The sequence below is a fragment of the Sorex araneus genome, chromosome 1 (genome assembly GCF_027595985.1).
Source record: "Sorex araneus isolate mSorAra2 chromosome 1, mSorAra2.pri, whole genome shotgun sequence".
NCBI lineage: Eukaryota > Metazoa > Chordata > Mammalia > Eulipotyphla > Soricidae > Sorex > Sorex araneus.
In genome coordinates this window covers 440502387-440645478 of record NC_073302.1, presented here as the reverse complement: position 1 = coordinate 440645478, position 143092 = coordinate 440502387, and the positions used below count along the sequence as shown (strand labels likewise).

The window sequence follows — 143092 nt, the reverse complement described above, 5'->3', positions numbered from 1 at the left end:
GGGCTAATTAACAATAGGTCCCTCGTCCCTCGGTGACTAAGTTCCCTTGGGAAAGAGAGAGAGGGGTGTAGAGGAGAGAGACTTAGCTTCCACAGTGCTATTACTTTGAACTTTTTTCTGAGTTCCTCCTTAAGGACAGTTTTCTAAGTCACCATAAAGGGAGACAGAGAAAGTTTCTTTGGTCCCTGCTCATGATTTCACAGCATCCAGACAGAAATTAGTCCTGGTGAATCCTGGAGAACAGCAGGATTGGCTGTGAAACCCTTCATAGGGGTGAGTGAACTCTTCTCAAAGCCGCCTTCTACAATGACTAGGAGAATGTCAAGATGGGAAGTTCTGCTTTATAGAACAGGGACAATGGAGCCTGAGGAGTGGAGTGAGCTCATCTCCAGGTCCCCTGTAGAGCAGAGAACAAATTCTAGCCTTCTCTGATATGGTTTCTTGGTGAGATGCAGCTCTCTGATGTCAGTCAGGGTCCTTTCTCTCCTGTTTTCTTTCTTTTGTGTTGGTTTTGCAGAAATCATGACAAAGCAGATCGATGAGCATCTCCAACAGTTCTATACTAGATGCCCACTTGCTCACTGGCAAAAACAAACTAACAAAAAATACCCACAAAGCTATTGAGGAGGTTGCATCAGGAAATACGGGGAAGATAATGTGACATAATAGGAGGTTGGAAGGGAAACCAAGATGAGAAGGAGAGAGGGATATGATTGAACTAGTCCTAGTCAGGACCACGTTTTATTTATTCATTTAACAAGTGTTTATCCATCCATCAATCTATCCATCTACCCATTCATCCATCCATGCATCCATCTACCCATCACTTATCCATGCATCCACCCGCTCATACATTGACCCATCCATCCATCCATCCATCCATCCATCCATCCATCCATCCATCCATCCATCCAGTCATCCATCTAGTCATCCATCTAGTCATCCATCTGTCCATCCATCTGTCCATCCACCCATCTATCCATTTATCCATAGATCACTTATGTATTCATCCATCTGTCCATAAATATGTCCATACATCCATCTATTTGTCCATCTATCCATACATTTGTCCACCCACCCATTCATCCATCCATCCATCCATCCATCCATCCATTATTACATACATACATCCCTATCAAGTGTTCAACATTTTTTATTTTCCCATAATATAAAATACATCTCTGCCCTCATGGAGATTGTATTCAAATCTCAAAGACGAACAGTGTACAACTAAAATTAAATTTCTTATGCCTATTCCTGGTTTTATTTTTTTTCTATGGCTTTATTCAAATACTAACACACTTGAAATTTACTTTATGCAAGTTTACTTTATATGTAATCTAGCCTCTATTTTCCTCTTTGAATATCACCTCTGCAAGGCAAGGATTTTTGTTTGTTCTTCTTGTTGCTGTATTTGTTTAATGTTAAACAAAGGGTAAAATAAACAATGACATCTAATAAAATATTAATTACTACTTTGGTGAGAACTAAAGTCTACTCCTGTCTTCCTGTTTGGAATATAGGAGCTGGAGAGAATCCTATAAAGAGAGGACATTTGAGTAATGGTGAAACTGAGGTGAGAGACAGAGAGGTCCAAGCACCCTGTAGATAACCTTGTGAGTACCAGGCATCATCTTTCCTTTTATCTAAGATTTTGGAAAGCAAATGGAGTTTGAAAAGAATACAAAAGCTCTGGAAAATCATGCCAAGCCCTAGAGTTCCCATCTGGAAATTCTTCTGCTGTATAACATAGTTTTAAAATCGGAAGAGAGTGTTGGTCTTATACCCCCTCCCTCTTTTAATTTGATCCCAAGTACAAATAAAAGCTCGGGCTCAAGCTCTATGCTTTGGGCTACATGTGGAAGGTGGTTATGTCATCTGCTTCTTGTGAGGAAATAGATCAGAGGGGTTGATTGACTCTACTTCAAAACTGGCAATAATTAAAAAAATATTAGCCCCTGTCCACTACAGAAAAAAAGTATGTAGTAGTGGGAGGCAAAAGGTGTTACTTGTGCCAGAAGGTGTTGAGTCATGCTGTGAGATATCCGTGGCTGGATTTTAGGAGACCACATTTATGCCAGCTTTGTGCAATGTACAGCAGCAGACATGTCACACCTGATCACCATCTTGGAAATCCTTCGACACCCTAATCTGTCCTCCACCTTTTTTGAGAGCAGGACGTGTGGAACATGGTCATCTCGTCTTTGATCTCCAGGTTTCCCAAGAAAGAAAAACATGGTGAAAATAATGAGTAATCGCTCTAGAGCCACCGAATTCCACCTTCTGGGCTTCCCAGGGTCCCAGAATTTGTACTTAGCTCTTTTGCCATCTTTTTCTTCTTCTATTCAGTGACATTACTGGGAAACATGGTCATCATTGTGATCGGCTGTGTTGACAAACGACTGCAGTCCCCCATGTATTTCTCCCTTGGCCGCCTCTCCACCTCGGAGATCTTGATCATGACACTATTGTCCCCGTGATGCTCTGGGGGTTGCTGCTCCCTAAGATGCAGACAACGTCTCTGACTGCCTGTGAGGTCCAGCTCTATCTGTGCCTCTTGGTGGGGTCTACAGAGTTTGCATTCATGGGTGCCGTGGCTGTAGACCGTTACGTAGCTGTCTAGAACCCTCTGAGATACAGCATTATTATGAATAGCTGCACCCGTATCTCTGTGGTAATTGTGTCTTGGGTGTTTGGCTTCTTGTCTGAAATCTGGCCAGTCTATGCCACATTTAAGTTCACCTTCTGCAAATCAAATGTGTTAGACCATTTTTACTGTGACTGAGGGCAGCCGCTCAAACTTGCCTGTGATAATACTCTTTTTATAGAGTTTGGTTTTTTTGTAATGGCAGTTTTCATTATCTTCGGTTCCCTTGCCCCAACCATTATCTCCTACACCTACACCATCTCCATCACCCTCAAAATCCTCTCAACTTCCGGCCAGAGGAAAGCCTTCTCAACACATGCCTCTCACTTCACTTTTGTCGTGCTTGGCTATGGCAGCTGCCTGTTACTCTACGTGAAACCCAAGCAGACGCAGGCAGCAGAGTACAAGAAGATTGTATGCCTATTCATTTCCATGCTGACCCCTTTCCTGAACCCATTTATCTTCACGCTCCGGAATGACAAAGTCAAGGAAGCTCTTTGAGATGGTATAAAATGCTGCTGTCAACTGCTCACAGATTAGCTCCCTTTTTTGGTTGATTGTGGCTAGTGTGGTCCTTACTGTGAATTATTCAGTAACAGAAAGTCCTATTTTTTCTATCTGCTTTAGCTTTATGGCAGAAACAGAGTGTGAGCGGAAGTTCTAACCAAGCCATGGAAGTAGACAGGAAGGAAAATGTGAGTCTCACTCTACACCCTAAAATTTCCGAGTCTAGGGTGTGCTTTCGTTCACAGTTAAGCTTCAGGAAGCAGGTCCAAGTAGTATGGGAGGAATGAAAAGAAGAAAACACTTGTGTTTTTCTAATAATTCTTTCATTCCTATATGTTTCCTTTTAAGCCACCATGGAAAATGCATTTTCTAGGAGTGAGGAAGAAAAGGAAAAGTGAGGGAGAGAGCGATGGCATAAATAGAATACAAGGGAATAGAGTTTCACCTTGTCTCTTATCATCTGTTGCTTTTTCTTTGTATTAATTCTTTTATTGATTCACCATGCAATACACAGTTACAAAGTTGTTTATGATGGGGCTTCAGTCTTACAATGGTTCAACATTTATCTTTTCACCAGTGTACATTTCCCACCACCGATCTCCCCAGTTTCCCTTTCATTTCTTTATATGTTTGTAATTTCTTGCTAACTTAGCCGAATTCTTTAAAAATGTGATTTTTTAAAAAAGTGATTCTTTTTCCCTAGTTGTATATCATGTTGTTCTGGATCTGTTGTAACTGCAAAATAAAGATATTGTTACCTATGGATTGTGAGTCTCAGAATTGATATGGAGTGTTTATCTGGACCCAACATCTTCTTCAAGTTTGGGCAATCTTGGTGATAATAAAAGATATAAATATTCTGGAGAATGGGGGAAAGGGTTCCTTTTGATAAACTTCCAGATTATGACTTTAAATTTCTCCCCTTTGTGGCATGTTTGGAGATATGTAAAATAAGAAGTAAATTATTAATTCTAGAGAGAGCATCCTATGCTATTTTTTCCAACTGTTTAAAATAACTATTCCTATTTGGAGAGCCCGGAAAGCTACCGAGAGTATCTCACCTGCACAGCAGAGCCTGGCAAGCTACCTGTGAAGTATTCGATATGTCAATAACAGTAACAAATCTCACAATGGAGAAGTTAATGGTGCTCGCTCAAGCAAATGGATGAGCAATGGGGTGACAGTGACACAGTGATTCCTATTCAGACTACTCTCAGGCCCTGACGCCAAATATTATAAAGTCTTTTGGATTGGGGGCAATACCCAGCAGTGGTCAGGGACTATTCCTGGTTCTATTCTCAGAAGAGACCCCTGGTGATGCTCCAAGGACCATCTGTGGTGCCAGGGATTTAAACCAGAGTCTGCCACATGTAAGGCAGACTTACTTGTTTTACTATCTCATTGACCCTCCAGAATGCCTTTTGAGGAGCCCCAGTGACAGTGGAGCAGATAAGGTGTTTGCCTTTCATGCGGCCAACCCAGGTTCAATCCCATATGGTCCCCTGTGCCCCACTAGGAGTGATCCTGATTGCAGAGCCAGGAATAAATCCTGAGCACTGCAGGGTGTGGCCAGGAAAAGAAATCAGAGTGTCTTGATTCTTCATCTCTCAAATCCGCTCTCAGTACCTTTTGCACATCTGTGTGGAGTATTTTTAAATGTCTCTTAACTCTGGTACCTTGGTAATTCCAGAGCCTGGCTCACTGGTAAGACAATTATAAGGGCTCCATATCGTGCTCATCAAAGGGCTTTGATGGAAGGAGTCTTACTTAAATGCTAGCAGTTCATTCATTCTGCCAGCCCTAATGAGGAAGGGAAATTGACCTGCCTAATGAGGGTTGAAGGGATTCGCGGGGCTGTAATGAGCACTGTGCGAGGATGCTTTCCTGCCTAGGGGGAAGAGAGAAGGCACTATGGATTAGGGAGTTGTTTGCGTGGTTTGCACAGCATATAGGCTCTAGAGAGAAGGTGGGAGTGTCACCTTTTATTTTGTATTCATTTCTTATTTTATTTTCATTTATTGATATTTTTATTAATTTTTATTAAAAACACTGTGATTTACAAAGTTGTTCATTATACAGTTCTTTTAAGCATTTGGTGTTCCAAAAACACCACCGGTGTGAACTTCCCCCACCGATATCCCTAGGTTCCCTCCTAATCCCAACCTGGCTCCTTTGGCACATAACAAATTTACTTTATATTGGGAGCAACACCTTAAAGCAGCCAAGACTCTCCTGGTCAACTAAAGGCTCTGACGGGTTTGCACTGAGTGGAGAAAATGTTAAAAGCTGAAACAATGGATCTTTAATCTCCAAATTCTAGTCCAATGAGGTCTTCCATGACTAGAGGAATATCACTGTAATTCACTAACCCAAAGGGATTGCCTTTGCCCAATGTGAATAAAACCTTTTCTTTCTGTTACCTAAGCAGTCTCTGGGCTGGTGGAAACTGACTGGAATGGAGAAGGTTTTTCTGCCTTCCAGCAGTTTATGAGGTTTTAATCCTGTTAGTACACATGCCTCTCTCTCTCCCTGCCTTAACCAGTCTCTGCTCTTCCACAACTTCCCCCTTCCCTCTTCTCTCCCTTTGTTCTTGAGCTCTCAGGCTAGTTTCTTTGTCATTACTTCCCTCCTGCCCCCATTTAAACATGAGTCAGAGTTCTAACTTCCAGCTATTTACACACCTCCCACCCCCTGTCATTTTTTTTATCTTTCTTCTATACTGGAAACTCTATAGTGACTCTCAGAATGCCCTAGTTGCCTTACTTATTATCTCATCTGGAGCCATCTACAGAGAAGTGACTATACTGCAAAATAAAGTGTGTATTATAGTCTCCATTGCCCTTCTGGAAGATGTGATAGATCCATTAGGACTTTGGAGGGCAGTCATCTTGGTCTTGTAGTTGGCCAAGGACAGGCGAGCATTGCAAGTACTTTTCCCAGCTTCTGCCGCATCGGCCAACACTGCTGCTCTTCTCTCTTTGAGGTCTTCCTTTATCACTACTCTGCACAGCTTTGCAAGCTCCACATTAGCTTGTGATTGCCTGAGGTTCATGCCAAACCACATTGGTGAATGAGCTCGAGAGTTTCCGAAGACAGGCGTCTGTTTGTGGCTTTTCCACTCTAGGCATTCCTCGTGCAGTCATGGAGGTGCTGAACCAGTCAATCGTATTCCTTGTCAATGTTGTCATCTTCCCACGTTGCTGCAAGAGTGCCAAAGAGCTCCTAGTTGGTGGTCATTCTGGGAGTTCTCTTCTTAAACTTAAATTTTGCAGTCCTTTCTCCCCATTCTGTGAAGTAGAATTTTGCACAAAGGAAACGGTGGTCAAATCCCATTTAGAATTTTGGGACAACAGCGACATTGGTCAGGCAAAACCATCAATTGAATATGATGTGGTCAATTTTGCTGTGGAACTGTCCACCAGAAGACTGCCATGTTCAGCGTTTGGATTTGGCCTTCTGGAACTGTGAGTTACTATGGATGGTCTTGGTCGACATGATGAACTCAGACAGTCTCTCACCCTGTTCGTTCCATTCTAGGCCATGAGTCCCGATGTGGAGTTCTTCAGGTGACCTTCTCAGGCCTATCTTGGCATTAAAATAACCAACAACGACCTTGTAGAAGGTGTGGTCTTCTTTGTAGAACTTCTCCAGCTCCTTGTAGAACTTCTCAATTTCTTCTTCATTGTAGTTGGATGTTGGTGCATAGACGATGAAGATAGAAACTGCCAGCAGTGAGCCACATCTATTCAAGTGTAATTGTCTGATTCAGGTTGTTAGGAACTCAAATGAATCAATGCTTATGGCCAAGTTCATATTGACAAGGACCCGGACGCCAGCAACACCTCTGTTGTCACTTGTTCTGAGTGTCTTTCTCCAGTGCTGAAAATGGCGTGATGTGATCAATGCCTTCTTGCTTCAATCAGACCAATGATGTTGTACTTGATCTTCTGTGCTTGCACCATCAGGTCCTCGATGGATGCTTCTGATGCCAGCATACGTGCATTGAAAGTACAAGACAGTCATTTTAGTCCTTTGTTTTGGAAGTCTAGTTCGTCCCTGAGATTTTATCAGCCTCTCCTTGCTCATCCTTCTTAACACTGCCATACTGGGGGCTCTTTCAGTGTCAGGCAAATGGGGCCCATTGTTGTTACTGTTTTTGGCATATTGAATACGCCATGGGAAGCTTGCCAGGCTCTGCTGTGTGGGTGGGGTAATCTCCATAGCTTGCCGGGCTCTCCGAGAGGGATGGAGGCTTGTAGAGTGGCTTCTAATCACCCTTGCAGGTGTTTCTATGGTTCACGTCATATTTGAACCCCATCAAATATGGTGTGGAAATTATGGAAAATGGGTATTAAGTGTCTTATGGTGTGTTCGGAAAGCGGCCTGTTGTGTGGCAGTGGCTGGGTAGTGGAGGTACTGGAGGTCGGCCAATGACATATTTATCTGTCACAGGTAGGGTGGGTTGTCTGGGTTTGATGTTTGGGGCACCAGAGATTGGAGGAGGCCCACAGAGGATCTTGTTTCTGGGTCTTATTGAGCCTGGAGTCCAAGGTTGCAAAGTTCTGCTTTACCTGGTTCTGTGGGGCTTGACTCATGCGTGAGGTTCGGCCCGAGTGTCTGGAAAATGACCTGAAGTTTGGCAGTGGCTGGCTAGTGGACAGCCATGTCTACCTGCCCACATACCAAATTTTGCAGGATTGATATGTCATTCCCAACGTCCTCCCTTCCGAAATCCAACACGCCATTTTGTGGGTAAAGATGCATACAGCACCCAGTCTGGACAGGGTCAGACCCGAACACCTGAAGAATCTGCCACCAGTACTCATCAATACACTGGCTCGGCTCTTCACATGCTACCTGTCTGTATGCAAGGTTCCATCACAGTGGAAAACCAGTAGGACTGTTCTGTTGTACAAGAAGGGAGACATCCATGACATCAGCAACTATCACCCAATCTGCCTGTTGTCCATCGTCTACAAGTTGTTCACTCGAGTCATCCTGAATAGAATAGGAAAAACACTAGATGAAGGACAACCATGTGAGCAAGCCAGATTCCGAAAAGGATTCAGCATGATTGACCATATCCACACAGTGACGAAGCTCATCGAAGTTTCACCAGAGTTCAAGATGCTGCTCTGTCTAATGTTCATCGATTTAAAGAAGGCCTTTGATTCTGTTGAGACTGAAGTGGTCATCAAAACCCTGGCCAAACAGGGCATTCAACTCAGTACACAAGATCCTCCTCGAGCTGTATTACAGATTCTCCACCAGGATCTCACCATTCTACAGGAAAGTGATCATTGATGTAAAGAGAGGGGTTCGGTAGAGTGATACCAGTTCACTGAAACTATTCAGTGTCACCCTCAAGAACATTATGGGACGACTGGAATGGGAAGGAATGGGAGTAAAGATTGATGGTTGGCAAATACACCACCTCCGCTTCGCTGATGACATTGTTCTAATAATACTAAACATTAGTCAAGTGGCACAAATGCTGGCCAACTTTGACCACGAGTGTGGAAAGGTTGGACTGCAGCTGAATCTTACGAAGACAATGTTCATGAAAAACAAACTAGTCCCTGACATTCCCTTTGCTCTCAACAGGATTAGAACAGGATGAGAACACTACTCGGGTATCCCAAAAAGGAATCGAAAGAGCTATGCTAGGAATATCACATTTCACTCAAGTGAGAGAAGGAATCCGGAGTTCTGGCCTCATATACAGTCAAGAATCATGGATGCTGTCTTGTTTGCCAAGGCATCGAAAATCAGATGGGCCGGACATGTAATTCGATTTAGAGACAACTGCTGGACTAGAGCTGTTACCGACTGGATTCTACAGGACATCAGAAGACCGAGTGGCTGCCCACGTATGAGATGGTCAGACTTCTTTGTCAAAACCCTGAATGAAAGATTGAGGCCCTTTGTGTTCCTGGAGCGAGCAGATGCCATTGGGCCACACTAGCATGTGATAGGGACGAATGGAGACGTTACTGGTGCCCGCTTGAGCAAATCGAAGATCAACAGGATGACAAGTGACAAGTGGCAAAATATGTATACTTTGAGGTATGTCAAATTGAAAGTCTGGCTCTTTTTTTTTTTTTTGGTCTGGGGTTGGGGCACATCCTGTAGTGCTCACAGATTACTTCTGACTCTGTGCTCAGAGATCACTCCTGGCAGGGCTCAGAGGCTATCCCAGATCAGCTGTGTACAAGGTAAGTGTCCTGTCCACTGTACTATCCCTTCAGTCTAGAATGTGTGGCAATTTTTATTTCAGTATTGACCTCTATTAATTAATACTCTGTGTTCTTAGTTGTGTACACACAGTAAAAACAAAAATTAAACCAGAGAGAAATTTTGTGTTTGAAACTATGAAAGTTCTTAATAGCCTCTTCCCTGTAAAAAAAATGTTGGAAGTAAAATACTTACCCAGATAGTATCTGATAGTATCCGACAAGATAAGGGGTTTTATTCTCTGCAAGTATTATCTACATCCATTCTTAATGATATATAAATGTTCATCTGACTGCGAAATTTACTCTTGTGATGGTGGTAGAGGTGTGGAAGTTGGCAGAGGTGACATTTGTGGGGCGTCATTTCTTTTTTAGATTAAAGAAGCTCACCTTTCCATTCCTTTGCTTTTATTACTGTTGTCTCTCTCTTCAGTGATAGCGTTGCATGTTGGGCCTCTGTGCTCACTTGATTTCTGTGTGCTGGAGATTGCATGTATGTTTTTCCCAAAGTTCCCACTCCTTTCTTGATGCACTTGGAGATTGTATACTCTCATCCCCCCACTTCCCTTCGTTTTTGCTGCTGTTGTATGATGCCTGGGAGTTGCATACAGGCCTGACTATGGTGTTCCATATTTTTAGCTCTGGTACAGGCTGTGGGACTTGCCTCTTGACCATGGTACGCACTGAGATTTTTCATAGACACACTCCTGGGAATGCACATTCCTGTGGAGGCACCTTTTTTGGTGCCTTTTGAAGGTCGTCATAGTGCCACAGTGCTTACCAACACGCTTTCCAGATGTCGCCCTTCCTGGATGTTTTGCTCACACATCCTTTTAGCTGTGGAGTTTGCTGGGTGCTCTAAATTTTCAATTTTTATTTTGTTGACAAAATTCTGTGATTTACGGTACCATTAATAATGGTTCCTTTGTGAAAATAATTCCAGAACAACCACTGTACTGACTTCCCTCTCCCAAGTACCCCAACACCCCTCCTTCTCACCCCCCAACTCTGTTGTGTGGATCATTCTCCCATTATGTTGACTCCACGCCTTTGGTACTACCTTTATGTGTATTGTTAAATCCCGTGTATGAGAGAGATCATTCTGTTCCCTTTTCTGTATCTGTTCCCTTTTCCTCTGACTGACTTCACTCAGCATGACATCCTCTAGTTCCACTCAATATTACTGAAAATTGCATGATTTTGTGCTTAAAGCTGCATAGTATTCCATGATGTGATACACATATAGTGATATGTATATCACTGTATCACGGTATCACTGTCATCCCGTTGTTTGAGTTGCTTGAGCAGGTGCCAGTAACATCTCCATTTGTCCCAACCCTGAGATTTTAGCAGGCTCTCCTTACTCATTCTTCCAAATGGTGCAGTATTGGAGGCTTTTTCGGGGTCAAGGGAATTAGATCCATTATTGTTACTGTAGTTGGCATATTGAATACACCATGGGAGTTTTCCAAGTTCTGCCGTGCAGGCAGGGTACTCTCAGTAGCTTGCCGGGCTCTCCTAGAGGGATATATATATATATATATATGAGATATATATATATCTCATATATATATATTACAACTTCTTGTCCACTCACCTGTAGTTTGCCTTTGGAATTGTTTCCATATTTGGTTATTGTACAAAGTATGGCAATGAACTGAGGTGTGCATAGATTCTTTTGAATTCATGTCTTGTGTTTACTGGATAGATGCCAAGAAGTGATATTGCTGGATCATCTGGGTGTTATATTTTTATTTTGGGGTTAGATTTCCATATTAGTTGATATAAAGACCGCAGCAAACAACACTCCCACCAACAGTGGATGAAGTGAATCGCCCCCTCCCCTTTTGTGATGTTTGCACACACCTGAGTATGAGCAGCAGGGAACTGTTTGTGACAACAAGGATTGCAGACTCCAATGATGCAGGCCCAAAGATAAGAGCCATTTCCATTGAACTTGGTGCATATGGGTTGGCAGGGAGCTGGTTCCAACGGGGTCTATACAACAGAACATATAACCATACGCTTGCAAGGTCAGTAGTTCAAGCCACCACGTTATTCCTCTGGGCCCTGCACATTCTGTAGTGGTGCCGGGATCACAACTAGCATGATTGCCATTTGGCAGTACCAGGAATAGAACCGGTGGCCTCATGCCTGTAAGGTGGGTGCTCTGCCACCTTGCCACATCTCTAGGTCCCTGTTTCGTATAAGCAGTTGAAAGGGAGCTATGTCAGATTCTACCTAATACTCAAGGCATTGGTATCCCACTAGAGAGTTGTTATTATCATTTTCCTTGTTTGTTTCATGTTTTGGTTGGACTATCTTCCATTTCCTTGATTGCATGTGCCTTGTGTGTCATCCTCAGAAGTGTCACAGTCTTGAATGTGGGCACAGTCACCCTGTGGTGACAGTGATTTTGACAATGTCCTCTTTGTCTTTTTCTTTGATCATACCCAGTTGGTAGCTTCAACGGATTATTGGTTAATTGTTTTATTGCTTTTGGCAGTGCTCTGGGACATGAATTTCTCCATCATCCGATCCAATGGACTCCTTTATAGAGATAGTTCTAATGTCAATGTTTCGGGTTCATTATTTTATGTTTGCTTGTTTTATTTATTTATTTGTTTAGTTATGTATGGTTTTTGTTTGTTTTGGATTTTGGATCTCACTGGTTGTGCTCCAGGGCTACTTCTAGCTCTATGCTCAGGGGTCACTCCTGGCAATAATAAAATATGTGATGCCCGGGATCAAACTAGAGTCAGACTCAAGCAAGATAAATACCTTAACCCCTGTACCACCTCTCCAGCCCGAGGTCCATTCTGATACCAGGTAGATTTATTTCCTTATTGACTTATTAGCTCTTTTTTTCTCTAGTTCTCTGTTAGCTAGACCAGCTGGCTTATAGTTTGTCTGTATCTCTCATGAACTTACCAACTCCTTCCTTTACTTATCCCCAACACCACCTCTGTTGTTTCAGGCTTGAACTTCCCCACAGGCTTCTTCAAATCCAGTCAGAATCTTCAGAGCTAGCTCTTGTCCTGGGCCAATTCTTTGAGCCATGACCCTACAGCCATATCGGGGCCAGTGAGACACTTCTCTGGAAGACAATCCTCTCTATGTTAGGTGCTTCTGCTGGGCAGAAGCAGTATCACTGTACCACTGTATCACAGTCATCCCATTGCTCATCGATTTGCTCAAGCGGGCACCAGTAACGTCTCCATTGTGAGACTTGCTGTTACTGTTTTTGGCATATTGAATATGCCACAGGTAGCTTGCCAGGCTCTGTCGTGGGGGCGAGATACTCTCGGTAGCTTGCCGGGCTCTCTGAGAGGGGCAGAGGAATCAAGCCCGGGTCATCTGTGTGCAAGGCAAACATCATACCCGCTGTGCTATCACTCCAGCTCCCAGAAGCAGTAGCTTTTGAAATTCTCACTTAGCCTCTCTGGTGTGGCGCCTCCATCCAGCAAATGAGGTTGACTGGGATCAAGTATTCCCCACGTGCTCCTGCTCCTGACCCAGAGGTCTCGGCTCTATGAATGAAGCTGAGTAGAAGCCAGGAATACGAGGCCCCTTCCTGCAGTCTCCTGAAACCAGTTTCTACAACCTGTCAGTCAAAAGGAAGAGGGATGATAAATGTCCCTACTTGGAAGAGGTGATAGTCCTTGAGTGGGTGGAGGGAGCCCACTGCACTTAACCCCCCACTCCCGTACTAGAGCTTCCATGACTGAGCTGGAGGGAAGAGAGAGATAGTAGAGGAAGGTTCAAATACCACTAGACCTGCTCTTCCCAAGTTTTAGGATATTTTCTTGAATAAATTTTTCTTCGTTTGCAGGACCAGAGCAACAACACAGCAGGGAGGGTGTTTGACTTGTATGCACCCAACCCAGTTCAGTCCCCAGCACCCCGTCTGGTTCCCTGAGCCTGCCAGGAATGAACCCTGAGTGAAGAGCCTTTATTTATTCAGGAATAAACCCTGAACACCAATGGGTGTGGCCCCCAAATAATTTCTTTTTCATTTGCTTTTTGCTTAAGTATAATTTCCAGAGACTTAAACAGTTTTTTAACTACAAGCTTTGGGGCAGGGCAATAGTACAGGCCTCGGATACTTGCATTGGATAGGTGGACCCTGCATTCAGTCTTGCATCACAAGGCCCCTGAGCATGCCCAGGTGCTCAGTTCCAACCCATGGAGGGCGCCTGCACTGCCGGGCTGAGCAGTTCCACAGCCAGGTCCAAGCTCTAAGCTGTCAGGCTGGGTTCCCTGAGTATCTCTAAGAGCCACCTCAACCCCCACCCTCTCCCTCCTCCCCAACACTGCTTGGGAGATTAAACAAAATAATAAGTTTTCCCAGTTGTACTTGTTCCGCCAGTCTGCAGAGCTCTCCCTGTCAATCACCTGTGCGATTAGCTTCCGCACGGAGTCCTGTAATTTTGTGTGGGGCCGTTGAGTCTGAGGTAAAGAGCTGTTCTGCCTGGGAATGGGCAGATCTCTTCCGCGGTCCAGTTGGAAGTTGGAGAGTTTCCATCAGCCTGATGAGAACGTTGCGCTGGAGTTTTGCTGCCTTGAGCGAGCCACAGGCTTCATGTCCCCTGATGGTGGGCAGTGGCCTCTCTGCGCACAAGAATTACTGCATTTAATACAAAGCAGCAGTTCCCTTACGTTCCACAAGTGAGAAGGGCTCCAAATCTTCACAGTGCGGTTACGGCGGTGTCTAACACTGCTGAACTTTCCTGGCCCCAGCCGATGAATCTCATTCTAGGTAGTTCCTACTACCATGTCCTTGTTCTTCTGCTTAGCCACTGTGCTCTTGGTGACACCTTTCCTCTTTCACTACTCTGTCGTTATTATGAAGGCCATGACTACAAGTTTAGAAGAGTCTTCCCCAAGCCCAAATACCCACGTATACCAACGCTTTAACAATTTTCCTAGGTTTCCGGGAAAATTCTTCTGCATGGTTGGCCCAAGATACCATTCTTTGAGTAATGACCAGGTTTTAAATTGATCTTTTTCTTCTTACTACCACATAAAGACTCGTCTTTTCTAGAAGTTAGAGAGGGAGGCTAAACATTTTTTAAAACTCTTGCTCCTGCTTCCTATTCATTTTTCGAGAATGGGATGTTAGCAGCTGTGCTGAGCACAAAAACTGCTCTAATTTTGCCAAGATTAATCAGGACTCTAACTGCACACACACATGCACAGTTAAATTATTTATCTATAGCTCCTTTGAAATTTGCTTGATGATAAAAATCTTCTGTCTAGTTCCTTAAATCAACCCTGTTTGTTTATGGGGAGAAGTCTCACTTAAAATACTTTTTTACAAAGAGCCTGTCTTCTCTTATGGAACTTTGGGGAAATTGTGGGTGGAGGGGTTATTAGTCATCCCTACACCTCACCCGCCACACTCTCTCTCTCTCTGTCTCTGTCTGTCTCTGTCTCTCTCTCTTAGTATCTGCTGCATATCCCATTGCACCACAGTGAGAGTTGATGGCCAGGGACTTGTACTCACTTCTGCAAAGAATTGCCCTTGGCAGAATAGGGGCCACCAAATCTGGGATGTTTACACTCTACCCTCCTTAGGTAAAGACTGAGGAGCTCACATAGAGATGCAGTTTGTCTTATTTGTCTCCATGAGCCCAGTTCTACAGAGCAGTTCTTTTATCAGAGACCCTCAGGAACTAGGAAGTTCTGGTCTCCACTGAGATTTGTTTTCTTCCCTCACTCCTGTTTTGTCCAGAGTTCCACGATGAATTCCTGGCATGAGCTACAGTTGTAAGGTACCCCAGTCTATTGGCCTCAAACGTACTTAAGAAACAGGAACACAGGAGCCTTGTCACTAGTGGTATAGACAGATCCTAGGCTGACTTAAGTAATACAGCAAGTGCAAGTATAAAGATTTTTAACTCTGGTGGAAAAGTCTTTGAAAGGATCAAGGAACACAATAATCAAGAGCCACAGGACTCAACAGGCTCTGCTGAACGTCCTTGTGGAAAAGATGGAATGAACAATTGGATGAGTTCAGTTGAAATCTAGTGTGAGAGTTAGGAGGGGGTCAGTTCTTTGGCAACCTCTAAGGAGAATGCTTTCCTGCATGACTAGATGCAGAAAAGGAAGGTTTGGAATTTAGTTGGGAAAGCAGTAGTAGGTTTCAGATCCTTCAGACTGGGTCCTGACAGGGGGTCAGTGGAATGCTTAGCCTTGATGTCACAATTTCTGGGAGATGCCACTTGAGAACCCTGAATTCCCAGATACCTCTGAGCTGCCTCAATCCACAGAAGCAGTGCATTTTTTGGGGGGAAGATTTGCTATCTCCCTTACTCAGGAGCATGGTGAGAGCCAGACAAGGTGATGGCTTTCACAGATAACCCTTGTCTCTCTTAGGATCTTTGTGTTAGCTCATTCCAATGGATTGTTTATGTCAAATATCTTCAGAGATGGGGGAAGATTTTAGGGTGGTCCTGTAAGCGATTTTATACAGCAAAGTGTCTGCAAAAACTGGCTGGCATGTGCCAGCTGTAGATGCTGGGACAATGTGGCAGCCTTCAGTAAAGTAAGGAGAGATGCCAGGATTCAAGTACCTTGGAATACTCTGAAGGAAGGAATCAAAAGGCTTAGAGAAGAGGAGGTTCTCCAATCTCACTGGGGCTATTCCAGAAGACGGGAGCCCCAAGGGATGGTCCTGTCTTTACCAGGTGATGCAAAACACACGCTTGAGGAAAAGTGCAGAACTGGGCTTCCTGATAGAGAGGGGATGCAGCTGGCCTGAACAGCAGGGGTCACGAGGCCACGTGTGTCAGCATCTTACCATCAAGCACCAAGTGTCCAAACTCTCCCTGTTAGGTAGGAAGGTCAGAAGGCAAGCGGAAGGAGCTTGAATGGCTTTTGCACATGCCCAAGAAAACATGGCATTTCCTGGGACAAGACATAGGGACCACCACTAAGGATGGATTCCAAAATTGGAAGCAGTCAGGAGTGAATGAGAACACTCAGTGAACCCAATCTCTAGGCAGGAACCAGCTGCTAGACCCAGTGGCATCAAATGAAAGACACACACACACACACACACACACACACACACACACACACACACCACTTGAGGGCTCTCTGAGTTCATGACAGTGTGATCAATCAGAGGAATGTTCTCCATCTACCTGGAAACTCACAGCAGAGAAAGGGTAGCATCGGCTATTTTAAGGGATGTGGGAATACGGCACATGAATTTGAAGCATATGTCTAGGAGTTCAAGCGTCAAGGGCTCTGTTGCCCATGAAAATAGGGCCCCTAGGTTCCTGAAAACCCATAGCCTTCGAAGAATTTAATGTGGTAACGTTAAGAAATTAAGGTGATGTGGAATTTAATTTGGACCATTAAGAGGACTTTAATGTGTGGCATTAAGGAATTTCTGTGGTGTGGAACCTCCTATCCCCATCTTGTTCCAGGGGAATCCTCCACATGTAGCTCTTTCCTTCCCCCCTTTCTCCTCTGTTTTCCACTCTCCTTTTGCATACACAAAGCCATGGAGCACTCTTTCCGTGCCAGCCCCTATCTCCCAGGCCCCCAAACTGCAGAGATGAGGTTTGGGTTCTTCCATCAAGAGTTTACATCAAGCCAGGGAGATGAGGGGGTCTCAGAGCCACGAACTGTGAGAAGTCAGTGTGATGTGCAGGTGCTGGAGGGAGCGGGGGTGGGGAAGGTGGTTCTGATGGACCCAGGAAGGGGTGGAGTGAAGGAAGAGTCTCACGACCAATCAGATTTGAGTTCCTATTTAAAAAAGAACTAAATGTTATCAGGTGGAGCATGGAGGCTGTCCTGGATTCTTTTCCTTCCTTCGTTGACCCTGAGTCCTTCAAGGTGAACCTCCTGGCATGTATCTCAAGCACACACACAAAAAAAACATTTCACAGGAGATGTGCTGGTGTTAAACCAAACATGAGAATCTTCAGAAAGTGGAACTACCCCCTTAGGAATATGTATCCTAAGAGTTATTTTCTTTCTCATGGACGAGTTCCTTTCCAGAAGCTTCCCAGAACATGCCAAGATGGGGACAGAAAATTCTCTGGCAAAAAAGCTCTAAGTACAGAAGCAGAACTTTGCCAGGGTCATGGACACTTTGTCCTGGCTTTCACCCCGCCTTTGCAAGGTGAGGAAGTAGAAAACAGTAGGTCTTATTGCCAGACCCAGGCTTGAATCTCTTTGCCTATTCGGAGTTGTGTGACCTTCCCCAAATAAGAACAGGGTGGACCTCTTAGAAAGCTGGAGCAAATTAAAACTGTATTATTGGAAGGAACAAGCACATAGCAAAGCTTCAGTATATATCAGAGGCAGAATAGCCGTCTGAGATCACCTTAACTTTCCATTTATGTGAGTCATGGCTCAGACTCAGAGTCAATGCTGTGGTAGATATGGGACTGGCCTGCAGAGCCATGAGGCAGAAGATGTAATGGAGCTCAAACGTGCTAGGAAGAGAAAATATAAACCTAGCAGTAAGCTTATGGCAACACTGTCACTGTCACTGTCATCGTCATCCCGTTGCTCATCGATATGCTTGAGCGGGCACCAGTAACGTCTCCCGACAAGCTTCCAAGAGTATCTCACCCGCACAGCAGAGCCTGGCAAGCTGCTCATGGCGTATTCGACATGCCAAAAACAGTAATAACAAGCCTCACAAAAGCTTATGGCAACAAGGACTGTAAATTAGTTGGTTGCTCAGGAAACCACTGGAAGTTGGAAATTGGGAAAGATTTATGGTCAGGCTTTAGAGGGGCAGCCAAAACAAAAAAAAAAAACTAAAGAAAAACAAATAGATGATGGATGAAAAGGATCGGCAATTAATTTACAGTCAGAAATGCAGATTGAAAGAATTCTAAGAGGAGCCTTCTCTCAGAATTCAGTCCAGAATGACGAGGGGATAGGAGGGGGAGCCGTGGGGTCCAATCCTTGATGACAGTTGTTCTGTTCTCTCGGGGTGCCAACTCTATTTATTAATAAACTCAGGTTGAACAGTGGCTGGTGGAGGTTCCCTGGGTGGCTTATGTGCAGAGGGCAGGAGAGAGGCAGCAGCCTTGAGAAAGAACTCTACCCATTTGCTCGACACACCTCTGCCCCCTGAGGAAGCTCCTGGGAGATTTAGAACCAACAGAAGTCTGAGATGAGCCCCTGAGGGGCACGGATGCTCCCAGTGGGCCAGCCCCACAAAGCAGCTGTCCAGCTGCCCCTGAAGCCCACTTGTTCTGCACGACCTGGGAAATGATCCCCACCACCCGTTTTCTTAGGAAGCAGTGAAGCGAGGAAGAAGTCTGCAGGAAAGGAACATCAGCCCTGATCTTACCCGGGCCTTTGGGGTTTGTCACCTTTCCCCCGACAGGACAGAATTTCACGAGGAGATGAGCAGTGATGTTCATTAAGGAAGGAAACAGAGGTAAGGAGAGAGGTAGGTGAAGACATGTACTCAAGAGAGAACACGGGCAGCTCCAGGGTGGAGAGAGCTGGCACGTGTTTCAGTATTAAAGTGTGAAAGTCCACGTCTCAGGAGGGGGAGATGTGGGTGGCATGGCACAGGCAGCATGGGAACGGGCAGCATGGGGCCTGGGTGGCGGTCACTCGCTCTGCCTCTGCCGTTCTTAGTTTATATACAGTTTCCCCAACCTCCTCCTACCCCAGTCCCCTCCACAGTCCATTTCAAAGGTGGTTGCCAAGGGGGAGAGCACCGATCAGTTGATGGTCTTTTGTATTCTTGCATGGCCTTTGTTCTAGCAGTGGGGCAAGGGTTCACCACTTCTACCCCTCAGGGATCCATTCCTGCTTGGAATTCTGCATCTCAATGATTTTCCAGACTATGAGATGGGTCCTACAAGTCACAGGCCTCCGAGCCTTTGGGCTGGGTCAGCCCCAGCCTCCCCCCCATCCTCCTGCCTGCAATGGAACCACGGAAAGAGAAAGGAGAAGTAGATGGCCCTGAGCTTGCTGTGATGTGGGGGCCTCCTAACACAGCAGGTAGGGTGTTTGCCTTGCGTGGAGCTGACTGGGGTTTGATTCCTCCACCCCTCTCAGACAGCCCGGCAAGCTACCTAGAGTATCTCGCCCACACGGCAGAGCCTTGCAAGCTACCCGTGGCATATTCGATATGCCAAAACCAGTAACAGCAAGTCTCATAATGGAGACGTTACTGGTGCCCACTCAAGCAAGTTGATAGGCTACCGGGACAACAGTGATACAGTGAACACTGTTGACAGAAGTGCTTCCAGAATTTAGTGTAAGTGAGGGAGAGAGAATACAGCCTGTCTGTCTGGGTAGAGCTTGTTGAATTATAGATAAATTATCCGAGTAAATGCTTTGAAAGAAATATGCACACACAGGAAGAAAGTATTTGAAGTTTAGGGAGATTTTCTGAAAAGCAAAATTAGGAAGAGAACGACTGTTTACGAATATGTTGGCCCATCTCTTACTTATACATGGAATTTGGTCTTTTCCTTAAGTTGAAAGTATTGTGCGTTCAGTGTGAATTTGAAAAGGAAATCGGAGAGAGGAGGATTGTGGGGAGAGACCAGATGGCAGATGGGTCTGTGAAATGCATAGAATAAGCCCATGGAATGTATAGAGAGGGATAACGAGGACACGGTGAGTGAGGAGGGGACTGGTGCTGAGGAGGATGCTGCTGTGCAAAGCAGAGTGTCGGAGACCCCAGAAGGAGAAGGGGAGAACTGCAAAGATCAGGAGAGCAGAGCAGGACCTGGGGCAGCTGGCTGAGTCTCCATGGGCAGAACCCGGGGACCGCTGGCTCAACTGCCTGACAACAGGACAGAGGACCTGGCGTCCAGTGGGAAAGGGCCAGGATGTCTCTACACGTCACAGATGCAGCAAAACTGCTTCAGAGCAGAACACCTCATTATAACATTTTGTTTTTATTTTTGTTTTTGGGCCACACCTGTCAGTACTCAGGGCTTATTCTTAGTTCTGTGCTCAGGGATCACTCCTGGCGGGACTTGGAGGACCATAGTTGATGCCGAGAATCAAGTCTGGATTGGCCAGGTGCAAGGCAAGCATCTTCTTCCCTGTACAATGGCTCTGGCACCACAGTGAAACACCTCTTAGCAATCAATGCCACCAGTACTGAGAACAGAGCTCCTGGCTGATCTGCTTGGGAAAATTAGTCAATTGTGATGGAGGTGCCTGTAATCAAACAGAAATTGATTTCGAGAAAAAGGTTTCTCCTATCACTCCCTGTGACCATCGCTAACAACGTTCAGATTCTAGAAATTTCCTTCATACATTCTATTCATGTCTTTTTTATTATTTTTTTTTATTCTTTTATAGAATCACCATGTGGAAAGTTACAAAGCTTTCAGGTTTAAGTCTCAGTTATACAATGCTCGAACACCCATCCCTTCACCAGTGCACATATTCCACCATCAAGAATCACAGTATACCTCCCCCTTCCCCCACACCACCCCAGCCCCCCACCCCGCATGTGTAACTGGTAAATTTCACTTTACTTTGATTACATTCAATATTTCAACAAAAAAATCACTATTATTGATTTGGAGTTTCTCCCCGCTAAATTCGACCTGCTGAAAAGAAAGCATTTGATAATTTGTTTTCCATTGCTGAAATCTATTCATGTTTTCCACTGTGCATCTAGTATTTGCTACTCTGTGTAAAAGTAAAGCACACAATGCCCCTTTGTACACCTCAGAGTATATTAGTGTGTGTACTACGTGTGTGTTACTGGCCTGAAGATTACACACAGCCTGGGCTAACATGATACAGGACACAGGTGGTTTAAGAGATTGACCCTTTCCTGCTGCACAGCTCCCTTTTAAATTCCCCACTGGGGACAATAGAGAAAGAGTACATTGGGTAGGGTATTTGTTTTGCATGCAGCCAATCCAGGTTCAATTCCCGGCATCCCATATGGCAGTGCATCCTTCATGTAGTAATTCCTGAGTACAGAGCCAGGAATAACTCATGAGGAATACCATCTGTAGCCTTCAAAAGCAAAATTTTAAAAATAAAATAAAATTCCCCACTAGATAGCCCATGGTGGAGAAAAGTCATGAAATGCAAAACCACAAAATGAGACATGTTCTTCCGTGAAGAAAATCATCAGAGCATCAGCTAGAGACAGGGAAGCAGAGACAGACTATTGCCTCCATGTGCGGATCATGCATGACGAGCACGTAGCCCTGCAATAATGGTTGCTGTACTCTGGCATTTCCTGTTCAAATAAAACAACTGCCTCTTACTAGCCGTGTTTCCAAACCTCTGTGGGATTGATGGTCTTGGTGTGTGAAATGAGGCTTACCCGGCAAGATGGTGGTGAGGATGAGAAATGATGGGTGTGCTTTCACTTTAGTAAAAAGTTGTTATCGGAGTGACCAACAGCTGCCAAAGCAAGAAGCAGAACCTTCAGAACCTACCTCAATCACTAGCAGGTATTGTTACCTGCTCAGAAGTGTGTATTCGGCACCCCCTAGTGGCAGCTGTGAATAATGCGGAGGTGATACCTGAGTTTATAGACCACTGCAAAGACAAATTCATATAAAAGAAGGAGAAGAAGAAGAAGAAGAAGAAGAAGAAGAAGAAGAAGAAGAAGAAGAAGAAGAAGAAGAAGAAGAAGAAGAAGAAGAAGAAGAAGAAGAAGAAGAAGAAGAAGAAGAAGAAGAAGAAGAAGAAGAAGAAGAAGAAGAAGAAGAAGAAGAAGAAGAAGAAGAAGAAGAAGAAGAAGAAGAAGAAGAAGAAGAAGAAAGAGGAGAAGGGAGGAGGAGGAAGAGGAAGAGGAGGAGGAAGAGGAGGAGGAGGAGGAGAAGGAGAAGGAGAAGGAGAAGGAGAAGGAGAAGGAGAAGGAGAAGAAGAAGAAGAAGAAGAAGAAGAAGAAGAAGAAGAAGAAGAAGAAGAAGAAGAAGAAGAAGAAGAAGAAGAAGAAGAAGAAGAAGAAGAAGAAGAAAGAGGAGAAGGGAGGAGGAGGAAGAGGAAGAGGAGGAGGAAGAGGAGGAGGAGGAGGAGAAGGAGAAGGAGAAGGAGAAGAAGAAGGAGAAGGAGAAGGAGAAGGAGAAGAAGAAGAAGGAAGAAGAAGGGACAAGAGCAAGAGTCCAGAAATGCTTCTGAACTGTGAACTAAGCTATGGAGCTATGGCCCCGTGCCACCCCGGGAGGGGAAGGGTTTTTGTCCCTTGGCCTTTTCCCCTCTGCGGCAGCATGGCGACTGCCACCTTTCAGAGCCAACTGGACAGAGAAGTAGGAGTTTGCAGTGATGGGGCGTGCGCGGAAAATCTCGAGATGGAGGGAGTCCTGCTCCCCGCCCAAACGAGACCCCAAGCGGCTGCCCACAAATGGCTCCTCTGCTCCTGAACAGCCATGATCTAAGAGACACACAAACCAATCTCGGAACGCAGCAGCTGCTGGCAGAAATACCTCTGGACTTAATTACTAAAATACCAGAATTCCAAAACCGCGTGGCTGCTGTCATGGCCATGCAACATCATATGCTCTTCATTGTCAGCAATAGAAAACAACTTATCTAATGATGCCTTTTTGGCAGGTCTGACTGTTGGGGGGGATTCCAAATAATAATAGTGGGTTTTCTGTCGAAAATTGAATGTAATCAAAGTAAAGAGAGAGTAAAGTGAAAATTATCTGCCACACGGGCAGGATGGGAGGGTGGGGTATACTGGGGTCTTGGTGGTGGAACATATGCACTGGTAAAGGGATGGATGTTTGATAATTGTATGACTGAGACTTAAACCTGAAAGCTTTGTAACTGTTTTCACAGTGACTCAATAATAATAATAATAATTTAAAAAAATTAAAAAGAGCAAGACTCATGCTCATTTATAAGAGAAGATGGGAGGGGAAGAAGGAGAGAAGAGGAGAAAAGGGTGGAGCAAAAATATCTTTGTGAAAACTTTAATAAAATAAAACATGACCTTTCCAGAGCAAACTGGATTTTCAACTTTGCTTGAGAAAGATCTTTGAGTTGAGACTCACTTCCTGGGGAAAATGGTTATGTACATGAGTAGGAAAATACAACCTAAAAGACTTTCACAAGATAATTGAAAATAAAATAGAATGAAAGGGATTCCAGCACGTCGTGAATGCCTTCAGAGATCTGTAGAACTGATATATACGGTGAAATGTGTGGTTAGATAGAACCCGGGTTTCTGGAAAAAACAAGTTCTCAGGCACAACCAGGACAGGATTATTAGTTCTGTGGGATTTATGGGGGCGTCTATACAAACCTGTTTCAGCAAATACACTGTACACTATTTATCCAAGAACCTCAGTATCTGAAGGCCTGCTCAGTCTTTTACTGTCTTTGGGATTTTCCTGCTTCATATGTTCCCCAAGTATAACAAGGAAGAACTTTCCCATGGTAAGAAGGAAAACGGACACACAGGAGTAACGCCCACTGAGCCACAGCATTGCTTTCAGCTGCTCCGATTACGAGGAGCCAGTGAACGTCTGAAAATATTACAGAGGTTATCTACAATCCTATAATAAAGACCACATTCACATGATTTTTTATTACAATACATTGTTACAATTGTTCCATTTTATTCTCAGTAATTCTTATTAAGCTTGTACTGCATGCAACCTAAAATGAAACTCCCATAAGTGTGTGTATACAAAAAAGGGTATATATAGTATGTACTATAAATGTAATATAGTGCACAGCATATGTAGCAACTTGCTGTAGTTTGGTGCTATCTACAGTATTAGGTATCCACTAGGGGTCTTGAACAAATATTTCATGGATAAGAGAGTCCACCAAACCTTTGGATGGTGATGCCAAGTAGCTTACTCAGGCACCTGTAAGTACTTGAAGGCTGATATGGAATTCATACTCATATTTCATTCCTTCAACTGCATCACATTGTTTGGCATGGAAGAGGAGGACAACTTATATTTGCATTTAAAAACTTATTTTAAGTTGGATTTTTGTAAGACCATGACATTCACATAGTATAAAGTTTAAAAACACAAGTTACTCATAGTAAGAAAATAACAAAATGGTTAAATTCATTGGAACTGAAGGTCTTGTCTATAGAACTGACTAGGGTGGGGGTGTTTGGGAGGGGTCCTTGGACACAGGTGGGGAGAAGTGGGTTCTCTAGTGATGGGTGTAGTGTTGGAATCATGTATCCATGAAAAGTTTGAGTAACAATGTTGTAAATCCTGGTACCTTGAAAAAGAGGGTTTTTAAAAATATAAATTATAGAAGCAAGTGAAAATTAAAAATAAATACAAAAAGCAAGTAATAGGCAATCTCCTTCCTACCTCAGGCAACTACTTCTCCTCCTTAAGATTTCCCTCTCTTAAATGCATTTTTGAATATCCTTCCAGAATGCATTATCCACTTTTATGTTTAAGGAATGTTAACATCAAAATGATGGAGCCTCCAATATCATAATAAATTTAATTCTTATGACCAATGCAGAGTCATGAGAGGTTAATTAATTGAACCATCAAAATCAAGCATCAAAATCCATGCTTGTACCAACTAATTTTAAAAATTCAATCAAAACTTAAGCATAGATGATTTTCCAAACAAAATATGTGTTAATTCACCATTCATTCATTTGAGTAGTTTTGAGTCACTAGTAATGAGTGTCTTTAGAGTGATTGCTTAGATTTTCTCCAATGCTTATATGAATTCTCAAGACCCTCTTGTGAAGCTTCCAAACATCCAGAATCTGTCTGCTTTTTTTCTTTTATTAAAAATGTGGGGTATTTTTTTTTTTTTTGCTCCAAGAGTCTATACTCAGTTATTAGATTGATCTTTGGCCAATCAAGTAGCCTTGAAAGTCTTCCATGGAAGGGACAGAGCCCAAAAATGTCAGTCTGGATTTTATTTTAAGTTCTACAGTGGGCCAGCTAGTTGGTCATTTCTCTAACCAAATGCCTTCAAATTTCTAAGCTACTCTAAAACTCTCTCCCCACATGTCGTTCTGTCAGTGGCGTCCAGTTTTCACATGCAAAGTGAATCAGACCCACTCTGTTTTGCAGTACATTTTTGCAAGAGATCCCATTTTTAGCCAAGTCACAGCTGAGCTTTACTTTCAGCTAATTAGTACTTGTTCTCAAATTGGGCAGTTCTAACCCAAGCGATGAGATGAGATGCAATTTACTTCCTCTTTACTCGCCTAAAATTAACTAAACGGTAAAATGTGAGTGTTCTCTTGTTTTTTATTTTTCTGTTGTTGTTGTTGTTGCTTTCCCCCATCCCCTTCGTCGGCCACAGGTTTTATTCCTTAGTAAAGAATTCAGAATGTTTCAACAAATCTTGCTGTTCTGATTTGGACAGTAATGGAGTACTTCCTTTCAAAAGCTCAGCTCTTTGGTTGCCAAGCAACCATTAATTTATTGTAACTAGTTAATATTTAAAATCATAGGAAAGATTAAATATAACAGACTGTTTTTCATCCTCTTGCATGCAAACAGCACTGGCCAGATGAGAGTGAAGGACAGGGGGCTTGTAGGATCAAACTCAAATCATAGGAACGCTCCTTGAGATTTGGAGGAGACGGAATATGCGTCATTTCTATATGGACTTTGTAGTTGGTCACAGGGAATACAGGTCTGTAGGGGTTATGTCGCGGCAGAGCCTGGCAAGCTACTCGTGGCATACTCTATATGCCAAAAACAGTAACAACGATGGTCCTCATTTCCCTGACCCTGAAAGAGCCCCCAATACGCCATCAGGCTACACTAGCATGCAACAGGGACGAATGAAGACATTACTAGTGCACGATCGAGCAAATCGATGAACAATGGAATGACAGTGACAGTGACAAGGGTTATGTCACCTGATATGCAGGAGGAGAGCCATACTGGAAGGTCCCTTCTCTCAGGAATGTGACATGAAGTAAGAAAACAACAGGAGAGTTCCTAAAGTAATCTTGGTAGTTTTTCTATTAACCAGTTTAGATTGAACCTTTTAATTCATAAGGCTTTAACTCTTAAGGTAGAATAGCCTTACTTGATGGGAATCTATTTCAGAGCATAAGTATCACTGTAGCACTGTCATCCCATTGTTTATTGATTTACTTGAGCGAGCACCAGTAACGTCTCTATTCCTCCCAGCCCTGAGATTTTAGCAGCTTCTCCTTACTCGTCTTTCCAAGTGATTGGAGGCTCTTTCAGGGTCAGGGGAATGAGACCTATTGCTACTGTTTTGGGCATATCGAATACGCCACAGGTAGCTTGCCAGGCCAACTTAGTAGCCAACTTAGTCATATAAGTAGCCAACTTAGTCAATAAGTAGCCAACTTAGTCAAAGGCCTCAATCTAATGGGTTAGAAAGAAGTCATGACTTTATTTTTCCTTTGAATGTTGCTTCCAGAACATGCCTATCAGCTTCTCTTCCACAGTGGGGTACTTGAGGCTGATCTCATCTTTTCCCATCCTTTTGCTTATGAAAATAACTTCTGGGGGGTTGGAGCTATTGTACAGCGGGTAGGGCATTTGCCTTGCACACGGCTTACCCCTTATGATTCCCAGCATCCCATATGGTTCCCCAAGCACCACCAGAAGTAATTCCTGAGTGCAGAGCCAGGAGTAACCCCTGAGCACTGCCGGGTGTGACCCAGGCTGGAGTGGTATTTAGTGGGTAGGGCATTTGCTTTGCACACAGCCGACCCCAGGTTCAATCCACTGCCCCCGACATGGTGCTCTGAGCACTTCCGGGAATGACCCGTGGGCACAGAGCTAGGAGAAAGTCCTGAGTACTACCGGATGTGACCCAAACACAACTCCCCTCAGTAAAAGAAAAATTGGCTTCCTATTGTTCACAACAATCCAATATCAGCCATGAAAAATGTGCAGGCCAGACTGTGTTACACATTGCACGTCACGTTTAATATAAAAGTCTCTTCTCCTGGGTCTGTCTGATCACCAAGTGTGGATTCTTTGCTCCTCCTTGCTGCTGCTCTGCTCCGATCCTCCTTCTCTGCCCAAGTCCGCCCTCACACAGGAAGCGGGAGGTTGGGAAAAGGGGTGGTAGATTTTTCCCTGACTGCAGCATTTATGCTTCCCTCAGCTGCAGAGACCTTCTGGGGGATGTGGGTACCCATGGTGCCTTTCTCATTGGGCACGTTTGTGGAATCTAGACGACCTGATGAGACGTGCATATTTCATCGCTCCAGGCAACTTCTCCAGCTACTAAACCCCTGACCAACCTGCAGCCTTGCAGTGCCGAGGAGGTGGCCCTCTTGGACCAGAATCCGTCCAGATAGCTTTCATGGAGAATCAATATCACCCCCACCCTGGAGATCCAGGAACCCATCATGCTCACCCAGACTCTGGGGAGGGGGGTTTCCTTCCTGCCTTGAACACGTCACCCAGTTGACCAGAGACTCAGGGTGGGTCTGCTGCATTAACCTCTGGAAAAGTAACAAACCAAGCTGCATCTCTAATCCTAGTAGGATTCCCCCCACCCCCACCCCCACCCCTTGGAGATTACCTGCACTTTCCTGAGCATCTGGGGAGGAGCACTCCTGAACCCTACCCCTAAAATTCGCCCCCTCTAAGAATGGGTGGATGGCTGACAAGTGGGGGATAAAAATGTTCAGTGTTTGGATAAAAGTGTGCAGCATTGTCGCTCCTAAGGAACCGAGGAACAGCTTGGCTCTCGGCTCTTGTCCTGGGCTTGGGGCTCAGAAATAAAATCAAGAACTGTAGGAACAAAGAAGAAGATGCCTCTTCAGAGGGAGGGAAAGGGAAGGTGGAGATTGAGGCATTTTATCAAAGAAACAGAAGGAAAACAGGCAGACAGGTGAGAGGAAATCATAGCAATTAAAATAACCTTCAGTGGGGCTGGATCGATAGCACAGCAGGTAGGGCATTTGCCTTGCACGCGGCTGACCCAGGTTCAATTCCCAGCATCCCATATGGTCCCCTGAGCACTGCCAGGAGTAATTCCTGAGTGCAGAGCCAGGAGTCAGCCCTGAGCATCGCCCGGTGTGACCCAAAAAGCAAAATAACCAAACAAACAATAAAATAACTTTCAGAGGCTGGAGAGCCAGTAGTGGAGCAGGCAGGCTCTGGCCTTACAAGTGCCTGGGTTAGATACAGGGTTAGCACCTTGCCAGGAATGACTGCTGAGCACTGATCCAGGAGTAAGTCCTGAGCGCCATCGGATGTGGCCCTCAAAGCAACTAATAATACCAACAGTAATAACTTTCAGGATATTGAAAATCTTTTCAGATAGGAGCTCAGGAAAACCCAGGGACCCCTCGGCAGGCTATAAGGGAATAGAAAGGGAAAGTGATTCGTCAAGTTTGCTGTCTTCAGGGTGGTTTTAGATTTGCCCGAAGAGGTCAGTGAAGATGTCCTCTAGGTCTTTGCCCCTTTAAAAGCCAGTAGCTGGTGGGGAAGGCACTTTTGCCTCTGAGTTTGAAACTTTTCTAGGGCTTCCCTTTTCTCGGTTTCTGAATTTTGCAGACCTCTTCCCAGAGTTTACCAGTTGCCTGAGACTGGGGATGGGTGGACCACACGTTCTGTGCTCATGAAATAACAGTATTCAGTTAATATTTATTTATTCCCTCTTTAAGAAGGAATAAATAGGAAAAACCTTCAGCTAAGTTAACCAATACAACTAGGAGAAGAATGAAGCTGTAAAATATTAGGAAAGATAAAAAAAGAAATTTAAACCCAATTTCAAAGAATTTATCTATCTGAAAAGCTTGACAAAATACATTTTAGGGCAGAAAGAGGTAAGTCAGCAGTGTGATTGTGGCTGTGTATAAAATGCCTCTCCAGAAATTAAAAACTTCACTTATATGAAAAACATCTACACAGAAGACATAATTGGAGGAAAGGGACCTTATTTACAAAAGAAACAGCAACAAAGAAGTATAACATTAGTAGGAATAAGTAGCATCGTAGCACTGTAGCATTGTCGTCCCATTGTTCATCGATTTGCTTGAGCGGGCACCAGTAATGTCTCCATTGTGAGACTTGTTACTGTTTTTGGCATATCAAATACACCATGAGTAGCTTGCTATGCTCTGCCGTGTGGGTGAGATACTCTCGGTAGCTTGCCGGGCTCTCCGAGAGAGATGGAGGAATTGATCCTGGTCGGTCACGTGCAAGGCAAATGCCCTATCCACTGTGCTATCTTTCCAGCCCAGGAATTAGTTTAGGAAGGAAAATTCAAAATTTAAAGGAAGAAAACTTTCTGATGCTTGGAAAAACCCAAAAACAGATTAAAACAAATGGGAAGGCAAATTCATAATACAGGATATCGATTTCATGTTTATTCATAAACACAGCCCAATTAAAAATACCAGGGTGTGTTTTTTTTTTTTAGCTAGAAAAGCTGGTTAATTTTTTTATATTTGGTACGCAAACAAACACAGTCCAAAAGTACTGAAAGAAAAGAGTAATAAGGAGGAACTCTATCTATAAAACTGATTATAGAACTATAATTAATACTCTCAAGTTCTATCCTTTGGAAGCCATGGGTTATTTCATAAATGATGAGATAACTTGGCAGTCTGTGGAAAAATTAAATTAGACCCATAACTGTGCATATTATACCAAATCAAAGGTTTAAATGTAAAAATAAATGCTAGTTCTAACATTAAAAAAATAACATACACAGAAATAGATAAGACCTTTCTAAGTAAGACATAGACAGAGATTTCAGACAAAAAGAAAAGATTGGACTGGAGATGTGACTCAGTAGTAGAGCAGATGGCTTGGGGTTAGAACACTAGCTCACATGTGTGAGGTCCTGGGGTCTTTCCCTAGAATCACATAAAATAGTATGTATGGGAGAGGAATGGAGGCGGGGAGGGAAGGACAGAAAGGAAGAAGGAAGGAAGGAAAGAAAAATCTGGTACTGGGCACTGCAATGATCTCTTGAGCATGATCAAGGATGACTTCTAATCCTTAGTTGCCAACTGTCATACCCAAACTAAAACAAGACAAAGAATTTTTTTTAAATGGTATGATTGGGTCAGAGTGATTGTACAAAGTCTTGCATGCTGCTAGTTTCAGTCGCCATTACTCTCTCTAGTCCCATGAGCCCACCAGAGTGGCCCCTGAGCACAGAGCCAGGAATAAACCCAGAACATGATGGATGTGTCTAAAGCAATAAAAAAAAATGGTTATTACCAACCAAAAGAAAGTAATTAGACAAAATAGAGAAATATACCTGCAAAATATATCATAAAGGATTGATTTGAGCAAAGAAGAATTACAGACTGATATCACTGATAATTATAGATGAAAATATCCTCAACAAAATACTAGCAAATTGAATCCAACAACTCATCTAAAAGATCATATGCCTTGACCAGGTTGGGTTCATCCCTGGGATGCAAGGTTGTGTTAGCATATGTGAGTCAATCAACATAATGCACCATAAAGTACATGGAAAAAATAACATTGTCATATAAATAGATGAAGAGAAAATATTTGATGAGACCCAACACCATTAATGACAAAGACTGCCAATAAACTGGAATTGAAGGAAATTTCCTTAACATAGTCAAAGAAATTTACCACAAGCCCATAGCAAACAATGGGGAAGAACTTTACCTTTTCCCCTAAGATCAGGCACATGACAGGTTGCCCACTCCCACCACTTCTATTCTTTTTCCCACTTCTTTTTTGTTCAATATAGAACTGGAAGTACTTTCCATAGCAATTAGAAAAGAAAAATATATTAAGGGCTTCCAGACAGCAAAGGAAGAAGTAAGATTCTCTCTATTTGCAGATGGCATGATATTATATCTAGAAAACTCTAAAGACCATACGAACAAAACTCCTAGAAACAATAGATTTGAATAGTAAAGTGGCAGGCTACAAAATTAACATGCAAAAGTGCAGGGCTTTCCTATGTGCAAATAATGAAATAGAGGAAAGAGAAATTTAAAAACAATCACAATTGTACTTCAGAAAGTCAAGGGCCTAGGAATCAACTTAACTAAAGAGGTCAAAGACCTATACAAAGAAAACTATAAGCTACAAAACTGTACTTAGAGAAATAAAAGAGGATAAGAATAAATGGAAACACATCCTCTGGTCATGGATTGGGAGGAGTAAGATCATCAAAATGGCAACACTTCCCTATACTCCCCAGAGACGAATTCAACACAGTCCCTATAAAGATACCTATGATATTTTTCAAAGAAATAGACCAAACACTCCTGAAATTCACATGATACAATAAATGTCCCACAATAGACAAAGCAATCCTCTGGAAAAAGAAGATGGAAGGCATCACTTTCCCCAATTTCAAATTGTAATGGTAGTAATTAAAATAACATGATACTGAATTAAGGACAGACCCTCAGATCAATGAAATAGAATAGAAAATACAGTGCAGACCTCAGTTATATGGTCAGTTTCTATTTGATAAAGAAGCAAAAAATATGAAGTAGAGAAAGGAAAGACCTTCAACAAGTAGTGCTGGGAAAACTGATCAATCACATGTAAAAAAAAAATAAAAGCACTTAAACATATTTCTAATGCCATGCATAAAAGTGAAATAAAATGGATTGAAGACCTCAAAATAATACCTGAAGCCATAATTGCACAGAGAAGAATATAGGCAGAATTCTCCATGACATTAAAACTAGAGGCATCTTTGAGGATGAAATTCAAGTGCAAGCAAAGGTAAACAAATGGGACTACATTAAATTAAGAAGCTTCTGCATCTCAAAATAAATGATGACCAGCACACAAAGACAGCCCACTCACTGGGAGAATTTACCTACCACTCATCCAATAAATGATTGATATCCAATATATATAAAGCACTAGTAGAACTCTACAAGAAAATAAAACATCCAACTCTTAAAAAAACTTGGGAGAAGAGATGAACAGAAAATTCCTCAAGTAATCAACATAAATGGCCAAAATGTATGTGAAAAAATGCTCTATATCACTAATCATGTAGCACTGTAGCACTGTTGTCCCTTGTTCATTGATTTGCTAGAGAAGACACCAGAATGTCTCCATTGTGAGACTTGTTGTTACTGTTTTTGGAATATCAAATATGCCACGGGTGGGATACTCTCAGTAGCTTGCCGAGCTCTCATGAGTGTAATGCAAATCAAAACAAAAATGAGATATCACCTCACACCACAGGTACTGGCACTCATCAAAAAGAACAACAACCATTGTTGGCAAGGATGTGGAGAAAAAGGGACCCTCATTCCCTGCTGTGGGAATGTCAGCTGGTCCAGTTTTGGAAAGACAATGTGGATGTCCCTCAAAACAGCATGAATTAAGCTTTCATATGACCCAGCAATTCCACTCCTGGGAAAATTACCCTAGGTCCCAGAAACACAATCCTGCAAAGACATCTGCACTCCTATGTTCATTGCAGCACTATTCACAATAGCCAAAATCTGGAAACAACCCAAGTGTCCAAGAACAGATGACTGGATAAAGAAACTATGGCATATATACACAATGGAATACTATTCAGCCATAAGAAAAGATGAAGTCATACAATTTGCTGCTGCTACATGAACACATTTCGAGAATTTCATGCTGAATGATGTAGACGGAGACAGAATGATTATTCTAATATGTGAAACATAAAGAAAATTGTAGGGGAAGATCAAATGTCCAAAGGCAATAGAAACAATGAGCAGGAGAATTGGTCTTCAGTAGGAAGCTTGCCACTGGACCAGGGATGGGAGATATAAGTTAGGAAAGGGAACACTAGAATAATGGCAGAGGAAAAAAATTGACTGCCACAGAGGCAGACTGGGGTCAGGAGGGAAACTGGGGATATTGGTTGAAGATTGGGGACACTGGTGAAGGGATTGGTGTTGGAATATTATATGCTTGAAACTCAGTCATGAATATCTCTGTAACTTTTTAATTCATGGTGATTTGATAAAAAAAAAGATTGATTTGACTAGCTAATCAAAGTGTGCCTACCAATCAATAATAGAAAGTATAACTACAGTGGAGAAAATTAGCAAAAGATAAGAGGTGAATATCCTCATTTTACTCATGCAAATTAAAGCTATCTTAAGATATCATTTACATGTAATAAAGTGGCAAATATCAGAAAGTTTTAAAGCACATCAAGGGAAGTTGGTAGTGTAATAAAAATAACCCATAGAAAGGGTAATTTTGTATTATCTACCAATATTACAAGTACTCACACCCTTTGACCTAGCAATTCCTAAGACTTGTCATTCTTCTAAGAACTATCAAGTATTCTAGGAATTGTCATTCAAATATTCTGTCACTGGGACATGGCATGTGTTTCTGCTAATGCATTACTGGGGATAAAGGAAAAGGATGGAAAACAACTTTAATGTCAGCCAGTGTGCAATCAGTAAAATAACCCAAATCACAATGTATGCAGTGGAGTAATCTGGAGACATGGCATTGTCTTTAGAGGGAGAAAAGACAGATCCCTAAATGTTGGTGCTAAGCCAGGACATCAGGACGAGCCTCTGAACACTGCCTGCAAGCAGGAAGCAGAACGGAGGCCCCACTTCTCACTAAGTGGGCAAGCTAAGAATTTGTGAGTCCAGTGACCTGGAGGAGTACGGCATGCTCTCATACACCCACCTAGTCATACATTATCTTGGCAGTACAAGGCAGCAGTTTCTCCCTCTCTTACACATCTTTAATCTGGATTGACCTTCAAGTATCAGTATGAGCCTTCTCTTTGCCCTCTGTGTAACCAACCACAGAATGTGGGATTACGTCAATCTTTAGCGCCTACGTGTCCAGTCCCATATCTTCCTCTGACATCTTTAATCATAACCACATAGCTTTGGTAGCATAGCTTTGACAAGACAAGGTATACCCTGATGTTCCTTTGACGAATGCTCATCCTATAACTGTTTGTACTCTCATTACTGAGTCTCTCTGATGAAGTCATTAGGATGTAACTGATAAAAAGTAGAATAAAAGGGGGTCTCTGGCAGTCACTCTTCGCCTCAAGCTAGAACCAGCCTTGGCCTTCCATGCTCTTTACATTCCTCTTGCATGTTTTATCTCTGTGCCTCCGACTGAAAGAATATTCATGCAACAATTAGAGTGTTCGTGATGATTAATTTGCAAGACACTTTGCAGATAGAGTAATTATGTCTTATATATCTCCATTTGTTACAAAACAGAAGAAAATAAAAATGCTTGTGCATTTGACTTATCTATGCTTAAAATACCTCTATAAAGATACACTAAAATCTTAATAACAGTGATTACCTATGGGGCTGGGGAATCAGGGATTAGAAGACAGAAGGGAACAAAAATGTGTCGAAGTACTTTTGAATTCTGAACCATACGAACATAGGCTCTGACACTTTATGACTGTATCTTCCTCTGCTATTCTGGCACTTAAAAACTATGTCCACCCTGAACGCCCATGACCCCGGAGGCCCACTAACTACTTTCGGCACCCAGCAGCTTCTTGCAGAAATGCCTCTAGACTGTGAACTAAACTACAGCCCCATGCCGCCCCGGGAAGGGAAAGTTTTTTCTCTCTTGGCCTTTTTTTTCGCCGGCAGCCTGGTGACCTCCATCTTATAAGGCCCACTAAACAGAGGTACGAGCTTGCAGTAATGCGACTTCTGGCAGACATTTCTCTGGACTTAATTACTAAAATACCAGAAATTCAAAACCACTCATGCTCTTCATTCTCAGCAATGGAAAACAAATTATCAAATGATGCCTTTTCAGCAGGTCTGATTGTTGGGGGGAAACTCCAAATAACAATAGTGAGTTTTCTGTTGAAGTATTGAATTTTATCAAAGTAAAGAGTAAGTAAAGTGAAAATCATCAGCCACACAGGTGGGGGGTGGGAGGTGGGATGGGAGTTTTTGGTGGTGGAACATGTGCACAGGTGAAGGAATGGGTGTTTGATCATTGTATGACTGAGACTTAAACCTTAAAGCTTTGTAACTTTTCACATGGTGATTCAATAAAGAATAAAAAGAAATTAAAAACAAACAAACAAACAAAAAACTGTGTCCAGGATATTCTATGTTCCTAATTCTCTATGTAAGCTAATTAATTCATTTAAATTCCACTACAGACCACCACCCCACCTCATCCCCACTCTCCACACTTCTCCCCCAACTTTCATAGACTGTATCACTTGTATCACTTGTCATCCTGTTGCTCATCGATTTGCTCAAGTGGGCACCAGTAACATCTCCATTCATCCCTGTCATGTGCTAGTGTAGCCCAATGGTGTCTGCTTGCTCCAGGAACACAAAGCATCAAATCGTTCGTTCAGGGTCTTGACCATCTGACCATCTCATAGGTGGGTGGCCAGGAGTTCTTTTGACATCCCATGGAATCCAGTCAGTAATAGCTCTAGTCCAGCGGTCATCTCCAAATCACTTTATGTGTCAGGCCCATCTAATTTTTGACACCTTGGCAAACGATGCAGCATCCCTGATCCTTAATCATGGATGGAGGTTGGAACTCCAGATTCCTTCTCTCACTTGAGTGAAATGTGATACTCTTCTGATTCCTCTTTGGGATATCTGAGTAGCATTCTTATCCTGTTTTAGTAGGGCCCAGGTCTCTGAGGTGTATGTTAGTGCAGGAAGAACGGTGGAGTCGAAAAGATGTGCCTGGAGCCAGAGGTTCTTCATCCTCTTATCTTCTTCGACGCTCTCGAAGGCGTTCAATGCCATACTCTTTCTCCTGCCCAGTTTTGGTGCCAACTTGTTCGTCATGCTGAGTTCTCGACCTAGGTATACATAACTGCTGCATTCAGAGATGTTTGTTTCATTGAGAGCAAATAGAATGTCAGGAACTAGTTCATTTCTCATGAACATTGTCTCTGTGAGATTCAGCTGTAGTCCGACCTTTCCACATTGCGGTCGAAGTTGGCCAGCATTCGTGCCACTAGGCTAATGTTTGGTGTTATTAGAATGATGTTCTCAGTGAAGTGGAGGTGGTGTAGTTGCCAACCGTCTATCTTCACTCCCATTCCTTTCCATTCCAGTCGTCACATAACATTCCTGAGGGTGGCACTGAAGAGTTTTGGTGAAATGGTGTTGCCCTGCTGAACCCCTCTCTTTACATCGATGATCACTTCCTTGCAGAATGGTGAGATCTTGATGTCATGGCTTCTAGACTGTAAGATCAGAAAATAAGTGGCTGGAGTGATAGTACAGTGGGTAGGGCGTTTGCCTTGCATGCAGCCAACCTGGGTTTAATCCCCAGCATCCCATATGGTCTCCCGAGCACAGCCAGGAGTAATTCCTTAGTGCAGAGCCAGGAGTAACCCCTGTGCACCACCCGGTGTGACTCAAAAAGAAAAAAAAATCAGAAAACAAAAGTAGACTTTGAAGGACCTATTTTGGCTTCTTGGTGTCAAATCAAAATAAGCCACCATGCAGGCAAAATAGATCCTCCAAAGTCCATGTATAAAATTATATTTAGACAGCGAACTCACAAGAAATCCATGAAAATATCTTTATTATATCTGCTTAGTTTACTGGAGACAATGATGTCAAGCTAATAGCACATTGGTTAGGGCCTTTGCCTTGCATGTGGCCGACCCGGGTTCAATTCCTCTGCCCCTCTCAGAGAGCCTGGCAAGCTATCAAGGGTATTCCACCCACACAGCAGAGCCTGGCAAGCCACCCGTGGCATACTCAGTATGCCAAAAACAGTAACAAGTCTCACAGCAGAGACATTACTGGTGCCCACTTGAGCAAATCGATGAGCAACGGGATGACAGTGATAGAGCAATACTTGTAGAAAGTAGATAGAAAGAGCAGGAACTTCTGAGCACTGAGCTGGGTGTTAGGTCACGAGAGGCTAGGTGGGACCTAAGGGAGTTGACCCAAGGATTTGGGGAACCTGCATGAGCCAGCCTTGGCAGAGCCCATGTCCTATGACTTGCTTATCATTTCATAGATTGTCACATCCTAACATAAGTCCTGAGAGGCAAACATCACTTGGTCACTCAGTGAGCTCCATTGAAGCTTGTTTTCAACTCTAATGTTTAACTAAAAAAAATATAAAAGATGATAAAAATATAAAGTGTAGGTTCCTGGGTAAATGGTGTTTTGGTATACATTATAAAAATATGTTATCATCTAAAATGCAGAATATCTAGTCAGAGATTCCTTTTCATCATGAACACAATGAAATCCTATCATAAAGCTTTAGTACATGAAAACATCCAATATCTAAAATTGACAGTAACTATGTAAAAATGAGGCATAAAAATATTCTAGCACAATAAAACAATTTCATACTGAGTACAGAAAAAATTCCAGCATCCCTATAATGGAATGGCCCCCAAATTAATTATGACCAGAATGTAAAGTATGGAAATTATCTATTGGCAAAGAGCTGAGAGGAATTATGACAGGCATTAGTCTAGGACAAATTCAAATGAAAGAGAGTAGCATAATTGTTAACTACAATAGACTAAGAATATTGCTGATGTACTTGTTGACGGATCTTCATATTTCCAGGAATTGTTCCATATATTTATCCTGCAGATGAAGAGATATAGATCTAAAGATATGTATACCTTTCCTTTGAAATAATGAAAATAAATGCTCACTAAATATAACTGATTAAACAACTTATGTTGTATCTTCACAATAGTATTCTATGTAGTCATTAAATATGTGGATGGCATGCTCAGTACGCTGATGAATGGAACTGAATACGTTAAATCAGAATAATAAATAAGCAAAAGCAAGACATTTCAGGAGAGTATATCCCATCGTAACTGCCTTTTCTCAAAAAGATAAAATTCAGAAGTCTCCTATCTGTCTCCAAAGTCTGATTCTTTACTTAAAAACAAAACCAATTTATAAAACTTAAAAGTAGAGATAAACTAAGACACTACTGTTAAATTATAGGGAAAGTCTAAGTGTTAGTATGTTAGAATTCAGTGTATAAATTATTCATCATAACAGTCATTACGTAACATAATGAATGGGCACCACAAAAAGAACGTTTCAGCAATCCCACATGCAATCTAACAATGTAGCATTAGAACCTCTTCACGGAAACCTGTTGGGAACAGAGGAGCTTTGGGGCACATCAGAGCATTCCCTACAGACCTCCCAGTCTTCAGACTCTTTGACAGGATACTCATCCCTCTGGGAGATGAGGCCATCACAGGCTGCTCCCTTGGGGCCCGAGGCACGCCCATTCCCAGAGACAAGGATCCCTCTGACGAAGACCTTAGACTGTCGGATTCCCCGATGATTTCCCAAGCCTCCCAGACTGGGCGGCAGTCAAAAATGAAAAGGCTTCCACCCACCCTCTCCCCCTCTTTCCTTCACGCTGGGTCAGACTGGCATTGTACTCACTGAAACTCGCAGACTTTGCCGGCTGCCCAGTCTCTTTCCTCCCAGACATTTCCATAGCTAACAGTTGCCGGGTTGTTTCCCTGATCGTCCGGAGAGGGACAAATAAGGCATGTATGGGGAGAACGGTGGTGTCAGAACGCCAAGGTCAGGAGGCAGCTCACGAGTATTTCTGTTGTGGCAGCAGGAAGCTAGGGTTAGATCTAGTTCTAGAGTGACTTCCTGGTGTGGGTAAATGTGGGTAAAAAAGAAAACCCAGGGGCAAACCTAGGTTTTCTTTTTTTTTTTTCTTTTTGGGTCACACCCAGCGATGCTCAGGGGTTACTCCTGGCTCTGCACTCAGGAATTACTTCTGGCAGTGCTTGGGGGACCATATGGGATGCCGGGGATCGAACCCGGGTCTGCCGAGTGCAAGACAAACGCCCTACCCGCTGTGCTATCGCTCCGGCCCCAAACCTGGATTTTCTTATTGTGTTCTCATGCTGGGTAGTAACTCGGGGGGAGTATAAGATTATGGTCTGCTCAACTATTCTCCTAGTGTCCTAGTGTCGGAGTTTAGGGCGCAGGATAAAGCTCTCCAGGATACAGAAGGAGAGGGGGTGGAGGTGGGAGTCAGAACTAGTTGGGATTGCAATGTGGAGTTGATACTCACGCTCTAGGACAGCTTGGAGGTCAGGATGGAAAGTGTCATGGGGCTACCCGGCCAGAACCACAGCTACTAGGAAAAACAACTCGGTTCAGTCTCTTTCAGCTCACGGAGCCAAGGTCCAACACGCAATGCTAGTTTGGCAACTGGTGATAAAAGTAATGAAGGAATTCATTCCAGGGGCCTGGACCATTGGATTATATGAGGTATCGCAACAAATTGTCTTACAATTAGATGAGAAAAATAGAACACAGGACTTTTTCATAAATAGGTCTGAAGGGCGTTTTGTTGTTGCTTGGGGTATGCCCAGTGCTGCTATGGAACGGCCTGGCATGAGGGGCTAGAGACCAAATCCAAAGGCTCCTGCATTCATCTGAGCCACATTCCCAGTACATAGAAGTTTTTAAATAATGCGCATCACCGGGGCCAGGGTGATAGTAAGCAGGTAGAAGGCTTTTGCCTTGCATGAAGCTGACCTGGCATCCAAATGGTCCCCAGAGCACTGCCACGAGTCATTCCTGAGCACAGAGCCAGGAGTAATTTCTGAGCATTGAGCATCACTGAGTGTGGCCCTAAAATGAAACAAAACAAACAAAACCAAAAAGCAAAAAACCAACAATCTTGTCACCAGTTTTCTACTAGTAGGAATTCTGCTCAAGACATTCTATAACCTGAACACATTTGAAGACAAAGCAAATACTGAACAAGGTGCTTTATTTCTTCAGATATTAAAGTTTTTAACATTTTACTTTTTGATATTTTTATGTTTTTTTTGAAATAAAAATTGGCTTGGAAAGAAATTCAGAATGCAATGAAAATCTTTTTTTTTTTAGAGTAATAATAAACACACTTCTGCATATCAAAATGTGCTGGAATCTGGCCAATACAGTGTTCAGAAGAAAATGTACTTACTTAGAGGTCTTTAATATGAAGACATTTTAAAAAGAGAGATTAATGTAAAGATTATGCTGCAAAACTCTAGGAAAATGTTTTATTAAAAAACAAAATTGCAAAGTAATTTAAGAGTCTATATTAAAAATAAAAGAAGCAATGTAAAAATCATACATAAATAAGAGCTGATTATTTGAGGAGGACGTTGAAACCTCTATTTAATATGATTAAAAAGAGAGAGTGATTCTAGTGCGCATTAGGGACCATGTGGGGGTACCAGCGATTGAACCCTGATAGCGTGTGTGAAAGGTGTGTATTCTACCTGCTATATGCACTCTCTGGTCTCTCTTCTGAATATCTTTAATATGCCCCAATTAAAATAATCAACATATATGTACGCAGATGAAAATCCCATTAGTCCCACATTCTTCTCTCTTGCTGCCTTTTTTATTATTTCTCTCCTCCAATACAGGAACGATGCGTGCTCTGGCCTCTTATATTTACCCCTTGATAACTTCCCCTGGTCTCCTGGCTTCGCAGATAATCTCCTTACATTTATAATTCTGACTTATTGTCACTAGCTTTGACTTTTCCCTTGAGCTCTAGATATTATTTAATATTTAATTTCCTGCTCAGCATCTCTACTTTAATGTTTAATAAGCATCCTTTAAATATCTCAAGCTGAGCTCTGTACCAGCACTAACTCCCAGCTAATTCTGCCTTCGGTTTTCTTTCCCTCAGGAAAGGTGCCACTAATTAACAACTATCCAGTCTTTTGAGTACTGAACCTGGGCACTATCCTTGATGCATGTCTCTCTCTCATCACATTTCACATGGAATTAATCAACTAGTCCTGGTCGCACTAATCTTTGCAGGTATCTGTATTTCAGCTGCTTCTTGCCACCAGCATTGCTGTCACTTTAATTTATATATTTATTATTCCTTTTCTGAATTTCGCAATAACCTAGCACCCTCCAGACCTGTCTTCCCCCTGATAAAGCATCCAAGGCATGGTTGCTGCTTGCTGTTCAAAAGCCAATACTCAAGAGAGAAAGATTGGTGGAAGGAAAACAGACTGTTTTTCAGGCACTAGCAACTTGAGACAATGGTTGGACCTGTCCCCAAACCTTCTTACTCTCAGGTTGAGGCTGGTGGCAGAAAAAGGCAAAAGCTAGAAAAGAATAGTGGGATAATGGGGGAGTCCAGCCAAGTGCCTCCTGCAAACATCAGTGGCTTCATAAAATCACTGGGGCAAGCTAAAGTTAACATCGCTGTAGAATATTGACCTTGGTGGTCCAGGTATATCATCAGGAATAAGCCATCTGTTGCCTTTTTACCTCCTCATTGTGGTTAGTTCCGAGCTGATCAGTAAATACCCAATTTATAGACAATTTTCTTAACATAGGAGAAAGAGACAGACCTAGAAATTCTGTGGAGTACAAAGTGAAATTTCTAATGCCTGCTCACCTACACATCTCTAGGATTATTATTTTCTTTAGAAAATATTGTTTAGAATGGAAGAGGCTGACATGGTAGGGGGTGCGGATTAATTTTGGTTCCTTTGTGCAGGGCATTTAGTCAAGAGAGAGTTGATGCCTTAGGATTTTCCAGTTTTTCAGTTCTTTTTTTCCTGCAGGTGAAATGCAGATCAGAATTTATTGAAACACAGGCAAATCAGGAGAACTTTTAAAAATGGCCAGTCTCCAGATATTTCTCTGGACTTAGTTACTAAAATACTAAAATACAGAAACCCAAAACCATGAGGCCACTAGTGCAGTCACTCAACCTCATATCTCTTCATTCTCAGCAATGGAAAACAAATTATCAAATGCTTCCTTTTCAGCAGGTCCGACTTTAGGGGGGAGAAACTCCAAACAATAATAGTGAGGTTTTTTTGAAATATTGAATGTAATCAAAGTAAAGTGAAATATCCGTTACACAGCCGGGGTAGGGGGCTGGGGAAGTGGGGGTGTGGGGGGAGGTATACTGTGGTTCTTGGTGGTGGAATGTGGGCACTGGTGAAGGGATGGGTGTTTGAGCATTGTATAACTGAGACTTAAACCTGAAAGCTTTGTAACTTTCTACATGGTGATTTAATCAAAGAATAAATTTTTTTTAAATGGCCAGTCTCAACTTCAGTACTCCTTTCCACATGGACTGGCTCAGAGCTGGTATCCGGGAAAATATGTTTGCCAAACAGCCCCATCTACCAAAACAGTGGTGTGTGAGTGTTCCAGTGCTTGAGAAAGTGAGGAGGCTTTATTCCGTCTTTCATGACCAGAAGAGTATATTCTTCAAACAACTTTTTTCTTATTCTTTTTGACTACATCATTTTCAATCACCACCGCCTATTGTTCTTATTTTTTTTTTTGGTACCATGATTTACAGTACTGTTTGTTTTTATTCTGTTTTGCTTTTTGGGTCCACCTAGCAATGCTCAGGGGTTACTCCTGGCTCTGTACTCAGGAATTACTCCTGGCGGTGCTCGGGAGACCAAGATGAAATGCCTGGGATTGAACCCAGGTTGACCCTGTGCAAGGCAGATGCCCTCCCGGCTGCACTATTGCCCCAGCCCCTTACAGTACTGTTTGTAATACAAAATAACTGTTTGTAATGTGCTGTTTCCACACATACAACACCCCAGTACTTCACTCCCAGCCAGTGTCTGCTTCCTTCCACCATTACCTCAGTGTTTTGCATTTGGAAGGCTCAGTTCTACAGACTGCTTCTCAGTTTCTGTTGATTTTGTCCCTTTGTTCCCCCTTACTGTTTCTTTATATTTCACGTATGAGAGAGATCATTCTGTCTCTGTCCCTCTCCTTTCTGACATCACTCAGCATGATTCCTCTTGTTCCATCCTCGTCGAGGCAAACTTCATGATCTCATCTTTTCTTATAGCCTAGTTATATTCCGTTGTGTACATAAGCCACGTTTTAGTTGTTCATTGTTATAATATTGTGGATATCTTATTCAGTCATGTTACTCTGATGATTTTTCTGAAGTTCATACTAAGTTCTCCATCCTTTTTTTGGTTTGGTCTTAAAAAAGTACAATCTCTATTCTTAATTAATGCAAAGAACAAAGAAAAAAACTGGAAATGTAATTTGGTCAATCATAGTCAGGTATGAGAGTAATTTAAGATTTATTCCTGTTCATGCACACAAGGTACATAGGCAAATTTTCAGAAATAATTGAAAGCACAGAAATTTTATGTACATAGAAAAACAGTTGAAAAGTCCTTTTCTTTCTACCTTTATTCCAGTTTTACCAAATAACTACAGTAAAGGTGTTGGAAAATTATGTTGAGTTTTGGTGAACTTACCTATTTTTTTTGCACAAGCACAGAAAAAAAAAACAGACAACCACACAGTATTTTGATTTATGTGCTTATTTTTTTACAGGGAATATCAGAATGAGCTCTTAAAGTCTTCTTGGGGCTCAGAAGTCAAAACATGTCATTCTTCTTCCTTGAGGGACACCAGCAGGCTCTGTCTGTAATACCTGATCTTGAGGTTAGTTTCTCTCTTCTTGAGGTTCTCAAAATATCTTGGGTTTCTATTCTTACCAAGGGGTTACACCCTTCATTGCCATTTAATAAAACTAAAACCCTGTAAGTAAAATATCAAGCTGTTTGCTTTTCTTTGGTTCTGATGTTAATCTTATTTCCTAAAGCACTGTAGCTTCTGACAATCCAGGAAAAACCTCAGTCTTGAAATAATTTGTTATACATAGAGAGAAGAATTCTTCCCAGATTTATGTGAATAAACACATTGCTGTGAAAAAAATATTTAATAAAACTTTCATACTTTACACATCAGGCAGAAAGAAAAGCAAATGTTTCAGCTCCACTTATGAAAATATGAAAATTTTCAGGTTGCTTCGAGTTACAACTGAACAAAATGAAATATTTTGTTCTAAACAAAGAGTTAGAAAGAAATCACTAGTTCTCAACAGTCTTATTCTCTTATAGAAAATGTTAACACTATGTTAGCTAATATAGAAAATGTTAACACTGTGTTAGCTAATTTTGAGTCCATTGTTTTGAATTTATTTTTCAATTTGCTGTTCTAATTTAGTTTTTTATTTATAGTCTAGAGTATTTGCCCAAGACCTTTCCTGTGAATCTCCCTGATGCAAAGAATTAAAACAAAAATCTGCAAATGGCAAATAATACAAAATTAACAAAATCAATTTTCTCATTAACTGGCTCAGATGCATAAAATTCCAAAATAGCTATACTCAAAATTGACCAAAAGACATCGGACTTTTAAGAAGTATTATATAATCTAAAAATATCAATTTTAATAAAACTAGAAATTGAGTTTTCATATGACCCAGCAACACCACGTCTGGGAATACACTCTGTGGTGCAAAAATACAAAGCAAAAATGATATCTGAACTTACTTGTATGTTCATTGAAAAACTGTTCATAATAGCAGGATCTGGAAACAACCTGAGTGCCGGAGAACAGACGACGGGTTAAAGAAACTATGATATATCTACACAATGGAATACTATGCAGCTGTTAGAAAAAAATGAAGTCATGAAGCTTGCTTACAAATGGATGGACATGAAGTGAAATGAGTGAAATGAATCAGAAATAAAGGGACAGGCAGAGAATGACAGCATTCAGTTGTGTAATATAGCAAAAACATAGTATGAGACTAACACTCAAGGACAGTAGAAACAAGGGCCAGGTGGATTGGTCCGCAGTTGGAAGCCTGCCTCTGGGGCTGGAGAAATGGGCAGTTGGGATAGAGAAGAGACCATTGTGACAATGATGATTGGAAAGGATTGCTCTGGATGGGAGATGTGTGCTGATAGTAGGTAAAGGACCAAATATGATGGCCTCTCAGTACCTTTATTGCAAATCATAATACCCAAAAGGAGAGAGGGAGAGATAGAGACACACAGAGAGAGAGAGAGAGACAGACAGACAGAGACAGAGACAGAAACACAGAGACACAGAGAGACACAGAGAAAAATACAGAGACACAGAGAGAGAGTAAAAGTGGGGAAGGGGTGGCAGTAGGGATATGGGGGACACTGGTGGTGGGAAATGGACACTAGTGGAGGGATGGGTGTTAGAACTTTGTGTGACTGATACCTGATCATGAGAGCTTTGCAACTGAATCTCATGCTGATTCAATTAAAAATTTTTAATAATCTGTTAATAATTTAGACATTTGTCTTTGTGACAATGCTTCCTATGAAGTTTTAACATACAAATTAGACCAAATTTATGAGCATTTTTCTTTCCATAATGGTGAAACAATTATTATTGGTACCTCAGTAGCTCTTCTGAGATGGAAATAAATGGAAATAAAAATTTCCATTTGGGGCTGGAGAGATAGTCCAGCAGTTCAATCCACAGCTCCCGGATGTTCCCCTGAGCTCTTCTAGGGGTGATCCCTGAGCATAGAACCTGGACTAAGCCCTGAGCACCATCAAGAGTGGCCCCCCAAAACAAAAATAATTTTTAAGGAAAAACAATTAAAAATTCCATTTATTTTTCCTTTAACCAATTCAGACAATATTTTCCTTAGAATTTTGATTTCTAATAATCTTTGTCACAAATATTGAAAGGTTCAGCATTTTGATTCAAATTACTATGAAACAATACTTATCTACCCATTTAATCACTGTAGCATTGTATCACTGTCTTCCCATTGTTCATCGATTTGCTCAAGCGGGCACCAGTAATGCCTCCATTGTGAGACTTGTTGTTACTGTTTTTGGCATATCTAATACGCCAGACTCTACCGTGCGGGTGGGATACTCTTAGTAGCTTGCCGGGTTCTCTGAGAGGGGCAAAAAATCAAACTCAGGTCAGCCGCATGGAAGGCAACCTCCCTACCCGCTGTGCTATCGCTCCAGTCCACCCATTTAATCAAAGTTACAAATATTTCAAAAGTAATATAAAATTTCTGTGGCTGCAAATAAAACTGAACTTTCAAAAAAGCAAGTCTAGGTTTATTTAAGCCATAATGTTTTTTGTTTGACAAAGACATTTGTCAATGTCATTATTTTCTAGTCAGATTACTTAAGCAATTTGCAATCTTATTAAAGTGGATCATAGTCAAGATTACTTTTGTCCTTTCAATAAATAGGAAATGACAAATTTGATTTTATGTATGTAGCACTGCACTGTAGCACTGTCGTCCCATTGTTCATCGATTTGCTCGAGCAGACACCAGTAACATCTCCATTGTAAGACTTGTGTATTACTAATATTATAGTTTAGCTTTAACAATTATTTTGAGACAGGAGAGAATAAGTACATTATTTGCAATCTCTGGCACAGCAAGAAGCACCAGGAGGGACCCGTGAGGACTGAACTTGGAGTAGTTCCCGAGGACAGGTCTAGTAGTTAAGTGCAAGGGCCAGGGATGTGGTGCACCTTGGGCTCTGTGGTGAACCAGCTCCTTGTGCTCAATGATCTCCAGGGCTGCAAGGGGAGTGTGTGCTTCCAGGGATTGAACCAAGGGGAGCTCCATGCAAGGTATGTGCACTAACCCCAGTGCTATCTTTCTGTATCACTGTATCACTGTCATCTGTTGTTCATTGATTAGCTCGAGCAGGCGCCAGTAACATCTCCATTCATCCCTGTCATGTGCCAGTGTAGCCCAATGGTGTCTGCTTGCTCCAGGACATGAAGAGCCTGAGATTTTAGCAGCCTCTCCTTACTCTTCCTTCCCAATGCTGCCGCGTTGGGGACTCTTCCAGGGTCTGGAAAATGAGGCCCTCATATGTTTTTGGCATATTGAATACATCACAGGTAGCTTGCCAGGTTCTGCCGTACAGGCAGGATACTCTTGGTAGCTTGTTGGACTCTCTGAGAGGAAAAACTGTGTCACTCTCTTCTGGGAGCTTTGTTTTATAGTCTCTGGATCTTGGTTGTTGATGGGATTACATGGCATTGGGGGCGGTTTGTGGGTGTGACTGCCAAGCTACTGGAAAAATGGGAATCTGGGGGGAGGAGGCCCAGTCCCAATCCAAACAGGCTTGGCGGTCTCAGCCATGGGTCCCGCATACCTGGGTTCCTCTGTTGGTTCTCTCATACGTGAGGCTTGTTCGAGCATGTGGAGAGTGGCCTTGAGCATGGCTGCAGGTGGGTTCTGGAGCTTTTCAGCTGCCGAGCCTCTGCTTGGGGCGGGGAGGGAAACTCAACCCCTCTGAGGGGGCCTGGTGAAGACAGCCTGGAGCAGGAGCAGGAGATTCTTCCTAGATCTAAATTTTTTTTCTTATTATTCTCTACCTATAAACCTTTTGCCACATACATTGACCTTCTATTTATTGGGTTCCTTCTGCTTTGTCCCTTAGAAAATTATTTCATTTCCCCTTTTCATGTAAAAGAAACCCATATCGATTAGCCTTTTCTGAAGAAATTCAGAAAATACATTTCTTTTTCTTTCTACTTTCTTCACTTGCTGTCTATATATATATATATATATATGTATAGATACATATATACATATATATATATTTACTTGCTTTTATTCTCTAAAATCCTTCATTTCAAATAAGTGAAAGTCAAGGGAAATTTTCCAGCAGTCTGGAATGACTTTTGAATGACTTACTTTTCTTACTTCACTTATCACTACTAAAATTTCAGTAGAATTTTGTGTATTTGTCTCTTGATGCCCTTTCTCGGTCTACTCCTATCACTGTATCACTGTATCACTATCATCCCATTGCTCATTGACTTGCTCGAGCGGGCACCAGTAATGTCTCCATTGTGAGACTTGTTTTTGGCATATCAATACGCCACGGGTAGCTTGCCAGCTTCTGCTGTTTGGGCGGGATACTCTCAGTAGCTTGCAGGGCTCTCCGAAAGGGGAGGAGGAATCGAACCCAGGTCGGCCACATGCAAGGCAAACGCCCTACCTGCTGTGCTATCGCTCCAGGCTGGGGCTGATATACTCCTATAAGACCCATTCAGGTTGAAAGATTTGTGCCAAAAGTAGACCATAGACCGAACATGAAGACCACTCAATACCTCTATTGCAAACTGCAACACCCAAAAGGCGAGAAACCAAAAGGGAATGCCCTGCTGCAGAGGCAGGGTGGGGTGGCGGGGGATGGGATGGGGTGGTGGGAGGGATACTGGGAACATTGGTGGAGGAGAATGGGCACTGGTGGAGGGATGGGTAAAAGATCACTATATGACTTAAATGCAAACATGAAAGTTCATGAGTTTGTAATTGTACCTCATGGTGATTCACTAATAAAATAAAAAATAAATGAAAGTCAAGTAAAAAATAAAGTTTAAAAAAAATCTATTCAGAAACAGAATCTCCTCCAGATACAAGGTAAAGTGAGGCTAAGAGAAAAGAACATTTTCTGAGTCTATGGGAAGTATAGTTCAGGGGCAGTATAATAAGCAGAGGATCTTTCGCACATACTGAGGCTTGGTGTTTTCACAGAAAAGTGAGATGCTATGACCCCACTAGAGTGTACTAGTGAATGCCTGCTGGAAATCTAAACAGTGCTACCTGTCATCTATGAGAATGCAAGCTGAAGGTCACTTCAATGACTACTTTCTAGTTCTGGCATAAGTTGGAATAAATTCTTAATTTCCCTAAGTGAGTCTGATGTAGAAACAAAACATGTTAGCTTCGATTTCCCGCTAGATACAGGAGAAAATATGAAATCAAACAAAAGATGGAGGAGTTATCTTATGGCATCTCACTACTTTAGACATAGAGTATGGAAGATCTGAGAGAGAAATGGGGGATGGAGGAAACTTTTGAGAGTTCAAAAACCTTCAGTTGGCTGTTCTCAAGCTCAGCCAATAGAGCACTTTCAAGAGGGTTTCAGTCAACTCCATAGGACTAACCTGAACTTGGTTGCATGTTCTGTGTCCTCAGACATCCACAGATAGACAGTCTCTGAATCATCTCCCTTCTGGGAGAACTCTAGCATGTGATTCTGACCCTTCTCAAGAGTGGTGAGGCATTCCAGACTCAAGTAACGCACCAGTCTTTATATTTAAAATCCCCACCCAATAGCACTCATATTTCAAACATAGCATTGGCACCAAAACTTAAATTGCTGAACTAAAATCAAGTTACATCCGCCAGTTCTATATTTATGGACCAGACAGGCTTTAGAAAATGTAGAGGACAATCTGGAAAGCAAAGTGAGAACATGTCACATCAAAATAGGATTTGCATGGGGAAACTCCAGGGCCCCCGAGACAATTGTCCTAGAGACCTCGGAGCCAGACAACCACCACACAGATCTGGACCAGGAACAGAGGCAATATTCACACTGTCTTGGGGGTCATCTGATGAAACTGGGAAAATGGAGGAAACCTCATCTTGTTCGGGTGAGCAGTGAAGACAACCCCGGGGGTAGAATTAAGAGATTCTAGTTAGGAACTCAAATGATGAGGGAAGAACATCATTTCTCTCCACGTTTCACTCCATCTGTTGAAGTAAGCTCTGCTTCCACATAGGCTGCCTGCTCAAAGACCAAACATTTTCTCTTTTAAACTAGTTAGAATGGGCTGGTAATGAGAGAAAAACAACTGTTTCTCCTGACAAACATGAGTCTTAGGCTTCTTCAGAACAGCACCAAGTGTCAAGTGTTCACTGTTGAACACACCACATTGTACTGATTTTACCTGAACCCATTGTTGGTGGGTGGTGGGTATGAGTGATGTCATTCTAATGGCCTTAGGTCAAATAGGACTTACCCAAATATGGTGTAAGGTCAATCTACTTAAAATGCATTTACATCAAGAGAGAAGTGGAATGAATATTGAAATTATCATGAGTTTCAGAGTGATTCTTTTCTTATTTGATAGTTTTTCAAATCTTCTATACTATGTATTTTCTAATAAAAAGGGAATCAAACTATATAATAAAATAAAATTAGAAATAGTAAGGTTATATTACAATAGACAAGTGTTAAAACTAAGAAATTTAGCTACAGTACAATAAAAAGATAAGACTTTTTAATAAAAAAAACAATGTATATCAAGATTGAATTTAAAAAAATAGAGAACAGTAAGAACTGAAGCGAAGGAGTAGTCATCAAAAGGTAAGTCCCTTCCTTAGCTATCCACATTTAAAAGAATTTGAATATTTTCTTTGGATTTTCAAAAAATGAAGAGTTCAGGGGCTGGAGTGATAGCACAGCGGGTAGGGCATTTGCCTTGCACGAGGCCAACCCGGGTTTGATTCCCAGCATCCCATATGGTCCCCTGAGCACTGCCAGGAGTAATTCCTGAGTGCAAAGCCAGGAGTAACCCCTGTGCATCGCCAGGTGTGACCCAAAAAAGAAAAAAAAGGTGAAGAGTTCCTTGTTGCTAAATTCAAGTTCTTTAGCTACCTTGGTTATTAATCCATTTTCAAATGAGTGGTGAGCAAATATTTTCTCCCAGTACGTGGGTTGTCTTTATTCTAATCATTGCTTTTTGCGGGTGCAGAAGCTTCTTAGCTTGGTGTAGATCCACTTGTTTATCTTTGCTTATGCTTGTTTGACCAATGACATTGAGTCACTGAAGACGCCACTAGATTAAATTTCATGAAAATTTAAATATATATTCTTAAATATAATTGATGAATTGAGGTCCTTAATCAATTTTGAGTTGACTAGTTTAAGGTATGAGAGAGAGTTCTTCATTCTTTCTTTCATTCTTTTTATTTTTTCACATAAAAATAAAAAACTGGCTGACCAGTTGTCCAAAACTGTTTGTGAAAATGGTTTCCTTTCTCTCCTTCACAATCCTAGCTCCTTTGCTGAAGATTATCTGACTAAACACTCAAAGATCTATCTCTGGGCTCTCAATTCTATTGCAGTCTGATTTTATTCCAGGATTACACTGACTTGAATGTGAACAAGACCCATTTTTAAAGTGGAATCGTTTATTCTATTAGAAGTACAAAGTACGGAAAATCAGTGTCTGTGAGTCATTGCTGAGTTGCGTTTCACATGAGCAGATTTCACGTTTGAGCACCTTTGATGGGATATATTCAGAGGTAAGACAGGTGGCTGTCCAACTGCAACTCAGACTGCCTCTGGTGACAATTGTTTGATGAGTGTGCAGCACTGAGCAGGAATTCATTGGTTTGTTTCCTCTACTTTGAGAGTGCTTCAGAGAACACTAGCAGAGGAGAAGGAAGGGATTGATGAGTGGAGGCTGGGAGTGGAGATGGAAGAGAAAGGAGAGACGAGAGGAGAGGGGCAGCAGGGCTGGCCTGCTTAGACAGACAGTCTGACATCACCGACGATGCAGTACATGGTCTTTCCTCCCGTCACACAGTGTAGCTCTCGATTGTTGGTCAAACTATCCGAGAAGCAGAGCTGGTGGTGTGCACTCCTGTTCCGTTCTTCTGCTCCATGACACAGGTCGCAATAGATTTGGACGGTTTCCCAGCTTGGTGAGTTGCTTGAAGTTTGTTTGGCTGTGCTTGTGGTCCACTGTCACTCTTTGCTGTGCTGCTAAGTGTTGCCACCCATGGCACTTTCTGTCACCTCGTTTACATGGTTGCTCACTCCTTCAGCCACAAAGGCAGGAAGTCTCCTTGGCAACCGGGGAGTCTTCTTCCACATTTCTCTGGTGAGTCCCTTTGCCTCTGAACGAAACTTTTTTTTTTAAATAAAAATTCTGAGACCTTGTCACATCCACCTAACTGAAGCTGCAGTTGCCCTTAGATTGGAATTAATTCCAAACTCCCCCAAATGTGATCTCCAGGCATCAAGGGCCTGGAACACTCTGGCTTCAACACAGGTGGGGCCTGTGGTGCATAGTCAATGCGGCTATAGTTGCTTGAAACTGCAGTCTTAGGAGACAGGCTTTGACCAAAAGGAGGACACATTAAAGCTTCCTACAACTTCTTCCTTTCTCTCCTCCTCACCGCACCCTGCTTAAACTTAGAAGGACACTTTGGGGTTAGGAAAAGCTGAAGCAGACTTACCTGAGGCTTGTAGTTTGTAAGGTGTGACAACTCCTCTCTGGGAAATGCTGTCCTATTGCATTCTGCTAAGCCTTATTGTCTTTGATCTTTCCAAATCAGATCCTGAAGGACACGTCTACACCGCTAAGTCCCCCCCAGGTCCCTGGACATACAATATCAGACAGTGAAGACTGCAGGGTAGAGCCCATTCCAACCTCTAGTCTACTTGGTAATCATGATCATACTCAAGTCCACGGACTGGAGCTATAGCACAGCGGGTAGGGTGTTTGCCTTGCACACGGCAGAGCTGGATTCAATTCCTCCGTCCCTCTAGGAGAGCCCGGCAGAGCCTGGCAAGCCAACCGTGACGTATTCCATATGCCAAAAATGGTAACAACAAGTCTCACGATGGAGACGTTACTGGTTACTGGAGCAAACCGATGAACAATGGGACCACAGTGCTACAGTGCTACTAAAGTCCATAGTCCCAATTTCTCTGCCATTTTCCATACATACAATGCATATTTTATATAATAAATTTTTATTTTCCTCAATTGTGCATGCTTGCTGTTCTCCTCATGAATATGTGAGTTTCCTAAAAAAGTACTACAATGTATTTAAGCTGTTGTATCTGTCTCTGCTTGGCATAAAACCAGATCTTTACCTCCCTCTCTTTGAAGCTATTCTCCAGCCCACGATCAACATCTTTCCCAACTTAAGCTGATTTTTGTTGTAGTTTTGTTTTTGTTTGGTTATGTTTTGGTCTGGTTCGGGACTCTCACCTAGTGATTTCCAGGGCTTACTCCTAACTCTGTACAGAGAATGCTCCTGGAGGGGGCTGGGGGGGTCTTCATAGGGGCTTGGGATCAAATCTGCAATGCAAGGTGATCACCCTGCCCCCTGGACTATCTCTCCAGTCCCCCCAACTTAAACTGTAAAGCCTTTGTTCTATTCGGTTGTTTTTTCTATGATTTTTTTTCTTGGAAAACAAACAGAAAGGGGCTAGAGCACATGTGGAAGGCCCAGATCCCACACAGAACCACTAAGGCCTCTGAGCACCATTTGGAATATGGTCCAAAATATTTTTTAAAGCCCCCTAATTTTTTTTTCAAAGCCCAGCATGTTACCTGTAGTAGGCAGTTGTTATCTTTGTGGTTGAACATCCGGAGCACCAAATACAGGAGTAGGAAAAGAGCTGGTGTTTCTAGTTCTAGCAAAGACCGACATTTACCTTCCCTTTTGTTATATTTGAACATGCAAGAGATCAAGTGATGTCATCCCCATTAGTAATTTCCTTCTCTGGCTTCCCTGAGATAGAAAGACATAATAGTGTATTTGAAGCACCTCAATTATAGCTTATACACAGATTAAAAAGTAAAACGATAAGCCAACTAAGATCAGTTAATACGCTCATCATCTCAGATAACTAGTATATTTTCCTGTGAAAAGATTGAAGAGCTATTAGCCAGGCTAAGAATACCAAAAGAGGATCATCAGCAATTCCAAGCTCTCTGCCTTGGCAACCACCCTAGTGACAGACTTTGAGGGGCAGTTTGGGAAAACTGCACATAAACTAACTTGGCAGAGGGAAAGTCATGCAATAGCTCATTCTGGGGAAGTGGCCACATCTCTGCCTGTGATGTGTACCTCCTTTATGACATTCATTCTCCATCTTGGAAACTCTCTCCGTTCTAGAGAAGACTGCACTGTCTCTTGATCATGAAACTCTCTTTCACTCCCCTCACTTCCCAAATAAACTTATACCATGACTTCGTGCAAGCATGTACACACACACACACACACACACACACACACACAGAAACACACAGTCTATTAACATCACTCATGTATATAATACAGTACTGTTGTACTCACAATGCTGTAATTAGATCAAGCTTACATCACAACCGGAAGTTTCTAGCTTTGACTATTAATTCCCTTTTCTCTCACCCTGGCCTCCACTACCACATTTCACTCAGTGGAATGATTTTTAAGATCCTGACTATTTTTTAAAAGAATCCATATATGAGTGTTATCCAACAGCATTTGCATTTCCCTGAATTCTTTTTCTCTTATTACAATATTTTCAGTGTCCAAGTTAGTCACTGAAGTCTGGATTTCCTTCTTTTTGTGCCTTACCTGCTGTACTATCTCTCTGGCCCCCGAATTTTCCTTCTTTTTAATGGTTGAATAACACAAAGAAAGCTTGTCCCCTGTATGTTCTAGGAGTGTCATGGTCCCAAGCATTATATTTTTCAGTCTAATTTTATTTTTGTACAGGGTGTAAGAAAAAGGATCTGTTTCATTCTTTTGCATGTGGCTATCCAGTTTTCCTACCACTACTTAAAGAGACTTCTTTCCCCATTGTGTGATTTTTGGCTCCATCACATGTGATAAGTTGATTATACATGTGTAAGTTTATTTCTGGATCTTTTGTTCTGTTGCAGTTGTTTATGTATCTGTTTTTATGTCATTATCATGCTGTTCTTTGTAAGATTTTATTTTTTAGAGCAGTTTTAAGCTCATAGAAAAAAGGAAGAGAAATGTACACAGATTTCCCATATACCCCTTACCTCCACATGTGCACAGACTTCCCCATGATCAGTATATCCGTCCAGTGATGCATTTATTAAAATTGATAAACACAGTCACAATGGTATTACCCATTACATTAGGGTTCAAATTTCAAGAGTTTGTAAAAATGTATATAATAGTTCATTGTCATAAAGTTCCTTTGTGCCCTGCCTAGTAATCCCTGCTTCCCTTCCTGCAACTGGTCTTTTTTTTTTAACCATCTCCGTAGTTTTGAATTTTCTGTAATGTTATATAGTTGAAATCACACAACATGTCATCTTTCATATTGGAGTCTTTTACTTAGTCATATACTTTTAAGATTCCTCTATGTCTTGCTAGTTCATTTATTTATTTTTTTAACTTGGTAAAATTCCATTGTCTGGCTGTCCTAGTTTATTCATTCTACTTCTGAAAAGCATCTTGGCTACATCCAAGTTTTAGAAATTATGAATAAGGTTGTCATAAACATCTGAATGTTGGTTTTTTTTATAGTTATGTTTTAAATTTCCTTGGGTCAATAGCAATGAGTGTGATTGTTGGGTGATACAGATAAAAGATTATTTAGTAAATGACTAACTTTGCTTTCAAGGTGAAACCATCATTTTGCATTCCCATCAATCATGAATGACAGTTCCCATTACTCCACATCATCACCAGCATTTGATGTTGTCAGTGTTCTAATTTTGACCATTCTAGTAGGTGTATAGTTATATCTCACTGTAATTTTTTACTTTTTAAATTTATGTAATTTGCATATTTGCCATCTCTATGCATCTTTGGTGAAGTGCACATTTCTCTTCCTTTTTCTATGAGCCTAAAACTGCCCTAATGGTTGATACCATTGTGATTGTGTGCTTATCAATTCCAACAAATGTATCATTCAATGTATATACTGATTGTGGGGAAGTTTTTGCACATGTGGAGGTAAGGAGTATATGGGAAATCTGTGTACATTTCTCTTCCTTTTTCTATGAGCCTAAAACTGCTCTGAAAAATAAAATGTGAGGGGGTGTAAAAAACTAAGGCTCACCAAGGGGCGTGTGCACTCGCGGGCTCTTCGGGTGGCTCTGTCTCACCACCCGTGTTCGGTGCTCTGGAACCACAGTGTGTGGACTGGATCGGGACAGCTGTTGGCCAAGGACTGGCAAGGGAAGAATGAGGACCAAGCTGGTTGCTGATTAGTTACCGTTTATTCAATCTTCCATCTTTCTCATCCCCTGCACTCCCAGCTCCAGCCTCTCTCTTGATCTACTCCAGCCTCTCGCTTCTCTAGTCTCTCCTCCTACTTGTCTCTCCCATCTTGCCCTCTAGGCTACACCCAGCCAGGTAGCAAAATCAACATAAGAAAGCCCTTCCTGAGGGCAGGGCATTCCAAAGCCCTTCCTCACTCTTAAGGTTTTTTTCCTTTCCTTAGTCCAAACACTTATTAACATCTTAATACTAGTTATTTTTGTATGGACATAGCAAGAGATACATTGAGGCTTGCAAGGCAGCTCTCCTGGCAACACCTTGCCAGACTCAACTACAGCACTCAGGCCAGATTAATCATTCCTCATCCTAGCAGGGTCCAAATCTAGTTATCACTGTTTGGATCATGACAACATTTGTTCATGATCAAGCTCTAAACTTATAGTTAAGGGCACTTTGGCCAGGCCCATCTCGATGCCAGGGTAGCACACAACTCACCACTTGCCCTGGGTCCGTCTCGTCTCTCGTCGGGACCCTGCTTTTGGGGGTGCTAGGAAGTAAGGGCAGCTGAGGCTTAGGTCGAGAGAACAGATGCCCAGGAGGAAAATATCATGTAGAATCAAATGACTCCCAGGTTACAAAAGCATAACATTTGCTAAGTCTTCCTGTGTCCATACAAAAAGGACATTGCTCTGAATAAACTATGCAAAGGACTCAAGGAGAAGAGAAAAACATTATTTACAAGTCAACAGAACACTAAGAGAGAAGCTACAAATAAAGAGGAATGGGAGCACTGTAATGGGAGTAACCCAATAAACATAAACTACCTGAGGCTATGTTATCCTACAGGGGGGCTGGAGCAATAGCACAGTGGGTAGGGCATTTGCCTTGCATGCGGTTGACCAGGGTTTAATTCCCAGCATCCCATATGGTCCCCTGAGCACCGCCAGGGGTATTTCTTGAGTACAGAGCCAGGAGTAACCCCTGTGCATCACTGGATGTGATCCAAAAAGCAATAATAATAATAATATTAATAATAGAAAATTTTAAATATAAAATGTGTCATTATGTTTTTAATTCCAAATTAAAGCCTGTTCATTATGGAGTACCATACTTCTATCATCCGTGATTTAAAATATATTTTGAACTCAGGAAGTGTGATACCAAAAACTTCAGGTACATGAATCTTTGCAGTTGAAATCTCAGGCCTTCTTGGAGTGGGGATGGGAGAACTCCCCCTATGCCTCCTACGTCTGGAAGCCTCAACACCCACATCCCAACACTGCCACCAAGTAAACTCATCTACTGGCCTTGATCCAGAGACTCATAAATAAATCTCAAAAGATATCAACTAGTTGCAAAAAATTCTCAGGTACCTGTTCTTGGCTGAGACCTATGGGGTGATCTTGGAAGGGGGTGGGACAGCTCCTACCCAAACAAAGCCTCCAGCCGCTGCTCCCACCCCCCACAGCCATTGCCTTGCATCTGGCCAGACTGCTCAATTAAATATTCTGGACTTTCTGGAGCAATATCTGTAAACTCTACAACACTGACATCCCAGTAGTAACACGCCAGATTGGATGGGATGTAACATAGAAACCAACCAATCTCAGCTAACAAAAACATTAACACAGAAGGCTTAACTTGCAAAAACAGCTTAGTAAACCCTAAGACAAGGACTTAATGTCCCCATGGTGAGATACAACAATTTTCACAAATTTTCTTCTACGGAAATATTTTTTTGATCATTCTGTTAGCCATTTAGTGGTAACAAGCTCTATGAAATAAATTATTGTGGGCCTGCTATGAGGGCAGTCTTGAGAGGTTGGTAACATAGAGACAAGGTGGAGAGAAGGTGAGAGTGGGTGGGATTGGTGTTGGAATATTAAATGCCTGTAATAAATCATCACGGACAACTTTGTAAACCACCGTATTTAACAAAGTGAGAAAATAGTTGCCGTTGACCCTCTGGTTAGGGTGTGGTGCTGCAACAATGTATGTGTAAAAGTATAATTAACAATATTGTAAATCATGTTAATAGAAATGGGAAAGGAAAACAAGTCAAAATAAGTCATGCCTTTGAGATTTTGACAGATCATATCATGTCTCTAGATTATAGGGTGTTGTGAAAATAGCAATATCTATTTTGAGAATAATTTTTCTAGGTAATGGAAATTATCTGATTCTCATGATGCTGATGTTGAGTTGGAGATTGAGCACTTGCCTTGCAAGTCCTGAGTTTGTTTCTCTGGAAAAGTAGAAGAAAAGAAAGAAGGTAATGAGTTTTGCGCAAAAGGGTAAATATTTTCTACTTGGTTTTGAGCTACCTTTGTGATCACCTATGTCTTGGACCAGTAGAACATGTGCTTAGAACCTTGCACGTGAGACAAGCTTAGACTACGACTGTCACTGATGTGTGCGGCCAGTCCCTCCTGGGCTCTTCTGCAAGGCGTCACAAGGGGTCAAGTTTCCCAAGTCACCTCCTCTGAATACTAGGAAGACAGCCAATGTGAATAGAGTATGGGGAGAGATGAAACCAGAGTGTTTCTTTTTTTTTTTTTTTTTTTTTGGTGGGGGGGAGGTCACACCCAGCGAGGCACAGAGGTTATTCCTGGCTCTGCACTCAGAAACTACTCCTGGTGGTGCTCGGGGGACCGAATGCGATGCTGGGAATCGAACCCAGGTCTGCCTCGTGCAAGGCAAAATGCCCTACTCGCTGTGCTATCGCTCCAGCCCCTGCAGTGTTTCTTATGATCTGTCTCTACCTGTCTGTCTCTCTCCCTCTATGCTGCAAGTGACGTCCCATGAAAACTTTGTGATTCCAGCTCTTACTGGATTACTCAACAGGATCCAACCTTTGCTGAGTGGAAGTCTATATGACTCTATGTCTGTGAATTGGTAAAGCTCCTTTCCCCTTTCTACCTTACATTAAAAATATAGTATTCCCAATGTTGATATTTTTGAGGTTATCTCATTTGACATCAATTTTACCATCAATTCTTCTGTATTAAAACTACATATGTTAAATTTCCTCTGAGTGAAAAACCTTGAATAGTGCTTTGGCTTGCAAAAAGGGGGACTATAAAAGTAATATGGGAGAGCCTGGCAAATACTCCATGGCATATTCATATGCCAAAACCAGTAACAATGATGGGTCTCATTCCCCTGACCCTGAAAGAGCCTCCAATGAGGCACCATTGGGAAGGATGAGTAAAGAGAAGCTTCTAAAATCTCAGGGCTAGGACAAATGCAGAGGTTACTGAGACCGCTCGAGAAAATTAATGATCTATGGGATGATGATGATGATGATGATGATGATGATGATGATGAAATGATAAAAGTAGAAGTCTGTAAGAGCCATTTTATATTGTAAAAGACTCCGACAGTAATAATGCCAAGTTGGAGCAGAGACAATAGACCACTTGGTGAATCAGCAAGCATTGAGGTAACACCACAGCAGTATAAAGTCTATCTCTTTTATATCTCATGCTAGCTGTTAGGTGGAGAGTGCCATCAACCCTGCAAAAAATCATTAGCATTCACATTCTTGTACTAACAATCTTTAGAGCTAAGTAGTTCATAACATGGTCATCTGTATTAATAGCCCTGTGTGGGAGACATTACCCAAATCTTTTATTTTTAGATAACGACATCTGTTTATTAGTTGAAGTAGAGTCAACACTAAGAGTGAAAAATAATGGTAAGAACCACAGTGGTCTAAAAAGAAACAGTGACTTTCTCACTTTTAAATGTATTTCAGGGTGGGTATGGATGGTTATCTCTACCAAGTTCACCCCAAAACTGGGTTCCTTCCGTATTTCAAGTAAAAACCTTATTCTTACCACCCATGAAACATGTGCCTCCCATTCTAGAGAATGGAAGAAAAGACAAACAGATTAAAAGATGGATAGTCAGTGGGAAAATAATGAATATCTCCTGAAAAAAGATTCTAGATAGCTCTGTCTTGACCCTTTTGCTGACATTCATTTGCTCATAACTTTCTGGAGTGTGGAAAGAGGTGGTTGCTCCTTTTCTGGCATCTGGCTATTCTTAAATAGGAGAGAAGCATTTTCTTTGAGTTTATGTTGGCACGTTCTCCTTAAACTTATAGATGCTTCTAAAGACATACCCTACTTTTCTGTTTTGTTTTGTTTGGGGACCACAGTTGGCTGTGCTCAGTGCTTACTCTTGGCCCTGTGCTGTGCTCAGGGATAGTTCATGAGGGAGGGATGGCTGAAAGGACCACATAAGGTGTCAGGGGTTGAACCCAGGTTGGCTGTGTGCAATGCCTTACCTGCTATACTATCTCTCTGGCCCTCCTCCACTTCAAAGAAAGAAGTAGAGACTATGTGGAAAGCCCAGAAACAGTACTGGTATAGTCCTGGTCTTTGATTTGTTTTGTTTGCTTAGTTCTGGTGGGTGGGCACACCTGGCAGTGCTCTGGGCTTACTCCAGGCTGTGCACTATTGGCACTACTGTGGAACCGTATGTGGTACCAGGAGTACCCAGGTCAGCTGCATGCGAGGCAAGCTAAGCACCCTATCTAATGCACTAGCATTGGTCTTTGAATATTCGGTTTTAAAAGAAGAAATGCTCAAGTCGAAATAAAAAATGAATGAATCAATATGGTTTATGAGAAATGAATGATTAAAAAATAAGTTTCCTGATTCCTAGTCCTATAATCTCTTTATGACATTTCCTTCCAGGGAAGGTTTTCTGTCAAATAGTCACAGATTCTTTATAGTTCCTTGTTTCTTTCCTCCAGTGGTAGTTAATTTTTCTTTTTTTCCTTTCCTTCTTTCTAAATTTCTAAAACACCCTCCCTCTTTCTTTTTCTTTCCTTATTTCTCTTTCTATCTTTCTTTTTCTCTTTCTTTCTCTCTTTCTCTCTCTCTTTCTTTCTTTCATTCTCTCTCTCTTTTCTTTCTTTCTTTCTTTCTTTCTTTCTTTCTTTCTTTCTTTCTTTCTTTCTTTCTTTCTTTCTTTCGTTCTCTCTTTTTTCCTTCTATCTTTCTTTCTTTCTTACTCTCTTTCTCTTTTCCCTCCTTCCCTCCCTCCTTCCTTCCTTCTTTTTTTCTTTCTCTTTTTGTTTGTTTTGGGGTCACACTCAGCAGTGCTCAGGACTGCCATGGCAGTGTTCTGGGATCCCTGATTCAGTGATCTGACTGGGCGAAGGGGATCCTATATGGTGCCTAGAATCAAACTCAGGTTGGCTGCATGAAAAGCATGTGCCCTACCCACTATACAATCACTCCACCCCAATTTCTCTGTTTCTTGACTTGAGGCTCAATTTGAAGCACATATCAACCAACAGAATATGGCAGAAGTAATGTATGAATTTCATCCCAAGTTCTCTGAAGGTATTCAGCTTCTGTTCTTGCTCTCTTAGAATAATACAGATGCCATGGGAATGAGCCAGAGCTAGGATAGCCTCTGGAGGACCCCTTGAAGAAATGAGATGCTTTGGCCAGCAGCTCCAACCAGCCACCCAACATAAGGAAACTTTACTTATGTTTTCTTGGACCAGGCAGTCCTGAGCTGGCCTATTAATTGAAATTAAGCATATAAGTGATCACAGGTGACATTCCAGTTGGACTTAATTTATCAAACCATAGAACAGCAAGTCAATGTGTTCTTGTTTTAAGGCACCACAATTGGGACTTTAAAAAAAAATTAAGGAATAATGAGTAACTGGTATATCCCCTCACAAGCCAATCGTATTTCTGTATTTTTTGAAAGAGCCTCACAGAGGAAATCACACTACTTCTCTCGATTATATATTTCTTCTTGTTCTGAGTGGGAAATGCGGAAGGAAGTTGTTTACCAGTTCTTTCTGCAAGCACAGAATACTTCCAGAACATTGAATCTGATCAGTTCATGGAAGCGGTTTTATGACAGTCATAGGAATAAGCTTGTTTTAATTGAAATAATGCATGCATATAATTGTCACATTTTTACATGATGAAGGAAGTTTCTTGTCATTGACAGTGAGAAGTCACTGAAGTGGCTTCAGGATGGAGCTAGACTGAGCAAGAGACCAGCAGGTTTGTCTTTATTCTTTCCTGTTACAAGGCTTCCTGAGAAATCTGCTCTAATTAGCTTTTTGTCACCTCCGGATGAGATCTTGGCCAAGTCCCAGACACTTTTCCAGGGACTTTGGGAAGGAAGAACTTCAGGCAATGAAAAAGTACGTGTGGTCTCTTTGGAAATTTCTACCCTTTCTCCGTTTGCATTGGTCTCAAGCTTGAAGACAGCAGGGAGCAAGATCAGTCTCTTCTCTCTCCACAACCTCCTTCCAAACAGCTGGTTAGGTTTCCTCAGGGCTGATGCTCGGGAAGGGAAGAGAAGTAAGCGATGAGACAGATCTGACTCTTATTCCGCCCGGACCCCTGCCATGACACGGTGCCCAGTGCTGCCCTCCTTACTGGGAATCTTCCACACGCTCTTCAGCGTTCTAATAGGCACATCTGATAGAAACCCTCTGGATTGGATGTGCTTCCTTTAGCTTATTATTTGTAAATTGGCCAGGATTATTTTCTTCCTAGCTGTGTGTCCACCCTGTTCTTTCTGGGTGGCCTGTTTTGGGGTACTAAGTCCTACAGCATGTACTCAGATGCCCTTGGGCCACTCCTGGCAACTCTCAGCCAACTGGGCTTGCTCTTCTCTGCGAGGGCCTGAGCATGCAGTGCTGCTCTGCTTCTGCATGGCTGAGGACCACCAGCGCCACACAGACTCAGGGACCCTCAGGCCTGCACCTGCCTATGTTCAGGGTCTCATGTGGATGGAGAGATCATACTCGTGTTGGGCATACACCTTCACTCCTGCACTTTTTCTCTCCTGGCAGTGCTGGCAGACAGTACTGGTGCCAGGACTGAGGGGAGGTCAACTGCATGCAAGCAGGCATCTTACCCCCTGTACTATCTCTCCAGAAAAAAATAAAGGAAGGAAGAAAGGAAGGAAGGAAGGCAGGAAGGAAGGAAGGAAGGAAGGAAGGAAGGAAGGAAGGAAGGAAGGAAGGAAGGAAGGAAGGAAGGAAGGAAGGAGAAAAAGGAAAGAGAGAGAAAGAAAGAAGGAAGGAAAGAAAGAAGGAAAGAAAGAAGGAAAGAAAGAAAGAAGGAAAGAAAGAAAGAAAGAAAGAAAGAAAGAAAGAAAGAAAGAAAGAAAGAAAGAAAGAAAGAAAGAAAGAAAGAAAGAAAGAAAGAAAGAAAGAGAGAAAAAGAAAGAAAGAAAGAAAGAAAGAAAGAAGGAAAGGAAGAAAGAAAAAGGAAGGAAGGAAGGAAGAAAGAAAGAAAGAAAGAAAGAAAGAAAGAAAGAAAGAAAGAAAGAAAGAAAGAAAGAAAGAAAGAAAGAAAGAAAGAAAGAAAGAAAGAAAGAAAGAAAGAAAGAAAGAAAAACATTAAGTGGCTGAGAGTCTCAGTGATTTTGATGTTGGTGGACCCCATGAGTGGCTCATATGAGGGGAGATGAAAAAGACAGTCACTTTTTTCCAATCCTCCTCTGCCACCCGGGTCCCAGGACTTTTCATGCTAGACACGAAAGCATGAAAGTCCACATCTCAAGAGGGGAGATGCGGATGACACATGTGCTCAGACACCACATGTGCTTGGCCACATGGGCACAAGCAGCACATGGGCTGGGGCAGCATACGTGCGCCCTTCCTTTGTTCAAGGTGGTCTTATAGGGTTTCCCCAACATGCCCCCACGTGGGCTTCTACCTGGGTCAAAGTCCGTTGCTCAGGAAGTTCCAGGGGTGTTGGGAATGGTGATGGTCTTCTTTGAATTTCCTTTCCTGGCCCTTTGTTCCTGCAGGAGCTTCTCTGGGTCTGTTGCTGTAGATAGGTGAGGGTCTTACCAGGCCTTAGCTCCTGTTTTTCCTGTTTCTGCAGGGCTGGCTTTGCCATTGCCTTGGGAGGGGGCCCTCCCTGCCTACCTGCCTACACCAATTTAGGCTTTGATTCCATTCGCAGTTCTGAAAATAACTGATCGTTGGGTCAGTTGGCTGTACTTTCTGTGTCTCCATTTTTCTCACCTGTACAATGTGTAGAGGAAACAATGATTCCTATCTCCTTTCTAGAAGGACTACAAGACTGAATGGGAAAATCTGTACCAGGAAGCATTTAGTGTCATCAATGTGTATTTACCAGCCCCAGGGGATTGCTCGGTGAGAAGGTGGTTGCTCGTCAAATGATTCCAGCGCTATGGGTCATTGGACTGGAGCGATAGCACAGCAAGCAGGGCGTTTACCTTGCACTTGGCCGACCCGGGTTCGATTCTTCTGCCCCTCTCAGAGAGCCTGGCAAGCTGCTGAGAGTTTCCCACCCACACAGCAGAGCCTGGCAAGCTCCCCATGACGTATTCAATATGCCAAACACAGTAACAAGTCTCACAATGGAGACGTTACTGGTGCCCGCTCGAGCAAATCGATGAGCAACGGGATGACAGTGCTACAGATGCAGACAGTGCTACTGTTATGGGTCATCAAACCAAATCCCCTGGGATTAGAATCCAGGGCCCAAACCACGGTTGTCTATTGTCTTGAGTGTGGCTGCATGGTAGGGACCTGCTGGTCACCGGTCACGTGAGTGTGAGCATTGCACTGAAGCTCTGAGCCTCTGGGAGGCACCCGTGTGACTGGCACAGCAGCAGTGGGTGGCCTTGGTGACTCCCTGTGGGGGAGGCCCCCAGAGAGGAGATGAGGCCTCTCCTGGGCGAGCTCCGCACCCAGGTTGCGTTGCTTCCAAGAGGTAGTGGGGAGAGAAGGGGGACATGGCCGCCTCAGGCCCTGTCTCCACGGCTTCTCCTATAGGAGGAAACCCAGGCCGTGGCCCTGACCGGTTCCCAGAATCCCTGCCCACCTCTATCTCTTATCTCCGGGAACGTGTCTATTATCTTCTCCCCGGAGGCCAGCTGGGTTGCTCGAACTGCTTGAAAGCAGGTGGGCAGGACACAGGGCCTGTCTGACATCTTCCTGGAAGCTCCTTTCTACTTCCTAGATGAGCTTCCATGAACCCCCTCACCTGGACTCCATCCAGAACACTGTGATTCCCCCCACACCGCCACCCACCCCAGAGACCTTTTCCTCCAGGGGCCTAGGACATTAGTTTCATCCATGAAATGTTGTTTCGGCGTCTCGAGGGGCCAGGCCTACTTCCCCACTTCGACATTTCCCAACTTGTCGTGCAAGAAACTAGCCATGGGGGCTCTGGGGCTCTTGTCTTCTATCTAATCTATCCAGATCCCCAGCTCCAGGCCAGCCTCTGCCAGATAAGCCTTCCGCAGGACTCCAGTGCTCATTTGGCCAAGCACAAATCCTGCCTATTCTTCTCTCTCTCGAGACTCACTCCCTGGCTCCGAGTCACCCAGACGCGGCCTTCATTCCGCCTCCCTCCAGCCTCGGGACCCAGAGCTTGGAGGCACTGGGCGGTCTCCAGAGCACAGCGCGTGCTGGAGGGTGCCGGGAGCACTGGGTGGTGCTCATGAGTGCACTTTTCCTAACCCATCCTGCGTCTCCTGGGGAGACAGAAGAGGCGAAATGCCCGCTCTCGGGAAGGTGCTCACTGACTGTCTAGGGGAGAATACAGTGTGGTGTCGGGAGGGTAGGAGCTGACTCGTTCCTCCAGAGCCTTGCACAGCCTCTCAGGTGCTCAGGAAAGGAAGAGAGATCTGGGGAGGGAGAGAGAGAGACAGAGGCAGAGACAGAGTCAGAGACAGAGATGGAGACAGAGAGACACAGAGACAGTAACACAGAGACAGAGAGAGACAGAGAACCAGGACTTGGCCCTCTTTCCTTTCCTGCGTCCCCAGGTGGCAGGGGGATGCCGACAAGGCCCTCATTTTCCAGATAATAATTACCTGCCCGATACGGGGGGGTGCAGAGAGGTGTCACAATGCTTGGATGAGCATGTTGGGGTCCCCTGGCTTCTTGGCCTTTTCTGTGCTCTTCTGGGACTGGCACACACCCGCGCCCTCTGGGATAGCTGGCGGGAAGGTGGCCACGGATGCAAGAACCACAGATGCCGGGGATGGAGCAATAGCACAGCGGGTAGGGCGTTTGCCTTGCACGCGGCCGACCCGGGTTTGATTCCCAGCATCCCATATGGTCCCCTGAGCACCGCCAGGAGTAACTCCTGAGTGCAAAGCCAGGAGGTAACCCCTCTGCAATGCCAGGTGTGACCCAAAAAGCAAAAAAAAAAAAAAGAACTACAGATGCCAACCGAGTCCAGTCACGGGAGGAAGGAGAGAAGAATGTTCCAGAAATGAAAGAATATTCAGGAGCAGAAGCAGAGGCCGGGCAAAGAGCAGCCACCTCCGGGCCGCGGAGAAACCCCCTTTCCTGCTGCCCCCGTCCTGAGGAGCCGCGATAAAGGAGCGGGGAGGCCTGCTGTCTCCAGGCTGATAACCAGGCCCCACCCCAGCCCCGGCCAGTCCGTGGGGTGCGTAAGGGGGCTGGGAGGGGGGAGGGGGGCTGGCAGTGTCAAGGGCGCCTCCTCCTCCAGGACTCAGGCACTGGGGTGGGGGCAGGAGGGCGGCTACTTCCTGGACCCCAAGCCCTGAGCAGAAGCTGGAAGGAACCACACTCTGGGCACCCACCGGGAAGAGGCAGAGGGGAAATGCAAGTTCCCCCCGCTGGGTCAGCGCTGGGGGCGGGGAGCGGGGTGGCGGCCAGATGCAAATACTTTGCCCCCCCTGGCCGGAGCAGAACAGAGGGAGATGGAGGTGACGGGCCGGGCAGGGGAGGGAAAGAGGGTTCGGAGGGGGTCCCTCCCCCCCACAAGCTGATGCTGCTCTCTCCATGGCACCCACCCCTCCTCCCCTCTGCTTCTTGCACCAGCGTCTCTCTCCTCCCTTCTCTCCCAGGCAGGAGGCTGGAGACCGAGCCGTGAGGCCCCAGGGGGCCACCGCGCGGAGCCCGGCGGCGGGTGGAATGGGGGCTGCCTGGAGCCAGCAGGTAAGGAAGCCGCTGGGACATCGCTTCTGCTCACTCAGCCCTGGGGTACCCTGGGCGGCCGGCGGGGTCTCCGGCGCAAGGTTAACTGTCCTCCTCCCTCTCTCTCACATTCCCTTCCCAGAGGCCTGCAGAGGGGGAGCCCCCCGCCGAGCCCAGGGCCTGGTGGGCTGTCCTCAGGAGAGTGCTCCTGGCCATCCTGATCCTCAGCCTGATGCTGGCCTCCTCCGTGCTGCTGGTCTACATCCTCCGCGGCTGTGCTCCCAGTAAGCACAATCCCAGCTGCCCCTGCCCCAGCCCGCCCTCTGCCCCCATCCACCCGCCCGCCCCTCATCTCCAGGCTCACTGCTCCCCGCCCTCCCCCTCTCGAATCCCACCACCGGGACCCAGGTTCCCGGGGCAGGATCCGACCCTGTCACCCGCCTGGGTCCTTCCGGCGTTCCTTAGCCTCGCCCCTGGGGGGCGCCCTGGTCTCTCTCTTCTTTCCAGCCCTGGCTTTTCCCCACAGGCCCCTGCAAGAGGCAGGTGTGCTGGGATCTCCTGGCTCGGTACCTGGCCTCGGGGAACACCAGCGCTGCCCCCTGCTCCGACTTCTTCACCTATGTCTGTGGGAACAGTCAGTCCGTCCAGTCTCTTGTAGAGGAGAACAGAGGCCGACTCCGGGAAATCCTGGGTAAGGGAATGCGAAGCCGAGTGCCTACTCGGACCCCCCAAGCCTCTGCGGGGGACCCTTGGCCAAAGGCCTGGGCTGGCTTCTTGCTCCTCATGCATGACCTGTACGTGGGCACCTTCCCCTTCCATCTTCGCTGGCTCCTCTTCCCGTCTCCTCTTTCCCTCGTTCCTGTGTGTCATCTTCCAGGTTCGTTCACGCTCATTCGTCCCCGTCTTTTGCTAAATGTCATCTTCACTTCTCTCTCCCTGGAGTTCTCGGTTTCTCTCCCGAGGGCTGCTAATTTCCCCACCCGCCCTCCTCGCCCGCTCCTGCGTTGGGATTCTTCTCCGGGTCACGCTCACCCTCCAGCCTTCACACACACACACACACACACACACACACACACACACACACACACACACACACACACACACACACCCCTCCGGTCCGGGTCACGCTCACCCTCCAGCCTTCACACACACACACACACACACACACACACACACACACCCCTCCGGTCTTCTGGTCAGTGCCGTCCTGGGTCCTCCTCTGGGCCCGCTCTGAAATCTGGGATCGTGACTTCCAAGTTGAACGGAAGTGAGTTGGATGCTGGGGTCGGGTGATTGGAGACGATGAGAAAATGGCAGGGGGGGCGTGAGGAGGTGAGAGGTGACCAGGGGGCTTTATCTGGCTGGGTGTTGGGGGGAGGTACGTGGACAAACAGGAAGGACATTTGGTCGGCAAACCCTGGAGGTAGAGAAGGTCGGTGCCCATGGCCGTGGCAGAGAACAATGCTTGAACATGTGGGGAAGCTATGGAGGAGGCGCAGAGGCCGTCTGGAGGGTTGGAAGTGGGTTCCAAGAAGGAAGGGGGCAGGGGCGAGGACTCGGGGACGAGAGCACACAGGGATCCACGTGTTTCCGGTGCAGTTGGCTTTCCACTTCCAGCAGCTGAAATCCGGACTAGATCGTAGGGACAGAGTGGAGGCAGCCCCGCTGGGCAGGGCCCCCTTTCCAGTTAAGCACAGGTCGTCCTGTGTTTCGAACAACCCCACCACCCACAGTAAACACGGGTCTGAAGAACAAGAGGGAGGCGACAGGTGACTCAGACAGATGTTTCTCTGGTTTACGGTCTTGTGTGTGTTTGTTTTTCTGTGACCAGACAGGGAGAGAGTCTGGGCTGGGTTCCTTCTCCACGTGTCCTGACTAACGCCCTCCCCAGAAGCAGGCCTCTCTGCAGTCCCCTCATCCCCACCCCTGCACACACACACACACACACACACACACACACACACACACACACACACACACACACACACACACGCACACACACTTCTCTGGGTCCCAACTTCTGCTGTCTGGGTTCACCTTCCTCCTGCCCTCTGTCTCCGCCCATCCTCGGCTCCCATAGCCCATCCCTCCCACCTCTGCCTTCTCCTTTTTCCTCTTTTAGTGTTTCCTCGAGTTTTCTCTACTCTCCCTCACTGTCTAGTTCCGCTGGAGCTCACCTCCTCACTCTGCCACTTTCCTCCTCCCCTTTGCTCTCGCCCCCCTCCATTTCCCCCAAGAGTTTCCCCTTTCCTTTCCCGGAAGTTCCCTGTCTCCTGACATTTATGCATGTCCTTGAATCTCCCTCTCTAGAGAACCCCAATTCCTGGCCTCCAGGCTCTGGGGAGGAGAAAGCTGTCCACTTCTATAACTCCTGCATGGACACGGACGCCATCGAGATGGCAGGGGCCGGGCCCCTCAGACAAGTTATCGAGGAGGTGAGGTGGTGCCCCCTCTCCACCCCTCACCAGGGTCCTGCCGGAACTGCTGGAATGGATGGTGTCTCTCCCAGGAGCCCCAAGTTCTAGCAGGCAACTGCAAAGAGCTGTACCCTGTGAAAGCAGCCAGACCCTGGGCGGGGGGCCAGAAGGAAGGAAGTGAACCCCGCAGGGCTCGGAAACCTCAGAGCAGAAGCCAGGAAGTAGCAAACGTTCCTCATAGGCATCCATTCCCTGCACCCAGCCTGTCTCTCTCCTTCCCAGCTTGGAGGTTGGCGGATCTCCGGGAACTGGACTTCCTTAGACTTTAACCGAACCCTGATACTTCTGATGAGTCAGTACAATCACTTCCCATTCTTCAGAGCTGACCTGCGCCCGCATCCTGCCCCTCCACACCGGCCTGTCATCCAGGTGAGGGTTGCCCCGGCAAGCGCACGGTGACACCTGGCCTCTACTTCCTGTCTCAGAGGAGGGCTGATGCTTCAAAGAGCGCATGTCACCACCTCAGGAAGAGGCCGGTCTTTAGGGAACGTGGTTGCTGTCAGAGCCAGGGGCACGGGACGAGAGTAGACAAAGAGGCCAAGTGACCAGTCGGGGAAAAGCCTTTCAAAGTGTTTTCCATCTCCCGACGTCCTAACTGGCTTGACCCAGGAGCTTCTGAGCTGGAGCCCTGATCTCTGATATTGACTCCCTCTTGTTTGCTTTCCATTTTTCTCAGCGGGCCCTTTCTAAACGGAGAGCTAATGATGCTATTGTTTCTCTTTAATTGCCTGTGGTGACTCACCAGGTCATTGGGATCTAGTTCCTAAGTCTGTAACAAAACTGTTCCCAAGTCCTTCTGTGGTCTGAGCCCCGCACACAGTTCTTTGACCTCTCTCTCTCTCTCTCTCTCTCTCTGTCTCTCTGTCTCTGTCTCTGTCTCTGTCTCTGTCTCTCTCTACCCCCCCCTCTGGCCCGCCCCCTCCTCCTAGAGACCCCTGTCACACTCACCCATGCATAGCGTGAAGGACATTCCGCAGCTCTCTGCCTACGTGGCTGCTTTTGCACCTCCACTTCCCAGATCCCACACTCAGTCTGAAATGTTGGCAGATTTTGTTTCGGTTTTGGTTTGGGGGCCACCCGAGTAGCACTCCGGGGTCACTCGGAGGCTGTGTTCAGGGATTGCTTTCAGCGGTGTCCAGGGGACCGTGCAGTGCAGAGGATTGAACCAGAAGCTTCTGTGAGCAAAACATGCACTCATTGAGCGCTCTCTCTCTCCCCAATCTACACCTTCCACACTTTTCAAATTTGGGGTTTGATCTTTGTTCCTTTCAAGAGCTCTTCACTGACACCCTCTGCTCTCCCCATTAGCATTGCTGGGGGGGGTGAGGGCAGAGAGACGCTGAAAAATAGGAGCACCCCTTCCCTTGGGCCTTCCACTAGTTGGGGCCAAGCGGGCAGCGGCTCAGGAGTGCGTAAAATAGTGAGCAGGTGGGAGGCATCCGGACTGGGGTGGGCAGTATGATGCTGCTCATTGAGCCAATTTCCGGAAATCCCAGATTCCTAGGAGGGTGGACTCACAAGCAGTGGGAAACATTGTAGCTTCAGGAATTTTAAATAAAGCGGCCTGGGGGATCAGTCAAAGATGGATAAGGTGAGGAGAGGACGGTGCTGAGCTGACCCATGAGGCAGGTGGAGGCCATGCTAATAATAGTCTTTCAAAGGGCGTAGGGCAACCCCGAGCTAAGGCGAGAGTCTAGAGTGGTCTACTTCCACCATGGGGTCAGCGAAGCGTGGGGTGCAGTAGGAGATGAAGAGAAGACTGAAGCCAGGGGTTTGGACCTAGACATTTAAGCCAAAAACAAAAACAAAAAAAACAACAGAGGTTATCACATGCGACTTAAAAAAGATAACTGAGTTCTTTTATACTTGATGGCCGGGCATTGGGCTTAAATGGAACCAGTGGTCTTGGAGGTCAACCTGGAGGTGAGACAGAATCTAGCAGCACAGGTGTGAGATTCTGAATTAAGAAGATTATGGCAGAACTAGGAAACCCAGGTCAGGCACGTGTTACCAACAACCTCATCCTTGCAGTAATGATTCACGGTGGCCCTGGAGGGCCGGGCAGCAGGCTGAACGTTAAGGAAGGGAAAGGCGCCCCTGGCCTGGAGTCAGGGTGAGGGAGGAGGGCGGTGAGTGTCCTCTGCGAATGGAGAGACTGTGATGAGGTTGGGGGCCTGGCAGGTTAAAGGACTTACGGAAGGGGGGCTGTCCTGTCACAGTGGTGAGTCACAAAGGCCTTGGGAAGGTTCCGTTTTAGGAGGTAATAGCATCATTTTTTCCAGAATTTTCCAAGTTCAGAGAAGAAAGAATAAGAGACTTCATTGAGAACCTTCTGGAAATTCAGAGAAGGGTTATAGAAATATACTCAGAAATGCGGTGGAGACGAGGAGGCAGTAGAGTTGTCGATCCAGGACCCAAGAGCACGCTTTGTTCTTTAAAACATGAAACTTAGGCATGAAACGTAACGAAAGATATCAAACAAAAGTTTTGTCAGAATAGAGGTTCACGGTGGTGTGAGCGGGATAGGGAAATTGAAGGGGGAAGGGCCAGTGTGGGAATAAATAGTTTCAGGATCGAATCAGGGTAGGTCCGAGGCAGAACCAGACAAGAGAGTGAGGCGAAAGACACCCACTTGAGAAAATCTACAAAAATAAAATAAATAAATAACTCAGTAATACGTCTCCACAGAACCAACTAGAAAAGAATGCTGAAGGCTGGGGATCTAGAGATGCGGGTAAGCTGTTTGCCTCACACACGGCTAAAACTGGTTCAATTCTCTGCACCCCATACAGTCCCCTGAGTCTACCAGGAGTGACACATGAGTGCAGAACTAGGAGGAAGCCCTGAACACCGCCAGCTGTGGCCCCCAAACAAAACATCAAAGTCAATGCAAAACTCTGCAGTGAACAAAATACCACATTGTTGTGGATTGTGGATCTGGAGTTGGGGGAAAGGCAGAAAAACAGATAATCTTTTTCTAATAATGGATCAAAATTATACTGGGAAGTTTTTGGAAAGCATCTCAACTTTTTCCCCCCCAAAATGGACCAAAATTAACAGTGTGGTTTGAGGGGAGGGTAACAAAATCCATACTGGACCTTGGATTTTGCTATTTTATTTCTTGCATGAATTTTGATTTCTAAAAAATATTAAGAGGCTGGAGTGATAGCACAGCAGGTAGGGCATTTGCCTTGCATACAGCTGACCCGGTTCGATTCCTCTGCCCCTCTTGGAGAGCCCAGCAAGCTACCGAGAGTATCCCGCCTGCACGGCAGAGCCTGGCAAGCTACCTATGGTGTATTTGATATGCCAAAAACAGTAACAAGAAGTCTCACAATGGAGACATTACTGGTGCCTGCTTGAGCAAATCGATGAGCAATGGGATGATAGTGATACAGTGATACAGAGAAAATATAAGATAACTGAGGTTTGGATACTTTGACTGAGATGGGAATTCTAGCCCCTGTGTCTTGAACTTGGCCCCTGCTCAGGAAGTGGTTCCTCTTGAGTATGAACAAAAGTGTGTCTCTCTCTAAGCTCCCCCAAACTGCCTGACAAAACCCACCCTTTTTGAGATTTTCATGCCCGGCCCTGCCTGGCACCCACATTCCTCCCATTCTCTGTCCCCTCAACCTTTCCTGAGGCCCCTTTGTCTCTCCTTCACCCACCTCCACCCGGCAAAGTCCCCTTCTCCCGACTCCTGTCCTCTCCTTCCCCCACGGTCCCCACTTCTCTCCAGTCTCTCTTGTGTCCAGATAGACCAGCCCGAGTTTGACATTCCCCGTAAAGAAAAGCAGGAGCAGAAGATTTATGCACAGGTAAGACGGTCCCGCAGCCAGAGCCCTGAGGTGAAGGGAAAGGCAGGGCCCGCCGGGGGCTGGGTCTGATGCCACTTCTGCCCCAGATCCTGCGGGAATATCTGACCTACCTCAACCGTCTGGGTATCTTGCTGGGAGGAGACCCAGGCAAGGTGCAAGAACACGCCTTCTCGTCCATCTCCATCGCCTCACGGCTCTTCCGGTTTCTGAAGCCCCTGGAGCAGCCCTCGACCCGGGGGACGCACTACCAGGAGGTCACTATTGACCAGCTACAGGTGCCTGGGACTGGGGCCTGGGGCAGACAGGCAAGGCGGGAGGGTCCTCCTCGTCAGCTTTCTCATCATTCCCCTCAGTCCTTCCCACTCCAAACTGTCTGGCCCCATCGTGCCCACAGTTCTCCCCCCTCTTCATCCCCTTGGAACCCTGGCCTATCCCCTCGCCCCCGCCATCAGTGTCTGTGTCCCCTGTCTCCCCAAGGAAATGGCTCCTGCCATTGACTGGCTGTCCTGCTTGAGGGCGACATTCACACCCATGTCGCTGAGCTCTTCAGAGCCCCTCGTGGTCCATGACCTGGAGTACCTGAAGAACATGTCCCGGCTGGTAGAGGAGCAGCTGTCGAACAACAGGTTCGCCCCTCTGGGAAGGGTGGGAGGACCCCGAGGTCCCAGCACCTGGGAAGGGCCTCATGGGAAGACCGACAGGGGACAAGGGTGGGGTGAGGTGTAGAGACAGGAAGTGAGAGAGGTTTATTTGGGAGGGGGCAGGGGGGAGGAGACCCTGCATGAAATAAAGAACTTAGGGTGTAATGAGACCAGGGTTTCCTGGCCAAGAACCCAGCCCGTGGAGAGCCTTTGGGAGGCAGCAGACGCTGGGCGGCTGGTCTTGATGGCAACTGAAAGGTGTGGAAGGAAGGAGGCAGCCAGGAGAGGAGGAGGAGGAGTGGGAGGAGGTGATGCTGGATGTGTTGGTGTGGGGGAAAGCTGAGGATGTCTGTTGGCGGTGAGCAGGCTCTGCAGATCGCCCCAATCCGGGAAGTCCAGGGGAAGTATGTGTTGGAGTAGGGGCAGGGGAGGAGAAGGGTCTTGGCGCTTCTCTGCTCTCCTGGGTTCCCGAAGACAGTGGCCTCCACCCAGGGGGCCTTTGCACAGTAGCTCGGCGGTGGTGAGATCTAGAAACTCCTTTCGGAGGGAAGAAAGGCCCATTCGTGTGGGCAAGAGCAGGAAGGTAAAGAAACAAATCTAGGGGCTGGAGCCATAGCACAGCGGGGAGGCCGTTTGCCTTGCACGCGGCCCACCCAGGTTCGGTTCCCAGCATCCCATAAGGTCCCCCGAGCACCGCCAGGTGTAATTCCTGAGTGCACGAGCCGGGAGTCACCCCTGAGCATCAACGGGTGTGACCCAAAAGAGCAAAAGAAAGGAACAAACCTAACTGGCCGAGTTGCCAGGGCTGAGCCGGTCCAAGCTCAGCTCTGAGGGGCTGAGAAAGAGGCATCCGGTAGAGCAGATTGTGGCCTCCACTCGTCCACATTTTCCCAGGGCAGTCCTGTCTTCACCTGGCCCAGACCCTTCTCGCCCTGCGGCCCCAGAGGCCGGTCCTTCCATTCCAGGTCATCCCATGGCATCCTTCAGCTCACGCCACGAAGAGTGCTTTGGCTTTGGCACGTTCCGCGTGTCTGGCTATTCTCTCTGAATCCAGAGGGGAGCAAGACTTCCCCGGGAGCCTTGGGGTGGGGGGAGGCTTCTCCCAAGGGGCCCCCAGAGCTTCAGGGTCATACCCACAGGTGTCCTCTCTCCACAGGGACTTTCTGCAAAGCTACATGATCTTGGGGCTGGCGGGGACCCTTGCTCCAGCCCTGGACAGTCAGTTCCGGGAGGCGCGCAGATCACTGAACCAGAAGCTGCGGGAGCTCACGGAGTGGCCGCCTGTGGTGAGGAGGGGCAGCGAGGGGCCCACGTCGGGGGCTGGAGGAGCAGCCCCGTTTGGAGGGATCCATGTTGGCATCTCGCTCCCAGAGGTGGGCACCCTGAGTGTCTGGGATTTCCCTGGAAATAGAGAGGTCGGGCCCACAAAAGTTCCCTGGAGAACAGAGTGAGCAGGTTGGGGGCCTTTGCACGGACCTCCATGGACTGCTCAAAGGGACCTTTGCCAAGTGTGAAAGGTCAAACATGACCCGGAAATGATCAAGACTTGCTTTCTCTCTCTCAGGACCCTTAAGCTATTTGCTAAGGAATTCTGAGCTTTGTGCATGGAGCAGCTAAGCCCAGAGCTCAGGGTTCCCTGGGAGGGAGGCAGTGTGGGAGCAGAGACCCTCCCTCCGTTCGGGGGGTCCTGAAGGGGCTGCTCAATGCTCTTTGCCTAGAGTTCTCTGATTCTCTGGTTCTCGGGCATCCTGTGCCGGGTCCCAGGTGAGCAGCTGAGGTAGCGTCGGAAGGGGCTGTTCATCCTCTGCTAACCCAAGGGCACTCTGTGACCCGAGACACGGAGCACTGTCTCGAACCTTGAAATCCTGGCTCAGACATGCCGCCATCGAGGCGGAGGCAACTAGAACAGGGAATAACACGCCAGCCTCAGCACAGTTCTCAGCGTGGGTCTCGACTAAATCATCGTTGCCATGGCTGTTTTGCGTAATTCGTGGACCATTCTCTGCCTTGGAGAAACTCCCTGTTCTGAGAACCTGAAATAGTTGTGGAATCCAGAGAAGACAATGCAAGCGCAGGGGTGGAATGCACTTGTGGCTTGGGGGGAGCTGACAGTGTGCGCGTCATTTTTCTCAGCCCTTCAGCCACAAGAGCTGGTTTAATCCACGCAATTCCACGTCCCACTGCCCCTGCTTTACAGACGGGGAGACGGGGGCACGAAAGTGGGGGGGAGCTGGCTAATGGCCATCGAGCTAGGAAGTTGGCTGAGAGCTTGAATTTGCTGTCTGCTTTGCTTGGCCCCTTGGCCTATGTGCTTCGTCGTTGTGGCCCCCCCAAAGCACTCCTGCAGATGGGCAAGTCCTTGATTTTTCCAAAGATCCTGCCCAGTCTCTCCATGAACTCAGTTGCTGTAGGAAGAGAACACCAATAGCTTTCCATTGATTCGGATCAGTAAAACACAGCTTCCTGTACGTCTCAGAACTACGACCTGGTGCATTATATGAGAGGCATAAGGTACAAATACTGAAACTCAGACCTCAAGAAGGTAGAAATCTAATTCATGGCTAAAGTTGCCTTCCCTAGTCTCTACCGTATGCCTCTGCTTTATATATCTGTGGATTATACATGTACTGGGAGAACCTTCCCAAGCACTGCTCAGGGCTGCACTTTGGTGCTGGGAGTCAAACCCAGGTCAACCACATGCATGAGCCCTAACCACTGTACTCTCCAGTCCTCATATATTTATTTGTACTCGAATTAGGATAGGTACTTCCTGAGGTTTAAAATCCAAATCAGGGTTTATTAATAAGTAATTGGGTAACTTTTGGGAACCACCTAACTGAGATTTCTGGAGCGATGGTGCCAAGTTTGACCATAATAATAGCTAATGCACTTAGAGTAACCAAAAATATGTCAGGTGTTGAACACTGTTGATTTGTTGGTGGAGACCAGATGATTTATTTATTTATTTATTTATTTTTGTTTTTTGGGTCACACCCTGCGATGCACAGGGGTTATTCCTGGTTCATGCACTCAGGAATTACTCCTGGCAGTGCTCAGGGGGCAATAAAGACAATAAAGTAGCTGCAAGGCAAACCCCTACCCGCTGTGCTATCACTCCAGCCCTGAGACCAGATGATTTTATTTCATCTACCTAGAACCAACACACCTGAGGTCCTGAGAAAGGGCAAGGAGCTTTCCCAAGACCACTTTTTTTTCAGAAGCAAAGAAAGAGACTCCACAATAAATTTATATGGCTCCTGCATCTGAGTCTGTAACCACATGCATGAGCCATAACCACTGTAGGATTGAGAAATTAGAGGGTGCTACAGAAAATGACTGGCAAATTCTTTCTGTAAAGGTCAGGAGAGTACATATTTTTGGCTTTGGAGTCCATATGTTCTGTGTTGCAATGACTCACTGCTGCCCTGGTATGAACAAAAGCTACTGTATGGTAAGGACATGAGTGAGTGCAGCTGTGTTCCAAGAAAACTCTGGTTTAGACAATAGATCCTCTTGGAGTTTCCGAGAGGGGGAGATCTAGGCGGGCTTGCCTGACTAGCAGGATTTCTCTGCACACGGTATGACAGAAGCAGTGTCTGGAGAGAAGGGCTTTTAGCAGAGAAACGGTTATCAGTTCAGGAGGGACAACATTTGGTCCAGGTGCATGCTGCTCGGTGGAGTATCCCCGGGTGTCCGTGTATAAGAAAGGGGCCCGGTGAGTGGGATTGAGAGCAAGTTGACTCATCACAGGAGGGAAATCAGAGAGGAAGAGGAGAGCAGGCAGGGCCACGCAGTCCCTGAAAGAATATTTAACCTTTTCGGGGCTGGAGCAATAGCACAGCGGGTGGGGCGTTTGCCTTGCACGCGGCCGACCCAGGTTCTATTCCCAGCATCCCATATGGTCCCCCGACCACCGCCAGGGGTAATTCCTGAGTGCAGAGCCAGGAGTGACCTCTGAGCATAGCCGGGTGTAAACCAAAAAGCCAAAAAAAAAAAAAAAAAAGGAATATTTAACCTTTTCTTTGGCATCATATGAGACCCTATTGAACTATTTCTCTGTTTTGTGTTTTCAAAAAATATATTTTGAAACTGAGCAACAGGATTTCCTGAGGGATATATGGGAAGATATGGAGAGTGGAGTTGAAGACCTCACCAAATTTTTTACCCTAATGTGAATTACGGGTTTCTAATCAAAGTCCCTGAATGAAGGCTGATTTATAGTGTCTTGGTCCAGGAAGATTTGACAAGGCTAAATCTACCTCCATAATTTTAAGACATTTCTGTTTTTCACCTAAATATGTATTTAAATTACTTTTTATTAAGAGACCATGAGTTACAAAGTTATTTATCATTGAGTCTCAGGTAGACAATGTTCCGAAGCCAACCCACCATTACGGTCAACTCCCCTCCTCTAGTGTCCCCTAGATTCCCTCCCAATCCCGTCTGTCTCCTTGACAGGCACATTTTTAAAGTTTTGTGGTTGTTGTTGGATTTCTTGCCTTTCATTGTTGTTGCTCCCAGGGTTTAGGTGTAGATATACCACATCTCAATAGCAACAATATGACTTAGGTCTATTGTCATATCTTATAGACGAATATTGAGTATGCAGTCAAAGAAAATGGCTGTTAACCAAATTTTTCTCTGATAAGAAGCTATATTTGGGGAAGCAAAGGAATTCGCTTTTGCCTGTTAAAGGTGAATTATTTATATTTACCCCCAGCATCCCAGTTTTTCCAGTTATTTTTAGCCTTTGTTTCAATAATCCACAGTCATCATCATCGTCATCATCATCATCATCATCATCATCATCATCATCATCATCATCATCCCATTGATTGTCGATTTTCTTGAGTGGTCTCAGTACTGTCTCCATTAGTCCTAGCCCTGAGATTTTAGCAGCCTCTCTTTACTTGTCCTTCCCAAACCGTGCCGCATTGGAGGCTCTTTCAGGGTCAGGGGAATGAGGCTCATCATTGTAACTGGTTTTGGCATATGAATATGCACTATTATCCTTTAATGTTTGATCATGGGTTTTTAGCAGTTTTATTTAGTGTCTTCCTCTAGACTTCAGGACTACTGCTAGACTTTCCTGAGTAGCTAAGGCCATCAGGTCAGGTTCCCGAGGCCCTTGCTGTTGCTCTAGCCATTTGTTAATACTACTTATCTAAATTACTTACTGAGCACCGGCTTTTTGTCAAACAATTCTCTAAGCACTTAGGAAACCACAATGAACAATGAAGGGGGAAAAAACCTAGTGCTGGGCATTGTCTTCGAAAACTTTAATGGCAGAAGAAAGACAATAAAGTAGCTAAAAAAACCCAACAAGTTAGGTGGTAACCAACGTCACGGAGAAATGCAGAAAAAGATGGAGGCATGGCCACGTTGGGATGGTGATTACAATGTCAATAACACAGTCAGGGATGTCATGAATCATGAATCATTATTCTGCCGGCTGAGAATCTACCCCAATTCCATTCCTATCCAACACAGATTCCCCACCCACACCCCCTCTAATTCACAAGGGCTTGAAATCAAGATGGTGCCTATGGAGTGGCCTGCATCTAGAATCTACTTCTGGTGCGTTTTCTGATCTTCCAGAGCAATCTAGTGAGGACTTGCGGAAGGGAGAATGGGTGCTTAGGTATGAGTTTCTTGTTCATAGCTGGTATGACCAAAGTTGATAATTTAGTAAATGCCAATTGCTCTGTTTGGAGGGAAGACGGTGGTAGTTTTGGATGAATCTTGCCATAGTGGTATTTTGTTGACTTTCAGAACTTTGAACAACCTTAATTGCCAACCTTCAAAAATTAGGTGATGGTAGATCGTCAGATGTCTATAGTCAGATGGTCAGCCTCATTTCATTTAGTGCACATGATGCTCCAGCAACTTTGGGCACTTCTTTAGTAGACCAGAGCTAGTGACGCAGCGTGTTTGGCCTGAGCGAGCTCTCTTATGTGTTCTCCCTCCATGCCCGGGAGATCTGAACTTGGCTGCATCTCTCAATAAAGTAGCTGTGTTTCCCCCATTCGACACAACAACATTTGCTCTGTGATCAGTCCCTGGGTGGCAAACCTTTAAACCATAAAGATTTTTATTATTTTGACATTATTTGTCCAGGGAGCCTATACTGGCCCTCAGTAGTTACACATTATTTTCTAAGTATTCACAAAACACTTTGTTTAATGATTCATTCTAGAATCTTCTTTAGAAATTAACATTAAAGATTCCTGGCTGGTCTGTAATCTCTAAAATCTGCTTTCCCCTCTACTGAAATGGGGTACATGTTTGCTTCCCTTGGATTCCTGGAATTTTTCCTGAGTTCTATCATTTCTCAAATATTTTATTCATGATCCTAGAGTTATATCAGTAACCCCTCCCCTGTGGCCTAAAATTAATCTACCAAGCTTCATTATCTTGCATTTGAAGTATTTCTTCCATCCTTTACATTTTCATAGTATACCCTATATATTTTTCTCTGTGTCTTCAGTATATATAGTATATTATATCACTCCATGTCTTGATGGATAGCACAGACTCTCATAAACCCCAGCCGGTGAATATATAACCTGCCAATCTCCATCCCTAAGGCCTGCATTTATTTATAGATTCTGAAAGTTATTTTCCTGCTCAAGGAAAATGTGACCCCGCACGAGTGTGACCAAAAGAACTCCAGTATTGCACAGGGGTGAGCACTGAATGTGCAGTTTGCTGTGGCAGCCCTACTTCCCCATAACCCAATTGGACCCACCATGACCTCAGCTGTGGAGCCATGGAGCTGCAGGCTTAGGCGGTGGGAGAAGTTAGAACCAGGGAAAGGCATCAGGAAACCACTTCAAGAACCAGGAGGTGTGGGAAGATCTGAAAGAATCTCAACAGCAAATTAAGGCTGGAGCTGTGAACTTAAGATGTACCCCTGCGGTAGCCCACACTAACAGAGACTAAGAGGCAGTCCAAAGCCAAGCTGGCTCACGGGACAGAGGAACGGGCTCCAAAGGCAGGCACGCTTGACTCAGTCCTTGCTCTTCCACACACTTTTGCTTGAAATTCATGTTTACTTTTGTGTGCCTTTTAGAACTGCAACTCACACATTATAGGAAATCGTCCAATTCCATGCTAGACCCAGTGGTCTGGAAAAAAGAACTCATAGAAGATACTCATCCTAACAGACCAGACCCAGTGCTTCTCCGTGACCCTGGGCTTGCCTTTCTTGAGCTCCCATTCATGGAAAACCCCATAAACTCTCTCACTCTCTCATGCTCTCTCTCTCTCTCTCTCTCTCTCTCTCTCTCTCTCTCTCTCTCTCTCTCTCTCTGCAACCTTAAGGTGAAAGAGTGCAGGGCAGCCTGACCCCCTGCCCTGTGAGGAGATCTGTGGGAGTAAATAAGTTACAGGAATGAAGTCTTGTGACTTCATCCCACTCAACCCGAATTAGCATATTAGCTGGTTCTTCCAGAGCCCCAGCTCACTCCCCTTAGGCCAGCTCTGCTGTGCCTGGCCCCTTGGACCAGGGTTTTCTCAGTGAACAACACCACTCCTCAGTCAGCTCTTTAAAGCTGTCCCAGATCTCCCAGCATCTCTCTCTTATTCTTTGTTGTTGTCATTTTCGGTTGGGTTGTTGTTGTTTGGGGTTTTTGGTTTTTTTTTCTTTTTTTCGGTTTTTGGGCCATTCCCAGAAGTGCTCAGGGATTAACTCCTGGCTCTGTGCTCAGGGATTATGGACAGTGATCCTGAGGACCATATAGGGTACTGGGTATGGGACCTGGGTGCATGCAAAGCAAGAGCCCTACCCATGGTACTATTTCTCCAAATCCCATCTGCCTCGTATTTATCTTTGACTTCTTGCTCAAGGAAATATCCCATTCACCAAGGCAATGAGTTTTTGTCTAACCTTTAAGGCTGAAGACCACGATCACTCTGTCTTACTTCTCTTCCCGGTTTTGGTTGTCTCTTAAGTCCCTGAACTTGTATCTTTAGAAGTTAGCTCTTTCTTTTGTCTTCTTCTCTAGCAAATAATGTCATCTAAACTCAAACTCAATGGGATCACTTTCTTTTTCACTGTACAGGATCCTCTGAAGTGATTCACAATCCCCATTGGAGGATGGGGTCAGGGGGCGGGAGTGGGCAAGGGCCTTCTCCACCAATGACCGTTTTGAGCAAAGCCACCTGGGAAGAGGCGTATTCGTGTGTGGAGAGGGTGGGGACAGGACAGCCAACACCCCTGCTAAGATGAGTTTTCTAGTCTTCTTTGCAGGAGCCTTTTGGTTCTCCAGAAGGGACTTCCAAGAGCCCAGGCTTCCAAATTCAGTAGCTGGTCAGCATGAATGCTTTGCCCACCCGGTGTCATGAGAGCAGGCCGGGCGCAACATGTCTGGTCTCTGAGCTGGGCAGCAGGAGCCTCAGGCACATCCTCCGAAGGAATAATCAAGTGGCACAAACCCACTACGAAGATGGAGCCCTGTAGCCCGGGTGATGGGCCAGAGAGAAGTGGGGGAGGGAGACGCTCATTCTGGCTTTGTCTCTGCAGCCTGAAGGCCCTCGATGGATGGAGTGTGTGGAGAAAACAGGAACCTTCTTTCAGTCCACCCTGGCGCCTTTGTTCCTGCGTGAGGCCTTCAGCCCCAGCACCAGAAGTGCTGTATGTGAGGGAGCGTCCCAGCCCGCCGCCCTCTGCCTCTTCCCACCCAAGCCATCTCATCCTAACTCTCATTTGCTTTGCCTGTCCCATGGGTCTGCATGGTCAGGGAATCAGACATGCAGAAAGAGAGAGAGACAGAGAGAGAGAGACAGAGAGACAGAGAGACAGAGACAGAGAGGGAAAGAGGGAGAGAGAGAGACAGAGACAGAGACAGACAGAGACAGAGACAGAGAGACAGAGACAGAGAGGGAAAGAGGGAGGGAGACACACACACAGACAGAGAGAGACAGAGAGAGAGATTGTGTGCTCAGGCCAAGAAGTCACCAGTCACCTCACTGTCGTACTCTTGTGTTTCTTCAACCATAAAATGAGAGTTGAACTCCCTCACCTCTAAGGTAACTCTACCGTTTTTTTTTTTTTTTTCACAACAGATGAAACAGTGTGAGAAAGGAATGATATCATCTTGAGAGATGCAAATAACTACAAATGGCCTTTTGGGGGGTTCTTTGTTTGGGAGTCACACCCGGTGATGCTCAGGGGTCACTCCTGGCTCTGCACTCAGAACTTACTTTTGGTGGTGCTCGGGGGACCGTATGGGATGCTGGGAATCACACCTGGGTTGGCCGAATGCTAGGCAAGCACCTGACTCACTGTCCAATCACTCTGGCCCTTGTCTACTGGTACTTTTGTCAGCACCGGCCAAGAACCACTTTGCTTCTCAGCACTACCTGAAGGGGAGCTTGGACTCGGGATTAAGGCCTTGCCCCGACACTGGGCAGAGAAGGGGTTGAGGGGCCATTGTCCTCTTGCCTAGCTGAGATCCAGGCTGAGACACCCCCGGGGATGGAACTCCCGGACACCCCCTTTTTCTCTACGACAGCACCTCCTTTCTGCCTGCACAGATCTCATGCCCTGGAGGCTTCGGCGCCCCAGGAAACATTCCATTTTCTCATCCCTCGTTCCTCTTGCCTCTCCTTCTCTGCTCCAGACCCCTGGCACAGACTGAGTCTGACCCAGTCTCTGTGCCCGCATCTCACTCCCGCAGGCCATGGAACTATTCACTGCCATCAAGGAGGCCCTTGTCACCCGCCTGAAGAGGCTCCACTGGATGGATGACAGAACCCGGAAGGAGGCCCAGGACAGGGTGAGGCCAGAAGGGAGGGACAGGGCGGGATGTGGCAGCTGGTATCAAGTGCCAGATGTGCGTGGCAGGAGGGAAATGGAGGGGGGGTCCCAGCAGCTGGAGGGGGCACTGAAAGGCTCTAGGGACATACCCCTCTGCGGCTCTGGGAGCTGAGGGCCACAGAAAAGGCTGAGATAGGACAAGGAGCAGGAGCGAGCCCGCCGTTCCTCTCAGGGGAGCGAGGACACTTCTACCTCGTGCCTCTCTCCCCAGGTCACCCAACTGCAAGTGAAGATGGGACCCCCCGACTGGGCCCTGAAGCCAGCGCTGGCCGGAGAGGAGTCTCAGGACGTGGGTCCCTGCTGGGCACTGCCTTTAGTGTTCGCTTCTCCTGCCTGGTCCTGCTGAGCGGCAGCGGGTCCCCCTCCCCGCTGACCCTCACTCGCCCGCCCCATGATGGGAGGCGAGAGCGTGTGCTCACAGCCACTGTCCTTCTTGGCCCTTGTCTGAGTGTGTATCCAAGAGCTGTGTATTCGAGAGCTCACGTATCTGAGCGTGTGAAGCTCGTCTGACCTAAGGGTGGTGGTGTTTGTGCTGGTTCGCACTGCATTGGTGTGTGTGTGTGTGTGTGTGTGTGTGTGTGTTTGTCTGCGTGTATGTGCATGTGTGTATGTGTGCGTGTGTGCGTGTGCATATGTGTATGTGTGCATGTGTGTGTATGCATGCATATATGTGTGCATGTGTATGCGTGTGCATATATGCGTGTATGTGCATGTGTGTGCATGTGTGTGCGTGTGCATATGTGCATGTGTGCGTGTGTGCGTGTATATGCACTGGAGTGTGTGTGTGTGGCTGTGGGGGAGGTCCCGTGGGCATGACTATTATTCCTGTGCATCTGAGCTCTTTCCTGCTTCCTTCCAGATCCAACTCGGACCCAGTTTCCTGCAGTCTATCCTTAGCTGTGTCCGATCTCTCCGAGCTAGGAATATCCGGAAATCTACGCAGCCACCATCCCCGCACCCCAGGTGAGAGGGGGCCACCGACCTCCCGACGGCCCTGCAAGCTTGCCAGGAAGGGCAGCCGGGGCTCCCACGGGGAGGGCCTCCTGCCCGTGGAGGGAGCAGCAGCGGACGGCGAGGCTGCTGTTGACCTGAGCTCTCCCCACAGCCCCTGGGAGGTCAGTGTTCACTACTCAGCACCTGAGCATGCGGTGGTCTTCCCGGCCGGACTCCTGCAGCCACCCCTCTTCCACCCTGGCTACCCCAGGTAGGGGCTGCGCTATGAGGACAGCCAGGGGGGTGTCCACGAGCAATGGACAGCAGCTACTGCGGAGGGGTTTCGTGTTGGGGACTGGGGGTGCCGGCCTTGCAGGATTGGGGGGTGACACACCCTTGATTCCCCAGAGCTGTCAACTTCGGTGCTGCCGGAAGCATCATGGCCCGTGAGCTCTTGCGCATCTTCGACCAACTCTGTGGGTAACAGCGGGCCAGCGGAGGGGCCCGTGGGCACCAGGAGGGGAGAGGGAGGTTACTGAGGGGCTCCACGAGGGGGGCCCTCTGCTGGGAATACCCAGAGTGGCACCCCTGCCCTCAGCCTTTCACCCCGTCTCAACACTTTCCCTTGCCCCCTTTTAACAGTGCTTCCTGGGGGCTGTCCAACGTGTGATTCTCGTGCCCTGGAGGGGGCGCTCCTGTGCCTGGAGCAGCGCTATGCTGCCCTTTCTCCACCTGGCAGAAGCCCCTTCATCAGCGCCCACGCGCTCCTGGAAAGTGCCGCGGACCTGGGGGGGCTGGTCACTGCGCTTCAGGTGACTCACCTCCCAGTGGCCGGGGTCAGCCGTACCTGCAGAATGGACATGTCGCCCCTGATTCTGCCTCTTGCCTCCCCTCCCCTCCTCCATATGCGGTCACAGAGCTTTTGGCCCTTCACTCCCCTCCCGGGCATGTAGGGGACCCTGCACAGACCCTGTCTCTCTGGGGTCTCCCTCCCTGGGGTTCTGGCAAGTTTGCTTTCCCGGGTTTAGACCCCTCTGCCCACGCACAGCTGGGAGGCGGAGCCACGACCTGGGTCGAGGGGGACACTGGGTGCCCAAGTAAGTGGCCGTGACCATGGACCTTACGGAAGTGCTCTGTCCCACATCCAGGCATACAACAAGCGGCTCTTAGGGCGCCGCGGGGAGACCACCCTGCCCCGACTGGACCTCAGGCCCCAGCAACTCTTCTTCCAAAGCTACGCCCAGGTAGGCAGCTCCACCTCACACCTCAGCGTGCTCTGTGTAAACACACACACACACACACACACACACACACACACACACACACACACACACACACACACAAAGAAAGGGGTGAGGAGGGGAGAACCTCACCGCACTGGGCACTGGGCACAGGGCAGCGGCGCTCTGTCTCTCCCGCCACCCGAGTTCAGTAGTCTCCAGCCGCTTCCCCCACCCCGGGGAGACTGATGGCGATGATGAGGCAGGCGAAGGAACGGAGCCAAGCTGGCTGGTCTCAGTTGCAGTTTATTCCAATCTCCTCTCTATACACTCCTGTCTCTCTCTCTGCTTCTTCTCCAAGCCCCCTCATACAGCCACCTTAAATCCCCCACAGGGGCTTACACATAGGTGTGGTCATAATCAATAGGGCAATAGAGGTAAAGTTCTTTCCCTCAGGGGATGCTTCTTCTAGGACAGATTCTCTTTCAGCAGGACACCCGCCCAAGAGCACAATCCCATGGGTGTGTTTCTCCTCTCCTTGTCCAACTAACATATAAGTATTCATATTATTAATCATTTTGTATGGGCATAGCAAGAGATGCATTAAGATTATAGAATTGCTCTCCTGGGGTCATCTCGATCTCAGACTACAGTGCTCAGGCCAGATTAGTCTTTCCTATCCCTAGCAGGGTCCTAGTCTCATCGTTGCTTTTGGATCATGACATGACATGTCCATGACCAAGCTCTTAACTTATAGTTAAGCATTAGGTGCTTTGGCCAGGCCCATCTCGATGCCATGGTAGCACATAACTCACCGCTTGCCCTGGGCCCATCCCGTCCCTCGTTGGGATCCTGCTTTTGGGGGTGCTAGGAAGTAAGGGCAGCTGAGGCTTGAGTCCAGAAAGCAGATGCCCGGGAGTGAATAATATTTGAAGCCAATTAAATCCCATGTTACCAAAGCATATTAACAATTGTCTTTCTTTGTCCATACAAAAAGGATATTGCTTTAAAGTAAACTATTCAAAAGACATAAGAGAGGAGAAAGACAATATTAACAATACAAGTACACTGTCTTAGCAAGGTCTGACCTTACAAATTAACAGAGTTTGATTAGGGGAAGAGCTGATTAACTGGTTGGGGAAGGGAGCATAGAAGTGAATACGGATAAACAAAGGAATGGGAGTGACTCGGGAGCACTTTGATGGGTGTGACTGATATACCTAAGCTCCTAGTGGCAAGGGGAGCAGGACATACCAATGTAGTCTAGAATTGTTTAGAGATTATTACCAGATAAGCCCAAACTCTGTGGCAAGGGAGAAAGGACAAACCAATGATATCCAACAGTGCTCCAGACACCTTTCCTCAGGACCTGCCACCTTCGGCCACGGAAACCCCTTCCTAACACTCCATTCTGACCTGTCCGCTTACAATACTAAGCCTTCTGTTAAATAAACATAATCTCTCCCCAAGCCCTGATGAGCCCAATTTGTTTCTTCCCTCTCCCCCTTTCCTAGGACTGAGACTTCTAAATGAGCCTTCTCAGACCATCCACAGACCCTAGGCTACCTCAGAGACCCCCGCCTGGGGATGACCCCCACTTGCTTTAGCAGCTCCCCTCCAAGACCACCCCCTGGCTCCACAGTCACTGCCCCTAATTCCACACCCTACTTCCAGATTCCTCACAGAGAGTTCTTTTTTGGGGGAGGGGAGAGTTTGGACTATACCAGGTGATGCTCAGGAGCTACTCTTGGCTCTGCACTCAGGAATTACTCCTAGCAGTGCTCAGGGGACTATATGGGATGCCGAAGATCGAACCCAGTAGGTGGTGTGCAAGGTGTGCAGCTGACCCATGTACTTCCGTTCCAGCCCCCTCACTGAGAGGTCTCACGGGCTTTACCTTTCACTCCCTCACACCCACTGCGTGACATGCCCCAGCCCCTTGACCAGACTCCCACTAGGTCCATAAATGATCTACAAACTGCAAACATGCCTCTCTCTCGACGTGGCCTTTGAGCCCTCCCAGTCCTGTGCTCATTTTTGTCGGCTCTCCCTGTCCAGGCCTAGTCCCCAGGTCTGCCCATCAACCCGCCCCAGTCTGTGTGGGGTGTCTGCTAATCTCCCTTCTTGCGGGGTCCCTTCTTTCTCCCCAGATGATGTGTAGGCAACTCAGTGGCCAGGATGCTCCAGAGAAGCACAGCCCTCCTACCCTTCGCGTTCATGGACCTCTGAGCAACGCCCGGGCCTTCTCCAGATACTTCTCCTGCCCTCGCAGTGCCCCCCTGAACCCCTCCAACCGTTGTCAACTCTGGTAACTGGGTTGCCCAGGAGATCTCTGGACCACAATCAACATCACCCAGCTCCATCCAGGGGACTAAACCGGGCCCACGTCTCCCCTTTGTCCGTTCCAAAACAATCAGAACAAGAACTTGGCTTCTCTCTCTCTGGATGACTCTTTTCTGCAGTGTTCTGGGCTTAGAAGTCAGAAAAGACAAGAGGAAATGTCCCCAGTAGAGGCCCCTGGTACCAGGAAGGAGAGGGCCCGGGGCTGGTGAGCTGGTGGGTCTAAAGGTCGGTGGACCGAAGGCTGGGTGATTACAGAGATAGCAGACAAAAGGGCTTTGGTCAAGCTGGAAAGCTGCCCCCCATTGTTTTCAGGACTTTATTGCTATTACTTTTATTTTGCTGCCTCCACCCTCAAAGCCAGGGACTGTGCTGAAGAGACAAGGGGGAGGGGAAGGGCTGGAACCGCAGGAGCGGGGTGGTGATGGGGCACTGCAGATGGGCAGATCCAGGAACTCTCCGATGCTGCGTGGAGAGGTGCAGAGCCACGGGCTGGAGCGGGGGGTCGGGGGTGAGGTGTGTGTGTGTGTGTGTGTGTAGGGGGGTGTGCACGTGCATGCGTGCACATGTGTGGGTCCCACGGGGAGTCAGTAAGCAATCATGAAGCGAAGGTACATGTCCAGGTCCTCCTCCAGGAGCCAGGCCACCATCTCAACCTCGACGTCCCTCATAAAAAAACCACGATGCTGGCCAGATTGAAGCAGAAGGCCAGGTCGAAGACGTAGGTGTGGACGGATGCGGACTTGGACACCTTCTGGATCATGCCCACCTGATGCCACATCTCCCCCTCCGAAAAGGCGTAAAAGTGTTCTCTGTACTCTGCTTGGTCCTGGTCTGAAACAGGCAAGAGCAGATGACACTGAAAACGCGGGTCCTGACCGTGACCCCCGACCTCGACTCTGGTCTCAGGGGGAGAAGTTGGAGGGCAAAGGGGGGTTGAGGGGAACGAGGACCCAGGGCCTTGAACTCTACTCCAGGTGGAATGTGGCCGCCCCATAACCTTGGCCTGGACCCAGAGGCCACATTCCAGCTGGAGGTCATTTCTGAGCCGTGTGACACAGGGCTCTGGCTCAAGTGCGCACACAGCTCACTTCCAACGTCCATGGCCGCGTCCCGGGTGCTGCCCGGGCAGGGCCTGCCGTGGAAAAGGAAACCAAAGCTTCGTAGCAGGGAGGGCATTTGCACTGGCTCAGCGGGCCCCCAAGGAGGGCCCTGGTGGAGGACTCCTGCTCCAGAGCCTTCTCCACAACACTTCTAGAACCTTCTCCGGCTCACGCCACAAGAACAGAGGCCAGGAGGGAGAGTTTTCTCAACGTGCACATCCCCATGAGAGTTTTCTTTGGCTGGATCACAGCTCTGTGGCCTGAGAAGGGGCCACTCTGCCCACCCCTACCTCACGCCCACTCCACCCCTACGTTTCTCTCTTGGTTTGGGGACCATACCCAGCAGAGCTCAGCTAGAGTTTTCTCCCCTGGGGCTCAGCGGACCTTATGCAGTGCCGGGGACCGAACCCAGGGTCCAGCACTCGTGTGCAAGTGCTGTAGCCTCTGTGCCCGCTCTCCTGGCCTGGGCCCCGTCTCCTCTCCCTCCCCCGCCTACCTGTGGAGGACGCCTCCTCCGCACGCCTTTCCTCCAGGTCTGGGCCCTCGTTCTGAGGCGTCGCTCTCTCCACACACAGCAGCAGCAGGACGACTGAGAGCAAGGCGGCCCTGCGGAGCTGGCCTCCCGGCGACATCGTGGGCCTGCCCCTGCGCCGCCTCCCCAGGTCCCTGGGGATCCCCCCACCTCCCTCCCTGGCCCCGGGCCAGCTGGATTCTCCTCCCCGCATGATTCTCTTCCCTCCCTTTCCAGAGCACCTCTGACTTCATAAGCTCTGTGACATCACAGCCACGGGACCCTCTCTGGATCATTCCACTGGCAGGCCAGAGAGCGAGGAGGAGCAGGCAGCAGGGACCCCCCAGGGAGGACTAACCCCAAGGAGGTCGCCCTATGGGAGGCAGCCAAAAACACTGAAGCGTGGGCCTGCGTGGTGGAACAGCGGGGAGGGCATTTGCTGTCAGGCAGGCAGCCTACGGGATTCAATCCCCGGAGTCCTCAAGGAGTAATTCCTGAGCACACAGCCAGGAGTGACCCCTGAGCACTGCTGTGTGTGCCCCCCATAAAAACAAAGCATTGCAGCATTTGGCAGATGCTTCCACAGGGAACACGCCATGAGCTCCACTGATGCCAAATGATGAGTAGCATCCAACCCATTATAGAGATGAGGAGACTGAGGCTGCCCCACGCAGCATCTCGAAGATGAGAGGCAGCAGGCCCCGCTGAGAAACACATCTTCCCGCTCTTCCATGCAGCCTTTCTCAAAGGAAAGTGGTTTGCATGGGCTATAGTGAAGCGGGTAGGGCGTTCACATTTCACGCGGCCGACCCGAGTTCGATTCCTCTGTCCCTCTCGGAGAGCCCAGCAAGCTACCGAGAGTATCTCGCCCGCACTGCAGAGCCTGGTAAGCTACCCGTGGCGTATTCGATATGCCAAAAACAGTAACAAGTCTCAAATGGAGACGTTACTGCTGCCCGCTCGAGTAAATCGATGAGCAACGGGATGACAGTGACAGTGACAGAGGCAGGGAGGTTGGAATGAGCATCGCTCTGTTACGGGCAGGGCGAGAAACCACAGAGATGGAGACTGCATGAAGGATTGGTGGGGTGTGAGAAGACAGAGAGGCAGAGAGCAGGGCTGAGGCAGTGCTTGCTCCTCCATGCTCCCAGCCTGGCCTCTTCCTGTTTCCCCCTGTCCTGGAGAGTGGGGACTCTCCTCACTCCTTGGACCTTCTTCATCCTCCTGGACTCTGACAAAACCTGCTCGCGGCTCAGGGTCTTAACTCTTGGCTTAGAGGAAGGACTTGCTTCAACAGGGAAGAGGGTCCTCAACAGGGCGGAGGTGAGGACCTCCATCAGGGGGAGGTGAGGGTCCCCATCAGGGGGAGGTAAGGGTCCCCATCAGGGGGAGGTGAGGGTCCCCATCAGGGAGAGGTGAGGACCTCCATCAGGGGGAGGTGAGGACCTCCATCGGGGGAGGTGAGGACCTCCATCGGGGGAGGTGAGGGTCCCCATCAGGGAGAGGTGAGGACCTCCTTCAGGGGGAGGTGAGGACCTCCATCAGGGAGAGGTGAGGGTCCCCATCAGGGGGAGGTGAGAGTTCCCATCAGGGAGAGGTGAGGACCTCCATCAGGGGGAGGTGAGGGTCCCCATCAGGGAGAGGTGAGGACCTCCATCAGGGGGAGGTAAGGGTCCCCATCAGGGGGAGGTGAGGGACCCCATCAGGGAGAGGTGAGGACCTCCATCAGGGGGAGGTGAGGACCTCCATCAGGGAGAGGTGAGGGTCCCCATCAGGGGGAGGTGAGAGTTCCCATCAGGGAGAGGTGAGGACCTCCATCAGGGGGAGGTGAGGGTCCCCATCAGGGGGAGGTGAGGACCTCCATCAGGGGGAGGTGAGGACCTCCATCAGGGGGAGGTGAGGGTCCCCATCAGGGGGAGGTGAGGATCTCCATCAGGGGGAGGTGAGGGTCCCCATCAGGGGGAGGTGAGGGTCCCCATCAGGGGGAGGTGAGGGTCTCCATCAGGGGGAGGTGAGGGTCCCCATCAGGGGGAGGTGAGGGTCCCCATCAGGGGGAGGTGAGGACCTCCATCAGGGGGAGGTGAGGGTCCCCATCAGGGGGAGGTGAGGGTCTCCATCAGGGGGAGGTGAGGGTCCCCATCAGGGGGAGGTGAGGATCTCCATCAGGGGGAGGTGAGGGTCCCCATCAGGGGGAGGTGAGGGTCCCCATCAGGGGGAGGTGAGGATCTCCATCAGGGGGAGGTGAGGGTCCCCATCAGGGGGAGGTGAGGACCTCCATCAAGGGGAGGTGACGGCCCCCATGGGGGGGAGTGAGGGACCCCGCAGGGGGAGGTGAGGCCCCAGTACTGGATCTCCAGGAACCTGCCTGGGTGCCCCCGGCCCTCTGCACCCATGATCCTGGGCAGGCAGGGCTGTGGGCAGCACCGGGCTGGCCTTCGTCATCCTGCTGCCCAGAGGAAGGGTGGGCGGGGTGGGCTGGCGAGGGCAGGGGAGACGTGCCCTGGAGAAGCAAGCCGAGGCGGGCTGGGGGGCAGGAGGGCTCAGATCGGAGCCTGAGACTCGGAGCACTGGACTTCTCCCCACCAGCCGTCCAGGGGGCTGTGCACGGCACGCCTGTGCGCCCTCCAGTGGGGCTTCTCTGGGGTGGGGGAGTTGCAGAGAGGGGGTGCCTGGGGAGCCCCTTTCCACAGGAGCCCCCCGTGTGGTCCGAGGTCTCTCCTGAAGGCTTCCACAGAGAGCATCGCTGCCGCCCGCAGACTGTGTGGGACCCCCGCCCGGTGGCACGGTGACTGGGTAGCGGTCCGGGTCCCCTGAGGTGGGGAGGAAGGTGTGAGGATGCGGGCGGCCTGCTCAGGCTCTGCCCTCAGAGGCCTGCAGGCCGGATGGAAGGGTGCCCGGGCAGACCAAAGGCTCACCCCTGCAGGGTAGCTTTGGGGGCGGGGCCTGGCTCCATCGGGCCTCTGGGCTTAATGGGGGCGGGGGCGGGGGGCAGGGGGAGATCTCCCAGGCTGTGGTGGAGAGAACCGGGTCGGACTGCCCATTGTCTCCACACACGGATGCCTCAAGGTCAAGCTCTCTGAGCTAATGGCTGCCGAGCCCCCCCGAGCTCCACCCCCAAGTGCTCTTGGCACCGGAATGAGGAACACCGGCTCCCTGATGATCACAGTTTGGAAATCGACCCAACCCCACATGGCGAGAACACAGCTCATACGCCTGGCTTTATCCAGCACCACAGAATTTGCAGCCTTTTTTTTTTTTTTTTTGCTTTATGGGTCACAGCTGGCAATGCACAGGGGTTACTCCGGGCTCTGCACTCAGGAATCACCCCCGGTGGTGCTCAGGGGACCCTATGGGATGCTGGGAATTGAACCCTGGTCGGCCGCGTGCAAAGCAAACGCCCTACCGGCTGTGCTATCGTTCCAGCCCCAAGATTTTTGTTTTTGTTTTTGTTTTCTTTTGGGGCCACACCCAGCTATGCTCAGGGGTTCCTCCTGACTCTGCCCTCAGGAATCATGAGGACTATATGGGATGCCGGGGATTGAACCTGGGTGGGCCGCATGCCAGGCAAACGTCCTACCCGCTGTGCTATCGCTCCAGCCTCCTGCAGCCTTTTTTGATTCCTCTGCTTTTCTAAATTTTATCCATCCATTGGGAGTAATAAAAAAAAAAAAGAACAAAGCAAAGTTAAAGGGATCCCCAGTTTCCGGCAAGGACGAGCTTCTGCAGAGGAGTAGGGACAATGACCGCCAGAGGACAGAGGTGGGGGGGTCACAGAACGGGGAGAAGAGAGAAAGGGACCATCAGGGGATGATGCAGAATCTAAACCAGAGGGAGGTGGTGGGGTGGGGGTGGGGGGAAGATCATCCAGCGCTTGCCTTGCTCGCCGCTGACCCGGGTGCAACCCCCAGCACCGCGTGTGGAGAGATTCCCGAGAACCAAACCAAGAAGCAACTCCCGAGCATTTCCGGTTGTGGCCCAGAAACAAACACTCGGAATAATAATAAATTAAGAAATAAAACAGAGGGGCTGGAGCAATAGTACAGTGGGTAGGGCATTTGCCTTGCATGCGGCCGACCCGGGTTCGATTCCCAGCATCCCATATGGTCCCCTGAGCACCGCCGGGGGTGATTCCTGAGTGCAGAGCCAAGAGTAACCTCTGTGCGTTGTCGGGTGTGACCCAAAAAGAAAATAAAAATAAAAAATAAAGAAATAAAACAGAAGACGGAGCAATGGGGAGATGAGGTGGCTGGGAAGAGCCAACAGGAATTTCTGAACTTCTGGACCAGCTCTGGGGGTGGGGGGCAGTGTGGCCCCCCTCGGGTCTCTTGTTCCTGCCCTTCTCACTGCCAAGAGGGCAGCTGGGTGCTCCCCAGGCTCAGGGGCTCCCCCCACTCTCCACTCAGACCCGGGGACCATGCCCTTGGTGGCCGGCCCCGTGCACCTGCTCCGTGCGGCTGGGACCAGCCCCTCCCAGCCCCCACCCCTCCGGGACTAACTTTATGGGTTCAGTGTTTTCTCGGCAGCCCCTGCTTATCAGCGCATCTACCACCCCCACCTCAAGCTTATCGCCACCTCCATCTCCTTAGACTGCGAGTCCCAAGGCTGCAGAGGCCGCGTGCACCCCACTGCCCTCCCGTCCAGGCAGAAAAAAGTCCCACAAGGTGACCCCTCCTTTGTCCGGCCAGCATCTCCCTTCCTTCTGGGGGGGGGGGAGGCTGCCTCCCTCCTCTCTCACCACCCCTGCCCCTCCTCCTCTCAACCCTTCTTCCAAAGGGCTTTTGCTCCTTTCTTGAGTCTCCAGAGAAGCATTTTCTCACAGCACAAGAGGGGGGAGGTCTCTGCTCCAGATAGACGCCCCCCCCCAAGAAGCAAGCAGGTGCACCCAAGTCTTACAGCTGAATGGACAGAAGGTCCCCCCAAGAAGCAGCACTTTGGCGTGGTGGTTTAGAGCTAAGATTCCTGCTTGGAGGCCACATGCCCTGTGCCACCTTGGGGTGGGGATGACCGTATCCCTCCCTGGGCTTCGGGATCCATCTGACTAGCCTCTGCTCAGTCTTCTGGTGGGTCTCTGAGAACACAGACTCAGGGGGTCCTAAAGAAATGCACCACTGACTGGCTTCTCCATTCGCTCATTCCTTCCCCGATCTCGGGGACCCCCGGTGCACTCAGGAGGGCTTCTGTCCTCCGCCTGGCTCTGTCCCTGCTGGTCCGACTCTGTGGGGATGCAGGATTCTCTGCGGGGCGTGGGGGGTGGGGGATCTGCTCTGACCAGGGCCTGGCTCCGAGAGGGGCGAGGAATGCTGGGGTCCTCTCGGTGGGGTGACCCGAGAGTCTCCTCTGGAACAAGGCTCCAAGCTGCAAGGTCGGCGACAGATAAATCAGGGAAACAGCCTCCCTGCTCCCCATGGCTTTCCAGCCCATCCCTGGGAGGAGACTGAAAAGTTGCTTAGTTCTGTTTTTTTTTTGGGGGGGGGGAGGGTGGCACACTTGGCCGCGCTCAAGGCTTACTCCTTGCTCTGTGCTCAGGGAGCACTCCTGTAGGTGCTCGAGGTTGCAAAGCAGTGCTGGGGATCAAACCCAAGCACCCCGCCGCCTGCCCTGTCTCCAGCCAGCCGAGGCCGCCCTGCTCTTCTGCTCCTACTTTAGGGACAGAGGCCCGGGAGAGGATAATCAGCAGCTCAATTTCACAGAGCACAGAGACACAGAAAACTCTCCCTCGCTGATCGTGGAGGACCGAGGGTCCGGATTTCAGCCTGGGTCTCTCTGACAGCCCAGCGGCATCCTTAGGTTCCTCACCCACAGGACCCCCTTCCTCTGTCCTTGCTTCCTAGCCCCGAGCCCCCTCCCCACCTCCCTCCCCGCCAGCCCACTGCCAGCCACAGAAGTTCCCTCCCCTCTGTTCTGGGCTCTGGGGCGTGCAGGAGTCCTGGGGCTCTGCCCTCTCCAAACTCCACCTCCTCCAGCTAAAAGGTGCTGTGTGGCACTGCCCTCAGCATGCGGGCACACACACACACACACACACACACACACGCACACGCACACGCACACACGCACACACGCACACACCCATCCCACAGCCACCAGCTCCACAGTCACAGCAGAGGTATTCTCTCTCACTCCAGTCCCGGCTAGCACAGACCCCGCCTCCTCCTTGACTCTCTGCGGTCCCGTCCCTGCTCCTTCCAGCACATTCCTTGCGGTGCCTGGAGGGAGCGACCATGGGGGCGCCTGCCTGCAGGGCCAAAACGCCCTGGATGCATGTGCAGAAGCTCCTGACCTCCTGGCTGGCCAGAGAGCAGGACTGGGACCAGCACCTGGACGAGGTGCACATGCTCCAGCAGAAGAGGTAGGAGCCCCGGCTCCGCGGCGCCCTCCCCTCACACGGAGCACCCCGGAACTCGGGGCCGAGCGGGGAGACCCCCTTTCCTTTCAGCACCCGCTCTGGCTTCTGAGTGGTGGCATTGGTGAGCTGGGGGGCCGCGGGGGGGGCACTTCCAATGTGGACTTGAAGGCAGGTGCAGAGTGACACCCAGACTTTAGCCCTTCTGCATGGGGGGAGATGGAGGTGGGACCCCCCAAAGGGATCAGAGAGGACCCCTAGGAGGCAAGGGGGGGTTCAGACAGGGTTGGTGGGGGGCAGGCAGCCGGGCAGGTCTCATGGGCTTTTAGAAAACTTATTGGTGGAACAAAGTGTGGAAATAGCATTGATATGTGGGGAACTGGGGGACACGGGGGACAGGGCGGGGGGCTTTGGGGGCGCGCGTGGAGGCTGGCTGCTCAGGAGGGAACCCCAGGCGGCGTTTGGGAATCTGGACTCCATTCATCTGCTGTCCATTGAGTCTGCTGTGGGCAGTGAGCTGCTGGGCTCACAGTGGAGGGGCCTGGGCCAGCACCTGCCTCCCTCCCAGTGATTCTGCGGCTGATGCCCTTGGGGGGCTTCCATGGCTAGGCGAGATGTCCAGATGGGCCAGATGCCTACACCCCCAGGGGCGCCTGCCGGCTTCTGTCTCGGAGAGTTTGGGGAACGTGTGTCCCATGGCCACGCTGCTGGGGAGGGGAGCGCTGACCTTGGCCAGCCTGGGGTTGGGTCAGGACTGGCTCCGAGGGTGGAGAGAAGTCCCTACCCATTGGCCTGCCCCACCCCCATGCCTTGAGAGAGCCTCGTGGGTGGCTGTCATGCTCAGGAAATCCATCATCACATCTGAACAAGGTCATGTGCATTTCTGCCCTGTGCTAGTCCCCATATGGGCCCCCGGCCCTGTGTGTGGCCAGGCGGAGACCCCCATTCGGGCTCTACAGGGAGCCCCAGCTGCCCCCATCCCCCGAATCCCCAATGCCGGGTGGCACTAACCAGGGCCCCAGAGAGAGGGGAGGACCTGGTGCCTCCTGTCGCGGCAGGAAACGGGCTAGAGGTCCTCATGGTGCTTGCCTGCAGCCGATCCCAGCCGTCATCCCCTCCCGAGGCCCTGCCTGCTGCTCCCAAGCCCCCACACAGAAAGGACTTGGAGGGCATTGGGAGGGGGCAGGATGCAACCCATGGCAGGGGGCAGTGCCTCCCCGCTCGCTGGGTCTGCCCTTCTCTCTCCCTCCTGACCCTCCAGCAGACAGCCGCTGAGTTCACCTCTGGAGCCGAGACAAGCAGAGATTAGCATCAGGGTGATTTTATCTCTCCTCTGACAGACCCAGGCCCCAGAGAAACAAAAGCGGAGATAACAGGAGCTTGGGGAAAGATATCCTGGCGCTTCCCACCCCTCCCCGCCCCACCGTGGTGCACACTGTGTCTGATCCCGCCGTGTGTGTGGGGGGGGGGCAGGGGGCACAGAAGTTCGTAGTTCACAGATGCGAGTCCTCTTCCATTAGCCAGCTGTGATCTCCCCCTCACACTCTAGGGGTCCCTCAAACCTGGCTTCCAGGGTCAGCCCGGAGCGCGGGTGGGCTGTGTGGGGACAAGGCTGTCCCCCCTTTGCCCACTTGTCAGATTCCAAAAACTTCGAAGAGACCCTTGGCCTCTCTCAGGACCCCTATTCCGGACCCCAGGCCCCCTCCCCGAGCCCTCTATCGAGTGTCCCCTGAGCCCCGCTGGAGAAAGGGCCGCAGGATGACAGTGTTTGCTGGGGGAAGGTCCTGCGCGGGCTGACCGCGCCAGAGGCAGGAACACGGTTCCCCATGCATCTCAGCGGGCTGAGCTCTGGCTGAGCTTGGGCCTCTCAGCTGCTCTGTCTCCCCCACCCTGCCCCGGGCCCCAGGATCCGAGACTCCCCACTGCTGCGGGCGGCCCAGGAAAACAACCTGTGCATGCTGAAGGAACTTCTGCTGGACCAAATCTGTGACTTCCAGCAAAGAGGTGAGGGTCAGGGTGAGAGGCAGCTGCCCGTGCTGACATCCCAGGGGCCCACGCGTGCCTGCAGACCCGGGTGGGGGGGGTTCTCCAGGGACCCTGACAGGTGGGTGAAGACCCCTGCTGCTCTTGCTCCGCCAGGGGCCCTGGGGGAGACGGCGCTGCATGTGGCTGCCCTCTACGACAACCTGGAGGCCGCAGTGCTGCTGATGGACACCGCCCCACAGCTGGTCAGGGAGTCCGTCTCCTGCGAGCCCTTTGTTGGTGAGAAGCGTTGGCCGTGGACACAGATGGGGGCGTTCTGGCCTCGGCTTTCCCTCCGGAGGGGGGTTTCTGGACGGGCTGATGGAGGGTGCCAGGGAAAGACCTCCCCACTGGGGAACAAGACAAAGGTCCCGCTAGCCACCAGCCTGCCTTTCGGCTCCTTCACACGCCCCGAAACATCTGACCCCAGTGATCTATGTCCCCCTCATCTTGAGCTGGGGTGCATGAGAGTTGGAGAGATAGGCTAGTGAGGAAGGTGCTCGCCTTGCATGGGGCCACCCAGGTGTGATCCCCGTCCCCAGTGTGGTTCCCTGAGCCCCACCAGGAGGGATCTCTAATAAGCACGGAGTCGGGAGTAAGTCCTAAGCACTGCTGGATGTGGCCCCAAAACGAACAAGAAAAGGACCAAGGCTGTGAGGAGTGTGTCCCTACTATGAGGGTGGAGCAGAAATCTGCCCCAGGGGCCACCAGGGCATGTGGGACTGGGGGTGAAGGGGTGCTGAGACCCCAGAAACCGGGGATACACCTGGGGATGGCGGGTCTATCCACCTCCTCTCCTCCTCCTCCTCCTCCTCCTCCTCCTCTCCTCCTCCTCCTCTCCTCCTCTCCTCCTCTCCTCCTCCTCCCCTCCTCCTCTCCTCCTCCTCCTCTCCTCCTCCTCTCCTCCTCCTCTCCTCCTCCTCTCCTCCTCCTCCTCTCCTCCTCCTCTCCTTATCCTCTCCTCCCCTTTCTCCTCTCCTCCTCCTCTCCTTATTCTCTCCTTCTTCTCCTCTCCTCCTCCACCTCCTCTTCTCCTTCTCCTCCTTCTCCTTCTCCTCCTCCTCCTCCTCCCAGCCCCCCTGCCCCCCTCCCCCCCTGCACACCCCAGCTGCCCAGGAGGAGACGACCACAGCGGGAGGGGTTCTCTGGGCCCCGCAGAACCCGGGCTCCCCGTGACGGGGTCTCTGGGCTCCAGGTCAGACGGCCCTGCACATCGCCATCGTCAACCAGAACGTGAACTTGGTGCGCGCCCTGCTCGCCCGCGGCGCCAGCGTCTCGGCCAGGGCCACGGGCACCGCCTTCCAGCTCAGCCCGCGCAACCTCATCTACTTCGGTGGGAGCCGGGCCCGGCCCGGGGAAGGGGGGCGCGGGGGCAGGAGCCCGGGAGGGGGCAGGGGGCAGGTCTGTGCCTGGGGCCCTGAGGGTTGGTGGGAGGGCAGGGCAGCGCCCCACCCCCGCCCCCGCCTGGTCCTGCTGCCCAGGGCCTCTCCCGGGGAGCAGAGGGCCGGCCTGGGGAGCCCTGCCCTGCCCTGCCCTGCCCGCGCCGTCCCCCCACGAGCCCTGTGTGTCCCCAGGGGAGCACCCCTTGTCCTTCGCCGCCTGCGTGGGCAGCGAGGAGATCGTGAGGCTGCTCCTGGAGCACGGCGCCGACCTCCGCGCCCAGGACGCGCTGGGTGAGCACCGGGCCGGGAGGGCAGACTGGCCGGGCCAGAGGCGGGCGCGGCCACTGACCCCCGCGTGCCCCGCCCGCAGGCAACACGGTGCTGCACATCCTCACCCTGCAGCCCAACAAGACGTTCGCCTGCCAGATGTACAACCTGCTGCTGTCCTACGACGGGCTGGGCGGCCAGCTGCAGTCCCTGGACCTCGTGCCCAACCACCAAGGCCTCACCCCCTTCAAGCTGGCGGGCGTGGAGGGCAACACGGTGGTGAGGGCGCCCCACCCCGTGTGGCAGGCTCATGACTTCTCCCCAAATTGCACAAAGGGGGTCACCTTGCTTCTCCTCCATCACTGTTGAGTGATCACCTGTTGAGTGTCAGCTCAACAGGACCCGAGCATCTTGCTTTAGGTCCTTTGCTTTGGTGACACAGAGCTCTTATCCCTGTGCTTCTCCTCTACTTTCAAAACACCGCAGGGTTTATGGGCAGGAGAGAGTCAGACTGAAAGAGGCTGGTTGAGTCCCCAGCGTCCATCAGTCCTAGGGAGGGAGCAGCATCCCGCCCCCACACCTGTTTGCCTCACCAGATTCTCCCCCCTCACCCTGCCCCCACCCACCCTCCCTCATGTCCCCCCAGATGTTCCAGCACTTGGTGCAGAAGCGGAAGCACATCCAGTGGACATACGGGCCGCTGACCTCCACCCTGTATGACCTCACGGAGATCGACTCCTGGGGAGAGGAGGTGTCTTTTCTGGAACTTGTGGTTTCCTCCAAGAAGCGGGAGGTATGGATGTGGGGGCCAGTGTCCGAGCTGAGACCGCCCATGTGCTGAGGTCCTGGGCGCCAGGCTTCCCGACTGGGGAGTAGAACCTCCTCAGTCCTCTGCATCTCTGTCCTGCCTGCACCCTCTTCTCCCCACTATGCTCTACTCCCCCTTCTCATCCCAGGCCATAAACCCTGTGCCTGGAAGTTACATTCTAACGTTCATTCATCCTTTCAGCATCCTGAGCTTCCTGCTGGGCTCAGAGATATAGTTTCTGCTCAGAGATATAGTTTCTGCTCAGAGATACAGTTTCCGCTCAGAGATACAGTTTCTGTTCAGGGATACAGTTTCCGGTCCTCATCAGTGTGGTGGGTTTGGGGCCTTTCCTGAGCGGGTAGGAAGCCCTGAGACCCAGAATCTCAGGACAGGTAGTGCAAAGGGAAATGCAGTGGCTGGTCAGATGTTCTTCCTGCCCTGCCCCTCCCTGGTCCAGCCTCATCTTTCTCCTCTCAGTGGCTCACATCAGGGCACCCACCCACCTGGCTGCAATTACCGCCACACCCACTGCCTCAGCTCCTGTAGGTCCCCTTCGGTTTTGTTCGCTGCTGCTGCTGGGGCTGTAGTGACAGTGGGCTGTTCTCACACTCTCCTGCCCAGCTGCAGGGCTGGTGGAGAAGGGGTCGCATGCCTTTAGTCTCTGTGCTTGTACACACGCTCACTGGGGAATCACACTAGGGTTGTGGTGCTCACACACAATTGGCAGTAGTAGCCCTGAGAGGTCATGCGCACCCTCTCACCACCAGGGAGTCCCAAGCAGCAGTTGCCTGCATGGGGGGAGATGTCAAGGATCAAACTTGAGACTTTGAGTTTCCGAGGCAGCTGTTTTCACCACTGAGCATTCCCCAGCCCCCTACCCGAAATGTTTACTGCTCCTGTGCCACCTGGAACCCTTGTAGAGTGAAGTCAATTCCTTCTGTGTTTGAACTTTCCCGGACCACCCCCTCTGTATCGGGGAAAGAATGTTAAACTCCCTGCTTCGATGCTCAGTGCGGTGGGTGAATCTGCTTCATCTGCTTCATCCTTTTCACTTTCTATCCACGATCGTTCCAGATTCCCAAACACACTCCCTTACAAACGCCTTCTCAGACCTCCCTGCCTTGGGAGCGGCCTCTCCTTCACGGGCTTGTCTTCCCAGCTCCTCCTCCACTCAGAGCTGCAAGGGTGCTCTGGTACCTTGTATCTGCTGTTGTAGGGGTTCGGCACCAGCACCCCAAGCTCCAGCCACACGGTAGAACAGCAGCAGCTGCATCAAGCTGAGCTCGTGCAACATAGCAGAACCACATACAAGCTGTCTGTAAATGACACGGTTGTCTCTTGGAATGAATGATGCCATGTTGGTTATCCTCTAGCTTTTGGGGGGGCTCCAGGAGCAAGGTGGGGTGGACTGGCAGTGGGACCTTGCGCCTCTCACGATGGTGGTCACACCAAGCTACACTCCTCTTCCCCGTCAGGCACGGCGGATCCTGGAACAGACGCCAGTGAAGCAGCTGGTGAGCTTCAAGTGGAACAAATACGGGCGGCCCTACTTCTGTGTGCTGGGCGCCTTGTATGTGCTCTACATGTTCTGCTTCACGATGTGTTGCGTCTACCGCCCCCTCAAGTTCCGGAATGTCACTCGCACCGATGCCAGAGACATCACCATCCTCCAGCAGAAGCCCCTGCATGTGAGTCTTCTCAGGAAGGGGATGGATGGATGTCGCCCCCCGGGGCGTTAGTAGAGATTATAGCAATCCTGCGGGCACCCAAGCAGAAACTAGATGTGAGAGTCGGGGAGGGGTGACCAGGTGGGTGAATACACGCAGGTCCAGGGAGCTGTGGCGCTTCTCACATATTTGGAGAGAATGGTTGGTGGGACGGGACCCATTCCGTAGGGTTGTCCAATTCTTCCTGATTTATACAGAGATACATTCCTTTGTCAGATAGACTCAGATGGGGAACTCTGAGCATCTCAAGAGGGGACAACTGTGCCCAAATCCCCTTCATCCGTTTCTGACCTGTTAGGGCAAATAGATCAGATGCTGTCCGGTGGTTTCTGTGTACTGTCAATATGCGTGAGTTGGCAGCACAGTACCACCTGGCAGTCAGCTGGCAACTATGCCACAAAAGGGCGCCTGGGCTGGAAAAAAGGTGGACATCCGTAATCTCAGAGGTCTTTTAAACTCACTGGGCTTCTCTTTTCATGGGGCACTTTAGATACCTGGTACAAAGAGGAAGTTTGATTGTAGGTTACATGTAGCAGAGGTCAGTGTTCTGAACCTAGAAGCTGCCTTCAGATGTAACAGATGAGTACACTCTAATAAGCATACTTCTCAGCGTACTGTACATTGTTTTATTGTACCTAGGTAGCCAATGTCTCTGTTTTGGTGACCTGAATGTTGGTGGAAGTTTGTGTAGGCACGTGGACAGAAAGCAAGAGAAAGGAACAAGAATTTTGTCAAGCACGGAAGAGCTGGGTGACTGTAGATTTAGGCTCCATCTCTGCAGGAAGTGTTAGCCACACAAAGAGATCAGGCTGAACTAGAGGGATGGGGTCTGGGATAGAAAGATAACAAACTGCCTGCTTCATCAATGAGCAAAAAGCCTGTGTCAGATTGGACCAAATACAGCACAGAGAAAAAACAGTATGGCGGAGGCTGACTCAGTCCCAGAATAGGTCAAGTCACTGTGCATCTTGAATTGCTCCTCAATAGATGATAGAGGGGGAGTGTCCCTGATTCTCACCAAGTAGCATCTGTTGCTCAGAGAAGACAGGCTGGGTGTTGGGGCTTTATCTTGCCAGAGGTGGACACAGGAGTTTACTCCTTCATCTCCAACTGGGCATGAGAGACCATGAAAGGAGAAAGAACAGCTGAGATGGGCCAAGTGGGATGGGTAAATGACTTGAAATCTGGAGATACACAGACATGAATGAATTAGAATCCGTGGACTTTTCCCAGTGTTCCTAGCTCTGTTTTGCCAGTTATGCCTTTTCCCTGGCTTCTGTTGCATCAAAGTCACTCAAGGACTTTCTGAATTTGGAATGTAGGTGATGTACCGACCTTAGAGTTGGTGAAGATGAGCCTTAGACGACCCTCCCTTGATCTCAGAGCTAGATGGGCAGAATTCAGTCTGAGCACATTCACGTGTCCTTTCCTTTATATTTATTTCTCCCTTCTTCCTCCTTCCACTTAGTAAAGCCCCATCGACACAAATGGACTTTTCTTAGTTGGGGACAGAGGTGAAGAGTTGAGAACACAGCTGGGAAAGAAATGGGGTGCTACAGAAAATCAGGACAAGGGCCCTTATTCTCAAATGTTATTCCTTAGTTTTAGTAATGTGTTTACTTTCAGTCGCACGGAAGAGCCTGGCAAGCTCCCCGTGGCATATTCGATATGCCAAAAACAGTAACAATAACAGGTCTGATTCCCCTGACCCTGAAAAGAACCTCTAATCATTGGGGAAAATTAGTAAGGAGAGGCTGCTAAAATCTCAGGGCTGGGACAAATGGAGATGTTACTGGCTCCCGCTTGAGTAACTCGATGAACTACGGGATGACAGTGACACAGTGATACAGTTTACTTTTAGTATTTGTGTTCCTCTTACATGGCAGAGGTCTATTTGGATCATATCAGGTGTTTTACAAACTATCTGCATGATTTCCAAGATTCTGCTTTCATGATGGCTCAGATTTATCATATAATGCATTCTTTCCTCTTGCTTCATTTTTATTATTCGAAAGCCTTAGGAAAAAATTCACTAATAGAGTCTTGATGGGATTAAGAAAATTGTTGGCAGGTCATGTGGCTTTTTTCTCATTCTTTAAAAAAATTTTTTTTTATTCTGTAGGTGAGGTAACACAGTGTACTTCAATAGCCTAGTACAATCATGTTTGCATTTTTATTTATGGCGTACTAAAACTTGTTTTAAATATCAGTGAGTACTTTGGTTTTGGATTACATTAGTCACTCTAGAAGCACAGGACACTCTATCACGTGGAGTCACGTGGAGCTTCCCCTGGGGAGCTTATGAGAGCTGAAAAGTCACCAGGCCCCAGGAGAGCAGCCTAGAAGCACCACCTAAGACAGTTAAAATGGAAGGAAAAAAATCTGCATTAATTTTATAAGATCAGCAGACGTGGGTGGGGAGGGAATTGTTTTACTTCTCTCTTGGTTGGAAAATACATGCACAAATTTCTTCACTCTTAAGTTGCTTCATTGTTCAATCTATCTCATTGTTCAATTATGAAAGAAAAACCTTTCCAGATGTCCCTAATAATGCTATTGGTTATTTCCCCTTTCTCTATTCAACCTATACCGGGTTTAGGCAGAACTAACGTGATAGTACTAGTTATCTTGGGTTTCCTGGTGAGAGTTCAAAGTCTGGGTGTGAGGAGACTTGAGTTTTAACCTGAGCGCCAAACCAAATATTTGTTTAATGTTGGGTAGATCCTCTCCTCTCTTGCTAGATAAGTGGCTTTTAACCAGGATTATACATTAGAAACATGGGAATCTGTATTTTTTCTTTTCTTTCTTTCTTTTTTTTTTTTTTTTGCTTTTTGGGTCACACCTGGCGATGCACAGGGGTTACTCCTGGCTCTGCACTCAGGAATTATTCCTGACAGTGCTCAGGGGACCATATGGGATGCTGGGAATCGAACCCAGGTCGGCCATGTGCAAGGCAAATGCCCTACCCGCTGTGCTATCACTCCATCCCTGGGAATCTGTATTTTTTTAAAAAGATTGGTTCTTATAGTCAGCATACCTAATCAGCCGTATACACGTGCCCAAACCTTCACTTTGATATTGGGGGGTCTAAGTGATGCTCGAGAAGTCTGGGGGTCTCATTAGTGATTCTTAGTGAACTGGGCCAGCTGCCCAGGGCAAGGACTCGAGGATACGAAGTCTCTTGGGCCTTTCGGTGTCAGGAATACCCAGGCCACCTCGATAGTGCCCTGGACCTCTGGTGCTGCAGTGAGGCGTGGGGGCTAGGGTGGTGCTGGGAATCAAGCACAGGTCAGGTGCATACCAAGCGTGCACCCTCACTGCTGGACTACTTCTTGGCCCCAACTTTGGTATTTTTAAGAATAGCCTTTATTTTTTGTTTTTAGGTTAACCCAGTGATGCTCAGGACTTATTCCCGGTTCTGCACTCGGGGACCACTCATGGGGGTGCTGGGGGATCATATGGGGTGCCAGGGTTTGAACTAGGGTCAGCCGTGTGCATAGCAAGTGAGTTATCCATAGTACTATCTCTTAGCATTTATCCTGGAGTGATTCTAATATTGATTCAGGCTGAGAACTACTGAATTGCATCTTTACACTCTAAGCAGCTTGGACTAAGCGTTCAGTCACTCTGATCGTTGAAATTTCTGACATGCTTACTCAGCCAGAAGGCATTGAGCATTCTGCCTCAGGGTTCCTTTTTGTCTCTTTAAAGTCTCTCATTCTCTCCTCTGCCCTTTCCCTAAAAAACATTCCATGATGGGGCTGGAGTGATAGTATAGTGGGTAGAGCATTTGCCTTGCACGTGGTCCCCCGAGCACCGACAGGAGTAATTCCTGAGTGCAGAACCAGGAGTAACCCCTGTGCATCGCGGGGTGTGACCCAAAAAGAAAAAAAAATCCACGAATTTGTCCTAAATGAATAATCCTTAAGGCCTAGTAGAGCCTATGCATTGTTCTAGGTGTTAGAAATTTAACATACTCTGAGAAAAACACAGGTGATCTCTGCCCTTGAGTTTATTTACTAGCTAGTTTTTGTTGGTTAAATAAATAGATATTTGATTACAATCTGTGACTGTTCCAATTCACACTTTTTTATGATAGGGGAAAAGGACATGATAGCCATATTACAGAGACCTGAACACTCAGAAAGGCTTTTATGAGAAATTCAACAGAGAGTGAAAAATGAGTTCTAGGTAGAGAAAATGCATGTGCAAAGCCCCTAGTAAAGAAGGATGTCACTAGTGTCCTTTAAGAGAAGGGAAGAGGCTGGAGTGATAGTATGGGTCGGGTGCTTACCTTGCACATGAATGACCCAGGTTTGATTCTTGGCGTCCCATATGGTCCCCTGAGCACAGCACAGAGCTGAGAGTGAGTAGTGAGCACTGCTGGGTGTTGTTAAAAGAAGAAGTAGGAGAAAGAGAAGAAGAAGGAGAAGGTGGAGAAGGAGGAGGAGGAGGAGGAGGATGACGAGGAGGAGGAGGAGGAGGTGGAGGTGTAGGAGGAGGGGGTGTAGGAGGAGGAGGAGGAGGAGAAGAAGAAGAAGAAGAAGAAGAAGAAGAAGAAGAAGAAGAAGAAGAAGAAGAAGAAGAAGAAGAAGAAGAAGAAGGAGGAGGAGGAGGAGGAGGAGGAGGAGGAGGAGGAGGAGGAGGAGGAGGAGCAGAAGAAGAAGAAGAAGAAGAAGAAGAAGAAGAAGAAGAAGAAGAAGAAGAAGAAGAAGAAGAAGAAGAAGAAGAAGAAGAAGAAGAAGAAGAAGAAGAAGAGGAAGAGGAAGAGGAAGAAGAAGAAGAAGAGGAGGAGGAGGAGGAGAAGAAGAAGAAGAAGAAGAAGAAGAAGAAGAAGAAGAAGAAGAAGAAGAAGAAGAAGAAGAAGAAGAACAACAACAAAAACAACAACAACAACAACAACAACAACAACAACTAGCTAGGGAAGAGGAAGGGGCCTACAGACAGAATGCTCTGGTAACTCCCCAATGCCCCACCACCATCATTTGACCTTTTAGGTCCTACTAAGGATTTTCACTCCTCATCTCACAGGTAAGTGAAAGATCAAGAAGGCTTCAAGCAAAAGAGTGAGATGCCAAGGTTTTAGCTTTAGAAAACTGTCTCTCTGCAGAGTGGAGAACAGGTGTGAGGGGGCCAAGAAGAATGTGTGGAGACCAGGAATGATTGGCCTAGGCATGTGAAGGAGAGATAGGAAATAGCAGATGGCTTTTGGAGACTTACCATAGAGAAGATCCTCATGATTAAGTGATGGAGAGGCAAACAGCAAAAGAGAGGGTCATGATAGGAACAATGCACGCTTAACATGCTCTGGAGGCCAGCACAATTATACAGTAGTCCAGGGGAAAGGCCCTTGAATTGCATGTATGCAACTGACCCGGGTTTTATCCCAGGAACCCCAGGAGTGATCTCTGAGCACAAAACCAGGAGGAAGATTTGAGCATAGATGGTAATGACTCCAAAGCCAAACAAAAATCATGCTCTTTCTATCTTCAGCCATGGGATTGATCTGTCCACACATCATTATTTCTCTGAACAACCCAAAGCACTGCAGTTCTGTGAAATACAACTGATTCCAACTCAACATAATTTCATTCTGAGGATCTAACCAGTCAGTATAGCAAAGTTGAAATGAGAAGACCTGGCAGGTTAAAAATGACATTTCTGAGAGTTTGCATTTATCCTTCCCTCTTGCTGATTCTGACAGGGAGGCAGGGAGATGGGAACTCCTGAGTCTCTGCATTCTTAAATAGCTGTTGGTTGATGCTGTCACTGTGATTCTGAGGACCGCATTTTGAATAATAGTGTTGCCTATCCGTTAACCTATTTTAAAGATGGCAGATTAGTAGAATTCTAAAGGTGAAGATCAGTAGAGTTTATGCCCTTTGGCATAAAGCACAGCTAGCAAGGACAGTGCAGAGATTGGGGTTCTGGTATACCCCCACCTATACGGCCAACCCCTTGCACTAAAATGCACGTCCTGTCATCTCTTCCTCTGGAGGGGTGTGCTGGAACCTCACTTTCTTTTGATAGAACCCATCATATGACAAATTCATGTCTGAAGGCCCGGGAAACTTGCTAAGGACAGTCATGGCCTCCTTTAGCTGACCACACTTCAACTAGCTGCTGAGGAAACCCTGGAGAGTGGAAGCAGGGGCCAAGTGTTCCTACTCGATGTGCAAGTGTCTCCTATTGCTAAGCTACTCTATCTAGTTTTGGAAACAGGCAATGTTTTATGTTATTTATTTATTTATTTATTTATTTAGTTAGTTAGTTAGTTAGTTGTTTGGGTTACACCCAGCAATGTTCAGGCCTTATTCTGGGCTTGCCTTAGAGGACCGTATGGGATGTTGAGGATGAAACCCGGGTCAGTCATGTGCATGACAGATGCCCTACAAACTATACTATATCTTTGGCTCCACCTTTTCTTATTTTGATGTGTTTGGTCTACAGGTATAGAAACTAAGTCAGTCATCTGTGGAAATGCTCATGTAATCCTCTGTCAGGAAGGGAAGTTTCCCACGTTAATCCTGAGAACGTCCAGAGATGAATAAACCCTTGGAAGGTCCCCTCTTGTAGGAACCTGCTCCCTTCCTCTCTTTTATGACCAAGTGATTCTCAACTTGGGGTGCATAGTCAAATTACCCACTTGTTAAAAAATACATGCCACATTCCTGCTCCAAACTAAGTGAAAGTCTTTGGGTATGTGTGCTGTGACAAAGACTTGGCTGTAGGTTAGCCAGGAAGCCCTCCTTGGGGCTGGGTGCTCTTCATCGCAAACCAACAATACTTCATCTATTCTAACCTGTTGCAAGACTGGAAATAAGGGGTGGAAAAGAAGGTCAAGGACTGTGGTTTGACATCTGTTTTATGCCTTCCCACTTCCTCTGGGTTGCTTAGGCTTCCAGCCTTTCCTGGCAGTGACCCACCCTGCTCAGCTGCGTCCCATTCCTTGGAATCAGTGAGCTCACTCGGCTGGTAGGAGGAAGAGATTGTAAAATATGAATGGTCATCTCCATGGGGGTGCTTATTGTGGTGGGCTCTTGAAATGCCAAGCTGTGTATGCCATGATATCACAGATTCCAGGCTTTGTTGGAAGACATTCCTTGTTCAAGGGATGAGTGGGTATTTTCTCAATGCATCATTAGTCAGACCTATTGAGGTGACCCCTTTGCTACTTCCAGATCCTCCTTCTAATCCCTGCCATGTTCAGATGCGGCTCAGTCTGGCTTTCCTGACTAGCCCGTTCCTCTCCTTTCTTTCCTTCTCTCCTCTCTAATGAATGGATCACCTACTACATGAGGAGGAGGAGGAGAAAGACTTCCTTGTTCTCAGAAAGCTCTCAACTTCCTGGTGATATGTGAGCCCCTGTAAATGGTGGTGTGCTGGGTGAGGGCTATAGGCAGAGAGCACAAAAGTTCTTGCGGGAGCAACGCCTAGCTTGGGTGCAGAAGGGGAACAAAGGAGAGACGGGAACAGTGCTGGAACCTGAGCCAAGGAAGTTGGGCTACATCCGAACCACATGGGGAGATGGCATCCTCAGAAATGGGCCGGTCTTGTTGAAGGCCTGACTACACCCCGAGCACCGCAACAGTTGAATGTGATGGGAACTGATAGGGCATCTTGGGGCAGACAATAGACTGACCACTACTTTTGGATCACGTTTTTCTTTTTTTTTTTTTTTAAGTATTCTTTGTTGTTGTTGCTGTAGTTCTTGGAGGCCACACTAAAGCCACCCCTGGCAGTGCTGAGGTGTAGGCAGGACATGTGGTGTGAGAGACGGAACCCAGGGTCTCACCTGTACAAGACATGTGCTCTACCACTTGAACCAGTGCTCATTTTTAACCTTCTTTAAAACATACATGTATGATTATGAGTCTCCTGTTACTTTTGTTGTTGTTGTTATGGTGTTGTATGAGTGTTGCACCTATGCTTGCCAGGGGAGCAACATCTGGCTTTGGTGCTCAAGCACTTGGGGAGGGGCTCGTTGCAGGAGACGTCACCCACTTTTCCTTGTCACGCTTGCATATGTGCTCATCGAATGATCTGGGCTCCAGCTCTTGAGTTGTGTTGATTGCACACACTAGGCATTGCACACTTGGCTGCCAGGCTCACACTTTTGCAAGACTTCAGAGCTCGAGAGGGGGCACATACTCCATGCCAGGGAAGGCACACTTGGCTGTGTGCTGAGGTCTTGGACAGCCGCGTCCACAGGACTGTGCTCACACAGGGCAGCAGATGGACTCACGGTCTCACACTTGCCTTAGCATGCGCGTTGCTCCTGAGTCATCCCCGGCTCCCTCATTTTTATACTCTTATCTCATGATGGGTAGACACTTCTTGAGCAGGATTTTAGAATCCAGTAGCAGGTGGAGAGAAGAGCTACCGTGTGCTGGCCTGCCCTCCCGGCCCACACCTTATTCCCTGAAGCCAGCCGCTGTTGACCTCATTTAGCTCCTCATCTTTGCTCTGAGCTCCATTCTGCTGATGAAAAGCTTCTGTAGCTGCACAGTAATTCAACTCACTCGTTTATTGATTAGATTAATATTTAAATGAATGTGCTTATCATATGTTAATGCTTATTACCTGCTTATTGCACCTTTATTCCTTTTCTATAGTTTCTTTGGGGAAACCAGGAAAAGTGTTCAGCCATGTCGGGGGGAACTTGCATTTTAGGAGCTTCAGTCCTAGGGTGTGCAGACAAAGTGGGAAGCAGGGTGGGCAGAATGCTGAACGGCAGCAGAGCTGTGACCTTAGGGGAAGGAGTCTTGAAAGGGAGCCTGGACCTCGGGACCTTGAACATGGGTGTCTCTGTTCGTTTCTTTGTCCTCACATCTCCTTGATTGCTAAACCTGCAAAGGACTGCAAATATAGGATGATATGGATCTACTTCTCCGTACAGACCAGAAATCTTGAGAATTCAACTCCCAGAGAATCAAGCTGAAACACTCAGTACTTGAGTTTGAGGTTAAGTCCTAGAGATACCAGGGTGGTTAATTAAAGGGGGACTTCTTGCTTCTATTTCAAAGGGAAGAACTTAGGACTTCTCGAAATGACTTTGGAAAAGTCATTTGTTAATGTCAATGCTTTGTACCCTTTTACTTTTTTAGGTCTCATCTAGCGTTCATTTAATTTAATTTTCATGTATTTACTTTTTACAGTGATGTTAATATCGTCTTCCTCATTAGTCCTCCACCCTCATTTCATTCTTTTTTTAAAATAGAAGCAAGTCTGCGATGCCTTGGGGTGAAGGAGTCCCCCAGTCCCTCTTCACTAGAATAATTTTTGTTTTACTTGGCTGTGTGCTTGCCAGGGTTGCAATGCACAGGTCCCAAACAGTCGAGGCCCTGGGCCTGGTGCTGAGCTTGTAGGATGGTGCCAGGGAGGCCTCACTGGCCTCAGGCCTAGAAGGCAGATGGTCGCTGTTCATTTCTTAAAGCACTAAGATAGTTCTCAGCTTAGAAAATAAATAATATTCCAAACCAAAAAAACAAGTAATATATGTCAGTGTGAAACACTAGAATTCTTCTGAAAAATCATGAGAAGAAAAACAATGTGGTTTAATAGTCCGATAGTATCAAAGTTTCAGCTTTATGGAGCGACACTTGGCAAACAGTGTTGTAAGATATTGAAACATCGTGGTGATGTTGACTCTCTCCACACTCTGAAGGGACTCCTATCCTCTGGCTAACTAATACTCATCACCACACACCTTTATCTTTCGGATGCGTGTGAGAATGATTGAGTTCTGCTCAGCAAACTTTGATGACCACCAGAGTCATCAGCAGTGGTCCCCAGGAGTTACTTTAGATTCTCAGATCTTAGTCTTTCTAGAACTGAAGTTTGTGTGCTTCCTGGCTTGTCTTTCTACCGCAGCCTCCAGCCCCTGTTCACCACTATTCCATTCCCTGTTTCTAAGACTTTGACTCTCTGAGGTAAGATTCCACCAATGCGTGACAGGATACAGTATTTTCCTCTGGTTTATTTCCCTCAGCACAATGACATCAAGGTCCATCCACGTCGTCACAAATGGCAGACTGACCTTCTTTCTCATGGTTGATTAGTATCCTATTCTCTAGCAGCATTCACCCATCAGTGATCATGGAGGCCTGTTTCCATGCCATTGTTGTGAATAACTATAATAAACACAGAAGTGCAGATAGCTTTTGGAGATTCTTGTTTTCAATGAATTCTTTGGGTATTTTCAATGAATTCTTTGGGGTATAAACCCTAAATTGGAATTATTCAATCAGCTTGTCAGAATAGGGTGATTCAATCATTAACTTCTTAAAGAATCATTTTGCAGAGTGGCTGCCTCAGCTTCTATTCCTATCAATAGAGCACAATCGTTTCCTTTGTTCCAATTCCTTGGCCAACATTTGTTATCTCTTGTCTTGGTTTGCTTTTGTTTGCTTGTTTTATCTCGGGGCCACAGCCAAAGGTGCTGAGGACTTACTCCTGACTCTGCACTCAGGGAGCACCATCTGGAGTGCTGGAGATTGAACCCGTATCTGCTAGGTGTGAAGGGGCATCTCTCTGTGGATTTGATTTGTGTTTCCTGACTGAGCATCTTTATATGATGGGCACCTGATATGTCTTCTATAGAAAATTGTGTATGTAATTCCACTGTCTCTTTTTTTCTTGATTCAGTAGCTTTTTGTTTTTTTAGCTAAAGTGTTGCATAAACTACCATTACTTTTTTTTCTTTTTTAAAAATATTTTTATTTTATTGAATCACCATGTGGAAAATTACAATGCTTTCAGATTTAAGTCTCAGTTATACAATGCTGAAACAACCATCCCTTCACCAGTGCCCATATTCCACCACCACCAAAAAAACAAAACAAAATAAAACACCAAAAACCCAGTATACCTCCCATCCCACCCCCACTAAAACTGATAAATTTCACCTTACTTTCTCTTTACTTTGACTACCATTACTTTTATTGCAACATTCACACGTATATAACTATTTTCACTGCAGAGACAGCAGATAAAAACAAACAAACACAAATGTTACCTGGGGATCTGGGATCCGTGTGGCAGCCTCAAGGAGCTCTCTGAAGGCAGTGTCACTCAGCAACCTGTTTTTATGCGACAGAGTGATGGAAGAAGCAAGGGCAGGCTGATACTATGGACAGCTGAGCAAAAGTTCAGATTCTCTGGACACCTTGTTACTCTTTGGTAAAGTTATTAAGGAATCTTGTGAAGAAATATGTTGAACAGGCAAAAAGTCTAGTGAGGCAAAGCCCAAGAAAGGAGCTGTGTTGACCAAATGGTCCCTGATATTCTCTGTTAGGATTTCACCTCTCCGTACAACTCCAGAGGGAATGGTGCCACTCTCCCACTGTCCACTAGGGGAGCCCCTGACACTCTTATTCTGGCTAACATGGACCCAGTTCCTTTTCTTTTGGGTTCATCCCAGGAAACATTGGGACCCTTCTCGTGACATACTCAACCAATGCACAGAATTTTCAAAGAATTCTTACAATTTGGGCCAGCACAAAGGTGGTGCAGTTATTTGATCTCTAGATTTAACGGCATTTTGCTTTTCCATTTGTATATTTATTACTTATTGGACTACTTACTGCCTGATTATCAAAGGGAGCTGGGGGGTTTTATAATTAAATACAGAGGCTAAGAGAAAGATTAAGGGATTGAAGTCCTTCACAGACTTAGATCCATTGTTTCCCAGCAGGGTGCTATCAACTTTTTGCCTGATCTTTCTGGAACCCACAGGATTTACCTGAGACGTTTCCAGGTCTTCTTCTTCCATACCGCTGTCTCTGATGTCTGAGCTGATGCTCCCATTCTGAGCATCTCCTGTGCTGGGCTCTTGGCGGCTGCTGTCATTCTACCCCAAACCACCATAGATACCTCTGACCCCATTTCACAAGCAATGTCTCTCACTGGACCCATGCATATAGTGCTGGAATGTCCTACAACGAGCCACATAGAGGTCCTAGTTTATAGCTGATCAGAAGCAGCCGGCAGCCTTTATGCCTAATGAGGGTCCACATTCTGCCTAGCTCAGCCCATCCACTTTCCCACTCACCCTGGGCACTCAGCTTCTGTCTTGGGCTTCACTATTCAGAGATGTAACTTCTGAATGCAAAATCCCCAGAGCTGAAAAGGTGCTTGGGTAAGTTGAAATTATTTAATTTAATGTGAGGATTGCACATATGTGAACACACTTTTCAGGAAAGAGACCCCCTAAGCTTTATGGCATCCTCAAGTGGGCTCATAACTTCTCATGGGAAGGTAAGAATCATCACTGCAGAAAGCTATCACTCCTTCTGGGTAATGTTGCAAACCTTTCACCATGAAGTCACAGGCTCATGAGGAGGATGGTAATCCCATCATCTTGACCTTGATCATAGATCTTCTACACCTACTGATCAGGCAGGCACACTTTCCCAGAACTAAAATCTAGAGCATCTCTCTCTTTTCCATATTGTCAAATCACAGAAAAATGCCAGTGCATATACCTATGTGCATTATGACTCATAAAGTACATCACTGAAATTGACCTTCATAGTAAGGTTGATAACCCTAGTAATTAATATTAGAGTTTCCATTGTCACCAATGACAAAATTCAAATTAGGTGGGTTGAGCAGCAAATTTAAGGTTTTGCTAGTGCTAGTAGATTATGGGTCTGAAATGTGAATTTTGGTATATGCTGGTAGTCTATACCACATTCAGGGAACCACCTGAGATGGAACCAACCAGACCTTCCATGTCATTGAAACTTTCCCAAGCCTTCCCAAATACTTGGCTCTCTTCCCCCACCCCCACACCCCAATTGCAGACAGATCTCTCCCGAACCTTACTTAGGGGGGCGTTCTAGTACCATTGTTGGCAATACTTGACATACCAATGTGGTGCTGGTGGTGCCTATTAATCCTAGGGCCTTCTACAGACATACTTAGCTAAGTCTGGGTGCTCATATGGTAGCAGAGATAGATCCTGGTACCTTTGCACGCAACACATGGGTGTTTCTCCTTTGAATTCCACCCCAGACTACCAGGTTCAGTTTTGCTAGCTTTATGTCCTAAAATAGAACCTCCGTCCCTCCGTCACAAATTAGTACTCAGAACATGCATAGTAAAAGCTGGCTTGTTAGGTGGTAGCTCAGGTCATTAGCATATTTAAGATATATTAAGTCATATATCACACAATATGTAATTAATTATATTAATTATATGTAATATGTGTGATATGTAATATATGTGATATATGTAAACATGTGATACATGGTCTCTGGCCATGTTAACTCCTTGGGGAGCAGAGATGATGGTGGTTTCAAGGGAAGGGAGCTTTCCTTCATCTTGCATAGGCTACAGTTGCCTTAGATTTGAGGATTTGATTTGTCTCCCAAACTCTTCTTATCTTGAATTTCTCCCCATAGGAAGCCTATGTGACTTATGAGGATAAATTCCGGCTGGTGGGGGAGCTGGTGACCATCATTGGGGCCATGATCATCCTGCTTTTAGAGGTGAGGTGCAGGCATGCCTGGCTGAGGTCAGACACCAAGATTCCAGGCAGTTCTGCCGTTGACACTGGACCATCTGTCTGTTTTACTCATCTCTTCCCAGATCCCAGACATCTTCAGGGTGGGTGCCTCTCGCTACTTTGGACACACAGTCCTCGGAGGGCCATTCCATGTCATCATGTGAGTGCCCTTTCTTTCTTCTCCAGAATTGTGTTGGGTTTCCCTTTTCACTCTCAGGGATCCTCATCTGCAGAAACTTCTCACCAGCAGGCTGGGGAGTAGTTTAAGTACCAAGAAGATGGGGCTCCAGCACTTCCATGCCGGGAGCTAGGGATATGTAGAATAGCTCCATCCCTCCCCTCACTCCCTGCTGCCCACTCTCCCCAGCATCACCTACGCTTTCCTCGTGCTGGTGACCATGGTGATGCGACTCTCCAACATGGATGGCGAGGTGGTGCCCATGTCCATCGCCCTGGTGCTGGGCTGGTGCAGTGTGATGTACTTTGCTCGAGGATTCCAGATGCTGGGACCCTTCACCATCATGATCCAGAAGGTTCGTGTGAGCCCCCCAAAGCTTCCTCGGCTTCAGCCATGGGACTTCGAAGACATGAGGGAGGGTATGGGAGAAAATAGGAAAATATTCCGAATGGAACTGGAGGAGCTATGGGGACCACCCCAAAAGCTGCTGGGATATGGGTGGAGGAAGGAACCCCCACCAATACACACACACACACACACACACACACACACACTTCCTTCTGTTTCCTCTAGATGATTTTTGGAGACTTAATGCGCTTCTGCTGGCTGATGGCAGTGGTTATCTTGGGCTTTGCTTCAGGTAAGAGCACTAGTACTCCTCCTTTAAGCCACAGCTCCAGTCTCTAGAACCCCTCTCACTCCTTCTCCTCATTGACACAGCTTCTTACTCTTTTTAAAGGGAGGTTGCTCATGCCTGCTAGGGTACGGAGTGAATCAAAAGGCACACATCTATGCAGAGATCAGGACCATACAGCGTGTTCTAGAAGGCCAATCCAACCACTCTGAGTTTCCTTGTTAACTATTGCCTTGCAAAATCAGTAAAGGACAAAAAAAAGGACAAAGAGAGTTCTTGAAGATACAAAGAGCAGACAACGTGTAACAAAAACAAACCCTTAGATTATGACCAAAGAATTCAGGCCACTGAGGATTAGGAGGTGGGCAGTCTGAAGTACCCTGTAGGCAGTGTGGGGGGTGGGGGGTAATATGAGCATTTTGGTAGTGGGTGTGGTGAGGTAATATTGATTCCTAAAACATACAAACATACTCTTGGAAATCAATGTTACTTCAAGACAAAATTAGTTTATCATTTATTAAATTTTTTAAAAAGCGCTGTGATTTATAACACTGTTAATGATAGTGTTCCACACATGTAACGTCCCAATGCCAAACCCTCCACCAGTGTCCACTTCCTTCCACCATTGTCTCAGAAAGATTTTTTTTTTTTTTTACTTTTTGGGTCCCACCGGGCGATGCACAGGGATTACTCCTGGCTCTGCACTCAGGAATTACCCCTGGCGGTGCTCAGGGGACCATATGGGATGCTGGGAATCAAACGCGGGTCGGCCGCGTGCAAGGAAAACGCCCTACCCGCTGTGCTATCGCTCCAGCCCCAGAAAGATTTTTTTTTTTTTAAGAACAACAGAAGGTGGCAATGCTCCACGTGTTGACTGTGTCAAAGTTGAAATCCTAGTTTCAGTAGTCTTCCTCACCCTAGAGAGAGTTGCCATTGGAGGAAAATGGAAAAAGGGAAACTTGAGGCCTCTCGGCGTGATTTCTTCCATCTTTTATTGTAGCATATGTACCTCAGAATAAAAGAGTTTTATTAAGGGACGCTCCTTGGGGAGAAGGTGGCATCCAAAGGGAGACTGACTCATGTGGATGTCATAAAGCCATGTGGCATGTGGCCAGAGATGGTGTGATGTGAACCTTCCATGTGTGCACCTGAGAAGGCGCCCAGAACCATCAGTAACACCCATTGTGATGCTCTTTCACACGTGCTCATTAAAAATGGAGGGAAAAGGAAGTAGTCTGAAAAGGGGAAGGGTGAAGGAAGAAGAAAGATTAAAATGCCATGCCTCAAAGAGTCTGGAGAGTTTGAAGGATGAGTGAGGAAAGCAAGCATTGCTAAGAGAGGTAAAGAAGGACTCAATAGGGGGCTGGAGCGATAGCACAGCGGGTAGGGCGTTTGCCTTGCACACGGCCGACCCGGGTTCGATTCCCAGCATCCCACATGGTCCCCTGAGCACCGCCAGAGGTAATTTCTGAGTGCAGAGCCAGGAGTGACCCCTGTGCATCGCCGGGTGTGATCCAAAAAGAAAAAAAAAAGAAGGACTCAATAGGGACCCCAGGGCCGAGGCAGAGCACGGGGCAGAGAGCAAGGAAGCAACAGAGCTGAGCAATCAGAGTGAGAGAGAGGAGGCAGCATAAGGACTTAAGGAAGAGGAAAGGGCAGTCGTGCCAGTCCTGTCCTCAATGCTCCAACTCATCTGCAGGACAAGGGCTGGCCCAGAGGATCTGTGAAGACTCTGCAGCTTTAAAACACCAGCCTCCATGCCTAGCACATTCATGTCCTCAGTGACCCCCTTTTCTCATGTGTTCCCTCAGAAAAGTTCTCATACATACAACACACCAAGATCTGAACAACAGAAAGGGTGAAATCACGTCAGACTAAAAGACAGCAACAAAGAGTCTTGCACTGTTCAGCTTCTTCTCCGTTAACTTCAGGTAGAGGAAACCAACTCAAAGATGAGCTGAAGAAACAAAAGCAAACTTTCATCATTTTAAAAACAATTTTAATTGATTTGCCATCAGTTTACAATTCTACAAAATTTCGGGAGTACACCCTCAATCTTGCCGTACTCATGAGTCACGCCAGACCCATCACTAATGTCCCAGTGCCACCCCACTACCCAAACGACCCTTCTTCCCATTCCTCACACCCCCTAAACTTGTATTTATGTGTTTGTATGTTATTTTTTTTTGGTGAATCACCATGAGGTACTGTTACATACTTACAAACCTTCGTGTTTGTGTTTCAGTCATACAATGATCTGAAATGATCATGATCTCAAATGATGTCAAATGATGTCAACTCATCCCTCCACCAGTGCCCATTCTCCACCACCAATGATCTCAGTATCCCTCCCCCCCCCACGCCCTCCCCCTCCCCACCTGGCCTCTGTGGCAGGGCATTCCCTTTTGTTCTCTCTCTTCTTTTGGGTATTGTCTTTTGCAATAGAGGTTGAGTGACCATCGTGTTCAGTTTATCGTCTATTTTCTGCACTTCCAACCCAAGCAGGTCCTCCCAGCACTTACTTGGTGCTCCCTTCTCTGTCTGAGCTGCCTTTTCCTCCAGCATGTGAGGTCGGCTTCCAAACTATAGGGCAAGCCTCCTGGCCCTTATCTCTACTATTCTTAGGTGTTAGTCTCCTATTCTGTTACTTTCTATCCACAGATGAGTGCAATCTTTCTATGTCTGTCCGTCTCTTTCTGACTCATTTCACTTAGCATACTTTCCATGTTGATCCACTTATAAGCAAATTTCATGACTTCATCTTTTCTAACAGCTACATAGTATTCAATTGTGTAGATGTACCAGAGTTTCTTTAACCAGACATCTGTTCTTGGGCAGTCAGTTTTTTTCCAGATTTTGGCTATTGTAAACAGTGTAGCGATGAACATATGAGTCGTATGTTATTTTTGTTGTTACTGTCACTGTCACTGTCATCCCGTTGCTCACCGATTTTTCGAGTGGGCACCAGTAATGTCTCTCATTGTGAGACTTATTGTTACTTTTTTTGGCATATCCAATACACCATGGGGAGCTTGCCAGGCTCTGCCATGTGGGTGCAATACTCTTGGTAGCTTGCTGGACTTTCTGAGAGGGGCGGAGGAATCGAACACGGGTCGGCCACATGCAAGGCGAACGCCCTACCACTGTGCTATTGCTCCAGCCCAATAAAGTACAATAGAAAAGTAAAAAGAAATGTGTATTAATATACCTGTTTTCCTTTTGATGCAAAGGCAGCACACTAAAATATACTCATTTTTGTACTCCCCCCCCAACTGTGGAAATCACTTTTTGTAGAGCTTAAGAACCTGTAATTCTTTATATGAGGGATAAGAGAACCAGGTTACTATATTCACCTTAAGTATTTGTGATTAAAAAAAAAAAACAAAGTCATCAGTCTTAATATGCAGTTCTCTCTAAAGACAATCTTGGCTTTTATTTCTTAAAGTGTTTTGGCACAGGGCCATGCTCAAGGGGTCAAGGGCTACTCCCAGCTGTGTACTTGGGGGTTACTCCTGGAAGTGCACAAAACCCACAAACCCAGGCTTCCTACAGGCAAACTATGTGCTCAACCTCTGGAGCTATCTCTCCAATCTCAGACTTGGCTTTTAAGTGAGACTTAGAAGGAGTTCAACTTACTGCAAGATACATTGATGTTTTAAGACCAAAAAACAAAAACTTTTGTTGATAAGTTATATTTGTTTGTGGTGCCAGGGATAGAACCCAGGGCCTATCCACACACAAGGCCTGTGCGCCTACCATGATTCAAACCCCAGCCTCTAAACTTGAGGCAATTAAAGAGAAAGGAAAATTCAGTTTAGCTTGAACCAAGGGTTGTGAGAAGTAGGTATGGTCTCATTACACATTGTTTCTCTTCAAGTCCTCATTTTGAAGAAGGAATGAGTCACATTAAGTGAGGACTTCTACTCTTTCTACTCTTTCTTCTCCTCCGTCCAGTGGTTTTACAGTCACGCCCAGTTATATGTTTGCACATTCAGTCTTGGTACTCATGGAGGAAGGGGGTCACATGTCAGCTTGTGGTTTCCAGGGCTGCACTCCTGTATTCATGATGCTGGGGCTCATGTGTTTGCTGGGGTGGGCAATGGGGGGGCCTTTGGGGCCATGGGGTCTTTCGTCATGGTGCTTGCACACACTTGGCTATTGAGGAACTAGAGCTCACTTGTGGATCTGGGATCAGCTAACAAAGCTGCCATAGCAAAGAGCAGAGGTAACGCTAGGAACTGAACTCACAGAGTCTCCAGCTGGCGAAGCAGGTGTTTCTTGCCACGGAGGCATCTCCCGACTCCCTCTACCCAATCTTCTTCCACACCTTTGTAGATCACAAATTAAGGCAATGTTGCTTACTCTTTTCTTAAGTAAATAAAGGAATAAAATGTTTTGTCAGGACCAGTTTTCTGCTCTTGGAATCATGTTTATATTTTAGTTCCTCATGCAGAAAGGTTCTAATGAATGCTGTAAGAAGGTTCCAGAAGGGTAGTTTCCCTGGATGGTTCAAGTTTATCCGGGGAATCTCAGAGTGGTGGTTGATTAGGTACAGGCTGTTGAGATATTTTAATAACACTTTTCTCTACCTTTGCTTGTGCTGTTATTTGAAACGTTTTGGAGAATTCATCTGTTTTTGTAACAATGTGACTTTCATTTGTTTGTTTGTTTGGGGGCCACATCTGCCTGCGCTCAGGACATACTCATGGCTCTGTGCTCAGGGATCTCTCCTTGGAGATGTTCAAGGGGATCTCATGGGAACAGGGAAGATAACCCAAGTCGGTCACACACAAGGCAAGCAACTTAACCTGCTATACTATCTCCCCAGCCCCAACAATGTACCTTTGGAATATTTGGCTTCCTAAAATATAAAAAGCCAGTTAGGCGAATTGCTATAAATAACTGTATATTTTAATATATAATATGTTACATGCATGTTTTTAATATATACCTATATTAACACTGTATTTGATTGATGAGTATCACTATTAATCATAATGATGAACTTGGATGATCTGAGTTAGAAAGGTCTACAGAAAAAAATGTGAGAGTTGCATGTACATATTCACATATCAACATGTATGGACAAGTATGTGTGTGCATGTTTGTGTGTGTGTGCATGTGTTTGCAGGCATACTGCCTCTACTGGCTGTAGAATGGTTGTAGGCCAGGCCAATGTTGAGTATCACTGCATCAATGTCATCCTGTTGTTCATCGATTTGCTCGAGCAAGCTCCAGTAATGTTTTCATTGGTCCCTGTCGCATGTTAGCGTAGCCCAGTGGAGCCTGCTCGATCCAGGAACATGAAGAGCACGTTGTTGTTACTGTTTTTGGCATGTTAAATACGTCACGGGTATGTTGAGTATGGTAATCAATTATTTTCCTGTGTCCGTGTGTCCTTTCTGGGAGGAGCAGCGTTCTATATCATCTTCCAGACAGAGAACCCCAACAACCTGGGTCATTTCTACGACTACCCCATGTCCCTGTTCAGCACCTTTGAGCTGTTCCTCACCATCATCGACGGGCCGGCCAACTACGACGTGAACTTGCCCTTCATGTATGGCATTGTCTACTTCGCCTTCGCCATCATCGCCACGCTGCTCATGCTCAATCTGTTCATCGCCATGATGGGCGACACGCACTGGCGCGTGGCTCACGAGCAGGATGAGCTCTGGAGGGCACAGGTGAGCCTGTTGGTGTTGGTGCCAATGAGGGGCAGGGGATGAAAAGTCAAAGTGGAATTTGTGATGGGAGATGACTCTTGGAAGAGTCTAGAACAACCCACGGAGGCCCTCAACCTCCAAACTGGTGCATTCAGACTCATGGAGCTACTGCACGGAGGGTCATATGGTAGGCCAGGGTGCGATACGCCAAAGTTGAGGGTCTTGATGACAAGAGAAAAGTTGATGATGCAAGAGTCATTTGAGAGACCTGTGGGAACTAGAAAAGCTTCTTGGATATTCTAGAATTAAATTCAAATTTAATCTTTTATCAGGCACTATTACTCCCCCCTTCTCTATGGTCTTTTATTTGTATCATCACAACCTAATACAATTTTAGAGTTGAAAATGCCTTGAGTGATCCTCTAATTAAAATCCTCTAATCAGCATGTAGTAGTTTGCTGATCAGAGAGTCATTCAATTTTGTTTGTTTGTTTAGCACATCCAGCAGTGCTCAGGGCTTATTTCTGTCTCTGAACTCAAGGATCACGGGGGTCGGGGGGAGTTATTCAGGGGACCCTATGGAGTGCCAAAGATGAAAGTCAAGCACCCTGCTCACTGTACTGTCACTTCGGCACCTCATTCAATTCTTTTTTTTTTTTAATGCTTATTAGGACCTTTTTACCATGTATGTTTGGTGGACTGTCCTTGAGAGCAGGGGAACTTTTTGATAATTTGAAAACTTTAGTTATCAGAAGGTTCCTGATAACTAAAGTTTGGATTAAAGCTACGTTTCTACAATGTCATTCTTTTATCTGTCTCCTAGAACTGGGACACATTTCTCCATAATAACATATTAATAAGTAATGATCAATAAATTTATTATATTTATCATTAATATTTTTATTTATCAATTATTTTTATTGATAATGCGGATTATATTAATAAATGCATTTCTCTATCTTATTAATTTATTAGTAAAATGGATTATTTATCAATAAATTAATGAGTGATCGTGAAGAATAATAAATTAATAAATAATAATAAATACAGGCATCATTTACCCACTCAGACGTTTCATTCATTTGGTCATCATTCCCTAAAGACGGTTGTGTATTGAGAATTATCTAGGATCTGGAGACTCATACTAAACCATGTGTCACCATGGAGATTATAGTCTGGGAATTCAGACTTTAAACTGTATAACGAGTATAGAAATGTGATATAGAGAAATGGAAGATGCTAAGAAGAAACTTGAGTCAGACATCCATGTGGGACCTTACATTAGTTTTTCCTGAATTTCACCTTATTGGTTTTTGACCAGCATTGCTGTCTGGTGATATCACTTGCAATTACTTGGTCACTTCATACACTACATATCCCTCCCAGCTTTGTGTCACAGGCATATTTGATAAGGTTGTTTTTTTATATTTCATCTACGTAATTAATGGGAGCGGGGCAAAGGACAAAACATATGACATGACACTAGACTATTTCCTGCCAACGCTTCCGTCATCGTCCCGCCCATCTTTTCTTGTTTTAGGAGGAGGGTCTCTAACTGGCGGAAAATGCCCTGAACTGTGGTTCCATTTTCACCCCCGAGATTGTAAAGCTTCTACTTAATCGTTTTTATTCAAATCAAGATAACCGGTCTGTGGCTTTCCTGTGGGGATAAAAAAAGAACTGAGCAGTTCAGAGTGACTCATTCTTTTTATGGTTCTGAATAGTTAATTTAGGGGTCACTGTTTTATTCAAAAACAGTCATAAAAGATTCTCTCTTTTTGATGAGGAACGGTGAGTGAAGCAGGCAGCTAGCCAGATGCCCTCAGTGCTCTGAGGGGCCCTGAACTTCATGACCCTGATTCTTTCTTCTCCCTTTTGCCTCTTCCCAGGTAGTGGCCACTACCGTGATGCTGGAGCGGAAGCTACCCCGTTTCCTGTGGCCTCGTTCGGGGATCTGTGGGTTCGAGTATGGCCTGGGGGACCGCTGGTTCCTGCGGTGAGGAACAGTGCATATGTGCTAGACGGCTGAAAGTTACATAGATCTGGGCGTCAGGGGAACACATTCCACTTTATCACTCTCCTCTCCACTCGTGACACTCCCACATGGCCCCACAGGACATGTCTTCTCCTTAGGGAATGAGATTCCGTGAGCCTCTCTCTGGGGAAGGGGGAGGAAGCCCAGGTGGAAAGAAGGATTGAAAGATGCTACTAGCTGATCCTGGGTGATGCGGACTGCAGTCTATGTGTGAAAGGCTACCTGTAGGCGACTCTACTTGGTTGTGGGTGTGGTCTTGTCATCTAGTTCTAGTCTTGCTCCCACCCCAGCCTCATTTCGGCATCACCTTGCTTTGAAGCTGACCTCCTTCTTCATCTTCTACTCATAATTCCCAACCTGAATCTCCTTTATTTCCTGAATCGTATTTCCACATCCTTGCCATACCTTAATCTCTTAATTGGTTCTATTTTCTCTTTCACATCTCGCTGTGTTCACTCACCCACTTTTTGTTTCTCTTCTCAGTGCTGGGGATCAAACCCAGACCTCATGAAGACAAGTACTCTGCCACTGAGCCACGGTCCCCGTTCAATACCCACCCGCTGTGGAGTCTGTCCCAGTTCACGCTCCGCTTGGTCCTAGAAGCTCTTCGGGTGGCATCTCTAGTCCTTTCCCCTTTCCTCTCCATCCTGCTTCCAGGCTGCTCCCTGTCTACCTCTGCTTCTTCATATCTCAACTGAGTCCATTCTCTTTCCCCTTCTGCAGAGTCGAGAATCACCATGATCAAAATTCTCTGCGAGTGCTTCGCTATGTGGAAGCGTTCAAGAACTCAGATAAGGAGGAGGGAGAAGAGCGTCTTTCTGAGAAACAGCCCTTTGTGGTAGAAAATGAGACTCTCACCAGACCCTTCACGGCCCTCCCGACTCCCTCCGTGTCCCGGACCACCTCCCGCAGCAGTAGCAGTCACAGGGGCTGGGACATCCTTCGGCGTAACACGCTGGGGCACTTGAATCTTGGACTGGACCTTGGTGAGGCAGATGGAGAGGAGAAAGTCTACCATCTATGATTGCGAGCCCCGTTACCCTTGACCTGAATCCAGTGGGCCTGTGGAGGAGAAAGAGGTCGAGAAGGAGAGTCTTGCCTCTGCCAATATTTAGCTTTCATGTCTGTAAATCATGGAAGCACATGGACAGAATTATCATGAAGGAATGGCCGTGTCGCATTCTGCCCAGTGGCACTTCTGAAAGTGGCAGTGGGTATCTGGTCCCAGATAGCTTCTGGGCTCTTGGGTGTCCTACACCTTAGGAGGACCCTAGGAAGGTCACTTTTCAAGCGATTGGACTTGTCCACGGATGACATGAGGCAGAGAGAGTAGGTGCTATTGGGATCATCTTTCTCTCACATGTGGGCATTGAGTTGAGTGAAGCCATCTGGATTCTATCACAGGGTTTCACTTGAAAGAAGCCAGCCATGGGCTTAATTGGAGCCTTTCCCTTAGTCCTGCACCCTGAGAACTCATTCCCTCCTCGCATCCAGTTCCCAACTAAAAAACTATAAGAAGAACGGTCCTTTATCCAAGCTTTATTTAAATGAAATTATGGTGGTGAGGCACATACAACATAAAGGTCATTTTATTGTAACCGTTTTTCGGTGGACAATCCAATGACATTATTTTCATAGAAATTGTTGGGCAACCTTTATTGCCACTCTATTCAGAACTCTTTAATCTCCACAATCTCAAGTCCTGTACCCATTAAACATTAATTCCCGGTGCTCCCAACACCCCTTCCCTTAGCTGCTGAAAGACCAATGTTCTGTTTTCTGCGTATGAATCAGATTACCCTAGTACCTCATGGAGCTGAATCAAATAATAGTCTCATTAGGTTCATTATTTCACTTAGCTTGTTTTTAGGAATCGTCCACGTTGTAACGTGGATCAGAAGGTCATTCCCTTTAAAGGCCAAATGATACTTCATTGTGTTGACACACACATTCTATTTGTCCATTCACCCGCTGACAGATATTCATGCTGTTTCCATCCTTCGGTGACTGTGACTGTGAACACTGGCGTACAATTAACCGCTCAAGCCCCTGCTTTCAATTCCACTGGTCAGATTCCTAGAAGAGGAATTACTGGATCTTAGGGCGATTCTTTGTTTAATCTTTTGAAACTGCCGTGCTGCCTTCCAGAGCCGCTGGACTATTGACATTCCCTCCAGCAATACACGAAGCTTCCAATTCCACCACCTTGCCAACACTTGTTATTTTCTGAGTTTTAAAACTGGATTTTGTACCATAATCAACTTAATGAGCCCTGTGTGGCATCACCTACAGGCACTTTTGATTTGTATTTCCCCAGTGGCTGACACTGAACATCTTTTCATGGGCTTATTAGTTGTGCATAAACCTCTTTATTTTTTTAGAGAAATGTTTATTCTGGATACTTGCCTGTGTTTGAATGCTGTTGAGCGGTTTCGGAGGGAGTGGTGGTGATAGTATGTTGTTCTTGAGTTGTCTTCTCGCTTGGAGTTTATGTATGTCAAACACTGTGGGTTTTCTAGGTCTGCATGACACATTATGCCTTTCCGTGCTTGAATGCCCCATCATTTCTTGTTTGACACTGAATCCTCACATGAGCGGATGACCACTTTTGTCCTTTAAGGTAGCTAATACCCAAGTATGTCTCCTTAAATAGCTATTGTGAACCCCCATTGCTTTTTGCCCCTGTCTGAGTTGCGGGGTGAAGAGCAATAATAGAGGATGGTCATCCCTCTTGGCAAGGGGAATTGGGGACGAGGTTCCTAGAGAACCTTTCCAGGCTCTCTGGAAAGGTTTGGTACTTATCTGTTTGGTTCTTATTTTGCCCTCAATCCTTTATTTCTCATTCCAGCACTATCCCCACTCTCACCAGTAAGCCATACAAACTATCAGTGGACTGTGTGGTCTGGAACACAGAGCAATCAATGGCATCGATTAAGCCATGGATAGGATACTCAGTTATAGGAGTGTGGGACAAGGAAGGGTCACAAACAATTGCCTATACCCCTGTACACAGGAACAGACACACACCGGCATGTAGGTGGCAGGGTTCCAAAAGTGCCGTCACTAAGATTTCTCTTACGTCCTTTGGCAATGGAGGCACCCACTCCTGTATGAAGCAAAGTCTCACATATGCATTCCAGATCCACTTTCCTTTCTGACTCCTCCGAGTTATTTCCATCGCTTTCCCCACTAATCCTTTTTATTTGTGTATCTTCAACCTCTCCCTTTCCATCTGCTTTCACAGTCAGCAGAGAACCATGTTCTGTTCTTTTCCATCTTCCAAGAAATTGCAAACACTCTCACCCCTCCCCGCCCTCTCCTGTTAGCTTACGCCTTATCTTTTTACTCCTTCTTCAAGGCCAGACTTCTTAAGAGATTTTATTGTCTACTGACTTCACACTGAGTCTCAATTCATTGTGCTTCGACCTTGCCTACTGCATGTCAGTGATCCCAATCTTGCCAAGGTTATCTCCTGCCGAACAGCCAAGTCCACAGAACAGTCTCAGTCCTGCTCCAACTCTGTACCTCTCAGATCCTTGCAGACCCCTCTCGCCCCTGCTCAGTGAGTCTCATGTCCCAAAAACCTGCCACCGACAAGTTCTCTTCTGCCAGTTCCTTAAATATTGGGAGGAGGGTCCTCAAGTCGTCCTAGCTTGCTCACCAGCCCCTCTTCCCAGGGATTTCGCAAGGATCCTGCCTCCTTCCCTAGGTTGTATTAACATGCACATGTTCATGCTTCCTAACGCCCTATCTGGAGTTGAGATCTGGCCCCTGAGCGCCAGTCATTACCAGTGTGGATGCGTATCTACTGGGCACCTCTCCCTGGATGGGTGACAGACACCTCAAACTCAACATGTCCCAAACTGAACAGCTTTTCGTCCTCACCAAACCTGCTCCTCCACCAGGGTTCCCAACCAGGACTACAATAGGTAAGTTACCTAAGCCAGTATCCGAGGCGTGATCGCCAACACTTCCTTAACCCAAATATCCAGTGAATCGTGTATCTTCCAGATTCTGTTCTCTAAAACACGCTCCTTCAGAAACTTGTTGGCACGTCATCATTTATCCCTGGCTACAAAATGCAAAGAGACAGCAGATATCTTTTGGAGGGGAGGGGCGCCAGTTTCAACCCCAGCATTAGCTTTTGCCCAAAGTGGAGATCTCAACTAACCTGTACATTCTCCGGTCAGTTTGTGGAGTTTATTTGCATGATAAGATGCTCCCCACCTCTCCCAGGGGCCTTTGAAGCCAAAATTCCTCTCCTTTGCTCACCACTTTGCCCCGCCATCTTTCTACATTGCACAAACCTCATATTCTGGGTCATGTTTTGCACTGTCTTTTTATTTGCTGGATGAGAAACTGCCCGGTTCACGCACCATTGACTAAAGCTAATTAGATCTTTAAACTGAACTCAGTTGCATTTTTGCCCTATAACAGGGCACGCAGAGATGCGGGGAGATAAGTCTTCCTGCCTCTGCTGGAGCTTCACCAAGTATTCTCCCCCAGAAACATTTCCGTGTAAAAGTTGATCATTTACCCTTGACAAACGATACTTAACATATCCAATTGCGGACCTGTATACTTCCCTCTTTTAAAAATACGTACCATGGTGCAGTATATTTTAAAAATTTGTTCTTTCTTTTCACTTCAGCAGCTCAGGGGTTGGCAAAGACCGTGCAGGGATTAAAGCACATGCCTTGAATGTGGCTGATGCTGATTTGATCCCCCAGGACCACAGAGTCCCCTGGGCACCACTAGGGTGACCGGGGTCATTGGTGCCACTGCAGAGCTTGCATCCCAGGGCTCACAGTTTGAACTGCCAGTGTAGTGGCATGACAATTGCTAGGAGGGATTCCAGACCTCCTGGACACGGCTTGGAGACCTCTCACCCAGTGAACACAACAAAATACAGTGTTAGACTTTGTCATAACAATATATCATTTTTCAAATGTCTCCCTTCTTTCTGCTCTTCCAAACCCTTGTGCCATCCTTCTGAAGCAGTCCGCTGCCATCTCAGGCCCTCATTACCGAGTTCTGAGCTGTTCTCTCCCCCGAGCAGTCTTGCTCAGTTCCAGTTCTGGAATCCACGTTCCAACCAGCACCGTGTTGGGTTGATGCAGTTCCTGCCCCAGAGAGTGGTTTCTGGAGACCCCGGAAGTCGGGTCGTGAGTTCTGCTCTGCAGCCCCCACCCCATGCCTCTCTGCACCAGGCACCTCTGCCCTTGGCTCTGTGCACCAGGCTGAGCATGTGAGCAGCCCCTGGCACTGCCACCTTCTCGTTCTCAGTGCTTTCACAGTTGCGGCACTTTTCTGTCTCTCTGCACCCAATCCCCCTTGCAGCTTTGGGGCTTATATTCATCTTATTGTAAAGACCATATGGTGTGTATTGGCAGGGGAGTTGGGGAGGAGAGGGGGTTTGTAATCCCTGACCCATGTGCTTTCTTGGAGGTCATCTGTTCTCTCTTTCTATATTACAATATTTTTATTATATATTATATATGTTACATCATGTTAGGGGCTGGAGCAATAGCACAGCGGGTAGGGCATTTGCCTTGCACATGGCCAACCCAGTTTCAATAGGGCATTTGCCTTGCACATGGCCAACCCAGTTTCAATTCTTTCGTCCCTCTTGGAGAGCCCGGCAAGCTACCGAGAGTATCCCGCCCACATGGCAGAGCCTTGCAAGCTACCCGTGGTGTATTCAGTATGCCAAAAACAGTAGCAAGAAGTCTCACAATGGAGACATTACTGGTGCCCCGCTCAAGCAAATCAATGAACAATGGGAGGACAGTGCTACGGTGCTACAGTGCTACATCATGTTATATTATATATCTCAGATATCCATATATACATATATAAATACACATGTATATGTATACACACACATCACACACACACACACACACACACACACCAGATCAGAAAGTATTCAGGGGCCGGAGCAATAGCACAGCGGGTAGGGCGTTTGCCTTGCACGCGGCCGACCTGGGTTCGATCCCCGGCATCCCATATGGTCCCCCAAGCACTGCCAGGAGCAATTCCTGAGTGCAAAGCCAATAGTAACCCCTGAGCATTGCTGGGTGTGACCCAAAAAGCAAAAAAAAATTAAAAAAAGAAAGTATTCAAAGCTTACGCCTGGCTTTGAGCTCAGGGATCACTCCAAGTGGGCTCAGGGAACCACACGGGGTGCCAGGGATTAAACCCGCTCAGCCACATGTAAGCAAATGACTTCCCTGATGCACTATCACTTCGGCCCCATCATCTGCTCTCTATTTTTTGGACACTAGTTTCCTTCTCTCTCTTTTTTTTTTTTATTTGTTTGTTCGCTCAACCAGTCTGATTAAAAAAAAATTTTTTTAATTAAGGGACCATGATTTACAAAGTTATTCATTGTTGAGTTTTAGGCACACGTCAGCACCAATCCCACCACCAGTGTCAACTCCCCTCCACCATTGTCCACAGTCCACACCCTCCAGCCCCCCCCCCCCCACACACACACACCTGCCACACAGGCACATTCCATTCCAAAGTTTGGTGACTGCAGCTTGGGTCTCGTGCTTTCAGTGCCGCGGAGCCTGGGCTTGGGACATGTGACTCGACCTCTCTCCCACAACACCAGCGTAACCAAAGCAGCAACCGTTTGTTCCTCTGTTGCTTCTAAAAATGGGGGGGAGTGGGGAGACGGACACGTGCTGTGTTTTCTACGAGTCTGTTGCACAGCCCGAGGGTTCCCGGCACCAAGGCTGTCTTGTTCTCACCGTGTCGAGCTGCTGCGGAGCAGAGTGCCACCAGCGGTCACGCGCAGGATCCCAGGTTGATGTGACGGGCACGGGTTTGATGCTGTGTACACGCCTTGGGGTTGTTGTTCTCTTTTGACCCCTTTAAACAAGATGGTTGTTTAAGGAGCCGCTTTAGGGGGGCTGGAGCGATAGCACAGCGGGGAGGGCGTTTGCCTTGCACGCGGCCGACCAGGATTCGATTCCCAGCATCCCATAGGGTCCCCTGAGCACCGCCAGGGGTGATTCCTGAGTGCAGAGCCAGGAGTAACCCCTGTGCATCGCTGAGTGTCACCCAAAAAAGCAAAAAAAAAAAAAACCAATATGTGAAAAGATAGATGAAGAGCCACTTTAGGGATGGACAGACACTCAATGAGGAGGAGGCCGGGGTTTAGTCGCCAGCACGACACAGTTCCCTGAGCACTGAGAGGAGTGACCCCCTCACACAGACCCAGGACTGGCCCTTGCACATTGCCCAGTGTGGCCCCCAAACTAAGCACCTCCAAATCTAAGTGAGGATGTGACGACAAATCAAAGGCACACGCAATATCAGTGCGAGCACTTTGGAAAGGATCAAAACCTGTGCAAGCATGAGGAGTTATTGGGGCATTTTTCTCAGCTTAAATATAGCTCCCTGTGCATGAGTGTATGTGTGAGTGAGTGAGTGTGTGTGTGTGTGTGTGTGTGTGTGTGTGTGGTGTGTGTATGTGAGAGAGAGAGAGAGAGAGAGAGAGAGAGAGAGAGAGGGAGGGTGAAAGGAAGAAGGGAGAGAGGGAAGAAGGAGGAAGAGGGAGAGGAGAGGAGAGGAGAGGAGAGGAGAGGAGAGGAGAGGAGAGGAGAGGAGAGGAGAGGAGAGGAGAGGAGGGGAGGGGAGGGGAGGGGAGGGGAGGGGAGAGGAGAGGAGAGGAGGGGAGAGGAGGGGAGGGGAGGGGAGGGAGGGGAGAGGAGAGGAGAGGAGAGGAGAGAGGAGAGGAGAGGAGAGGAGAGGAGAGGAGAGGAGAGGAGGGAGGGGAGGGGGAGGGGAGGGAGGGGAGGGAGGGAGGGGAGGGAGGGGAGAGGAGGGGAGGGGAGGGGAGGGGAGGGGAGGGAGAGGAGGGGAGGGGAGAGGAGGGGAGGGGGAAAGCAGTGTAGGGAGAGGAGGGAAGGGGAGGGGGGAGGAGAGGGAGGGGAGGGGAGGGGAGGGGAGAGGAGGGGAGGGGAGAGGAGGGGAGGGGGAAAGCAGTGTAGGGAGAGGAGGGAAGGGGAGGGGGGAGGAGAGGGAGGGGAGGGGAACGGAGAGGAAGGGAGAGGAGAGGAGAAGCATAATATGAGGAAGAGGAAGAGGAGAGGCAAGAGACTGGCATCATATGTGAAAGCGGAAGAGGCAGAGAAGCCTCGTGCCAGCATGCGGAGCGGGCAAAGCAGTGGCTTGAGAGGCCGAGGGAGCAGCAGGGGGGACTTGGGCTGCTGGCCCTGGGTCAGAGCTTGCGGACTGGTCCAGGTGGCAGGGCCTCTGGGAGCCACATTGAGGCAACCCCAAGGAGGCCAAATGACCAGAAAGCAACACGGAGAGCCAGGGCGTCCCTCGGGGCGGGAGGCAGGAGGGGACGCGTGTGGAGAGCCGTCCTCTAGCGGGTGACACTCCTCCCCTGACACGCAGCCCGCAGACAGACAGTCGGGGGCCCAGAGCACGGTGTCAGGGAGCGACTCGGATTCCTCAGGAACGTCTCAGAGCCCCTCAAATGTGGGCCGTTCCCCCTCTCCTGCCTCCTGCGTTCCTGGGCCCTGGGAATACAGAACCCGGGCCCTGCTCCCGCCCGGCCCTCAGCCCAGAGTGGACAGGGAGGTGACCCAAGTGTCACCAGACTTAGAAACCATGTCCCCTCCCAGCCACAGGCAAGGGGCTTCCAGGAGGTTCTCCGTGAAGACCGGAGGGGCGGCAGGCGGGGCTCCTGTCAGCTGCCCGTCCCAGGCTCTGTGCTGAGGAAAAGCCAGATGAGTTCTGGGGTCCCCCTGCGATTGGGGGTGTTGATGCGGACAGGAGAGCAGAGACCAGGAGACGACCACGGTTGGCTGTGCAGATGGGAGACCCGGGACAAAGTCAGGGCAGAGGAACGGAACTGGGGAGAGGAAGGGCCCCCCTGGGGCACGGACTCTATTAGGGAAAAGCTGGACCCCGTGGCCACGGGCATAGGGACCACTGACCCCCGCTCAGGCCCCTGACCCCGTTGCCGGACGACTAAGGAGGAAGGCACGAGGCACGTGCTGGGAGAGATACACTTTGACCAGGGAGCGCTGAGGAGGGCGTCACACCAGCGGGGAGAGGCCGGTGACGTGGTCCCCTGTCTGTGCCCTGGGCAGGAGCACCTGGGCCAGGCTGGACACGCCTTCCCTGGGCTTGCAGCTCGCCTTTGTTATCCCTGCTGGCGTGAGGAGGCGGCAATTACAGCCGCGGCCCGAGGCAGTGGCTCTTGTGCAAGGCCAGGGCCAGCCGGGCCAAAGCCGGGGGGCCCCACACTTGCCGGCCCGGCCTCCGCCCCGTGCAGGGTCAGTGGGTCTCAGCCGACAGAGCTTCACCCCCTCTCCCTGGTGCTGGACACGCTGGCCTCTCTCCTGCCGCGGCTCTGGCGTCCACGCTCTGAGGAATTGGCACGAGCTTCCACCATGTAGTTGGGGGTGTCTGACTCTGCCACCCGCTTGCAGGCTGGTGCCCAATCAGCCTGCACCAACTAACCCCCCCACACACACACCCTGCAGTGCACAGCCCCGGGGACCCAGGCCCCCTTAGGGGGGACACGGCCAGTTTGGGCTGAGGAGGCTGGACCTGTCTGCCTGACCAGCTGTAGCATCCAAGGGAGCAACTCTTCCTGCCTCCCATACCCCTCCCCTCTGCGTCCCCGGCTTCGCCTCTCTCCATCTCTCGAGGTCCCGTGCAGAGGGAGGGACAGATGAGACTGTGGGGACCTGACGGGACCCCTTGACGTGGCCGCCCGAGTCTGGAATGGAAAGCCCAGAGGGGCCTCTTCTCTCTCTCCCCACCCCCCCCCCCCCGATGGTCCCCACATATGCACAGGTAGGTCACAGGGCAGCTCCCCTGTGGCCCACAGCCCAGCCTCTTCCTCGCTCGCTCTCCTGTGCCTGAGCCCAGCAGGCCTGAGGTCAGGGCCCAGCCCTGTCCCCCCCCTCCAGGCCAGCTGGGAGTGGATGGGATGGAGGGTGCCACGGAGGTCACAGGTGCCTCTACCGCACACAAACACCGCGCCCTCCCCTCCTTCCGCCCCAGCTGCCGCTCACTCGTGCCTTTGCGGGCCAATTAATCTCTCAAGGGCAGAAGTCAGTGCTTCCCTGTGTGTGGGCTGGCAATTAGCAGACCCGCTCCCCCTCCCTCCCGGGACGCTTGTCACAAGCTCCCTGTCACCTGCAGGGCCCCTGGCTTGGTCTTTGCGGCCTTGGAAAGACGAAGCATCACTACCAGGTTCTGCGTGTACGCCACGGAGAGCTCAGAAGGCGGAGCAGGGAGGCCCAGGGCTGGGCTGGGCTGGCTGGCGGGCACGGGAGAGAGAGACCTGGAGGACATTGCCCTGGCACAGGGCTTTGCCCGTCAAGGCATGAGCTGCCGCTCAGAAACCACCTCCTGGCCCGCAGTCACAGCACAGGAGAAGTCAAGGCACTTGTCTGGCGTGTGGCTGACCTGTGTCAATCCCGGGCACCACCTACGGTCCAAGCACTGCCAGGAGTGATCCTTGAGCACAGAGCCAGGAGTCCAGCCCTGAGCACTGTCAGGTGTGGCTCCAAACTCACCCCACCCCCTGAACAAAGGCAGAAACTAGAACCTTCTCTTGGGGCTTCTTCCTGGAGAGGCTGGGGACCCCAGGGCTTGGCTCCTGGGCTAGGGTCCAGAGATTCTGTTCCTCCTGATTCGATTCAGCGGCCAATGGGCAGTGTCTCTTGGGCAGGGTGGTCAGGGGACAAGCGGGGTCTCCAGGAGAAGGACAGAAACTTACTCTGTGCAGGCGACAGTCGGGTCTGCCCTGGCCCCAGATTTCCCAGGAGGCAGAAACAGCAGCAGGGCAGGGGGACCCAGGGGCTTTCTCTGTGTCATCCATGAACCTCACACTCTAGACTTCCTCATCTCTCCGAGGAGGACCAGGGTGGGACTCTTGCCAAAGTCAAATGACTCTGACTGTTGTTTTGCAGGAGGGGAAACTGAGGCTCCCGTGAGGCGGTCAAACTGCCCGAGATCACGCAACTGGTAATTAGCAGCATCTGGCTTTGACCGAGATCAAGAGTCCCTGACCCCAGGCCCTTGCTCCTTCCACCCAGGATTCGGGGTCCTGAAGACAAACTCTGCCACCTCTCGCACCGAATCAGTCAGGGACTCTATTCGGTGTCCCAGCCTTCCACCCAGGTCCCAGCTGGCCATGCCAAAGGGTTTGCCCCTCAAGAGGTGAGGGAGACGCTCCTTATCGGCCTCACCCCTGTCAGCAGCCCTGGAGGGCAGAGGGGTCAGGATTGCTACCTTGGCTTTACGGGGCGAGGAGGCCGGTTCTCAGATGGTGTGATTGTGATCGCAGGTGTCCCCAGAGCAGAGGGCTCCTGTGTTCCCTCTCTACCCAACCCCGACCTCACCCCAGGCCCGTCCCTGATGTGTCCAGTGCTTGGAAATCCCAGTGCCCTCCCCCACCCAGAGTGGCTGGCTTTTGCAGGCTCCTGGCAAGCATAAGCTCCCATGGACTCAATTTCTAGGCTCTGCAGTGACACCCCTGTCCCTCTGGGCTGACAGAAGGAGCTGGGGAGCCCCAGAGGCTGCACTGGGGCAGTGCAGAGGTGCAGGGGGGTTCTGTGCAGCAAAGCTATTCTGTCCTCCCCCCTTCATGCTGGGCTCTAGAATCATCCCAGAGCCACACCCCCGTCCCCCCAAGCAGACGCTGGTCAGCATGCAGTGACCACCCCAGGCTCGGCTGCTCTCCGTGCAGCACCCCAAGACACATGGCAAAACCTCACCGCAAAGCCACTCCTGGGGGCTGGAGAGATAGTACAGTGGGTAGGGCGTTTGCTTTGCACTCGGCCAACCAGAGTTCGATTCCCAGCATCCCATATGGTCCCTTGAACACTGCCAGGAGTAATCCCTGAGTGCATGAGCCAGGAGTAACCCCTGTGCATCACTGGGTGTGGCCCAAGAAATAGACAAACAAACAAAAAAGCCATTCCTGGACTCCCCAACATCTGGCAGCACAGCGGAGTCAGTTCCTGGAGTTGGAAACTTCAGCAAAGCCAGGGAGGGGGGGCAGAGGCTCGGAGCTGGCTTGGGACAGTGAGCTGGTGTGGAGATTCCTCGTGCCTGTCATACTGGCATCGGGACATCAGCGCACAGGCCCCAGAGAGCCCCTCAGCCTGGGCACAGGTCAGTGCCCACAAGTTGGAATAAATGGACGAGCACAGGGGTGCAGAAGGAGCAGCGTGGGGTGGGGGTGGGGGGTGGGGGAGGGACGGGACGGCTCAGATCTGTCTCTGGGTTTCCTGGTTCCAGTGATAAGAGCGGCTGCCCGGGGCCTGTGCTCTGGGCGCCCAGGGGGGGTCAGCTGTCTGGAGAACACTCTGCTCGGCTCTGGCTCCTGCCTGGCATGCCACTGACGGCCCCTCAGTGTCGCCTTGCTCTGCCCCACCCGTCCAGCTCCAACTGGCCTCTCCTCCCTCTCTCTTCGCTGCCCTCGTGTCCAGCTCCTCGGCCCCTGGACAGGGAACGGTGGTGAGGGAGTCAGGTCATTTCTTTGCCCTTCTCCTCCATCTTTTGCCTGCTTGCTGCCCCCCGCCCCGAGGGAGGAGTCGAGCTTGGTGCCAGCCTCCCGCTGCCTCGGTTTCCCCTCCCACTGTGTGTGCGTGTGGCCATGCACTTGAACAATCACCCCTGCTTTTAGAGCAAGCGAAGTACTTGACTGGGTTTCTGGGACAGAAGGTGGGGTGTCTGGGTGAGTGCTTGTACTAAGTAAACACAGCTGGAGAGAGCTCTTATCGCAGCCCGCCCCCCCTGGCCCAGTGCCCTTTTACTGAGTTGGTTGGGGTGTGGAGAGAGAGGGAAAGAAAGAAAAAAAATGCAGAGGGGAGGACCCTCTGGGGGAAACGGGGAGATGGCCAGGGAGGGACCTGCCTGCCAGGCGGCGGCTGGTGGAGGCTGGTTCCAGGGGCCAGAGGTTGGCAGTGGGTTTGAGCGTTTGCTATCGTGGGACTTGGTGGTGTGGGATGCCAGTCAGATCCCAGCTCGCCACGGCTTCCTGTCACAGCCCTGAACAGAGGGGGCATTGCCTGGAGCAGAGCCAGGAGCTGCACCCCCCCCCCCAACCTCAGCCCCAGCCCGTCCCTGACCGTCCAGTGCTTGGAAACCCTGGTCCTTGACCCCCGTCCAGAGTGACTGGGTTTCGCAGGCTCCTGGCACGCATAAGCTCCCACGGACTCATTTCTAGGCTCCTGCTAGAGATGCTCAGAGACCCCCCCCATGTTCTGTCTTCACCCCCTTTCACTCTCTGTTCCGCAGAACCTCTCCAGGTGTGGCTCGGAGACCAAGACGAGCTCTCTGGAGGAAGCTCTCTGCCGCCAGGCCGCCCAGAGCTGCCCCCTCTCTGCACCCCGGTGGCCGGGACAGCAGAGCTGGAAAGGAAACGGGACTTTAGATCCTGGGTCTCGTAGACCAGTTAGACGGCTTGGTCAAGGTGCCAGCCGGGACATGTGGTGGAACCGGGCTAGGGGCGGCGCTGCCTGATCACAGGGGGCCCTCTAGCTCCGGGACCGTGTCCTGGGGAGCAGAGGGACGGTCAGCTCAGAGCTCTGGGGCTTCCTCGCTCTTCCGTTTGGACTTGGTTTAGTTTGGAAGCCATACTCAGCAGCGCCCAGGGGTTACACCTGGCTCAGGAGAGACCCTGGGAGGTGCTGGGGGACCGTGTGTAGTGCCTGGAACTCAAACAGGTATCAGCAGGGTGCAGGACAAAAAAAGAAAAAACCCTTTCTACTGTAGTACCCTCTAGTAGACGGTAGCAGTATCATCTATTCCAGCTCAGGGCACCCCCCTGAAGCTTCCGCATACCCTCAAGAAACATGAGGGCCTGCACCCCACTTCTCCTCAAACCAGCTCACAGCCGCTTCCCCGACACCGTGCAGGTGGAAGACACCCAGATTTTTTTTTTAAGGGGGAGGTTTGCAGGTGAGGCTGCAAAGCCAGGATCAGTGGTGTGGGGACGTGCAGGCAAGCTGACCACACAGAATGCGGGGCGGTCCGTCAAGGGTGCTCCCACCCAGGCAGTGGGCACCCACCTGCATTCTGCAGAGGGTTCATGGGCATCTGGGAATCGAACTAAGGGCCTCGGGAGCAGCCTGAGCATTGGCCCCCGAGCGCGCATGCTCAGATGCTCCGAAACACTTTCTCCGCCTTTTCCCAACTGTGGCCCCCCTTCTCACCTCATTTCCTTGCCGTGATCCGTCTTTCGGAAGCCTCTGCTGCGCCCCGTCTTACGGTTGGCCCCCAAGCCTTGTGCCAGGCTCCCACCCCCTCCGTGGATGCGATTTTTCACTTATGGCCCTATGGAATATCCTGGGGAGACGGGTTGGGGGGCGGGGTGTGGGCCCCCAGCTGAGAAACGGACAGACTCCCTCGCCCTAGACTCTGATCCCCTTTCACAGGAAGGACCTTAGCCGCCACATGTCAGATGGTGCGGGCACACGTGCGCTCTGCACGCGCCCAGAGCCAGATCACGCGGGCGGACACGCGCTCAGCAAAGGTGACGTTGCCCCGTGGAGCCTCTCCACGAACCCCTGGCAGCGCCTCTGCCCTTCAGGCTCCTCGCCCCCACCCAGCCTCCGTCCTGGGTCCTCGGCGCCCCCCACACACTTGGCAGGGGGAGGAGGATGCGGCGGTGCTGGGAAGCCTGCGCACAGGGATGGGGCCACGCGGCGCCGGGGGCAGAGGTCCCGCGGGGGAAGGTGTGGGCGCGCGGCACGGACCCTTCCCGCAGCCCGTGTGTCTCACCCGCGGCAGCTGGGGCTCCCAGGAACCAGTCGGACCTCCCGGCACAGCCGCGGCTGCAGGCAGCGCCGGCTTCCTGGGCGGTGCTGCGGCCCGAGAGCTGCGCCCAGGCCCGCGAACCCGGTGACACGAGCAAACTCCACGCTGAGTGAGCGGCGGCTCTGACCTCCTGCCCCAGGGCTCCGTCGGCACCTCGCAGCCCTCGGCGCCCGCCACCCACGCCTGACGCAAGGTCAGGGGACGCCGCCCACGGGTGGGCACGGCACGGGCGGCCGGAGACCACCGGAGTCACGGGTGGCATCCCGCCTTCACACACGGACACACCACACACACACACACACACAAGCACACACACCATATACCTTATATACACACACCACATAGACCTCATACACCCCATATACATACATCATGTAGTTTATACACACACCACACACATCATACACACACACCACACACACCTCCTATACACACACAAACACACACCCCATATGCCTTATGTACACACACCACATACACCTCATATACACATAGCATATACCTCATATACACACACCACACACATCATTACACACACCACACACACATTATACACCTATACACACCCCATATATCTCATATATACACACCATACACCTATACACACATACATCATATAACTCATAAATCTATACACACACACCATATGCCTCACACCACACATACATCAAGCACCTCGTATACACACACCATACACCTCATATACACACACTTCATACACCTCCTACACATATACACTATACAACTCATATTCACTCACCACACATATATCATACACCTCATATACACACAACAAACACTGTATGCACACACCACACACACACCATATACCTCATATACACACACATCATACACCTCCTACACACATACCATACTCCTTATGTTCACACACCACACATATATCATACACCTCACATGTACACAACACACATTATATGCACACACACACCATACACCTCATGTACACACACCACATCATGCACTATCACATGCACAACCTGCTTCCAACAGATACATCATTTCCCCCCCTCCCCCCCCCACACACACCTGCACACAAGCACTGCAGAGACCAACAGAGAAGGAGAGACCGGGCCCAGAGTGAGAGTACAGCGAGGAGGGCACAAGGCTGACCCAGGCTCCATCCTAGCACCCCAAGCCCCACCAGGGTGATCCTGAGAGCAGAGCCAGGATAGGCCCGGAGCATCCCGTGGTGTGGCCCAAAAATCCAATGAAAAGAAATTGGAGGCAAGAAGCAGAGGCAGAGGAGTTAGAGCTGCTGATACACAGTGGCAGTGAGAGACAGAGCCGGATGCCACAGACCAAGCAAAAATGGGCCAAAACCAGAACCAGATCATTTATTGTTCTCAGTGGAGAACACCCCACTCCCCCACTTCCACTGTTGGACGTCACCACTGGAGGAAGCAAACGCTTCTGTCACAGCCCCCAAGTCTCCGGGGCATCTGAGTGTCCAGGCTGAGAAATCATGTCTGAATGCAGGAGCAGCTCCTGGCACCCCTTGGCCATTACAGTGATGCTGTGAGTCTACACACACACACACACACACACACATACACACATACAGACACACACACATGCATGCGCATGTGTGAAAACAAACAAAGCCACCTGCACTCTGAGGCACATGCTTGCACACACAAGTCCATATGGATGCGTGCATCCATACATGTGTTCACACTGAGGCACATGCATGCACACTCTGAGGTACTTCCATGTACATGCATGGACACGTAACAGACACATGAACAAGTGAGATGCACATACCCATACAGAGATGTGCACACCTGTAGGCTAACACAGACTTAGGGACCCAACATATAAACACACACTCAGACATGGCACCCCCCACGCCTCAGGCACAGGCGTCAGCCCGGCTCTGCCCTCATGGCCATGGAAGAGGCCATTCACCCTGATGGACTTCCTGTACGCCGAGGATCTTACATTTGCTGCGAGACGGGGTTCCGCCTGCAAGAGGAAGGACCATTCGCCCCCTCTGCCCTTTCTCAGCGGATCCCAGCCTCAGGTCCTGCTCACAGGTTGGGTCCCTAAGTGCCCGGGGCTGCCCCAGGGTGGTAAAAGGTTTCTTCAGTGTGGAACGTGGAGGGGGCCTGGGGTGTTTTCCCAAGGGGACAGCCTGTGACCTTCAGGCTCTGTACCCCGACGCCCCCCACCCCATTCCTGGGCCCGTCTGCAGTGGAATGGGGCCGTGGGGATGGCGCCACTCGGGCACTGTTCCAGGACATCCTTCCTGTCCCCTCGCCAGCCGACCTCTCCCCGTTACCAAACACAGCACAGGGGACTTACAGAGCGGAGAGGGAAGGTGCCACCAGCCCGCCACGGGGCAGGGAGGGAGAGGGAGTAGCAGCAACTCGCTCCCAGCCGGTCCCCTCTCTTCCCGCCCCACAGCCACCTGGAGTCCCATCTCAGCCCCCTCCTGCCGCCACACGGACCCCAGCAGAGCAAAGGTCAGGCAGGTGGCAGAAGCTGCGAAGGGAAGAGAGTAGGGAGGGAGGCGCCTGACCCCCCCCCCTAGCCTCCCTGCCCCCACCCCCAGGGCACTGGGTCAGGGGCTTCGCCTGGAGCCCCACAGCACAGAGGGGATGGTGACTCTGAAGGCAAACACTGGCTTAATGAGCACAAAGGTCCTGGGGTCAAGGTTTGGGTTTCTAGCACCTTCCCCTCACCCAGCCCAAACCCATTGACCCCTGGCTGGGTGGGGAAGGAGTTGATTGAGCAGCACTGTTTGCTCAGCGCCTGACCTCAGCCCAGCAGCAGGAACCGTTGACAGCCCAGCTGCCACCTGGGCTGGAGTCTCAGACTGGAGGGTCCCCACAGACACACCCCACCCATGCAGCCATGCTCCCCACTCCAACACGCACAAGGACACAAGGACATGTGCGTACATGCAGACATCACAACATACACACATGTGTGCACATTCCAACACATGAACACACACATGAACAATCTCACACACCAGAGCACAGGCACATACACACCCCACAATATAGGCACATGCACCATGATATATAACATGACAAACACACATAATCACACATACACATGTGTGCACAACACATGAATATAGACAAACACCAGAACACATACACATACCAGAAAACAGGTGCACACATGTGCACATACCATAGCATATGGGCATGTACACAACATGTGTGCTATGACATATATACACATGTGCATACCACCGACACCAGGATACATGCACACACATCAAAACACACACATGTGCACAGGAACATGCACACTATAACACAAATACATGTGATGACACCTACGTACATGTTTTCATATACAACACCTGTACACTTGAGCACATGCATGTACATGTACCATGTCACTGGCACAGATGACACATATGCATCAGGACACATGCATGTCCATCATGACACATGTGAACATGGCACACACATTCTCTCACACACAACACAACACACAACACATGCATACACACCAACACCAGGGCATGTGCACAAACATGCACACACATGACCCCCCCACACATGACACACGTGCACACACATGACACATGCACACACGTATACACACATGTGCATACACATGACACATGCACACACTGTGGCACATGCACATGACACATGCACACTTCTTGCCCTGTGCCCCTGTTCTGAATCAGAGATGGGGGAGAACGGACTCCCTAACCATGCGTTGCCCACACCCCTGGGATTCCAAAGGCCTGAACCCTTGGGGCTCTGGCTGGCACTGCACTGTGCGCCACCAGCCCCATTTCCTCCCAGGCCACTCCCCCCGGTTGTGTGAGTTTTGGGGGACAGGAGGGCAGCATGGCTCAGCTCCCTCCATTTCTCCGCAGTGACCTCCTCAGGAGACATGGCACCTCTCTGGACCCCTCAGAGTGTGAACAAGGGCGCATGGTGGGCACAGAGCTGGGGGCGCAGGATGGGGGTGAGGGAGGGGTTGGGGCTCAGGAATGGGAGACGCAGGGCTGGAGAGGCACAGGCTGGGGGTCCCAGGGACGGGGCACAAGGCTGGAGAGGCACAGGCATGGGGT

General features: G+C 48.1%; 4 protein-coding genes across 4 annotated transcripts; 3 read left to right on the top strand and 1 right to left on the bottom strand.

The window, feature by feature from the left end:
- Positions 1-2235: 2235 nt before the first annotated feature.
- LOC101558505 (olfactory receptor 9A4) lies at positions 2236-3187 on the top strand. Its single transcript, XM_012932665.2, is given in 3 exon segments — positions 2236-2311; positions 2314-2463; positions 2466-3187. Coding segments are annotated over 3 exon segments (948 nt in total).
- Positions 3188-66396: 63209 nt separating this feature from the next.
- On the top strand, positions 66397-88015 carry KEL (Kell metallo-endopeptidase (Kell blood group)). Its single transcript, XM_055145936.1, has 19 exons — positions 66397-66478; positions 66724-66810; positions 66932-67073; positions 67316-67480; positions 69100-69224; positions 69489-69635; positions 73022-73084; positions 73171-73359; positions 73562-73710; positions 74882-75011; positions 82250-82360; positions 83406-83504; positions 83757-83834; positions 84405-84508; positions 84651-84749; positions 84887-84954; positions 85121-85290; positions 85627-85722; positions 87849-88015. Exons 1-19 carry the CDS (start codon positions 66473-66475, stop codon positions 88008-88010), a joined length of 2190 nt encoding a protein of 729 aa, XP_055001911.1. The 5' UTR covers positions 66397-66472; the 3' UTR covers positions 88011-88015.
- Positions 88016-88705: 690 nt separating this feature from the next.
- On the bottom strand, positions 88706-89773 carry LLCFC1 (LLLL and CFNLAS motif containing 1). Its single transcript, XM_004608331.2, has 2 exons — positions 89638-89773; positions 88706-88872 (listed from the first exon to the last, which is right to left on the bottom strand). The coding sequence occupies exons 1-2, from the start codon at positions 89771-89773 to the stop codon at positions 88706-88708; spliced, it is 303 nt and encodes a 100-aa protein (XP_004608388.1).
- A 6097-nt stretch (positions 89774-95870) lies between these two features.
- Positions 95871-125242, top strand: TRPV5 (transient receptor potential cation channel subfamily V member 5). Its single transcript, XM_004608332.2, has 15 exons — positions 95871-95998; positions 97899-97996; positions 98132-98254; positions 99210-99347; positions 99589-99687; positions 99767-99942; positions 100310-100456; positions 101947-102159; positions 115605-115691; positions 115792-115868; positions 116076-116241; positions 116460-116526; positions 121936-122204; positions 124073-124179; positions 124942-125242. The coding sequence occupies exons 1-15, from the start codon at positions 95871-95873 to the stop codon at positions 125240-125242; spliced, it is 2196 nt and encodes a 731-aa protein (XP_004608389.2).
- Positions 125243-143092: the final 17850 nt, after the last annotated feature.

What these genes read in the sequence shown, in the direction of transcription:
- TRPV5 (XM_004608332.2), top strand. Translation starts at nt 95,871, where the DNA reads ATGGGGGCGCCTGCCTGCAGGGCCAAAACGCCCTGGATGCATGTGCAG. An exon ending in CTCCTGCGAGCCCTTTGTTG is followed by an intron (nt 98,255 to 99,209) that starts GTGAGAAGCGTT and finishes TCTGGGCTCCAG; the next exon opens with GTCAGACGGCCCTGCACATC. An exon ending in GGGCCATTCCATGTCATCAT is followed by an intron (nt 115,869 to 116,075) that starts GTGAGTGCCCTT and finishes CACTCTCCCCAG; the next exon opens with CATCACCTACGCTTTCCTCG.
- KEL (XM_055145936.1), top strand. An exon ending in TCACGGAGTGGCCGCCTGTG is followed by an intron (nt 75,012 to 82,249) that starts GTGAGGAGGGGC and finishes TTGTCTCTGCAG; the next exon opens with CCTGAAGGCCCTCGATGGAT. An exon ending in TTCCACCCTGGCTACCCCAG is followed by an intron (nt 84,750 to 84,886) that starts GTAGGGGCTGCG and finishes TTGATTCCCCAG; the next exon opens with AGCTGTCAACTTCGGTGCTG.
- LLCFC1 (XM_004608331.2), bottom strand. Translation starts at nt 89,773, where the DNA reads ATGTCGCCGGGAGGCCAGCTCCGCAGGGCCGCCTTGCTCTCAGTCGTC. An exon ending in GGAGGAGGCGTCCTCCACAG is followed by an intron (nt 88,873 to 89,637) that starts GTAGGCGGGGGA and finishes TGCCTGTTTCAG; the next exon opens with ACCAGGACCAAGCAGAGTAC.